Genomic DNA, 122,264 nt, shown 5'->3' with positions numbered 1-122,264 from the left:
AGGTTTACATTTGAACTTGTCAACAACTGGAAACTATGAAAATCCAGGGGGGAAAAAGATACCCCAAATTGTCTCTTCCCTAATGTTAAAGGGCCAGCCCTGGCTTTCTTATACCTTATTGAAGCAGGAGGTGCTTCAGGAGAGCACCGGAGGCATCACCTTTCAACCGATTATACTAACCGATTAGTGACTGATTGCAAACCGATTAGTAACCGATTAGTAGCCGATTAATAACTGGTTGCAAACCGATTAGTGACCGATTGCAAACCGATTAGTAACCGATTAGTAACTGATTGCAAACAAATTAGTAACCGATCACTAACTGATAGCAAACCAATTAGTAGCTGATTAGTAATCAATTAGTAGCCTATTAGTAGCCTATTAGTAACCAACTAGTAACTTATTGCAAACCGATTAGTAGCTGATTAGTAATCGATTAGTAGCCAATTAGTAACCTATTAGTAACCAATCACTAACTGATTAGTAGCTGATTAGTAGCCAATTAGTAACCAATTAGTAACTGATTGCAAACCAATTAGTAGCCAATTAGTAATTGATTAGTGTTCGATTAGTGACTGATTGCAAACCAATTAATCAGATTTGTAACTGATTGCAAACCGATTAGTAACTGATTAGTAATAGATTAGTAACCGATTAATGACTAATTAGTAACTGATTGCGAACTGATTAGTAGCGGATTAGTAATCGATTAATAATAGATTAGTAACTGATTAGTAACTGATTACTAATCGATTAGTAACTGATTAGTGACCGATTGCAAACTAATTAGTAACGATTAGTAATCAATAACTGCAAACTGATTAATAGCCGATTACTAACCGATTAGTGACCAATTAGTGACTGATTGCAAACCAATTAATTGATTAGTGAGTAATTGCAAACAGATTAGTAACCAATTAGTAACTATTTGCAAACCGATTCGTAACTGATTCGTAATTGATTGCAAACTGATTAGTAGCCGATTAGTAACTGATTAGTAGCCAATTAGTAACTGGTTGCAAACCGATTAGTGTCCAATAGCAAATTGATTAGTAGCCGATTAGTGACTGATTGCAAACCGATTAGTAGCTGATTAGTAATTGATTAGTAACCAATTAGTAACTAATTAGTAATCGATTAGTAGCTGATTAGTAGCCGATTAGTAACTAAATAGTAATTGCAAACTGATTAATAGCTGATTAGTAACCGATTAGTGACCAATTAGTGACTGATTGCAAACCAATTAATAATTGATTAGTGATTAATTGCGAACCGATTAGTGACTGATTAGCCGATTAGTAACTGATTAGTAACTGATTAGTGACCGATTAGTGACCGATTAGCAACTGATTGTTAACTTAGTAGCTGGTTAGTAACTGATTAGTAGCCAATTAGTGACTGATTAGTAGCCGATTAGTAACTGATTAGTGACCAATTGCAAACCAATTGGTAACCGATTTCAAACCGATTAATAACCGATTAGTGACCGATTGCAAACCGATCGCAAACCGATTAATAACCGAATACTGACCTATTGCAAACCAATTAATAACCGATTAGTGACCAACTACAAACCAATTAGTTGCCGATTGCAAACGGATTAGTGACCAATTGCAAACTGATTAGCAACCGATTAGTAACCGATTGCAAATCGATTAGTAACCGATTAGTGACCGATTGCAAACTGATTAGTAACCTGCGGGAGGGGGCGGATCACCAGTGTTAGATCCTTCTGAGCTAGAGATCTGCCAGGACCCACAAAGGGCCAGACCAAATTATTTCGCGGGCCTGAAACGGCCCCCGGGCCTGACGTTCCCCACCCCTGCTTTAAGAGATGACTCAGGGATATGGCCGTTTCAAATTTCTTCAATTCAATTCTTCATCAGTCCCCAAACGTCAAGAAGACTTGATACAAATAATTTTTGACTGCAGTTACTAGTACAGGATAGTCACCACGTTCCACTTAGGATACAGCCAGTATAGCACTTCGTAATACAAAATAGTCAACATGTTTCACGTAGGATACAGCCAGTGTAGCAGTTTTGGAATTTCTTTGTAATCAGACAACTTTGAAACATCTTAGTCTATGAGCATTGCCCATTCTACATGATGCAGAACTGAAAGCTATTGTCTACAGCGCCACAGAGTAGTAACCTGGGGGCCTGAGGCAAAACATAGTCTTGGAGTCCTCTTCCTGAATTCTCCTCTCCCAAAATCCTGCTAGTCAACAATACGGCATATGTAAACACATGGAATAACAACATAGTTAGAGATGGATTGACTCAATAAAGGAAGCCACAGCCTTCAATTTGCAAGATCTGAGCAAGTCTGTCAAAGATAGGACATTTTGGAGGACTTTCATTCATAGGGTCGCCATGAGTTGAAAGCGACTTGACGGCCCTTAACACACAACACACACAAATGTTTAGTATGTAGCTCTTAATGATGATAAATTAATTAACATCCATGAATGCTGATTTCACTAGATAGGGTTTTTATTTGACTCTGTAAACCTCCGTTTACTAGGCTTGCCAACCTCCAGGTGGGGCCTGGAGATCTCCTGGAATTACAACTGATTTCCAGATTACAGAGATCAGTTCCCCTGGAGGAAATGGCACCTGTGGAGGGTGGACTCGATGGAATCACCGAGCTCCCTCCTGCTGAGCTCCATCCCCTCCCCAAACTCTGCTTTCCCCAGGTTCTTCTCCCCAATCCCAACTTGGAGTTGGCAACCCTACAGCATACTCCTTTTCTCCTTCCTCCCATCTCGTACACTGCATGCCTGCCTTCCCACCATTGCTAACCCTCCTGTCATACCCCTTCCTTCCTTTCCCCAACCTTTCCATCAGACTTTCCTTCCTTCTCGACATCCTTTCTGTCCCATAACTTCTTTCTATCCTTTCCCCTTCCCACCCCTCCCACTGAGCGCTTCCCCTCCCCTGCCTAGCTCTCGTGTGATGTAGTTTCTCCTCCATCCTTCACATTGTGCATCTTCCTTTACATTCCTAAATTTTACTAGCAGTAGAAAAGAGGAGGAGTCCAGTAGCACCTTAAAGACTAACAATTTCTGGCAGGGTATGAACTTTCGTGAGCCACTGCTCACTTCTTCAGATGAAGACGTGAAGAAGAAGTGAGCTGTGGCTCACGAAAGTTCATACCCTGCCAGAAATTGTTAGTTCTGTTCATACCCTGCCAGAAATTGTGTTCTTCATCTTCAGATGAAGAAGTGAAGAAGAAGTGATCTGTGGCTCACGAAAGCTCACACCCTGCCAGAAATTTTGTTAGTCTTTAAGGGGCTACTGGACTCCTACTCTTTTCTATTGCTAGTGACAGACGAACATGGCTATCCATTGTGATCTAAAATTTACTGTCATGCACTCCCCGCCCCCCAGCGGGCACCTCTTTTTGTTTCCCTGTTGCACACATTGTTGCATCATCTATGGGAGGAACCCAATTTACCTATTAAATTTTTACATTCCCCTACAAATATTGGGGTTCAGAGAAACAAATACCCTAACTCCGAGGAGATATTTGTATCTGACTGTGAGGGATACCACTGAAATTACACAATAAAAGTGGGAACCTGTGACACTCATGGGAGAGAATCCCATCCATTTTGCCCCCACCACAGCCTTTTCTGGCTTGTCCTGCTCTCTGTGGACACTTGCCCTCCCTTTTTGTCCCCCCCCCACTAATTTCAGTTGAATCCTCTTCCCCCACCCTCACTTCTTCCTTCTGGGCTCTGTCACCCTCCCCACCACCTTGCCCACATACCAACCAGCCCATCCATCCCACTGCCACACCAGCCCACTCACTAGCCAGCTACTGTAGTTCAGCTTCCTCCACCTGACTTATTAAAGTTCTGAACCTGTTTAAACTTTCAAAAATGTCCTTCCCTTCTGCATGGCCCCAATCTTTTTCCTTCTTCCCCTCCCTTCTTCCTTTCCTTTTTGAACCTGGTTGAGAAATATAGCATCTCCCTTCGTGCATCGGGTCTCCCACATCTTCTTGAAGTTTTTACCCAGCCACAGCATTAGGGGCGCCATATGATTATAGAGACGGGTTTTAAATTGGGATTAATTTTATTGGTATAAATGTGGAATGTGATCGATTCTGATCTGTTGTAATTTATTATGGGTGTCTTGCTGGGAGCCGCTCTGAGCCCGGCTTTGCCAGGGGAGGGCAGGGTATAAATCGAATAAAATAAACAAACATAAATAAATAAAGATGCAGAAGGAAACCTGCAATAAAAATTAATGCTATAATAACAGAGACCAGTAGATGTCTCCTCTGAGACTTTTTCTACATGGAAACCCAGCTGAGGAGGGAGAATTCTTGTATTTGAGGCATTCTGTGTTCTGGAAAGAAAATGTCCTGTAGAAATTCTCAAGTGGATACCATTAATTTCTAGAAAATCCAATCTTGGAGCCTGTAAGGCTGAGAGTATTATTATTATGATACAAGTCTTTAAGGCCAGAATACATGATATGAAATCCTCAAGTCAGGACATGGGTTCCCAACCTGTCTTACAGTTTATACATTCAAGTGGAGACTCACTCAAAAAAAAAAAAAAAGTCTGTTTCTCCATTTGGCCACAAACACTACACAGGAGAGGGGATGGATAGGTGGTATCAGAGGAAGGGGTAAAAAGGGTCTCCTTGGTGGTGTTGCAGTGTCAAAAATGCAATGGGATGGAAGCTCAACGCCCTCCCCCCCCCCACAACACATTCACAGCTGAATGGAAAAGCAGACATATTGTGACAGGTGAGCTTCCACTTGAAGGAAGCAACCCTAATAAAGCAGACATATTGTGACAGGTGAGCTTCCACTTGAAGGAAGCAACCCTAATAGGGTTGCCAACCTGGAGGTTGGCAACCCTATTAGGCATCCATATACAGAGAGAGAGAGAGAGAGCACCAGCATGGTGTAGTGGTTAACAGCCGCTGACTCTAATATGGAGAACTGGGTTCGATTCCCTACTCCTCACCTGCTGGGTGACCTTGAGATAGTCACAGTTCTCAGAATTCTCTCAGCTCACACGGAAGTAGGCAATGACAAATCTTGAAAATCCTATGGGGTCACCATAAATCAGCTATGACTTGACAGCAAAAGCAACAACAACAACAACAACAACACACGCACACATATACAGGGTGAGTATCCTTTAACTAGACATCCAAAAACCGGAATGACTGGAATGCATGATTAAACAAACAAACAAACTAGTTACATCCAATGCTGTTGTCGCGTGTCTTCATTGGGGGGAATGTGTGGGGTAACAAATAAAGACAGCATGCCCTCCTGAAGCAGAAGAGTGCTGCAGGTATCCCTTCTGTAATCCTTAATCCAACACTGCAAACAGGAATTATTTCTCTTGCATTTTATTGTTTCAAAGTATGAACAAGGCAGGTCATCCAGATAAACCTTAAGAGATGTGTCGGTTTCAGTAATAGAACCCAAATCCATGACAAGTAGTGAAATCACGCAGATCTGCAGCTGCCCTGCGTTTGTTTCTTTTTATAATAGCACGGACAAATTCTTGTAATGGTGTCGGCAAGTTTAGGATTTCAAACAGCAGTAACTTTAGCAATATATTTGTTGGAATCGCTACCGGATTAGCTACCACCTTTCTTCTTTTCTTCACTCCCAAGTGGATAAGAGTTGTATCTGTTCAATCTCCCCTTGTGCTGTCAGAACATAAGGAAAATGCAGTCTTTGAGAAGGCCACTCAACCCAGCTGTTTTTGCCTGGGACGCTTAATTCTTCAAATGGCCACGGGGAAAGTTTTCATTAAAATCTTGTCTTTTGCAAAGCTTTGTTTTCGTCCCCCATTCTCGCTGTTCTTTTAGTCAAGGGACAGAACAGCAGCATGAGAGACCCTCACTGCAGAGCTTGTATTTGCTTCCCATTAGTTGATCTCTGAATAACGGTTGCACAGAGTTGGCACATTTTTGAGTTTCACAATTGCTCTGCTTCAATTGTGTAGTGTGTATAGTCTACAAGAGAATGTTAAGCCATATTTGGAAAGAAGTGAGTGGGTTGTTTATGTTGCCTTGTAGCTTCTAAGTGCAATGAACTGCTTTATATCTCAGAGGACTGGGGTCAGGACGGATAAATAGTCGTCATTCATGGAATTACAAGCTGATTTCTACATCTGGAGAGTATCACACAAAAGGAAATGTCACAAGTGTTAAAAAAGTAAACCATATTTGAGGACCGTTTCTTATCAGTTTAGCAAGTTATACCATAGACACCATAAATATAAATTTATATATTTTACTGAGAAGCAAAAGGTGGTTTGTAAAAGGAAATGGTTCATAAAAGGAAATATTCAGCCTAACAGTGCAATCCTAAACAGAGTTACACCCTTCTAAGTTCATTGAAATCAAGGGTGTAACTCTGCTCAGGAGTATACTACAAACTGAAGAATTGCAATATAACCTGTTATATGTCCAGGGACACATCTTAAATCTTTACAGGATCATCATGTGGCCACATCAGCCCTCCCAAAACTGCCTAAGTGTGTTGCTCTGCCTCTTCTTCAATCTTCTGTTCTTATATTTAAGCACACCATCACCGGTCACAACAGAAATAATTGATGACCATATTTAAGTCTTCCATAGAAGTAACCGCAGAATGCACTACTTGCATTTCATAGTGTCTTAATTCTACTATTCATATTTTTATCTACAATTGTGTGCATGGATCTACTTTGGCCACAATCCATATGGCTCTCCTCTTCCTCATGGCTACTATTTAAGACCAAATAACACATCTAACGTTCCAATAAAAGAACTCCAGCATCCCTTATAGTTTAATCCTGATCAAAGTCCAAGTCTCTAGCTATTTTAACATCTTTTGAAAATAATCACATTGTCCTGTGTGGGACAATTGCATCGTCCCACAAATATTTTCCACACATTTCCCAATAATTTAGAGTGGATATGTTTGTACGCCCAAAATATAGCAACCGTGTTTTTCACATTTTCACCTTTGGACACTGAAATAATAAAACCACTCAAAGAAACGTATGTATAAATAGATGAACAAGAAGATATATCAGCAGTGTTCTGAGTTTCTATGGGGAGAGCATCAGCGGAGCTTTGATGCTGTACCATAAGACCATTTCCCCTGGGGATAGATTCTGCTGGATGAGGGGTTGGATGAGGGGGAAAGACAAGTGGGAGGGAGAAGCAAGAATGGGCGTGGGGAGAAAAACCCAAATGGACAAGTTAGCTATGGAGTCCTTTTTTACATGAGTTTGCTGTAAAACATTACCACTTCCAAAGCTGAGTCTGTGTGTGACTGAGGAACCTCCCCCCACCCCTACCCGCATGCCTTGTCTACTTACTTTCAGCAGGCTCAGGCAATTCATCCAACACAAGAGACATGATATCCTCTCACTACTGCACAAGTGCCTGCTAGACTCCAAACCACCTGCATGTAGCTAGCGTCAAAGGTAGCGCCAGATCTGTTCTTGGAACTGCTGGGAAATGTAGTTTTCTTTGAAGTAGCAAGCAGAGGCATTCAATTCCTGAACCTACACGATGTAGACTCTTTCCTACGCTACAAAAATCCAGTGGCACCTTAAAAACACACAGTATTTATTCCATCATGAGCTTTCATGAGTGACAGCTCACTTTCTCAGATGCAATGAAAGAGAGAAAATAAATTTCCTTATTTTTATGGAGAGAATTATAGAAGGGGAGGCAGGAGGAATTGAGCTAGGAGGTGCCTGGTGTAGTAAATCAGGCACGATCCTCTGTGTTAGAGACATGAATGGTTCATATATAACAGATGATGATAGTCCATGATGTGCAAACCCACCATGAAGATACTATGCCTCCACTATTCTGTACTTAATTCACTACTGGAGCTATCTGAATCTTAAATAGTAATGGCAGCAGTACTAGAAGATAGTATTGAATAGAAAACATGAACTATCCAGATCCCAGCCACACACTTATTTTTAGATACTTTTGACAATACTTCTTAACACTGTAAATCAGTGCTTCTACTGTGCATCTTTAAAATGAGAACAGCATCAACTGAGCTACAGACTTAAATCCCACATTACTCTTTTGCCTGTTCTTGTTAAAAATCCATACTTTGACGATGCTAGACAGATCTTACATTTCCTCTGGCTGGGGAGGGCGGGGTAGAAATGTAATGAAATAAATAAACAAACATAGACCAATCATGGAAAGCTGGCAGCGATCATGGGTACCCTTTCCTTCTCTTTATGATTCTTCCTTGCACAAACAGTAGAGTTTACCATGAAGGAAATGCACGTCAAAGGAAACTTAGGATAATGGAAACAAAATCTAAATAAGTTACACGCAAAGCTAAACAGAGACCACAAAAACATTGCAAGAGATAATTGCCAACATGAGCTCCCCAAATGATGGCCAAGATAAACTGCACATGTTAATAGCTGTTGTGGAAATGAATACAGATATGTGAATCTCTGAAATGTGAAGGCCTATAGCAGGGATGGGGAACGTCAGGCACGGGGGCCATTTAAGGCCTGTGAAATAATTTGGTCTGGCCCTTCGTGGGTCCTGGCAGATCTCTAGCTCAGAAGGCTCTAAGACTGGTGATCCGCCCCCTCCCACGGAGAGGAATAGCCTCTATTCAAGGCAGATGTGAGTTTGTTTTGCCGAGAAAAGGAACTTTTTCCCCCCTTGCGGAAGAGTCGTTAGCTATGGAGCTGCTAGGACTGCCCAAGAAACTGTGTTAACCCTTTCCCACCCGGGCCATGGAGAAACGTATTCCCTCTGTACTACAAGAGGGCTGGGGGCGGAAGTGGTGACAATGGAGGGGTTAAAGAAGGCATGGCCAGAATGCGTGTGCGCGGGGGGCGGGGAGTTCTTAGCCAGTGTGTCCTCATTTCATCCCTGCAGGTGGAGGTAGCAGGAGCCGGCTGCAGAATCCGGCCCCGACCATGCAGAGCAGGAGTAACTCTGGTGTGCGGTTGGATGGCTACTCCTGGCTGGTGCAACAGACCATCCTGTGCCACCACGTGGGCAAGTGCACCACTGGTTGGATGCCTGCCTGCTTGCCTGTGCCGGGGGGGTCATCTGGGGCAGCTGCCTGCTTGGGACTTGGTCGGTTAATTTTTAAGTTGATAATTTTGTACGGCCGGCAAATGATGTTATAAATATCCAAATGGCCCTTGGCGGAAAAAAGGTTCCCTACCCCTGGCCGATAGCATCTTTCTTCATTGTTAATCTGGCCCTGAATATGATACAACAATAACACTTAGTTTTCAATATTCAAAGTGCTACACATATGTTGTATCATTAGTCCTTACAAAACAGCCAGTATAATTATCCCCAGATTGTAGGTGACAGACTGTGATTTGCCTAAGGCCACTTAGCAAGTTTGTGACAAAGGTAAGATCTGTACCAGCTTCCTCCTGGACCACAGCTCACTGTCTAAGGGAAGGTCACTAGCTATGGATTTCAATGTCAGTTCAGTACTGAGCACTTGCTAATGCCCCCTTTCAATGCAGATGTCCAGAGGCACTTATTTTGTTGTATCTGAAAGCCTTGTTAAATCCCTTAAAGGGAGCGATGCTTGTCTATATTGTAAAACGGAATTGTGTTATTAAGGTAAAGAAATCAGGACCTCAAGCAACTGTGGTGAAATGCCTTAACCTCAGAATGTATATCAAAGTTTATCATAAGGGTTTGTGCTCTGTACAGGCTCAGAGTTTATAAAGTACCTTTTGCTGGTTGGTGGTGGGGGTGAGGAGTAGAGGCATGACTCTTCTCCCAGGCACAAGACTGGCCAGCTCCACTGAAATGTAAATGGGCCTGGCCAGGAGAAGGAAAATAGCCAGGTCCCATGTTAGCTATAGAGATTCAAGGGACCAAAGGCAAGAACAGACCTTCCTTTTGGGACAGGAAGAAAAACAGAGTCTGTGAGGTGGGGGCACAGCTATTTCATTCCCATGTGGGCAGAAACAAGTGCTTGCAAGGCCATTTCCCCACAGCAACTTACAACATTTTTTGCCCTTCTTCCATTTTATCCTCACAACAATACCTTAGGCTGAGAATGTGTGACTGGCACAAGGGTCACCCTGCGGGCTTCCATGGCAGAGTGGAGATTTGAACCTGGATCTCCCAGATCCTAGTCTGACCGTTCTAACCTCTGCATGACGACTCCTGCTCCTCCTACTGAATGTGATATATTATTGCATTGTATATTATAAGTTCTGCACCTGATCCATACAGTTTGTGACCTACCAAGCTAAATGCAACCCACCAGTCATGTTTTGAGTCTCCTAAGTATTTGTCAGCACCAGGTAGATGTTACCAAGTTCCTACTGGGGTTCATTCGACTTGATAAGCCACGAGCTGTATAGGGCTGTATTTCAGAACCACTACTTAAATCCCTCAGTCAATGTTAAGAACTGTAATGTATCTTTTACATTAAACAGAATGGTTTCTTTAAGCAATAAAGGCCTTAGCGCTGCATATGTTGAATAATATAAGCTGCCCAAGAGAGAGCAGGAAACATATGTATCCTCCTGTTGTTGTAATGTTTTTCTGCTTTGGCCAACCCACTATACATTCCCTGTCAAACAAATTGTTGAAAGAGTCCTGCTTCCCATACAGTATATAATATATTGCCGTATGATTTATTGTTTGGTTGTTAGAGGCCTAGAGCTTTGTTTTCATTTTAACATATTTCAAAGTCTTTTGAGAGAGTTCAAGAAGCTGTGACCTAAATCCTTCCTACGAGTTAAAGGTTTTAACCAAAGTGTTAACCGTGCAATCCTGAAGCCCCCACCCCCAGAAGAGCCATAGGAGCCGGCTTAACCCCAGATCGGCAGCTATGCCACTTTGCGCTGTGATAAAGCGGCACCGATGCCAGTGTGGGGGGCATTTACACCAGCGCCGCGGAGCAATGCAACCACGCAGGCCTCGGCCACCTGTGCTGCCTCAGAGGCAGCAAAAACCCGGAAGTGGGTGCCTGCGCCAGTGTTGGGGGGGGCATTCCCGGGGTGTTCCTAGGGGCGTAGCTGACATTAGTCAACCCCTTTCAGCCTGGGAACACCCCTCTATGCTGCAGCATTGCTATGCCAGCAAAATAGCTGGCGTAGCCCCATGTAACTCGATGGAGGAGTTTCATAGTTGTTGTTTTTTAACTAATTTTTTACCTTTATTATTCAGCCAGGAAACCTCCATAGAGGCAGGTGTGGCTGGGCTGGCCACCGCTTATCTACCCCGCCCTTCAGGAATGGGCTGCCCGACATGGCAGTAAATTATTACTCGTCACATCTTTGGATAAATTCAAATATGCAGAGATCCTCGGTTTTAGCTACATATTTTTGGGTTGCTAACAACCTGGAGAAAAAAATGTCTTCTTCCTTTAATAGAGGTTTAGACCTTTTCCACATGAGCTATATGCTTCAGATCCAATGCTGTTGGGAAGTCGATTTCCCCCCACTCACCCACAGCATTGGGTGCATTGATGCATCTCCCGGGTTTCTCTCAGACTTTCCCCAATTTTCCCAAATGTGCTTTGCTGTGACGTTTTGGGAAAGATCTCAGTGAAGTCTGGATGGCTGTAGTGTGGCCAGGAAAGTCTTCTCGGTCCCACCTAAACATCATCCATTTTTTCTGCCCCAATCCCTGGAGCAGCCATTCCTCTTCCCCCACCGCCCCCAGTGTGTTTTGCTTTTTTATTTGGCAATTTAATATCATTATAACAATATACCCATGTATCTATCAGGTTCTTTGAATTCCCAGACTTCCCTCTTACTCCCCCCCCTTATATTTCCACAATTAATGGGGCTAGAGGCCTGAGTTTGTAAAAAGAAAAAGAAAAAAAGAAAGCTAGGAACTCAGAACCTGATACACAGATGGTTATAATGATATAATATTAAACTGCTTATTTTTTTTTTAAAGAAACTGAAATAGCTCCAGTGGCAGTCCCTGGGGGCCCTGCCGCCATGGTACAGAGACAAAGGGGGAGGGATATTGTCAGAGAAGGGGTGAGAGAGAGAAAAAGAAGGAGGGAAGATTGACAGAGAAAGGGTGGCCGAAGAAAGTGAATCAGGGAGATTGTCAGAGAAGGAGTGGGGAGAGAAAGAGAGTGGGGGAAGATTGACATAGAAGGGGTGAGGGAGAAAGAGACAGGAAGACATCGATAGAGGAGAGAGGGAAGGAAGCAAAAGCAGGGGGATAGGATGCAAGCTACCTGCAGGTCCCCACTTGTGTGATCTAATTTCATTTCCAAAGAAATGACAGGTTCCAATGTTTAATTAATTTAGTCCAGATCTCCAGGAATTCCCCAAGCCAGAGCTGGCAACCCTAGCTGCAGCTGCCTCCTCCTTATTCAGCAGTAGGTCTATAGTAGTGTCATCTGGGTCCAAGAACAACCCAAACTACAGACCTGTTTATTCTAGAGGAGTGCAACCCCATCCTGAATGGGTGACACTTTTATGTCCCAGTTCAGGCCTTCTGCTCACTGATAGCTTCAATCTTCTCAGGATTAAAGTTCAGTTTATTAGCCTGCATCCACCCCAAAACTGTCTCCGGGCACCAGTTCAGGGTTTCTGTGGCCTTCCTGGGACTGGCCAGAAGCTGGGCCACCAAGAGAAGGGGAATGGGAGCGGGGAGAAAATTCCCAGAGCCCAAGTCAACTGGAAGATCCCTGAAGCCATGCTGCAGTCACAGAATGCATTTACTTTTTAAAAGACGTCTAATGCAATTCTGTACTGCAGCCACTGGGGTGCAGGGAAGGTTGAACACAGTGAATAGGAGTTGTTCTGACTGTTGGCCAGGCCTTTCTGAAATGTTTACTGGGAGGCTGAGGGAAGCCTTTCCTTTTCAGATCCTGCTAAACCTATCAGCCAAGCCAGCACTGGAGCAAGGATGGACCAGCTAGGACAAGCTGCAGACCCCACAAGCCAAAGGCCAAAGGGCTGAACAGCAGTCCCCCAGGTAGGACAGGAACTTCCTCAAAATGGTGCCTTCCAGTCTTGGCCCAGAGAGGTACTCCAGAAGAAGGATACCCTGTACAATGGTACCAAAAGCTGCCAAGAGGTCTGGGACAATCAACAGAGCTGCACTCCTTCTTTCCATCCAAGGTTGTTTCAGTCCCATAATCAGGCATAAACCCAGAATGGAAAGGATGCTAACAACTGGCTTCATCCATAGAACTATAGAGATGGAAGGGGCCATACAGGCCATCTAATCCAACCCATTGCTCAATGAAGGATCAGCCTAAAGCATCCATGGCAAGTGTTTGTCCAGCCGCTGCTTGAAGACTGCCAGTGAGGGGGAGCTCACCACCACCCTAGGCAGCGGATTCCATTGTTGAGCTACTTTCGCTGTAAATATTTTTCCCAATATCCAGATGGTACCTTTATGCCTACAATTTATACCCATTTTTGCGAACCCTGTCCCCTGCCCTTCTCTAAGTGACAGGCTTTCAAATACTTAAAGAGAGCAATCACGTCCCCCCTCAACCTACTCTTTTCCAGAGTGAACATTCCCAAGTCCCACAGCCTTTCCTCATAGTCCTGACCATCCTCGTTGCTCTCTTCAGCACCCTCTCTATTCTGTCCACATCCTTTTTGGAGTGAGGCCTCCAGAACTCCAGGTGCAGCCTGACCAATATGGTATACAGGGGGACTATGACATCTTGCAATTTGGATGTAATGCCTCTATTGTTATACTCCAAGACCGCATTAGCCTTTTTTGCCGCTGCATGACACTGGCTGCTCATATTTAGCCTACAGTCCACCCATACCCCAAGATCTTGTTCACACACCCTGCTACCCAGAAGTACCCCAGTCCAGTATGCGTGGTTCTCATTTTTGTTACCCAGATGTAGAACTCTGCATTTATCCTTGTTGAATTGAATCTTGTTCATATCCGCCCATTTCCCCAATGTGTTCGGATCATCTTGAATTGATGAATTCTATCTTCCAGGGCGTTCGCCACTCCTTCCAATTTGGTGTGATCTGTAAATTTAATAAGTAATCCCTCCACCCCCTCATCCAGATCATTGATAAAAATATTGAAAAGTACCAGGCCCAGAACTGAGCCCTGTGGCACCCCGCTGGACACCTCCCTCCAATCAGATGAAATGCCACTGACAACTACTCTTTGGGTGAAGTTCTCCAACCAGTTCCTTATCCACCTAACTATCCTAGAGTTGAGTCTGCAGTCCTCCAGTTTACCCATCAGAACATCATGGGGAACCCTGTCAAAAGTTTTACTGAAATCCAGGTAGAAAACATCAAGAGCATTCCCATGATCCTGTAAGCTTGTCAAAGAAGAAAACAAGATTGGTCTGGCAGAACCTATTCAGGACAAATCCATGCTGACTTCTCCAGATCACCAAGTTCTCCTTCAGATGCTTGCAGTCTGACCCCTTTAAAATCTGCTCCAGTATCTTCTCTGGGATAGAGGTCATACTGACTGGCCTGTAGTTTCCTGGGTTATCCTTGTTCCCTTTTGTGAAGATTGGAATAACATTCACTCTCCTCCAGTCTTGTGGCACATCTCCCATCTTCCAAGAGGTCTTGAAGATGATGGACAAAACCTCTACAAGCTCTCTAGAAAGTTCTTTGAACACCCTTGCGTGCACACCATCTGGCCCCAAGGATTTATACCCATCCAATGCAGCCAGGTGCTTTTCAACAACCTCTCTGTCCATGTCCTCCAGCAGCCAGGAAGCTCATTAGCCTCATCACTGTCAACAGGGAGTGCTCTTTGCTAGGCCTGCAGTCTAGCACTCCTTCTACACTCCTTGTGTAGGAGTGCTCTGAACTTTTGGCACCTCTGCTCCAGCAGCTTTGAGGGGCTCTCTGGTGACACTTCCTTTTTTAATTTTTTTTTAATTTTATTAAAAATTACAAATCTACAATATTAAAAAACTTTGAATAAACGAAACTCGACCAGTACTTATACAACTAATAAAACATATAACTTTCTAAATAAACATTCTCTTTATGAACCACCACCAACAGAATCTAAACTTTTAAGCGTGCTCTCCATCCTGGATATAGTGGGTTTCCATATTCTATCCAATTCTTCTATGTTTTTGTTATTTTGATAGTAAGTTAATTTAATCAGCTCATAGATCTCTCTTATTTTGTTGAACCAAGTATTTAAGCTTGGAGAATTCGCTCCTTTCCAATATCTGGCAAAATTTATTCTTGCTAATCTGGTGACACTTCCTGTGGCTGGCCCTCTGACACAGGTGATTCCCCTGCTCTGGGTGGTTGTAAGCACAGGGGGAACTCCTCTGTTTATGACTGCTCAGCCTGCTGTTGTTCCTCCCTTCCACTGCCTGCTGCTTCAAGGTCCTCCTCATCTGAGGAAGCCTCAGCAGGCTGCCCCATGACAAGTTGTGGATGAGCCCTCTGCCAAGCAGTGGCTCTTCATAGGTACCCTCCTATGCCGGCCCCACCCCTCTTTTGGATGGATGAGAGGGGACTTACAATTTGGTAGGTGGAAGCAGCACAGTGTTTTTGCGCTTATGGAGGGGCTATTATGTACCCTCAGCTTTAGGAAATTATGCTAGACATTGTATAGATGCAGTTACTGTACATGGTCTGAGTGAGATCTGGGGAACTACCGGCTCAGTTTAGATATCACATAAAACCATGGTTTAATGTAACTTAATTAGTGTGATTGTGAATCAGGCAATTCCATTAATTATTGTTAGTTAGGGTCTGTCAACTAGAATCTGAAACCATGGATTGAAGTTGCTTCATTTCCTGGTTATTTCACATGATATGTCAACGCAGCCACCCTGGTTTAATCCTAGGTTGATCCTTGGCACTGCCCTCTCTGGTTACAGAACAAAATCAAGGAAGCTAGAATTTGTCGAGATAAACCACATTTGACTAATCATCTGTGAACTAAATTCTGGTTTCACAAACTAATCACCAGGGTCATGCAAAAAAAAAAATCGGTAAATTTTGGGTTCGAGTTTATTAGGCTTGTTTTTTTTTTTTTTTTGGTAAACCCAGAATAAGCCAAATACCCATACTGGTAAAGAGGTATTTCAGTTTTATTTCTGGATTTACTGAAAAAATTCGGGTCCATTATAGTCTATGGGGATTTTTTCGATGCTCCTGTGGGGATATTTTTGGAGGTAGAGTCACCAAATTTGCAGCATAGCTGCAAGGAACTCTCCTTAGATGGACACCAAAGTTTGGTGAACGTTGGGACAGGAGATCCAATTTTATGGGCCCACAAAGGGGTCACCCCCATCCTCCAGGCATTTGCGAGCTGAGCGGTCCATCGGATTTCAGGTTCAGAAGTTCAGTGTTGCCGAGGACTGGTGGAAAGAGCCGATTGGCAGGCTGGTGCCTCAAAGTCTGGGGGCTCCCTTCGTATCTGGGGAGAATAGCATGATGTCCATGCAAATTAGCTTCAAACTGAGGAAAATGGCTTAAATGCAAGAAAAATAAGGCACGGAAAACATTCCTTTTGGTGGCAAATGACATCCTGTGAACAGTCCTTTATTATAGTAATCAAAAATCTGATTTCAAGAGATGGTCATGGTGCAGGGAAACAAAGCCTCTACTCGGGGCGACCTTCAGTTTGAGAGCAAGTTTTCAGGGGGTGGATAATATTGGAGCCAGCAAAAGTCATGACCAAGGCAGTTCTTGTGAAGGCGATTGCTCATCCACGTGGGTGAACAGTCTTCTTCAGAATGAAGCTTGTTTGGCAGCTGTTGAAGCTGGTGCTTTTTGGTTGGAGGGTATATATCTTCAGATGGGACTGGTTGAGCCCCATCTTTTAAATGAACCTTCTGCCTCCAGATCCCTCCACTGCATGGTGAGGGATAATTTGGTCAGACCAAGTTGGCTCCGATTACCTCAAAAGGGCCCTACCTCAAAAGGGCCCCGACTATGGGGCCCTAACAAAACTAGTCAAAAATAGAAAAATGGAAGAAAGCACAGAGCTGTGCATCTGAGCAAAGGCTACAAGATGAAACCCGAAAAAGCTGAATATCTATTCAGCTTTTTCGGGAATTGCCTATTCGGCTTTGGGCAGATTCCCAGGTTTTGGTATTCGGTCGACCCTAAACCTGAATGTTGCCGAAATGGCTAATTTTGGGTTTATTTTCAGTTCGGGTATATTGATATGCACAACCCTACCAATCATAGTTAAAATAAACCATGGTTTCATGTGCTGTCTGAACTGAGCCCCTCAGCCTTGTCTGCTGGTAATTCTGGTTTCTATACAATCCCAATAAATGTAAAGAGTCTGTGAAAAGCTGAAAAGGAATATTTGTCCTCTGGCTGGAAACCCCTCACTCTCCCCCCCTTTTTTTTACAATCAGCTTGTTCATTTAGAAGTCTGACACTCCCTACGAAACCATGCAGCAATGTTCAAAGGAATTTGCTATCTTAAAGAGAATGCAAGAGGCAACCCCAAGAGGCATCCGCTTTTCCCAGTTTTACAGAACTTCCATATACAGAAGTGGTGGTGAAGAAACTTTTACCAGTAATTGTTGGTGAGAATTGATGGCACAAGGTCTGGCACAGACACATCTACTCAAAATGTAAGCATCGTTCACACTGGACAGTGTACGTATGTTCCCCCCCCCCCCCGTGCAGAAAATGCCATTTGATAACTGACTATTTAAGTGGTCAAGTTTCTGAAGCTTGCAAACTGTTAACCCAAGTGGTTTAGTGGCTGGAGTGCCAAACTACAACTGGGGACACTAGATGCTCGGATTCAAATTTCCAATCTGCCATGAAGCCTCGGTCAGTGAGAGCCGGTGTGGTGTAGTGGTTAAGAGCGACAGACTCTAATCTGGAGAACCGGGTTTGATTCCCCACTCCTTCACATGAAGCCAGCTGGATGACCTTAGGCTAGTCACAATTCTCTCAGAACTCTCTCTGCCCCACCTTCCTCACAAGGTGTCTGTTGTGGGGAGAGGAAAGGAAGGAGATTGTAAGGCGGTTTGATTCTCCTTAAAAGGTACCGAAAATCGGCATATAAAAACCAACTCTTCTTCTTCTTCTTCCTCCTCCTCCTCCTCCTTTCTCAGCCTGCTTCACTGGGCTGTTGTAATGATAAACTGGGGACAGGACCATGTGTGCTGACCTAAACACCCTGGAGGAAAGACAGGATAAACAATTGGCATCCAAGAGGCTATCCTGGTCTAATAGGAGATGCGAGTTTCTTGATCTTTCAGCAATGCCTCTGTGTTGGTCTCCCACTCTGGAGCGTGGCCCTGGCCGGTAGCCACCGAATTCATAAGAGAGATTGGAATGCTGCTGTTGCTGCTGCTGCTGTGTGAAGTGAGCAGGATCTGTGCATCAAACACAAGTCCCCTTTCAATGAGCTGGTGCCCAGTTACACAGGGGTTTGTTACACTTGGCAAAGCAGCCATGTTTCAGTCAAATAAATTAGAGCCAGGGCAATTTTTTTTGTAACAAGATACGTTTTTGCAGGGTGGCTTACATATTTTCCCACAAGCTCTGAAATAAATGCATTTCCACCTTTAAACAACAACAGAAAAACCTGTAAATGGTAATGTTTCCAGTGTTGACTAGCATAGATCACTTGGTGAGAGCTGCAAATGTACTTAACTGCTGTTAGGTAATACAATACACTTTGGTTGTCATTATCCTTGATCTTGTTGTTCCCTTTTAAACCTGCCAGATGTATTAAAAAAACATGTGAGGTTTACTTTTTAAAAGTCTTCCAAAAATGCAGGGGTCGACTAAAGACAGGATATCTCAGAAGCAGCATAGTTTATTCATTTTTTCCAGATCAAGTCCTCCGTAGAGTGTGAGTGTCATCTGATTGAATTAGAGGGGCAGGACTCTTGGCAAACAGACTTCTGTCCCCTTGGGATTATCTGATAGACAGCAAACTGGGGCAAATCAGCATGCAGAAGTGAACTAATAAGGTTTAGTTAGCCCTTAATAAGAAGCGTGTTTGTGTGTCAAAAGCCTCCTTCATCAAAGCTTCTCTTCAACTACTGTATGTGTTCCCATGTACCTTATCAAGTAATAACACTAGATTTTAGCCTTAAAGTATTGCGTGGTGTAGTGGTTAAGAGCGACAGACTCTAATCTGGAGAATCAGGTTTGTTTCCCCACTCCTCCACATGAAGTCTGCTGGGTGGCCTTAAGCCAGTCACAGTTCTCTCAGAACTCCCTCAGCCCCACCTGCCTTACAAGGTGTCTGTTGTGGGGAGGGAAAGGGAAGGCGATTGTAAGCCATTTTGAGACTCCTTAAAAGGTAGAGAAAAAGAAGGGCATAAAAACCAACTCTTCTTCTTCTATAGTTAAAATGGTATATTCAAATATATTATGTTGTCAGCAGCCTCCCCTCTCTGCCTCCCTGCTCTTCCCAAATGGCACTTCATTCTATAGAAGATCATCTTTTTTACAGGAAGGTATAAATGGTAGCTAGGATCTGTAGGTGTGCCTGTTGTATATGGTGTCCTAGTTATGCTGTGTTTCTAAACTGGGGCTCTATGAATTTGTATTGATAGTATTCATATGCCTTTTCGGGATATGTTTTCTGTAAGACACCTAAAGCCTTTTATGAGAGGAAACGATGGGATAGATAGTTCAATAAATTAATGAGCAAATAATAAGTATAGCTTCCATATCCTTCTGAACAATTCTCCTCACTCATCCCCATCTTACAGGGTTTTATTTGGTTTTTTTTCTTTCTTTTCTAAATATACACTAACAGCCCATTCCTGGGGGGCGGGTAGATAGATGATGGCTGGGGAGGGTACAGTCGCACTGCCTCCTAAGAGGCTTCCTGGCCATAAAAAATTTAAAATGCCTTTTTTAAATCCCCATGAAACTCCCCCATTGAGTTTCATGGGGCTACGCCATCAATTTTGCAGGCGTAACTCAACAAAATGCAAAATGGTGCATTCCCAGGCTGAAAGGGCTTTGGAAGCTGCCTGCAAAATCGTGCCTTCCCGGGCTGAAAGGGATTTGGAAGCTGCCTGCAAAATGGTGCATCCCCGGGCTGAAAGGGATTTGGAAGCTGCCTAAAGGCAGCTCTGCCCCCTGGGAACGCCCCGGGAATGCCCACCTGGATGCCAGCATGAGCACTTGCACCGGAAAAACACTGCCAGGGAGGCAGCGCCAGCGCACAAGGCTTGCACTGCGGTGTCACTCCCCAGAGCCGACGTAAGTTGTCCTGCGCTGGCGTCCATGCAACTTTGGACGGCGCAAGCGAACGCTTGCGCTGGGGTCACACCAGCGCCTAAGTCACTCTGTCCCCCCCTTCCGGATTGCATGGTAAGGTATGTCAGTCCTATGTACTTACTATGTCTACATGCTTTAAGCAAAAAATGTTTTTAATTGAATTAAGTTCCAATACTATTAGTATAAAATCAAAGTGTGCACATTCTCCTTTTCTTTGATTTTAGGGGGAATCTCCCCACTAGGTTTTTCACATTTCATGAATGGCATACACACAGTGGGATGATCTTCAGTCCTGGTATTTGAGTAGCTTTCTTTGGATTTCACAGAAACATAAATGCAGTTATAAACACCAAGATTAACAACTTTACTGTGGCATAAGCTTTCATGAACCAGAAACCCATTTTGTCATGTGCATGATGTTGCGTGTTACATTGAAAACAGACTTCTATCCAGAACTGTGAGTAGCTGAAGGGGAAAGGAGGTGTTGCAGAGATGTCAGTAGGCCCATTTGACCAGGACAAGGAGTGTGTAATATTGTCGAAGGCTTTCACGGTCAGAGTTCATTGGTTCTCGTAGGTTATCCGGGCTGTGTAACCGTGGTCTGGGAATTTTCTTTCCTGACGTTTCGCCAGCAACTGTGGCAGGCATCTTCGATGCCTGCCACAGTTGCTGGCGAAACGTCAGGAAAGAAAATTCCCAGACCACGGTTACACAGCCCGGATAACCGACAAGAACCAGTGTGTAATATTACTTTGCATATCACAGATGAAAGCAAAAAGTACGCTTTCAAGCACACAAAACGTGGGGCAGCAGACCTCCTAACTGGCCTCTTGGGAAAGGGCGGGAAACTTTCTTTGCTGAAGGCTGCCGATTAGAAAAGCAAAGATGAGTTGCTGGGTTGGGACTTTTGATGGGTTTGGGATGCGGGAGGAGGGGGCGGGGGGGCAGAAGCCCGTCCTCTCGCGGCGATAGGCCGGCTTTTCCTTTCCACTGTCGGCCGATTGGCCGGCCCACCCCCGTCTCCCCCTCCCCTCCGTTGCGCCATAGCCCCAGCGGGGTTTAAAACGCGGGGGTCTTGCGCCCGCCGGCTTCTCCGCCGCCTCGCCCGGGAGCCGCGTCGAGGCGGAGTTTCTGCAAGGAGGGCGCGATGGGCAGCCGGAGGGGCTTCGGGTTGTGGGCGCTGCTGGCGCTGGCTTGGCCGGGGGGCTGCGCGCCCCTCTTCCCCTTCGGCCCGGGGCGAGGCGACGCGGCGCTGGAGCCCGGGGACGACGCGCGCTCCCCGCCCCTGCAGCTGGGCGTCCCGCTGCGCTTCTACGGCGCCAGCGCCGACTCGCTCTATGTAAGCGCGCTCGGGGGCTGCATGCAAGGGGGCTGCATGCATGCAAGGGGGCTGCGGCCGGGCTGGGGAGAGAAGGGGGCAGCGGGTGGCCCGGGGCCTTCTGCGTTTCGTGAGGGGAGGCAGGAAAAGGGGGCGGGTGGGCCACTGTCAGTGCGCCCCAGGACCCGTCTGCCGCCGACCGGTGGGAGCCAAGGGCCGGCTAGGTGGGAGGTTGCCTGGACTCCCTTTGGGCGGCCACGCGCGGCCGCTTTAGGGGCTGTTTGCACAGCCCAAGTCGTGCCCTTTCAGTCCACTTTCAGTGCCCCTTTCCGAAAGTTTGCCAGCGGGTTTTGCCAGTGCGCGCGGTAAAACCCACCTTCGAAGTGGATTGAAAGTGCATTATTTGGGCTGCGTAAATAGCACTGTGTGTGTGTGTGTGTGTGTGTGTGTGTGTGTGTGTGAAGTGCCTTATTTGGGCTGCGTAAATAGCACCGTGTGTGTGTGTGTAAAGTGCCGTCGAGTCGCCCCCCACTTATGGCGACCCCCCTTTTTTTGGGTGGGGGGTTTTCATGGCAAGAGACTAACCGAGGTGGTTTGCCAGTGCCTTCCTCTGCACAGCAACCCTGGGCTTCCTTGGGGGTCTCCCATCCAAATAGTAACCAGGGCTGACCCTGCTTAGCTTCTGAGATCAGGCTAGCCTTAGCCTCCTTTATTCCCTGTTTCAGCCAGGTTCGAACTCAGGTTTGGCGAAACACATGCGTTCAATCCTGGCGGAAACCGGGGATAAAGGCGGCTAAAGCGACCGTGGGTTTTCGCCCTTTGAGCCAGGAGCTCTTTTCTCTCATTCGAGATATGTGGCAGGGGTCGACTGTGATGCCTCATTGGTGAAGGGAGAGGCCTTCTGCACATGCTCTTGCTCTAAATATGTGGTGCATGGGACTCAAGGGCCATTTATGCACGGGAGGTTTTGCCTTGGATTTGCCGCTCTCCAGATGCACATTTTCCCCATCCAAATTCTCAAAAATAAGCCCCTGTGCGGAGTTTTGAGGATTTGAATGGGGAAAATGTGCATCTACAGCAGGGGTGGGGAACCTTTTTTCTGCCAAGGGCCATTTAGATATTTATAACATCATTCGCGGGCCATACAAAATTATCAATTTAAAAATTAGCCGACCAAGCCCCAAGCAGGCAGCTGCCCCAGCTGCCCCCCCCCCGGCATGGGCAAGCAGGCAGGCATCCAACGGTGGTGCACTCGCCCACATGGTAGCACAGGATGGTCTGTTGCACCAGCTGGGCGTAGCCGTCCAGCCACATGCCGGAGTTGCTCCTGCTCTGCATGGTCTGGGCCAGATTCTACAGCCAGTTCTACTACCTCCGCTTGCAAGGATGAAAAGATGACACACTGGCTAAGAACTCCCGCCCTGCGCATTCTGGCCCTGCCCCCTTTAACCCCTCCATTGTTGCCACTTCCGCCCCCAGCCCTCTTGTAGTACAGAGGGAATACGTGGGAAAGGGAGTACAGTTTCTTGGGCGGTCCTAGCAGCTCCATAGCTAACGACTCTTCTGCAAGGGGGGGGGAAGGTTCCGTTTCTCGGCAAAACAAACTCTCATCCAACTTGAATAGAGGCTATTCGTGTCTGCGGGAGGGGAAGGATCACTGATTTGGGGGATAAGATCAAGACCAGGCTCTGTATCTAGTTTAAGTAAAGGACACTCTATAGCAGGATGTTCTAAAATGAGCGCCACTCCTTATATTGTGTGAAGTCCTTTTGTTTAGCTAGACTGAATGCTAACCCCTCTATGGTTATGCAGGGCAGAATTTTGAATATACCATACCCAGACAGGATCTGTCCTTGCTCTTCTGGCTCTATTGATTCATTAGCTCATGCCCTCTTGGAATGCTGCTTTTATGAGGAACTTTGATCACATTATATCTCTCCCCTTTTAACATATACATCTAATGCCTTTGTGTCTGACATAATGCCTTTTTTACTAAGTGACAGTGATCCCAAGGCTGCATTGTCAGTGGCAAGATTTGTTTCAGTCCTTATATCCCTCAAACATTAGATATATGCTGCTCAAGATCAATGGATCAAGGAGCTTCTAAGGGATAAAGGAAATTATATTGTGTGAAGCTGGGATGGTCTGCCCTTGAACATTGATATAAACAAGAGTCAGCTCATAAATAGGGGAACTTATATGCATGTCTGGTGGACTTGTAAAAAAATCAAAAATTTTTGGAAAAAAATAATAAAAGAAACAAATAATTTGATTAATAGTAAAGTGAAAAGAAAACCATTATTTTGTTTACTGGGAATACCCACAAACGATATTCATGATCGGGATAGGATTATTTGTCAATATAGTTTTGCTGCTGCAAGGATTGTGATAGCGAGAGTATGGAAACAAACAAGTAAACCCTCAATTACAGAATGGAGAGAGAAAGTGTGGTTATATATGAGGATGGCCAGATTAACAGAAATTCTGCATGGAAATGATTTGGAAGAATTTAAGTTAACATGGTTTAAGGCTACCTCATATTGGGATAAGTTGGGATAAGTTGGCAAAAATGGATTTTACTTTGTTATTTAGTGAGCTATAGAAAATTATTTTTTAAGCAATATTAGAATTTAGATAATTAATAAATAAAGCTACCGGACACTTCTATGGAAGTCATGGTGATGGGTCACTTTTGGTGGGTGGGGGGAAAGGGTATTTTTCTTTTGATGAATGTATTAAAAAATGAAATGTGTTCAATATGTTATGTGAATACCCTTTTATATCTATATATGTATTTTTTCTTTTTTTTCTTGTTTCTTTTTTCTTTTTTTTTTGTATTGTAAAATTCAATAAAAAATTATAAAAAAAAATAAATAAAAAATAAATAGGGGCACCTTCTGACTCACAGCACTGAGAACGGGGTTAAGAAGTCCTGCAGGCAACAGCGGGTCAGAGAGAGGGTTGTTGGGTGGGAAGGGAGAAACTGTCCAGAACGTTTTGGCAAGTAGAGTAGGTTTTTGCTACTCCCAAACAAAATAGAAAGCAGATGGATTGTTAGCCTTCCAGGACTTGCAGTCCCAGCTGGAAGAGGCATTGTGACGGTGTAGTTTACTCCATGGCGCTATAGGACATTCAGATGAAATTGCCAAGAGGATATTTGAATACAAACGGTCAAATCTTGCTCTGGTCTAAATAAATGGTGCTCCTCTTCTGGCACTAAATGAGCTGCTAAGGACTTTATTTTTCCATGTGTGAGTGAGTGGACGAACTCTGGAATTGTTTATTTGCTTACTCCAGATCTTGCTGTAGGAGTGGTGGGGGGAAATGTTTTTTTGATACGTTGCTATTCAACTAGTTCTAGGAAATATGCTCTTTTACAATAATGGGAGTTTAGAACAAAAGATAACTTGATGGTGTTGTATTTGTGTACGATATTGTCTTATTAAACAGGTCAAATGTAAGTCCGTTGAATAGTATTTATTACTGGCACACTACATCAGGTACATAAGCATTGAGTGTGCAATCATTCTACACTATACTATGCACAAGACAATATAATTGTAAATTGTTATATATATTTAAAATTCAGCAGAGGTGTAGACCAAAAGACTACTGTATTATATGGCTAGTCTTAAAAATACAGCTTGTGTTGTACTGTAGAACAGTGTAGTGGTTAGGGGGTCAGTCTAAGACCAACTGTGCCATGAAAACTTGCAGGGTGACCTTGATCCAGTCACTCTCTCTCAGCCTAACCTACTTCACAGGGTTGTTGTTGGGAGAATAAAGTGGTGAAGGAGAGAATAATGTAATCCAGTTTGGGTTCCCAGTAGGGAGAAAAAGCTGGGTATGAATATCTCAATAAATAAATACCAGCTCTTGTGTTACCTAGCATTATTCTGATACTGCTTTTGTCAACTCTGTTATATTGTTTTGAGAGACCTAAGTTCGGTTCCATCAAATTTAATAGCAGAGATTACAAAACTGAGATTTCAAAAATGAAGCAAAAGTTGATAAAAGCAGAGTATGAGACCCAATTTAAGTGTGAGGTTAATGAGGCAAAGGAGCCCCGTGGCTCAGAGTGGTAAGCTGCAGTACTGCAGTCAAAAGCTGTGCTCACAACCTGAGTTCGATCCCAACGGAAGTTGGTTTCAAGTAGCTGGCTCGAGGTTGACTCAGCCTTCCATACTTCCGAGGTCGGTAAAAGGAGTACCCAGCTTGCTGGGGGTAAAGGGAAGACGACTGGGGACGGCACTGGCAAACCACCCTGTGGACAAAGTCTGCCAGGAAACGTCAGGATGTGACGTCACCCCATGGGTCAGGAATGACTCGGTGCTTGCACTTTACCTTTGTAACGAGGCAAAAGAGCTTCCCTGTGCAACTTTGCATGTATTAAGTGTCTCATTTAAGTAGCTGCAGCCTGAGTGAAGCACCTTATATATGATTACTTTACATGCAAGCACAGTTTCCTCCAAGGGCTAGGGATCTCTGGTGTGCAAGCAGCTTGCTTTGAAACATGATTAAGGGTAACCTGGGCGTGTCAGACAGGGAAGATTTTTGCCTTGGCACCCTCACATTTAAAACATTTAAAAAATTGTCACCTGCAATGTTGGCCCAGCTTATGTCATGAAAACGCCAGCGTGATCCACAACTAGAACATCTAAAAATTTGCTCGGCAAACATTTACAGTGATAGTCTTTAGAACCACACTCTTATAGGAACATATGACACTGCTTTATACTACTGAGTCCTATCATTGATTCATCTATACCATTACTGTGATTTGTAATAACACACTGAAGTTTCCAGTAAAAAGTCTGTCCCAGATCTACTATTGAAGGGCCTTTTAAAGGGAGAAAGGAACTAGTCCTTCATGCAACATATAGTTAATTTGTGGAACTCCCTGCCCCAGGATGTGATGATGGCTGCCAACCTGGAAGGCTTTAAAAGGGGAGTGGACATGTTCATGGAGGAGAGTGCTATTCATGGCTACTAGTAAACATAGATACTAGTCATGATGCATACCTATTCTCTCCAGGATCACAGGAGTATGCCTATGATATCAGGTGCTGTGGAACACAAGCAGGATGGTGCTGCTGCAGTTGTCTTGTTTGGGGGCTTCCTAGAGGCACCTGGTTGGCCACTGTGTGAACAGACTGCTGGACTTGATGGACCTTGGTCTGATCCTGCATGCTTTATGCTTTTATGAGATGCCAAGGATTGTGTCTGTGTGCAAAGACGTGAGCCCTACTGTTTCATTATGACCTCCCCTACCTCTGTACTGTGTCCCCTGTTCTGGTCGTAATTGCACCCAGCTTTCTGTTTTAATCATGTCCCTACATTGAGTGGGTTGAGTGATCCCAGTTGTTTAAAAACTTGGATTTCTTCTCCCAAACCTTAGAACTGTTCAGCAGCTTTCTGCTACCCATTCTTCTTTTCACAAATTCCATTTGCTAATTGAGGCAGAACTATGTACAAAGTGTACATGGCATGTTTTCTTGCACCCCATAAATGTACTTAGTCAGCTGTGCAATTCAGAAGTACTGATTCCTAAAAATATATCATGGTTATGCCCTGTCAGATTAAATAGAATTATATACCCTAAAAGGAAAAGATGAATTCTGTCTCCAGACAAACTCCCCTGTTGAAATTTCTTCCTCCTACTCTTCATGTAAATATATCTCTGTAATAATAAGCAGTCTTACTGAAGTGTGGATAATCTTGGTTTGGACTCGTATTTAATTATAGTTTCATTAACATTCATGTTTGCTCATTGTTCTCAAATGGACACACACTTGTTTTGGCAAACCTTAAATAAATTTCTTTATTGGAATTAGCAACAAGTCAGTAGGTCATTCTTACCCTTAGAAGTCAATGGAAAAAATCTCATTATTAATGAATCTGGATAACACCATAAGTCACTACATTAAAATAACTTCGGTGGTTTCCATATAGGGATAGGCTTGTGAGCTGCTGATACAGCACAACAGCAATGGGGCTTCCACTTGGCAGAAAGCTCAGCAGTTCCCTTACCCCAATCAATCCCTTGGCAGTGGCCATCCCCCTTCCCCTAGTCCACCAGGGCTTTTTTGGTTTTTTTTTTTTTTAACAAAGGTTACTCCACCAATTGCTGGTGCTGTTAGATCTGCTCTTCTGAATTTATTTATTCATTTTATTTAAAATATTTCTATACCTCCAAGCACAGTTGTGGCCCAAGGCAGGTAATGACATCTTAAAACAAGACTATAATATAAAAGCATGAGTGGGAGACCAGAAAGAACTTGTTGAGGGCATTTCATTTCCCCCTCACCCACTGTTTCCTCTTTTCCACACTTGGAATATTGTGTACAAATCTAGTCACCACACCTAAAAAATGATATTGCAGAGCTTGAGAAGGTGCAGAAAAGAGGAACCAAAATGATCAGGGGGCTAGAGCAACTGCCCTGTGAGGAGCGGTTAAAATGCTTAGGGCTGTTTAGCTTGGAAAGAAGGCAGTTAAGGGGAGATATGAGAGAGGTCTATAAAATTATGCAAGGTAAGGAGAGAGTGGACAGGTAGAAGCTTTTCTCCCTCATAATATTAGAACGCGGGCTCATCTGCTGAAACTGGAGGGTAAGAGATTCAAAACAGATAAAAGGAAGTATTCACACAACGCATAGTTAAATTGTGGAACTCCCTGCCCCAGGATGTGGTGATGGCTGCCAACTTGGAAGGCTTTAAGAGGGGAGTGGACATGTTCATGGAGGAGAGGGGTATTCATGGCTACTTGTAAAAATGGATACCAGTCATGATGCAAACCTGTTATCTCCAGGACCAGAGGAGCATGCTATATTAGGTGCAGTGGAGCACAGGCAGAATAATGCTGCTGGAGTTGTCTTGTTTGTGGGCTTCCTAGAAACACCTGGTTGGCCACTGTGTGAAGAGACGGCTGGACTTGATGGACCTTGGTCTGATCCAGCATGGCCTTTCTTGTGTTCTTATGTTCTTTTTAAATTTCTTTTTATACAAATTTCAAGTATATATTCCTTATTCTACATACATTGTTTGTGTACTGTATTTTTCTCATTCCCTTCCGTCCCTCCCTAGCCCCACGCCGTCTCCTTATAATTTTTAGTCTCTTGATCCCAGCCACGGGCACAAAGTCTGGATCTTCCACCGAATGTCTTTTCTTCCTTCTGTTGATATCCACTCTAAGTAGGTCTTCCATCTACTCGTGATTTCCCTGTTCTTGTCTTCCCATGAAGTCTTCTGGCGTAACATCTGTATAAATATCCGACTGTATAAATTCAAACAGATAGTTGTGCCAGATTTCTATAGTCCATTTACTTTTATCCTTCCAACCCAGAGCTATTACTGCTTTGCTTGCTAATAACATAGCCTTGAATATGGCCTGATCCCTCTTGTTTACCCCTGAGTTCCCTGTTGTGCTCATTAACATTAGTTTAAAATCTATGGTTAAGGATACTTTACATGGTGTTCTTATGTTATTACCTCTGGTGGTCACATACAGCACACTACTCAAACCAGTCCAACGTATTATTAACGACCTACAACCAAACTGTATTGTGACACTTCCCTCTTCAGAGAAGAGAGTTTCTAATGTGAAGCAAAAGGGATAGAGCAACTGCCCTATGAGGAGCCTCTATCATGTCTCCCCTCAACCACCTTCTTTCCAAGCAAAACAGCCCTAAGCGTTTTAACTGCTCCTCATAGGGCAGTTGCTCTAGCCCCCTGATCATTTTGGTTGCTCTTTTCTGCACCTTCTCAAGCTCTGTAGTATGCTTTTTTAGGTGTGGTGACCAGAACTGTACACAGTATTCCAAGTGTGGTCTACCATAGATTTGTACAAGGGCAGTATGATATCAGCAGTTTTATTCTCTATTCCTTTTCTAATTATGGCCAGCATGGAATCTTCTGAGGAGCAAGGAGATCCTGGGGCAAAAGCAGATGGATGTGCACAAAGCCTGTTGAGATTTGCTACATACTGCTGCTTTTGTTTGGTCATTTGGACACATTAAACACAGCTCTTCAAAAAAGTAATCTACAGTTCTTCAAGCAGAGCTTTTTCATGCTTCTGCACTAATCATACCAACACATGCCAACTATTGGGGTGGGGAGATGAAGGGAAGTTGGGAAGGATAGGTGGGATATGGCAGGAGAGGATGCTTGTGGGAGCAGCAGAAGGGGTAATAGGGAATTAGGAGAATATTTTATTTTACTGTAATTTAAAAAATGTAAATAAACAGTTTGCATTGTTAATTAAACATTAAAGTTGTATTTCAGCTGTCTGAAGATCATTTGTTGAAGCCCCCCTAAATTTCTGGGGAGCCCCTCCCTAAATCTCCCATAGCCCTGCCTCCATAGATAGTGGCAACGGAGGCCCCTCCCTGTGATGTCATTGGCTCCTCCCTGTGATGTCCTAGCAATGCCTCTGGCCCAGCCCCCGCCCCGGTGAAACTGGAAAGTCTACACCCCTGGCACCCAGTGCTGCATAAGGACATGATCTTAGCATTTGCCATCTGAGAAGTAGGAAAAAATAACATTGGAGAATAAATTCTGTAGTAAACAAGAGAAATCTGTCCAAGTAAGAAGCGTTGGAACATGAAATAAGGCATCTTTAGCAATACTCTGCTTTAGTTATAGCTGGATGTCTCCACGGGTCCTTAACAGAAAGGAGATAAGTGATCTCCAATATGGTACCTGTGGTTTCTCTTAAAGTTAAGGGCCAGTCCTGGCTTTCCTCCATCTCAGTGCAGCCAGTGGGACTTCAGAAAACTCCAGGAGGCCGCTCTTTTTGGTCTACAAGGACCACCCATTCAGAAACAGCTCCCTGCACCATAAAAAGGTGCTTGTCGTAGGCTGAACTTTCTAGCATGTTGTGATTGTCCCCCATAGTAGCCATTTTGTGAATGGTGCCTCCTCCCATGGCAGTCATTTTGTGGTGATATCCCTTTATCAAAATTCCATCCATGCCCATAGACTTTGGGGACTCCTGAGCTAGAGCAGGGCCAGACAGCAAGGTATTGTACCTTGACTGGATCAAAAATGTTTAGAATAGCCATTACAGAGAGAGACAGAATGGACCTTTTCCCTTAGCATAATGTAAGTAGAAAACTGTCCTCACACTTTGCTTTCTATCTCTGGTTCTAGAAGGCCTAGAGACTTGAGTTTGTTTGTTTTAAAGGAAAGCTGGCCCTGTGAGCCCCTAATGGGGAGGGGCCGTGGCTCAGTGGTAGAGCATCTGCTTGGCATGCAGAAGGTCCCAGGTTCAATCCCTGGCAGCTCCAGTTAAAGGAACTAGGCAGGTAGGTGATGTGAAAGACCCCTGCCTGAGACCCTGGAGAGCCGCTGCCAATCTGAGTAGACAATACTAACTTGGATTCAGTATAAGGCAGCTTCATGAGTTCAAGGTGATGTGTTCAATGGCAGCTAGGCACCTCCCCATGGCCTGGTTGGAGATCAATATGACTGGGCCGGAAGTGATGCACTGCCACTGCTGAAAGAGTGGGATCTGGCCACTCGGCCAGGAGATTTAAAGGTTGGCAGTTGGGAGAGTTAGTGCCCAAGGAGTGTGCAGGAGCGGCGGCCAGCCCAGAGGAGGCAAGAAAGCTGGTAGGTGGCTCCAAGACCAGGGAAGAGCGGCCAGTGTGGCCCTCAGAGGTTGCAGCAGAGTGGTTGAGGCTGGAGGGGATGACAATGTCAGCCTGACTATAAGCGGCTGCTGGGAGGGGGGAAGGCACTTGCTGAGGAGAGGGCAGCAGTGGGGCCCAAGGACACTGGCAACCATGGACTGGGGTGGGAACACCTCAGGGCTCATGGCCAGACCGTGGCAGCACTAGACCTACCAGGGCTGGGGGAAGGAGCGCCCAGGACTGTGGTGGGACCAAAGGAGCTGGTGAGGGCGCAGAATGGTAGTAAAGGGAAGGACTGTTTACCATAGGAAGGGACAGAGGTTTAAGGAGCATTAAACAGGGGCTGAATGTTTAATTCAAATTTAGACGGATTATAATTGTGGTTTATTGTTTCTGGTTTGCTGAAATTGTATTACTTTGTTGTTGCTGAATTGTGATCCGCCTTGGGCCCCGCTTCGGCGGGTGGAGGGCGGAATAGAAATATGATTAAATTAAAAAATAAATAAAGGTGGTTTGTTGACAATGAGTGGCTGAGGGGGATCCCTGGAGGACCACCCCTGTGCAACACTGCAGAGGGTCCCTGGTCTGGTGCCATGCAAGGAAGTGATGCTGAGAATTCAGGCTAGTTAATTAACCAATGAGTAATAGACAAACCAGTTTCTAGATCAAACCTGGCCAACAGAGCAATAAGGTAACCTTGTGTGTGTAAAGTTCCGTCAAGTCGCAGCCAACTTATGGTGACCCCTTTTGGGGTTTTCATGGCAAGAGACTAACAGAGGCGGTATGGCAACCTCCATTTTGTTTAACGGTCTTATAAAATATAATCTTTTTTATTTCTGATGCTGGAGTACTTAACCATAGGGTATTTTATTTAAGGGTAAAATACGTTTGGATTTTTGCAGTGTTTGGACAGTTTAGGGAAACTTGTGTTTGCTCTTTGGTGTAGAGAGACTTGAAGGATCTGCCAATCCAAGACTTGAAGGATCTGCTGTATGTGTCACTTCAACAATGGGAAGGTCATAATGACACATTGCAGGCCCACCTAGATTCTCCTAGGATTTCTGTTAGATTTCCATGCCATTCCAGATCAGAATCCACACCACCAAATATTTCCTGTTGCTCGCCAAAGCTTTCTACTTATTGATATGCCTCAGGTCATTTTTACAGACATCTTTATATCAGAGCTTTGGACCAGCTGGGGATTTTTAGCATTAGCTTTCACACCAGAAAGTGTATCTTTGGTTTGTGTCCATTTGGCATCCTTCATATAGGCCCCAAAACAGAACAGCTGTGTCTGTTTGAGAAGAGCCTGAATGTTTGGTGAGTTGGCCTGGGAAAGAATGTCTGGACTGGTGATCTTATCATGGTGAGGAAATGGCAAGGATGCACTGTAAACACCAAAGATGGAAGCTGCTGCTTTTTTCTCTTGACATTTAGAAGCAGTCTCAGATTACTCAGAACACAGGGCAGGGAGATGAGAGTTTTTCCTGCAGTGAAGTGGTAAAATACACTTTCTCACCTAGAGCCTGAATGGACACAGTCAATTCTAGCATCTCATTCCTTCTTTGTATCCATGGAATCAACCTTTGTCTTGATGTTTAGTGTGTTATTCTGACAAACACGGGTTTGTGTCTGCCGAATAACATGCTTGCAGGGGGAGGAGCATTTGCTGGACACCTGGCCATGGGGAGCGCTGAACCCTTCCTCTGCCTCCTGATTCCCACCTTTGCATTACCCCTTCCCATTTTACTTTTTCCACTGCTGAGGTCATTTCCTGGCTTGAAAGTTTGCTGTGGGGGGGGTGGGGTGGGGAAAAGCATTTAATGTCAGAAGGGCTAACTCCTTCACTCCCTCACTCCCCCTGCTGGTGCCCCATACAGATGTCCACTATCCATGAATTTGGCAAACGTAGGGTTGGAAACTCTGTTCTGCCCTTAGAGCCTAACTAGACATTGTTAGAGGTATGGAGCAGCTGTTCTAGTCTCTGGTTTCAAGTTAACACTTAACATGACACCATTGTATGTTTTCCTCCTCTACCAAAAGCCAGCGATCTACCGCAGTAGCAATGTCACACAGCATGTTGTGTAAAACCAGATGTTACAGGGAAAACAGATGGAGAGACAAGAACTCCAGAGACTCCATGTTTCTTGCAATGTCTAGCTAGAGGTTTCGTTTTGCATTATTGCAGGCATATGCCACAGGTCTGCCAAATGTGGTGGCTGTTTTCTCAGTCGAAGTGCAAAGTGATACATTATCATTCATGATGGATGGAGAGGTAGCCATGGTGTATATTTTGTGGACTTTGTTCTCTCCCTCCTGCTACAATCCACTAAGCCCCCCCCCCTTTGTTCCTGGGAGTCAGTGGGCCCTCTGGAACAGTGTGGGGAGCAGGATAGAGGTTTGCAGTGGTAGAAGGAATCATTGGAAATTGCTGTCTCCTTTTTCCACAAACAAAAATGCCTTTCTTTCTGAGGAACACTGTGGTTGGATCCATTCCACTGTGGTAAACATTATTTGAAGTTAGTTATGGTTTTCTTAATATTCATGGAACATGTGGAGACATATTTGGTAGGGTAAGGATATGCTGTCTATTTCAAACTAGATACACGCTTTACAAAAAATGCTGCAGATAATTGTTTATATCTGGTGAGTGTGCCTCTTGTTTGTTCTTTAGACTTGGGTAACCTTTTACTACTTTTTATTAGGTTCTTACGAATGGTATCATTGCTGTGACTGAACCACCAAGGGAAGAAGATTATCTTGGTCAATTTCCTCTGAGTTTTGGAGGTATTGCTCCCTTTTATGCTGATTTGGATACCACAGGTGGACATGGGAAGGTCTATTACAGGGAAGATTCATCTCCTGATGTCCTCCAGCTTGCTGCCAAGTACATTAAAAGAGGCTTTCCGGATACTACCTTTCACCCACACAGTGTTGTCATTGTTACTTGGGATTCTGTGGCTCCTTACACAGGACCTGGAGAAGATGCCGTTTTGCAAGTCAAGGTGAGCATTTAACAGCCTAGCAGCAGAAAAACGAGAAAGCACAAATGTTGTGATCCACTCTATTTTTAATGCCAAAACTAAACAAACCAAGAGCCAATGTTAGGGTTGCCAACTCCAGGTTGGGAAATACCTGGAGATTTTGGGGGGTGGAGCCTGAGGAGGGTGGGGTTTGGAGAGGGGAGGGACTTCAGTGCCGTGGGGCCCATTGCCAAAGTAGCCATTTTCTCCAGGGGAACTGATCTCTATCAGCCAGAGATTGGTTGTAATAGTGGGAGATCTCCAGCCACCACCTGGAGGTTGGCATCTGTGATAGGCTGTCCTGACATACAGTTGAAGCTCAGAGCTGTAGTGGATTGATTTGGACTGGAACCATCGTACTGAGATGTGGAGAGTTTAATTCCCTCCAACACACACATACTTTCTCCTCAGGAATTCACCTGTCTCCCAGCTGCCTTGTACCCATATTGTGCCTCTCTTTTTTCCCAACTGGGTCCAACAACTGGTGGCGGGTAGAGTTAACACTCTGTTTTATGTGAAAATCTTTTTGCATGCCGTAAGTAACAAATATCCGCATATATGTAAGTTGCTTTAAAAGATCTTCTAACGTTTAGTGTTGGTGAAACCCGAGTGGAAGTGAAGATGCATTTAAGTGCAGAACTGAGCTTTTTTTAAATCTCACAAATATTGATTTATTTTTAAACATTTCTATCCCAATTTTCTCCATAAGCAGACTCATATGGCCAGGGACACTTTTGACGTTCTATGTACTGAACAGCAAGACACCTTATGCTGCATAGCAAACTTCTTTTAAAAGTGAAAGGGCTTTCAGAAGCAGTTTATGATGCGGCATAGCTGTCCAAAGGGGGGAAACATCAACAATTCCGCCATGTTGTTGAACAAGTCCAAAGTAGTGCTTGGGATTGTGACATAGGGCTTCTTCATTTTACAGTAAGGCTCTTTGATATTCAATGCTCAGAAGAGCAATATATGTTTCACTTCAGGTCACTGTGCTCCTGAAAAATGTATTGGCAACATGTTCAGTAACAACTGTGTAAAACACTGCCTGCTTGAACTTGTATTTCTAATATTTATGAAGAATAATAAAAAATAATAATTATACCTGATCTTAATTTCCTGTAAATAAATGAAATTTAAATCTTCCCCACAGAGAAACACATTCCAGGCTGTTTTAGCGTCTTCTGATTCCAATTCCTATGCTGTTCTCCTTTATCCAGAAGATGGTTTGCAGTTCTATAGTACGCATTCTAAAAATGATATGGAAATTATCCCTGCTATTGTTGGCTTTAGTCAGCCCTCCACGAATTACTTCATATGGGTAAAAGCTGGATCATACAATATCATAGCTAATGAGGAAGAAGTCATTGGGAATCTTCACAGGTATGCATCTTTTAAAGACTTTATATTCTCTTTTATGTAAGAAACTGTTTTTTGATTAATGATATTATTAATGATTTTCTAAATCATAAATAGTGGAATTAATCTGCATAAAGATTTAAAATATTTTTGGATATTTTCTGAATATTTTCATAACATAATAATGTATGAAACAATATTTTTTTTGGGGGGTAAAGTACGCAATCTGCCTACCTTTTTGTTATTGGTTATCACTGATGATACACCATCATGATCACAAGAAGCAAGAAAGGTGGACTATGAAAAAATAAGAGCTAAAAGATGGTTGAGAAACGGTGGGATGGAAGAGCATGAATGTCCATTTCAGTATGAACAATTTGTCTTATATAGATCTAATTCATAGGTGCCAGTGCTGCAGATCAGCATTGTATGGGGTGCCTTTCCACATAGGAGAGCCAGCGTGGTGTAGTGGTTAAGAGTGGTGTTATGGAGCGGTGGACTCTAATCTGGAGAACCACATGAGTGACGGATGCCAATCCGGTGAACTGGATTTGTTTCCCCACTCCTCCACATGAAGCCAGCTGGGTGACCTTGGGCTAGTCACAGTTCTCTTAGAGCTCTCTCAGCCCCACCTACCTCACAGCGTGTCTGTTGTGGGGAGGGGAAGGGAAGGTGATTGTAAGCTGATTGCGGCTGTCCTCGGCCAGGGCCTTTTCAGCCCTGGCCCCAGCCTAGTGGAATGCTCTGCCTAATAACATCAGGGCCCTGCGGGACTTGAAAAAGTTCCGCAGGGCCTGTAAGACAGAGCTATTCCGCCAGGCCTATGGTTGAGGACGGCCGCAGGTGAGATTAAATGAGATCAGTGCTGGCCTCCCTACTCCCCACCCCCAGTTTATGATCTATTTGAGGGTGGACAGCCGAACCAATTATATGCTTATGGTTGGCATTACCTGCCAAAGTAAGCACGTATATACGATGTCCATCTTTTAAATTAATTGGGTTGTTTTATGGTTTTATATATTTTACTGTTGGAAATTTTGATTGTTGTAACCTGCCCTGAGTCCGGCCTGGTTGGGGGAGGGCGCAGACTAGAAATATGAAAATAAAATAAGTCGGTTTGATTCTTCCTTAAGTGGTAGAGAAAATCAGCATATAAAAACCAACTCTTCTTCTTCTTCACATGAACAGATATGTATACTAGTCTGAGCAATGAGCCAGCACACCTATTTTGTATCAGTAATTGTAGGCATAAAAATGTTAACGTTAATGACATGATTGTAAATGCTTAAGAGAATTTCTTGGGTTCTTGTCTTCTAGGAGCAGTAATGTGGGAAAACAAGGGGTCTGGGCATTTGAGATTGGTAGTTCAGATAATATAAAATTGCCAAAAATTACTCAAACTCCTGCCGGTGCAGAGTATAATGACTACGATCAGTTCCAAGAAGTAACTACAGACTCTTCCATATTACACCCGGATTCCATCGAAATAAGTCAACAACATGAATCATCTATTACCAGAAGAGGAGATCAACTCTATGTTAGTTACAATTTGCCTCAGATAGAAGGAGAAGATGGTTTGCAGTCTCCATACCATTTTTTAACAGAGCATCCTCCAGTTAATCCTCCACTCCCAACAGGGAGAAACCCACCTCTCCAGTTTCCAGGCCAACAGTTTCCTCAGCAACACCCTCAGATTATAGATGTGGAAGAAGTTGATGAAACTGGAATTGGTAAATATGGTCATTTGTGATTGGTAAGGTCACTTCAGGAACACAGAATAAGTAATACAATGATCAAGGATAAATCTAATAAGGCATTTTATTAACAGTCTTATGCACACATTTTCAGTTGCTACAAAGAAGAAAAACTTTCCTAAGCATCTGCACAAATTACTTGTCTGTGTTCACCTCACAGTGTAGTTAGTATGCTGGACTAGGATCTAGGAGACCCAGGTTCTAATCCCCTCTTGACTTCATTTACACCCCACATTTCTTCCCAATGGGGACCCAAAGCAGCTAACATATTTCTCTCCCCCCACTCTGTTTTATCCTCAAAATATCCCTGTTAGGCAGACTGTGTGACAGTCTCAAGGGCTCTCTCTCTCCCCCTCCCTCCCCACTCCCAATTTCACAGGATTTTTGTAAAGCTAAAATGGAGGAGAGAATAAAATGTTATAAGCTATTTTGGGTCTCCATCTCAGGGGGGAAGCAGGGTTTAAATAAATAAATAAATATGGAACATTATTTCACATGCAAAATTGCTGCTTCCACAAAATTCATACATGTTTTCTATGCTTTGTAACGCTGCAAGTACTTTTTAATAAAAGTAACGCAGCTTTTAAAACGTTTTAACCAAAAATGCCTTTAGCTGTGTATGCAGCATGAGATCTACTGGAGGAATATTGTGATATTGTGGTATTTCACAGAGAGGGGAGAAAAGGGACAAAGCAAAGAGGAATCAAATTATTTTGTCTTTGTCTATTTATCCTCCCTCTCTTACCCACTCACACTTCCTCACTCCATGGAGCCAGCTTGTGTGACAACTACAGTAACAAGTTTGTTTGAGCAAAAGGGCTTTGGTGGGACAGCAACTGTCCCTGGAGAACTCCATAAAACCAAATAAGTGGAGGCATCTATCTGATTCTGGCTTGAGCAGGGATGGTGGCAGCAGTGGTTGACTAGCCCCCATTATGGCTTTGAGAACCAAACGGTATATGACCTCCTTACCCCCAAACCATTGTATTGAAACCATTAGGCTGAAAGGGGAGAGCCTAAATGTGTGGCATTATCCTTAGAGTATAAGCGTGCTCTCTGAGGCAAAATCTGTCCCCCTATACATACACCAGTCCTTTCAGTCCCTGTCACTATTTAAAACATCCTGTTGGGCTGAAATTGGGCATCTGAGGCCAGTTTCCTGCCCTCTTCATTGATTTAGCTAATGAGGCCTGGAACACTGAACAAAGTTTCCTTTCCTCTCAAAATATCCTCCCTAATGCTGGAAATTTGTTCGTTCCCTTCCTACATTACCTAACGTGGCTTGTACACTTCCTGTCCATGCATAGTTTATTCAGCCTACGTCAAGGCTCATAATATATGTGGAAATACTTGTAGTTACTCAAGTAAGCTAGTAGACTCAGCCAACATACACAAAAAAGGGTCAAAATTGTTGATTGTTGTTAAAGGCAAAAAAGCAGAATTCCCTCCCATGGTTTCCTGTGTGCCACTAAGAAAACATCTTACATTTTGAGTGTTCTTTTAACCTTGAAAATCTTGTTCAGTTTGCTTGGACATACTTTCCTTAGCCCAGATAAGTTTTCTAATATTTTGGGTCATTTCTGGCTTTATCAAATTTTCTTAGAAATGACAGCAGAAACAATTGGAGTCCTAGAATGGCGCCTTAAGTTCCTTGCAGCATATTTTTCAGTATAGTTGGAAGCATTTCATTTTAGGAGATCAAGTAGTGAAGTAAATTAATTACGTAATGGGGGCATATGTTACTTCCACCGCCTGATGTGAGCTTTGCAACCCTGGAAGTGGATCTTGGCCGTTATCGTTATGGGTCCAAGTAATGCCTGAATTACTACTGATTTCAATATCCAGGGTTAGAGGAGAACTGGTGTTTATTTAAATGCAGGATCTTGCTTTTTGGAGTTTCCTTCAAAACATTAAGGGTAGCGAGGAAGAGCACGAACCCTCCCAATCTCACTGTTGGTAAAGGTGGTGGTTGAGCAACTGTCTGATCAGCAGAATAGCTCCATCGAAATGACTCCAAATTAGTCCTTAAGGTGACCTAAACTATTTCACCATAAGGGTTTCAGGTGGTACAGAAAGTAGTAAAGGTGATGGTTGAGCAACTAACGTCTGATCAGCAGAATAGCTCCATCGAAATGACTCCAAATTAGTCCTTAACTATTTCACCATAAGGGTTTCAGGTGGTACAGAAAGTGGTCACTTATGTTCAAAAATAACAAATCAGTGCAAAATGGAATGACAAATCTGATGGGGTGGTCATGATTCGCAACTGCCTGGAAGAGTCCCATGACTGAAAAGGATGTCTGCCTCAAAGTGCCACATGGATCAGCATGTGATTGCTGAGGCACCCCACAGAGTACCATGAATTTGATTTTTTTTGCTGTTATGCAAGCTATAGTAATGTCCTCATGAAACCAGATGGAAAATTCTGCGAGTTGTTCCATTAGATGCAAAACGAGTGTTTCTACCACATGAGAACATGTTCACTACCATAGGTAACCATGTCTTTGAAGGAGGCTATCCCATTTCCAAATGTCCAGTAAAATATGCTCAAAATCCATGATACACCCATTGCTTCTAAAAGTATGTGTCTACTGAATGTTTGCAGATGTGCATCTTCTCTTTAGACTTTGAAAACGTTCACTGCAATGGCACATGTTAACACTTGGTAGATTATTTTTGCAAACAGTACTTTTTATGACACTTGAAGCGGCTTTCAGCTGTGAGTTGACCACAGAACTCCGAAGCACGGTCTCCCAAGTAAGCTTCCTTCACCAGAAACCCCATTGGCCAGGCTATACAATTGGTACTATCTCTATTTAGTTGGTCTTTCATGACCCTCTATGGTTCTTAATGCAGTACTCTACTGTTAAAAATAGCTGGTACAATCTGCATTCAATGGAAAAGAAGCAGTATTCTTCACTACTTCTCTAGTAAAAATTTCCTTAATCACTGTCTTATCTATCCATAGAAGCATGCACCCTTTAACCAAGGGTTACTCATGCTGTTCATGAGTAACTAGAAATTTGCATGCCCTTCCACTACCCTTCACCACAGACTGTAGCAAACAGGATACCTGTTTGACTTCATAGGTTTCCAGCCCCACTGCACTCCCCAAGCTATTGCTCCTGCAGCAGGAATAGAATCTCCTGTTCCAGCATGGCTACATCCTCTTCTTCTGTGGGTAGGCTTATATGTTTAACAGATAGCCGGGCAAGGTTGTGGGAGAATAAAATACACCAAGATTGGCTTAGAATGCTTTGTGGCTGGCACAGAGGCAGAGTTTTGACTACTAATTCAAATGCTGTGTTCTCAGGGCTGTGCTTTTTCATTCTCTGCAGTGTTTCGTTACAATACAGACGTCCAGCAAACCTGTGCAAACAACCGTCATCAGTGTTCTGTTCATGCCACTTGCAAGGACTATCCAAATGGCTTTTGTTGTAGCTGTATTGCTGGTTACAAAGGAAATGGCCGGCAGTGTGTAGCAGAAGGTAATGTAAAAATGTTTCAAAATGAAATGTTCTAAAATGTATCACAACAGTTTTAATTAGTTCAAATTAATACAATTGTTGCCATGCTGGGGCAAATCAGGGGTCTTGCAAGTCCAATGAATTATCTCCAGCAACACCCAGAACAGGGAACTTCTATGAAAACTTGGCAAATATTAAAGAAAAGGCTGTTGTCCACTACTAACTTTTTGCCTTTTCCAGTAAGATATATAAGGAGACCATGAACATAAAAAATTTACCCCTTTTTCAGTTTGGTTAACTAGCTGTGAAATTAACCAACTGTGCTATTTTTGGCATTTCTTTTTTTTTAAAGGAATTGTGCAATTTAAGGACTGAATAAATGGACATATTGAATTAAGTAGAGATCTTGCCCCCCTTAAAATCCGAATATTATGCCCAAAATAGGAGAGTTTAGATTTTTTAAAAATTTAAAATAATTATATGCCTGCCTTTCTCCCAGGCATCCCATGACCTAAGATAGATAACAGTATTGTAAAAGCCAATACAAAACAATTTAATAAAACGAACATTAAAATAGTCATTTTGCGAATAGGGCGTGGATAGCTATAATTGTACTCAGCTTGGGTACACACAGATCTCTTCCCAGGGTTGAGCCAAGAGGAAAGGCAGGATATAAATATTTTAATTAATAAATAAATAGAATTACACATGGTTATTTCAAATCCTGGTTAACTCCAGGAGGTTATTTTTAACTGCAATTAACAATAATCACATGTTCTGTTGAACTTATTTATTTTGAAGATTTATATGCTTTCTCTCCAGAGAACTGTTTGAGGCAGTTCACAAAATAAAAGCAATACAATAAAATCCTAAAACCAACAGCTTAAGCATTATCAGTCATCTCGCTAGAAGCAAACAGCTTAGAAGATTTGTCGAAGGCTTTCACGGTCAGAGTTCATTGGTTCTTGTAGGTTATCTGGGCTGTGTAACTGTGGTCTTGGTATTTTCTTTCCTGATGTTTCGCCAGCAGCTGTGGCAGGCATCTTCAGAGGAGTGCCTGCCACAGCTGCTGGCGAAACGTCAGGAAAGAAAATACCAAGACCACGGTTACACAGCCCGGATAACCTACAAGAACCAACTTAGAAGATTGCTCCTGGGAAAGCCTGGAAAAAAGAGATGGTTTAGTCTGCTGCCTAATGCACAGTAAGGAGAGCACCAGGTTTTCACTCGGACGAATTGGTGATGGAAAATTTGTGAGGTGAATGTTTATTTGTGCCTGGAGAGAATGCACATGAGTGCCAACATTTTACGATGGGTAGCCGTGTTTGTCTGTGGCAGTAGAAAAGAGCAAGAGTCTAGTAGTACCTTAAAGACTATCAAACTGGTATCTGAAAAAGTAAGCTGTGACTCTACCCTGCCAGAAATTTTGTTAGGTGCTACTAGAATCTTCCTCTTTTCTACTGCCACTATTTTAGTTTGCCTATCTGTGCAAACTATGAACAGTAGTTGCTATTCTTGTAATCTTTTCCTGCCATTCTTTTAAGTAATCAGGCATACCTATATAGATTTTTTTTCTTTTGCATGCGACATGCACATCAAGCACATTGTGCAGTCTGGCATATATTGATATGTCTTAAATTGATCACTTATAATGAAGACAGTCCTAGTAAGATATGCATTGACAAAATATGTTAACAAAAATATTGTGCTGTAAATTTGCTGCATTGTATTATATTTTATTATACTAGGCTCTCCCCAGCGAGTTAACGGGAAAGTCAAGGGACGAATCTTCGTAGGCAACAACCCAGTTCCAGTTGTATTTGAGAACACTGACCTCCACTCTTACGTTGTGATGAATCATGGACGCGCCTATACTGCTATCAGCACAATTCCAGAGGCTTTGGGCTTTTCCTTGCTTCCTCTTGCCTCCATTGGCGGAGTCATTGGATGGATGTTTGCCGTGGAACAGCAAGGACATAAAAATGGGTTCAGTATTACAGGTAAATGTTATATTTGCTTTTTAAAAATGGCTTCAAACTTCAGGGAGCTATAAACAGTTGTCCAGTGGTATGGATACTTTTTAGTTTATTTTGTATGTGGACAGGATGTTTGGGAGTCTGCGGCCTACCCCTCCTGGTTGCTTAAACCTGTGGGTTGGGGAAAGGGCTGGCTGTCTGGGTTTGGGAGACAGTAAATGACTTCTTTAGAGGAGGAATGGTTGACCTCGCTTTAAAACAGATCCTAAAGAAATCTACTCCTGACCAGAAGATTTTAATAACTATCATCCAGTCTTTGATGTACCATTCTTGAGCAAGGTGACTATACAAGTGGTGGCTGGGAAACTCCAAGGATGCCTAGATGAAGTAGATGGGTCGACTCATTTATAGTCTGGTTTTAGGCCTCGTTATTTGACTGAAACGGTCTTGGGTTCCCTGGATAACCTAGGTGGAGCGAAACCTTGTTGATTCTCCTGGACCTTGTAACAACTTCTGATACCATTGCCCATGGTATTCTTCTGGACTGCCTTTTGTGGTTTAGAACTGCCTTTTGTGGTTTAATGAACAAATAAATAGAATTAAATATGATTGTTTCAAATCCTGGTTAAAATTAACTCCAGGAGGTTATTTTAAACTGAATTTATCAATAATCAGATGCACTGTTGAAATTGTTTATTTAGAAGATTTATATGCTTCCTCTTCAGAGAACTGCTTGAAGCAGTTCACAAAATAAAAGCAATACAGTAACATCCTGAAAGCGGCAGCGTTAAGAGGTACCAGTGTAACAACAAGCCCTAAAAAGAAGAACATCCAGCAGGTTAAAATGATGATAATGTGGGTTTGACTGTCCAGAAGCTATAATTCATATATAATTCTGTGGCCAGAATGCGGACCGGAATGGGTCATAGTGACCATATCACTCCAGTCTTATTCCATCTAGGACGATATAATAAAGCACCAACAGCACGATGTATGTGCAGTTGTGGTTTTATCCCATTATATCTTAGCTTGCCCTCTTTATGCAATACCTAGGGAAAAATTCCTTCATACAATATTAACTAGGTTAAACTTGTTTCCTGATTCCAATAAATTAGTATTTTTATTGTCGGATACTGACTAATTTATCACTTATAGGATGTCACTTTTCGTTCTAGCAGATAAAACGATAAGAGCTAAACTGGCGCCAAAGAATGTAACTAGCCAGAACAGATGGCCAGTTAGGGCATATTTTAATTATATTGTATTTTATCATAATTTATATGGCATTTTGTATTTTATCTTTTATCTTTATTGTATAATTTTCTTGTTTTATAGTCTTATTTACTTTGTAATAGCTTTTGGCTATCTACAAATAAAATATTTACTTACTAGTTACTTACTTATTCCATCTATACTGGTTCCCAGTTTGTCCCAGAAGCCATTCTGTTTTATGTCATTCAGTATTCTCTTGCATTCCTGCAATTCCCCCATAGGCTGTTTTCAAAGCATTGGTGCCGTCCTCCTATCTACGCCTACTAGACAGGGAATGTTTACCTTGCAGAATCAGGTAACGGCAAAGAGCCAGTTGAGCAGAACTTGGGTGCATAAGAAAGGTAGGGAGTGGGCTGTAGGCACAAGATGTTTGGGGGTGCCTAACTCAGGAAAGAAGAAATAACAGAAATTGTGCAGATGGGCCACAGTTAAGGCTAATAATGAAAAGAGCCCTCCTGCAGCAGTAAATGGAATTGTGGGGGTCAATGGTTTCATTCATTCAGCATCTACTAAGGACACCCATCCCTTTGTGTGGTGGACCAAGGAAAGTGGAGGCATAGGATGCTCTTCAGGGCACAGGCAGTCAGAACATTGCCTTACCTGACAATGGGAGTGAAAATAAAGAATTCTTCCTGCTGTTCTGGTATTGCCCCAAGGCCAAAAGTCGTAGTTATGATAAAGCAAACAGACAGGACACTCTCTTTAGTCTGTGCCAGCTAAGAGCTTTTTATTGAATTTATTGTTTTGATTTCTTGTTTAAAAACAAGCTGCAACCCAATGCTATTCCTTCAAAACTGTTTTTGTTTACAAGCCACAAGGGGCAGTTCACAAATTCTCTAGATTAACACTTTTAGCTGATATTTAGTAGCAACACCATTTACCCAGAATACACTTTTAATCAAAGCTGGGAAGGGAAGAGAATTATTTTGAAATTCATGCAGTTTATCACTGAAACCAGTTGTTTGCCAAAACAACTTCTTATGGGAAAAATATGTGAAAATCTTTTCTTTCTAACTGTGGGTGCTTCCAGACAATCCCAAAGCAATTTTTTTTTTTTTGCTAAATTCTATTTCAGCTCTACCATGCTTCAGCACTAATTGTACATTATGGATCTTGCAATGTATTGTGTTTTTCAGGGGAGTTGCTATTCTGGGGAACTGCAATGCATTCGATATGGGGCTGCCCTTGAAAAGTGTTCAGAAACTTCAGTTAGTACAGAATGCTGCAGCCAAGATGTTGAATGGAGTGGGTTGTAGGGACCATATCAGTCCGGTCTTGGCCCATATACACTGGCTCCCAATTTGCTTTTGGGCACAATTCAAGATGTTAGTGTAGACTTTCAAAGCCCTAAATGGTTTGGACCCAACACACCACCCTTATTAACCTGTCCTACCACTATGGTAATCTTTTGAGGTCTTCCTTTGAGTGCCCCTGCCTTCTGAAAATAGGTGGGTGGCGACCCAGGAGAGGGCCTTCTCTACTGTGGCACCAAAACAACACTACTCTCTCCCTGGGGAGATTCATCTGTTTCCTTCGGTTGCCATCTTCTGCCAGTGGGTAAAGAATTTTAAAAATGTTTAATTTGGCATTCCCTCAGTGATCCCTTCTTCCTGGTCAATGTTTTAATTGTTTTTATGACTTTGTAGGTGTTTTAACTCTGTTTCTAACGGCTTTAATTATGTGTGTTTTTTTGTGGAGGAGGTTGTTTTTTAAATAGTTTTAAAATGTGATTTTATTATGTATATTTAAATTTGTTAGCCCTCTTGATAGCCTTTCTGATTGCCCTATTTACTAAATTACATAGTCCCACTGCCATTGTTGGACTACAGCTTCAACTGTCTACCTCTTTCCTTGTAAACAATGCCACTACTACTAAGGAGGAAAATTCACTATTGTTGTAACTAAATTTCATTGTGAAATTTGTGGTCTTACTGTTGCTAAAGACTTATACTATAACATGGAAAGATAAATGCCTACCTCCACTAATCCAAGAGATTGAGGACCTTACAAGTTTATCAGTATTTGAACACATGGCATCATAGATGAGAATTGTGCATAGACATATTTAGAAACCTTTTATAGATGCTTATCTGTAGACTTGTGGTGGTGGTGTGTATGTGAATGAGTTTGTTTATTTTATTTTTACCTCACCCTTTCCCGACCAAAGTCAGGCTCACATATATAATCTGTTTGGGGTAATTAAAATTTAAAGAAACTTTCAAAATAACAAAATTTCCCACCTGCTTTTGGCTGGAGAACTTTGCCTTTTCATTCTTTTGCCTGTAAGAGCTCCTATGTTTATTAAAATAATTAACTCTCTTTTGTGTTCAAGTGTCTATAGTTCTGCCGCCTGTGCTGTACCAGAAATAGTCCTCCTTGGGTTATATGCAATATTCTGTTTGAACAGGAAAAATCAATTTCATTTATTATAGTATCTTGCAGTATAGGTTTGAGAGTCTTCAGTTTGGGAAGCTGAGGGTGAATTAAATATGTTTTAGCTAGAGGAGAACGTTCTTGTAAGTATATACCTAAGAAATGATTTGATTAATCCTGACTTCTAGGTGGTGAGTTTACAAGACAAGCTGAAGTTACATTCCTCAACAGTAATGACAAGCTGATCATCAAACAGAAGTTCAGTGGAATTGATGAACATGGACATCTTACAATCAGCACAGAGCTTGAAGGCAGAGTGCCCGAGATCCCATTTGGTTCTTCTGTCCACATAGAGCCCTATAATGAGCTCTATCATTCTTCTAGTTCTGGTAAGTTAAACATGCCCTAAAACCATTTTGTGGGCTTATAAATCCTTACTTCTCTGTTAACATACTTTCTAAACCTGGGATAAAAGCCTATAACACAAGTCGAATTTGTCTATGGATATCTATGGATAGTGAAACGGTCTTATTTTAACTATATGGAACCAGATTTGGCTCACAGGCAAAATATTCAGTCCTGGTTTGTTTTGACACAGCCTGAGGGCAGCTTCTTTGGCTTCCCTTCAAATACTGGTCCTTTGTCCCCAGTTTACATTGCACCGCAAGCTGAGGAGCAAAGTTTTGCTGTGGCACCAAGTCATTTATCACAGCCAGTGATACTGGGAGGGTGAGGAAGCTAAAGTAATTCAGCCCATAAATCATCCACTTGGTTCACTCTATGGATTTACAGATTTAACCTTTTCCTCACATCAAATGTTCTTGAATCACACACACAACCTCACCTAAGTGTCAAACATAATGCCCTCCCCTTACACACACGAAGTTTCATCTCACAACTGGCAAGCATCCTCCACATTTTGCCGCTGGAGCTCTCTTTGCACCCTTGTAGGAACAAGGCAGATGTAGGAAATGACGTCCTTTGCAAATGATTGGAGAAGACGCACACCTGTGCAACTACCTTAGCTCCAAGGGTGGATACAGAGGCTCTGCTTTGCATTCTGGGGAGTGACACACTTCAAGGGTGATGAGAAAAGGCCCCCCCCCCATTACATTTCTGCTTACAGCAGCTCCCAGAATCGTTGCAGAGGCACTGCTTTTGGAGTCCGCCTGACTAGCAGGGATGGCATGGGTAAAGTGCCTTCAGTGAGACAGAATTCCTTGAGCCTCTCCTGGGATGGAACATGCCAGTGTCTCAGCACCTTTAAGGCAAGCATGGACAGGAAGACATCTAGAGAGGCATGGGAACAGGCCAGAATTCTGAGAGTGAACCCAATGCGGGGGAGGGAGGAGGAATAGGCTGAGTCTCAACCCCCTCCCCACCAGAAGCCCCTGCAGGGTGGCGGAAGGGAGGGAGAGATAACCACTTCCTCTGATGGAGAGGGGTAAAATGTGAGTGAGGAACAAACCCCCTCCCTTCTCACACCCAAACCAAAAATCTTTGTCAGGCTTTCCCTTTGGGCGTCAGTGCCAGACAGCCCTCTTACACAATTCTCAAGCAAAATTAGCTTTCCTTATGTCATATTGAAAGAAAAATCTGACCACGTGGAGGTACATTACAAGAACATCTCATTACCAGAGAAGTTTCCATGCGACTTTTCTCTCTCCTTAATAACCATATCATGTTGCACTCAGATTTAGTACCAGGTGTGAACGCTTTGGCCTTCTTGGCCATTCCACCAAAGACCTCTAAGAGACAGCCATCTAACAAATCTGTTCAGATGGATGGATGAAATGTACAGTGGTAGAAAAAGAACTTAGATTTTTGTGTGATTGTGTAAGCCATGGTCCCAACAGGGACTATGGATTTCTCTCTCATAAAACCTTGTGGAAGCACTAGGGATCATTTATTTACGAGAAATTCCACTGGGGTGAGTCTTTTAAAAATTCAAACAGCTGCTCTTTTTGTTGTTCAGTCTATTTCTGTATGTGCTGAATGGACTACAGACTAGGAAGCCTGTGTTCTTAAAATAAAATGTTAGCTGTTTAGGTACTACAGACTTGACCAGGTCTCTTATAATTGGAACCACAGATAAACCAAAGATAGGTAGCTGCTGTTGTAGGAGGTAGCTTAAGTTGTCAATCTCAAATTAAATTTCTGTCCTTATTTAAAACAATATAGTAACCAGCCAAATTATTTGTCTGTAATATTTTAATACTCCACTTTATATGTAATTGCAGAATACTAAACGCATTCCCTTTTTATTGTTCTTAGTTTCCTTTATAGTATTATTATGATTTTTTGTTTCAGTTATCACATCATCATCTACCAGAGAGTACACTGTGACAGAACCAGAAAGAGATGGGGTCTCGCCAAGTTACACAGTTCCTTACCAATGGCGACAGACGATCACATTTGATGAGTGCATTTATGATGACTCTCATCATTCTGTTTCAGCCACACAGCAGTTATCAGTGGATAGTGTCTTTGTCTTGTATAACAGAGATGAACAAATTTTGCGATACGCAATGAGCAATTCAATTGGTCCTGTCATTGGTACGTTCAGTGTGTTCATTCTTGTTTTAATTTCCTTTAAAATTGGCTAGTAGCCTGTTTATTTACTATTGACTTGTATGAGAGAGCACAGTCATGGATATTGCAAATGTTGCATATTCATAGTGGACAAAATCCTTAGTCAACAGTTATGCCTTCTGAGATACGTGTCCTCTGGCAAATGTTCTTATTATGCAATTTTTAACATGAATCGAGAGAAATCATTGGGTTTGTTTTTCTTGTAACTTGTGATATCCTGGTTTGGGATCTCTAGTCATTTATCTTCAGGATACACTTAACATTCTTTGTCATTTCATCACACCCATGAGAGGCACAAACTTCTTAAAAATACGACAATAGAATTTTTAACTTTTTAAGCATTCTCTGTTAACTGCTTAGAGGCCGCTCAGTTATCATGCATAATCCCCACGGCCCTGTGTCCCTTCTAGCAGAGATAGTTTTAAAACAATATTTGTTGTAGTTATTGATGAGCACACCAAATCTGTCAGCTTCTAACCGCTGCACCATGCTGGCTCTCAGCAGTAATAGTGAGCTCATTTAACACATTCTTGTTTTAATATCTTCTGTGGCCTCTTGCCAGGTGATTCAGCCGATATAAACCGCAATCCTTGCTACACGGGCTCCCACGGCTGTGACACCAATGCAGCCTGTCGCCCAGGAGCAGGCAGTCAGTACAGCTGTGAATGCTCAGTCGGCTTCCGAGGAGACGGCCGTGTATGTTATGGTATGAAAATATCTTTATGTAGGAAAAAAATTGTGATTTCTGTAGAATTGGCTATTAATTATTGCCCTTGCTGAGGGTTAACTAAAATATGCCATGGTAATTTCTTCTTGTGACATTCTATTTTTCCCTCATGCGATGTGTAAAAGAAAGCATACCCAAATGGATGACAGTACTTGAATGCTGCCTCATGAGAAAAGCTGTATGATTACACTGTTCAGTCTTTTCCTGTGATATTAAAAAAGGTGAAGAAACACATTAAAAATAATCTGTAAACAACTCTTTTCAAAGCAAACACATGTTTTGTTAAGGAAGCAATGTGTTCGAAATACTGCTATTTCTCCTTTAAACATTATGAAAGATTGTGCACAATTTACCAGATATCTATCCATTTACAGCAGTGGTTCCCAACCTTTTTTTGACCAGGGACCACTAGGACTTTTTTGTTCGGTGCAGGGACCCCAAGGTTCAAAATAAAAATTCCGAGAATTTGAAAATAAACTTTAATCATAACTGTTAGTTAAACATTAAACTTAGAATAATATTTGAATATATATATTTTATAATAGAGAACTTTTAATTGAAAATATCATTTTATTATGGGTTTATAACTTTGTTTCGCGGACCTTAATTTAGTTCTTGCGGACCCCTGGGGGTCCACGGACCCCCGGTTGGGAACCAGTGATTTACAGTATCACGAGTGAATGAAATAGGCTCTAGGATACTGTATCCCCTTCTGCATTTTCTCTATTTAAGCCTATAGCTCAGAGAATTTATATTCTCCTAGCCTCTGCTTCCCTAAGAAGCTTCCCGATTGTTTTCTGATTAGATAATCATTCTACCTTGCTTTTGTACATGTATATCCAAATAGTACACTGGCTATTCCCACAAAGACATAAGTCCCATATCCATAGCATCTCCTATTTTGTCCTGCAAAGAATTGGTTTGAAAAGATCTCTACAGACTTTTTCTGAGTACTGTTCTAGGGAAGATCTTAAAATAAACCATCATAAATCAAAGATCACGATCTTCTCTAAGAGGAGAAAACTGTCTTTCATTGGGTACTAGAAGGCTTTGATGTTGATCAAGTCAAGGAGTTCGTTTAGCTTGGTATTCTTTTTTCTTATAACCTAAACTGGAATGCTAATCTAAAAGCTGTATCCAACAAAATTAAACCTGGGGTTGAAGCTATTGTTAATTTCTTCTATACAAAAAGTGGAAAATATATTCCTGGGTCCATTCAAGTTTTTAACTTAAAAATTATTCCAATTATTCTTTTTGGCACTGCCGCCTGGATAACTGCTGTTAATGAGTCCATAGATTGACTATTGCTTCAGTTTTTCGGAAGCTGTTAAATGCCCCTCGGTGTGTTGCTGGTGTTACCTTTCTCTCCGAGTTTGGCCAAATGTCTCTTGAAGCTCAGGCATGGTTGTTTGCCTTTAAGCTACAACTTAAGCTGTTTTTTAGTACTGAGGGATATCTAGTCTTTCTGAAGCATGTTTCATATAGATCCTCATGGCAAAAAATATTTGATGAGAAACTGTCATTGATGGGCATCTCGTGGGATAGGATAAGAGGTCTTGGAAAAACCGAAGCTTTCGCTCTAATAAAGTGTATCAAAGAGGTTGACTGAGTTAGCACATCTTTTCGTGCTCATCACATTTGTTCATCTCAGTTTTTGGAGTACCACCACCACGTGATTTGCCTGACTATACCTATTTCTTGATAACTCCTCATCTCTCTAGCTAGATTAAACACTAACCCTTCTATGGTTATGCAAAGTAGATTTTTGAACCTACCATACCTAAAAAGGACTTGTTCGTGTTCTTCCGGCTCCATCGACTCACTAGCTCGTGTGTTCTTGGAATGTCGTTTTCTATGAGGATCTTAGATTACGATATATGTCTCCTCTTTTAACAGACAAATCTAATGCCTCTGTATCAGATATAATGCCTTTTTAATTAAGTGATAGGGATTCCAAGGCTGCACTGGCAGTGGCAAAATTTATTTCAGTCCATATATCCCCCAAATAATTAGATTTAAAACTATGCTGCTCAAGATCAATGGATCAAAGAGCTTCTAAGGGATAGGATACAAAAAATACATAAGTTATTGGTGTTGCATATTGCCTGTCTGCACTATAAATTTAGAAAAATGATATTTTGAGTTATTTCTACTGTATAACTACAAACACAGGGAACATATAGTTTGCTGTGGAGAGAATCACCTTCAACTGAGATGAATAAGCCATACCAATGAACAGCTTACCATGTAACAGCTTTTGTGTGGAGTGATTTAAAATAGCCTCCATGCAGTAATTGTAAAGTGTGAGCTTGTTCTGAGGTGTGGTTCAGATCAAATCTCTCATATCCTGCACATGAAGCCACAACAAACCACCGTGTTGTAGTGGCAAGGGTATTGGTTTGGATATGGTAAATCCAAGATCCTATCTCTGTTCTCCCATGAAACTTACCAGGTAGCTCTAAAATAAACTAATCTTTCAGAGAAAACCAGATGTGATGTTCAGTCACATGAATCTTTACCCATATTTTCTTATTAACCTAAAAGCAGCTTTGGGAGGCTGTGGGATAGAACGTTAAAGCTTTTGCCTTTAGGATTCGTTCTACAATTCTGAGGGATAAAAATGGCTAGCAAAGAAAGGGTTGAGCAGCTCTTCCTCTTGCTCCTGCTGTGCGTTATGACTAGTTCTGAGCTTCTTGGAATAAGGCAAGATCCAAATGAACCAGTATCAAAATGAAAGCAAAGTTTGTGTATCAAAATGATAGCAAAGTTGTGGTCCACTTGGCAGAGACTTCCAATCCCACAGTCACATAGGATGTCATAATCTGTTATGATCTGCAAAACCTAGGTGTGTCTTCAGTTGGATGAAAACTGAACAACAGATTTTTCTCTCAGCTCCATCTCGCTCTTACAGCTGATCCCAGGGAGGCTGTAGAAACCGTGAACGGGTGCCTGGAGGCAGTTTTGGGATGGATAAGGGCTAACAAACTGCAGTTTAATCCCAATGCGGTGGAGCTGTTACTGGTGGGGGGAAGGTTTGACACAGGAAATGGTTCCTGTTCCAGAAGGGATTGCACTACCCGTAAAGGAACAGGTTTGTAGTTTTGGGGGTGGGGGTGGAAGTGGGCGTGGGCTTCCTGTTGGAAGTAGAGGTGGTAGCAGTAGTCAGGGGTGCCTTTTACCAGCTTCATCTGATGAACGAGCTATGGCCCTTCCTGGGCAAGAAAGGTTACTATAGCATGCACAGTGGCATCTAGATTAGATTACTGCAATACGCTGTATGTGGGGCTGCCACTGAAGACTTTCCAAAAGCTGCAGTTGTTACAGAATGTTGTGGACAGAATGTTGATTGGAGTGAGTCATAAGGACTATAGTCTAGTCTAGTACCATCTACACTGGCTCCCAATTTGTTTCCAGACTGAACTCAGGGTGCTCGTGTTGACCTTTACAGCCCTCTAAGACTTGAAGACAGCATACTTTAAGGACTGCCTTCTTGGTCTTGGCACAAAATCTTTGGAACGCTGTCCACAGGAGATTCGTCTGTCTCCCTCTATCAGTGTCTTTTGCTAGAAGGTGAAGACCTTTTTGTTGTTTGGCATACCTTCAGTAACTCTTATGAGCCCTCCTCCCTGGTTGCGTTATGTGTGTTTTGTCTGTTTATATGTTTTTATCAAATGTTATTTTATATATACTTTATTTTACATGCTGTTTTAATGTGGAAATGTGTTGATGTTCAGCACCTTTGGGACCCTATTTGGGTGGAAAGGCAGCACAGAAGTGTTTTAAATAAATAAATATCATTCCTATTTTTAAGAGCTGCTTAAGTGATCCTGCTGAAATAACATTGGTTCTCTGTGTAGATATAGATGAATGCCTGGATCAGCCAACAGTGTGTGGCAGCAATGCAGTCTGTAATAATCAGCCAGGAACTTTCCGATGCGAATGTCTAGAAGGATATCAGTTTTCAGCTGATGGACGAACATGTGTGGGTGAGTTTACTTTCCAGACTTTGTTTATTGTGTTAGGGATAATAAGATCCTCTGAGTAAACTACCAAAGTGGTGGTTTTATTCATCTTTTCTTCACTTCTTTTGGAAGACAAATACAGATAAAAAAAGTAATTATGTTTTTTAAAGTCTTAATTTTTCTTGACAAATAGCAAGAATTACAAGTCTGTTCTTAATTTAATGAAGGAAATGCTTTGGTTTCCTAAAGAATTATTGTTGGTCACACATTATGGGCTTGAGATACCAGTGTGACCTTTGTACCTTTTGATTTACCATTCAAAATAGGCATCTGGCTTAAGTTAGCAAAAAGAAAGGGAGGGGCTGCACCAAAACCCAGGTAAAACACTAAAGGGAAATCTAACAATAGTTATTTAATAGATAATTTGTGGTCTATTGTATTGGCCTTCAGCAGAATCTGCAAACTGAATAAATTACTAAATGTACAATTGAATTATAACGTACAATTCAATTATTAAAAGGCTCCAGAGTGAATTTAACATGCATTTTGTATTTGTAGTCATATACTAATATAACACTCATACAATAATTCTAAACAAAAATCTGTTTAAAAAGCAAAGGACTATTTTTTCAAATAAAGTCAAAGGTTCAAAAGAAGCATACACATATAACTAAACTTCATTAGCATAACAGTTAATTTGATGAACAGTGGAAGTTTTATACCAGGGTTGGATCCATTTTAAACCCATATAAACTAGTCTTCACAAAAATTTCCAAGTACTGACTGACCCAAAATCTGAACCTGTCAACCATCTGTTGCAAGGCGGTGAAACTTTACAGTAGCAAATGGATGATGAAATTGTAGTAGACAGGCAAGAAACAACATTCTTGAATGAATCATCAGTATATCTAATTCTCAACAAGTATCCGTGGATACTTAAATCTGGAGATCAGAGCCATGAATAGACAAGACAGATCTTTGTACAAACCTGAAAAAGCCCCAGGACTGTAGAAAACCATAGGATCTGCCAGATAATTGAATTAAACATTTCCTTTCGTAGACTGGAGCGTTTCAACATCTGTTTGGTAGGAATTTGAGCTTAAGAATTTAGTCAGGCATTTCCTGATTTCCCCCCCCTTCCTTTCCCCTGCATAAACATAATTGGTTAGCTTATTCTTCAGCTAATGTTACAGAAGTTAAACATCTTAAGCATTTCTTGGAAATATGAGTGTGTTTTTTGAAGATCCTTTTGTGTAACTTTTTTGTATGTCACCATTTGGGTTGAAGTAATCCAAAGCCATCAGAGCTCAGATCCCTTGCTGCTTAGGAGATCAAGTACCTGAATGTTGATGTTGCAATACTTAGGCAGATAAGAATGGAAACAGATAACTTATAAAACCTGACACATTCACCTATTTTTATATATTGAAGGGTACCATATTTCTTGGGACTTGAAACTATTTGTTCTTTTGGCATTAACAAGAATATAATATTCCATGTACCATTAAAAAAATGCAGCCTTTAGGCCACCGTTCCTCAACATGGTGCCTAGGAGCACCAGTTCACCCACCAATATCTTTCCTTGGTTCAAATAAAAGGTTTCTCAGCAACTGTAGGATCAGCAGCTGTTGCTGGAGGATCAAGAAGATAGGTAAGCCCTCTGCTGTAGGAAGAGAATTGTTATTTAGTTAGTTCAAAAAACAAGCTGTGAAGAAGGGACCTGGACCACTCAATGGATAGAAGCAGAGAAAGAAAGTTTTGGGGAAGGAAGGATGGTTATTAGCTGACGGAAGGCAGCCAGAGAAGACAAGAACATGATAAGCCAGGGAGGGAGGCATTGAAAAAACTGAGTGAAAATGTTTCCTGATTGGTTCTTTTAAAATGTTGTCTCAAAAATTCCCTTTGAGCAAAATACTAAAGAAAGAACACAAGATTAACTTTTAAAATATTATTTGGATATGTCTTTCTAACTTACAGCTGTTGAACGTGTCGTCAATCATTGTGTGACAGGCACACACACTTGTGATATCCCTCAGCGTGCCCGCTGCATATACACTGGTGGCTCTTCTTACATCTGCACATGCCAGCCTGGCTTCTCTGGAGATGGGCGCTCCTGTGTGGGTGGGTAATCCCTTTTTGCATTACTTTCCATCTTGTACTTGGAGGCGTTTGTAGTTCAGTTACATGAAGCGTAATCATTTGGTTTGGATCCCTTTGACTGTACAACTCACTTTGGCAGTCGTTGACGTGAATGTCAGTTATTTGTCAGTATTTGGTCAGGTTTTTTTTGGTAATTTGTTCGGGAAAGTCAATAGTTTTAACCCTTTGGCTAGTTTCCACCCCTGTATCTGCATTTTTCTCCTGGCAGTAGCAGCTTCTGGATGTGCAGGTTGCATTGGGAAGTCACTGGAGGGAGGACAGAATTAATCCTCTTCCTGCACTGTGGCTTTCGTGGTTGTTATTTACCCTTTTAAAACTTGCAGGATGTCTGTTCATGGATCTCCACACATATATAGTTCGGCCTGAAGGTTGGCAGTGTATACTCCCCGCCCCCCGTTTAGCTTGCATGTACAGTGTGAAATTGCTTATTTTGGTCTTTTCCTTTTCAGATACAGATGAATGTCAGCACAGCCGCTGTCACCCAGATGCTTTCTGTTATAATACTCCAGGGTCCTTCAGCTGTCAATGTAAAGAAGGGTATCGTGGGGATGGTTTCCAGTGTGTGTCAGGAGGTAAACTTTCAGAATGAATTTTAAAACTGTCTAACTAGAGGGAAGTGATTGATAAAGGGTTTTGCAGGCATTACAGTTAAACTGTGTTGGGTGTGAACTGTGTTCATTGTCTGAACTGAATTATTTGGTCAAGCAGGAAATTGCTTTTTTCTGTCTCTCACTATCAAGGCTTTCACTTTAAGACTTTTTAAATTTTAAAACTCTTATCAGTTTTGACTTGCTTTTCAGAGTTCACCTAACTAACCTTGTGTAATAAGTCCAAAGAGGTAGGTAAGCGCACTGTGTCAGAATCTGCAGATGGCGCCCACCACAGGCTAAAGACTCTTGGTCCTTCCACTTCTACTAGGAAGTCCTTAGGACAGCCTTCCATTTCGTGGTCAGAGAGATGCTGAAAGCAGTGACTCTCTGGCTCCCCTTTGCCCTGCTTCACTGATCCGAGAGACATAGATGAGGTGTGCACTTGCTGTCTGTGCAAGGAGTAGATGAAATGAAGCAGGAAAACACACAGTAGCACACTTAGTAGGTAATTGCACTGGAGAGGAACTTGCGGAGAGGAACTTGCCTAGGTACCCCCAAATCCTGAAGCTAGCCCTGTTAGTGCATGTATCTTTATAAAATGAAAGTAATTATGGAAAGTGTACCATACTGTTTACAAGACTCTATTATATTAAATCAGGAAAAAGAGCAAGTCTCTTCCAATTATTTATACAGTTTCCTGAATGGGGAGAACTTGTTTTTAGATGAGATGTCTGTTTTTCTAATTATATTAGATTTTTTTATTAGTGTGGTCACTGTTGTTTTTACTTAGTTATTTTGAATTAAGACTGTGCAATTAGGATATATCTTAGTTCTGATCTAGAGAAGAAGCCACATGTGGAGGTGCCTTCCATGTGTAGAACTAAGGCTTAAATCGGCTGTGTATCCAGGTTGGGGTCTTCACATTTTGCTGCAGTACATAATTATCATCATCCTCAAGACATTGCTCCTCAAAAACATATGCCCTCAATTTACTGATGAGAGGTGCGCTTAATTCAGGAGAGAGAGAACATGTGACTTGGGGTTAGAACATGGGGTTAGAAGGGTGTAATTCTGCTTAGGACTGCATTGTTAGGGTTGGATCCAACAAACGGAGTGAAGTGTGTTCATTATAGACAGGTTGCCAGTTCTCCCTTCCTGCTACAGCTTCTTTTTCACTCCCATGCTGCTTACAAGGGTTGAGGGAGTCCACTAGAGTGACGTGGGTTGTGGCAAGTGAGGTTAACAGTCAAGAAGAAATCAATAAAATTGGGGATATCCCTCCTGAGCATGCATGGAAGTGTTACAGAAGTTACCTTCTATACAGAAAAGGAAATATTTGGATCCAAGTATTTCTGCCCCACTCTTCTCCCCACTGTGGACGCAAAGTAGTTTACAAAGAAACAGAAAAATATAATTTATACAAATAAAATATACATCACAACTCCAACTTTGTAGTATAATATATTGGCCATAGTATAATGGAAGGGAGGGCAGTTTTGTAAAAGGAAAATGATTGTAGTCAATATCACTATTTATTGTATATTAACTTGTTCTTACTGTATTCGTTTCTACTTTTGGATTGTTTTGCTTGTTTATGATACGATGTCATAAAAAATTCTGAAATTTTTTTTTTTGCATCGCCTGTAATTTTTGGGATCCTAGACCAGGGGTCGGCAAACTCATTAGTCAAAAGAGCCAAATATCAACAGTACAACAATTGAGATTTCTTTTGAGAGCCAAATTTTTTAAACTTAAACGATATAGGTAGGTACACTGTTTATTAACTTAATAAACTTTAATTAAAGTTTTAAGTCTTAATTAAACTGTAGGTACACTGAATAAAACTTGATATCATACTTAATAGTGATCTTATTTATTGATAAAAATTAAATTATAAGTCCCTGCCATTTCCCCTCCTCGTCGGGAGTCCTCGTCTGGAGGCCTGGTCTACCGCCATATAAGCCTATTGGTAGACCTGGCCCCCTGCTGAGTCCCATTGGGAGGCCAGGTCTACCCATTGGCTTTCTTGGCAGTAGACCTGGCCTCCCGAGGCCAATAGAAGCCAATTGGTAGACCTGGCCTCTGAAGGGGGACTTTCCCCTCCTCGGAGTCCAGGTCTACCTCCAAGAAAGCCAGTGGGTAGACCTGGCCTCCCAATGGGACTCAGCCGGAGGCCAGGTCTACCAAAGGAAGCCCGCCCCGCCCAACAGCTGATAGGCGGGGGGCAGGAACCGCTGAGCCGCCCGCCCAGCAATTGCGCGGCTAGAGGGGAGGGGAGGCTTTAGCCTCCCAACCATTGAGGGCAAGGGAAAGGGGGACCCGGCCATTCTCCACAGCGGGGCGGGGAGAGACAGTGCGCCCGCTCTCTCTCTCTCAGGCGCGCCGGCTCCGCAGCCCGGCTGCCGGTGTGAGCGGACACAAGAGCAGGGGCTCCGAACCAAGTTCGGAGAGCCGCACTCAACGGGCCAAAGAGCCGCATGCGGCTCTAGAGCCACATGCGGCTCTAGAGCCGCAGTTTTGAGACCCCTGTCCTAGACCTATTGCATTGTTAGTTGGATGTCTCATGCTATTCGCTTACATAGTTTTTCACTGTGTAATCTGCCTTGAGTCTCAGCAAGAAAGGCAGGCTACAAATAAAGTAAGTAAAATAAACAAAACTCCTGAGCTGGTCCTCGATGCACTGTCAGCTCCATCCCTGGCACAGGCTGCAGGACATAGCCTAAGAGCCCCCTCTGGCTCTTGTCTGTCCAGATGGCAAAGACTTGTACCTCTGGCCACATGAGGCTAAATATTTGTAACAGCAGAAGTACAAAACCTTAGCCTAGATCCCATTCTCCCCACCACCACCATCGTTGTTTTCATTACCATTTTAACTGTAGTAAACTGAGGTGTTCAGAATGTTTGGTTCTGTACAGCCAGTAATAATTTATTTTATACAGCACTCAGCAAATCCTCTTGAAGCCGTTGTAGAAATTGCCTGGAATTTTACATACATTCCGCACATAGGCATTTTAGCAAAAAAGTTACTGGTGTAAGCGCTGGCATTCCAACAGCTATTAAGAAAGTCTGTACTTCATTATTCCCTCACGCTCCATTGTTTCAGTTCAAAAAGAAACAGATTCCAAACCCTGTCACCCCTTCATCTCCCATAGGCTGTGTTTACCAAACAGAAACCACTCCAGACACTCTGGCTGAGTTCTTTAGCCACTAAAAGTAATTTGCCAGAATTGTTAATGTGCGTAATCTAGTTCACATGGGAAATGCTTCATAGCATTGGCAGAGCTGAATGACAGAAGCAAATGTAAATCGATTACAAGAACAGCAGTCTAGTAGGTGATGTTTTTTTTAAAAAAATGATGAAGGAACACCAGTTAAGAAGCAAAGATTACTTCTTGTGGTATACTGAATTATCCAAGCGTAGAGAGAAATCAATTGCCATATATCTTATGATTGCATTCAAGCTGCTTAAAATCACTATATGGTGTGGCATGGAGCTATTTAAAGTTGTATTTCTGCAACATGGCCTCTCGTCTGTTTGCTATCTAAATCAGGGATGTCAAACTCAATTGTTACGAGGGTCAGATATGACATAAATGCCATGTCTCACCAGCCCAGATCGAGAGTGGGGCGTGGCAGCTGGCTTGCAGACCGGATAAGAGCTCTCAAGGGGCTGGACCCCACGGGCCTTATGTTTGACACCCCTGATCTAAGTATTTGCAGCAATATTAGGCCATGCATTATAGCTTTGCTAAACTGTAGGATCAAAAAGTTTTTCATCACCTCATTATACTAGCCTGCATGGAAGCCTTTGAACTATTACTGAATATCCAAAAAATAATGCAATGCTTCTCCATTTATAAAGGCCTGTTGTAACTAAAGAGGCCACCAACTTTGGAATATAAGCCTCAGCAACCATTACAACTCCAAATTGTTTGCTGGCTTGGAATGTGTGTCTGAGCCAAAGAAGTACTCTTCTTCTCTTTCCCATTCCATGAGGGATGCAGAGACCAGGGTTGGAGGCAGCAGCCTGCTGATCAACAGACAGAAAAAGGGAAGAGTTTCCCTCCCTCTCTCCCTTTATTCTCTTCCCCACCCTACTTTGACCAGCATCCTGATTGTTACAGTACCCAAAGCGCACCAGATGCCTTGGGTGCTGCTGAAATAGCATCAAAGGTATGCGGTAGGTGTGGGAGGCAGGGAGCCTCCCCCTCTGCCCATGTTGCTGTCTGTTGCCCTTGCTTCTGTAGCAACAGGAGTGGGATTTCAAACTTTGGTTTGCTGCCAGTTAGCTAACCACTGTTTGTAGAAACTGGTTTGTTGTGTTGTCTGAATTCATAAGCCACAATTTGTGGTGTTGTCCCTCATGTAATATAGGAAGCATTTCTGCCTCCTGGGTAGAGATAATAAAATTTCAACAGATGTTGAAGCCATGGAAAACCTTTTTTCTGGGTTTTTTCTGTTTAGAAAACAAAAACCTGGAATTTTGGGGGGAAATCAAAATATGCAATACCTTTCTTTCCTATCAAACCAAAGCTACTTTTACTAATTTAATGACATACGAGGCATTAATTTTAACTTACTTAGCATACAAAACTATAGTATTTGGCATATTTATGGAATTTAAAAATATTAAAAAATTCCATAAGAAAAACTACAAGCATACCCATTATTTAAGAAAAAGTTGCAAACTGGTGCACCCTGTGCTTCCATAGCACATGTATCTTTAAGTTTTGCCAGCTGAGATGTAGGAGGAAAGTTTTTCTCACTCAAAAAGAGAAAATATTTAGTGGGAGAGTTTTTTTCACTGCTCACAAAAATTTCCATGCGTTTCCATTAGAAAAACCGAAAATATCGCTATTTAAATGGTGCAGACAGCAACAATTTTAAAGGCATAAAATAGCAGCATGGAATTTAAAGAACAAAATTGAACAGGTAAAAACTGTTGAAACGGGATCAGAAACAACATATTTCAGAGAGCAATTTTAAAAATAGAGATTCCTCCTAAAGACAGGTATCACTAACAGCATAAAAGCAGAACAAAGTGTTAAAAACCACATGGGCTAGCCTGCAAAATAAATGGAATAAAAATATCCACAACTTTTTCCGCCTTTTGTTTTGTTTACAGAACTAGAGAAGACAAAATGCCAGCATGAACAGGAACAGGTTTTAACTTTTGGTCCAAGAGGACCCAGGCCAGTTGGCCAGTTTATCCCTCAGTGTGACGTCTATGGGAACTATTTGCCAACTCAGTGCCACTCCAGCAGCGGATATTGCTGGTGTGTAGACAGAGATGGTAACGAGATTGATGGCACCAGAACTGGCCCAGGAATCCGACCTCCATGTAAGTTGCCTCTAAATTGCTGCTTGCTGCAACAGTTGTTCTTAGATTCAGTAGGGGGCTTAGTTTATGGAAATACTCCCCCAATACAGCCCAGTTCTGTGTTTTCATGTGTATGTGGCAGGCCGGTGCCAGCCATCCCACCAGGAACAGCCAAACTGATTCCCAGGCTACAAGAACTGGAACCAAGCAGGCCCACCTACCAGGTGGCTCCCTGGCTTGGAGGAGAGCCTTGGTAGAAGGGCTGTCAGTAGGGCAGGCAAGGTGACCTCACTGGGAAGACCACCATGAAGAGGCCAGATTGAGACATTGGGTCTCTCCCCACCCCTCCTGGTGGTAAACACAATAACGCTGCAGCTGACCTTGCTGCCACCAGGAATTCACCTGTCAGCTCTGTGGTCTCCACCAGGCTCCAGGTGGGGCTGGATCCCCCCACAGTGGCTCTCTGGCCCCAACAACCTCAGCTGGGACATGGTGAGGGAGGAGCTGGTGAACGAGAGGGTTGCTGAGAAGGAACTGGTGGAGTTAGGCTTAATGGGGGGCAGAACAGGTACTATAAAGGAAGATGGAGCAGAGGAAGAAGGTGCCTGGGACTGGAAAGGCCCAGGGGATGCTCGATCATGCGGAGAAGAGACAGAAAAGGGAAGAAAGGCCAGCTTGATAATGGAGGACAGGGAGGAAAGAGGAAGGGTTCCCAGCACAGACATGAAGAGTCTGCTTCTAATTAGAGAATCAGATGGGGTTGGGTGGGTTGACTGAAATCCTGGGCTTTAAGTAACAAAATTAGGTGAATCATGTTGGCATCACACACACCTCAGCCTTTCGTTACTTCCTATGATGTAGTTGGGGTATGATATAGCCCTGCTCCCCTGAGGGCCCCACATTGAATTTATGCTGATACGTTAATCAGTTTATTAAGCTATGTCCAAAGTACTGGCCAAGTTCAATAGCAGCTGCTAGAGCCTTGTGCAAAATCTTAAAAAAAATCTTACCCCACTGCTTCTGAAAATGGAGAAATCCCTGCCCATCTGCGGTTTAGCTCTGTGTCTGCCCTGTTGATAGGCACAAAGTTCAGTATTAGAAGGTACTGTAGCATAAGTATCTGGTAGAGTATCTGACCATTGTGAATAGGAGGAAATTGTTCTTTCTATGGCTTTATCTGTTCAGGAAAGGAATACAGCAAAGATCTCTCCTGCCAACTAAATGCGTACATTTTTAAATCTGATTTCACTGCAGGAGACTTGGAAGGCTTTAAGAGGGGAGTGGACATATTCATGGAGGAAAAGAGTATTCATGGCTATTAGTTAAAATGGATACTGGTCATGCTGCATACCTATTCTCTCTAGTATGAGAGGAGCATGCCTATTATATTGGGTGCTGTGGAACACGGGCAGGATGGTGCTGCTGCAGTTGTCTTGTTTGTGGCTTCCTAGAAGCACCTGGTTGGCCACTGTGTGAACAGACTGCTGGACTTGATAGGCCTTGGTCTGATCCAGCAGGGCCTTTCTTATGTTCAGTCCTAAGCAGAACTACTTCTATGTCCATTGGCTTCAATGTGCTTATAAGGTTGTAACTCTGTTTAGGAATGCAGTATCTCTTCAGCTGAAACCAGCGTGCCTTGTTCTTAACTATAGTTGAATTGCTTCCAATATATTTTAGAGCAACCTTGCTTTGCAGATGCAATTTGCAACATAGCTGAACAGCGTTTGCACAATCTGAGTTCATATGTTTTCTGTCGTTTGTCAACAAGGTCTGAGTACAGTTGCGCCTCCTGTTGTAGTTGGACCCTCTGTGAAACCAGATGCAATTCCTCTGCCTCCTGGAACACACTTGCTCATTGCACAGAGTGGAAAGATTGACCATGTCCCTCTAGAGGGGAACGCTATGAAGAAATCAGATGCAAAAGCTTTGCTGTATGTGCCAGTAAGTACACAGTGAACATGTACCAGCAACTTGCATTAATGAGCATGGAATCTTTTTCACTGAAAGAAATACATGGCAAATAATCATGTTTCAGGACCTTGTTTCCTATAAATTTGCTGGCCCTGAAATCTTTTTATTGGCTTTTAAATTTGGGGTTACTAAGGATTTCGAAATCTTGGAAGACCTTTATTTACAGTAAAAGGGGCTTCAGAGAAAATAATGTTTACGTTGAGTAACATTTTAAAACCCTTCCTTGCTTTCAGGATAGCTTTTCAGACATATCATAAATAAATATTTGCTAATTTTTATTATCTTCCTAAGCATGTTAAAATTCCCTATAAATCTCTCAGTGCTTTAAACAATGCCTCAGTTCTAGTTGCTCGTATGAGAAGGCTATAAACTTTTATATTGCTGTTAAGCATCCTTCACTAAGCTCCCTGTTCATCTTCCTCTCAGTGATATTTCCCTCATGTAGATTTTATAATCAGTGTTGTTCAATTCCTGTACTCTGGACAGTCTCCCTCCACTCTTCAGTTACTTTATTTCTTCTTATCTGGACTTTGTGGGCAGATATTGCTCCACATTCTAGTTTGGTTCAGATGTAATGATATATAACTCCGTGTTGAAGCTGCATGGTCACATGTTCCTTCTTTCCTCTCTCCTTCCTTCCTGTGTGGCCTCCTAATTCTGCTTTTGTGGCAAACTGTAGTTTGTCACTGCATTAAAACCTGTAAACTGGTTTGTGTTTGCCCTGTGAACAAGGATTGCAAACAGTGGACTGTAGACAGTGGTCATGGCTTGGTGTTGTAAGTGAACCAAGCCACCTTTTTTCTCTTATTGACAGATGAAGCCTCTTCCTGAGTAGTGGCTCCCTCATTCTTTTCATCTTGTAACTTGCCTTTAATCTTAACAGCAAATCTTTACTGATGCCTTGAAATTGGTACTCTGGCTTGGACCAAATGGAGCATTTCTCCTCAAGGAATGAATTCTGCCCACAGAACACAACTTTCTCATCTCACTCCTGCTGCAGCCCAAAATGCCCCCTAAATGCTGTTCTGGGGAGTTTCCAATCCCCCAAGGGCAGCATTTCAAGGAGTGGGCTGCAGCAGGAAGCAAAACACATCATGCAGGCACCCCCATGGGGCAAATAACTCCCCCGGAGCCATTATGGGTAAGGAAAATGGTATATGGGAAGGAGGCTGAAACCCCTTCTCCCCGGCACTATGGTCCTGATCCAACTGAGGGCTCTGTGACACTTGGGGAATGAGTCCCTAGTCTGACCAAAAGGGACTGAGGATCAGGGGAGCCCAAAACCAACTCATTAAAAAGGTTATGCCTAGTTTGGCCCTTAGTAGCAATGTTATGTTTGGTCTTTTTTGTTCATTTTCCCTACTTGGCTTTTTTCATTTTCCCTAAACATAATATAGTTCTAGGATTAGGAGTTTGATTTGTTTTGAGATTTGTAATTAACTTCCAGGATAAAGTTGTCATTGGAGTTGCCTACGACTGCTTGGAGAAAATGGTTTACTGGACAGACATCAGCAGCCCTTCCATTAGCAGAGCAAGCCTCGGGGGAGGTGAACCAACATCCATCATAAAAACAGGTAAGATGTGCAGCTTCCTTCCTCACAAGAAAATTTCCAGTGTCTGAGTTCCTCATAAAGTGACTTATCACCACGCTTTCTGCTGTTAAAACAGAGAGAGGAAAGGCGCATGAATAAACAGGAAGGTGTCTAACACTACTTTTCTCATGTAAATATTAGATGCAAAGCAGCAGCTCTTTTGCTTTTTTTAATTGTTTGATGTGGTTAAAGTGTGCTCTGCTGAACCTATTTGGCATTGGCATGTTTTTGGAAATCAGTTTGAGCCTCCTAAAATAGATGGAAAACTGGGATATAGATATTTTCATTATTAGTGCTTTGGACAGCACTGGTATTTTAGTGTCCATCGTTTTTATTGTTTATAGTCAAGAATGATAGTATAGCCAGTGTTGGACAAAACAGACCAGGAATGCATGTTCTAAAATAAAGAGTACCACTCAGACTAAAATTTCTAAATCCACAGGGGATTTGGGGAGGGGCTGTTGCTCAGGGGTAGAGCCTCTGCTTGGCGTGCAGAAGGTCCCAGGTTCAATCCCCGGCATCTCCAGTTAAAGGGACTAGGCAAGTAGGTGATGTGAAAGACCTCTGCCTGAGGCCCTGGAGATCTGCTGCAGGTCTGAGTAGACAATACTGACTTTGATGGACCAAGGGTCTGATTCAGTATAAGGCAGCTTCATGTGTTCACAGTTTCTACTGTACTAACAGTATAATCCTAAAAAGAATTATGTATTCCTCAAAATCAATTAAAATTGGTTGATTTACAAGGATATAATTTTGCTAAAAACTGCAGTGTAAATCATATCCATAAGAGGGAACAGCAATCAACTGAATTGATGGGGAATTTAATAACTGTCAAAGATAACCCAAGGTACTATACAGGTAATATATTTGTCCAGATCACAGAGCAACAGACAGGCTGTGGATACCGCTCAATCCAGAATAACTATCAAAGATATCTTTCAAAAATCATATAGGTAACAATATATGATACAATATTTTCAGTTTTCCTTGGCCTCAGATACAAACACGTTTGATCTATTAGAATTTTGGAATATTTTTCATCTAAATTAGCTGAAGTCATAGTCTGAAATTTAGCAGTGCTTGGAAGGGTATAACTCTGTTTAGGTTTGCACCGTCTGTCTCTTAGTCCATAGATTATGTTTTGTCTGTAAATGTCTTCCTTAAAAGCCCAGATTGTACATTTGCGAGACTTTCCATAGAATTCCATAAAATGATAATTTTCCCTTTGCCTTGATCTACTTTAGTTTGTTTAAGCGTACATTTTAGGGAAGTCTATTTGCTGGCATCTAATGAAGCTTTATTTAACACGAAAGCATATGCATGTACGCATACTACAATGTAAGCAGCCCAGTTCCTTCCACACTGAGCAAAGCAGCTGCAATTCTTTGAGAAAGATTTAAGAGTTGTAAAAAACTGACTGGGTTCCCTCCAGGTCATTTGTTCTACCCCATAGTCTGGCACAAACGTTAGTATCACATGAATCCAAAAAGAGCTGGAAGTGCACCTTTGTTAGGTGAATTTATGAACCTATTTATACCCATATGGGTGCTATTAACCAGAATACAGCGGCTTCTAGGCATCTGCTGGAAGAAGTAGACCATCGATGTCATATTTTTTATCTCATTTGGTACAATCAAATATGAAACTCTGTATAGAAATACAGAGATAAGATTATATATATATATTCTCATAAAAGGTATATATAGCTGCTTTTGTTAAACAGTCTACAATGCAGTATACAGTGAAACCAAATGAAAACAAGCAGAAGCAATAAGACAGATGAAAATAGTCCTAGACATGGAAGTAGAAACAGCCAGATAAAACTACCATAAAACTACCATAACAAATAGGTAACCAGAATCAAAGGAAATTATAAAAATTCTAAAGAGGTCTGGTCAGAATCCTACGAAAGTCTATTCTATGGGGCTTACTTTTTGCAAATTGTTTTTTGGATTGCACTGTAAGTATGCCCTGTGGGGGACAACCCTTCAAGATGGTTCTGTAGCTTCAATTCGGGCAAATACTGAAGCAAGGGTTCTGACAGGGACACACAAAAAATAGAAATATTGGTTTTGCTTCAGCTGCAGTAGTTTGCAATTTGTTTCCTGATTCTGTTGAAGATACTGATATTGGGGTTGATACAACAATTCCCCAAATCGCCTTCCTCCAGCCTAAGGAGACTTCCTCCAGTGGAAAAGCCACTTAAGTGGACAAAAAGCTCCTTAGAATGGCAGAAGGCTTCAAATTTGAGCCAAAAGGAAATATTTTATATAATAAATAAACTTTGCTCAGGAGTGGTAGGATGGGGTGGGATGCATCTTTTCCCTTTTAAAGCCCTAATTGGCTTGGGCCCAAAGTGCTTGAAGGATTGCCTCAATCCATATCAGCCTGCCTAGGCACTGAAATCGATGGATGCGGCGTGTGTTCATCACATGAAGCTGCCTTATACTGAATCAGACCCTCAGTCCATCAAAGTCAGCACTGTCCACCCAGACCGGCAGCGGCTCTCCAGGGTCTCAGGCGGAGGTCCTCCACATCACCCACTTGCCTGGTCCCCTCAACTGGAGATGCCGGGGACCGAACCCGGGGCTTCTGCATGCCAAGCAGATGCTCTACCACTGAGCCACAGCCCTCCCCTTAAAATATGAAGCTGCCTTATACATCGAGTGGTGTTCTGTTCAGACCCACGGGGCTATGCGTCTGCAGCTCAGCTGTGGGAAGCTTTCTAGCAGACTAGGAACGTCCCGCCTCCCTCTTGTGCTTTCCAGCCAAAATGGTCACATGACCAGGAGGAGGGGCGCCACTCCCTTAGTTCTCTCTGTGCTGCCGCCAGAGACCCCCGAGACGATGCTTTCAACATCGTGGCTTGTGTGCAGTCCCACATGGGGAGTCTCTCAAGCTCACTGAGTGAAGGAGGCGGATGCGAGGCGGTCAAAAGAAAAGTTTGTAGAGGACCGCCTTTTCAACAGTTGTTGAGCACCCTACATTGACATTCGCCCAGAGCTGCTTTGTAAAGGAGCAGGGAGCTGTCTCCAAGTGTCCCGGCCAAAATGCATGCAGGAACGTGGCATGGAAAAACAGTACCCCTCCTCCTGGTCATGTGACCATTTTGGCAGCAAACTGCCAGAGAGAGTTGGGGCGTTCTTAGTCTGCTAGAAAGCTTTGGAAATCTTTTCCGTGACTTGCCTGTGTTCACGCAGTCACACTGGATGTCTGTACAGAAGCCACGATGATGAACCAACCTTACCCACACAAGGGCCTTTTCAGCTGCTGTCCCAAATTTTGAAATCCTTCTGAAGGACAGGCTGGCGCCATCCCTACAGTGCTTCTAGAAAAAAACATTTTTTAATCATTTAGATTGTTTTCTGGGGGGAAAGAGTTCTTTCTTTTTAAAAAAGCTTTCCTAGAATGAACCCTTTGGTTAAGTACACTTTTTTTTTTGGTTAACCCAAAGTTATTATAAACATTACACCAGAAAACCAGAAAAGAAAATAAACAGCAAAAATACAAGAGTTCATAAGCCTCATTGGTTAAAACAGATTCCCCCCCCCCCATCTGACTAAGGCTAAGCTTTACATTTTCTAAATTATATTTTTGTTCCCAGTCACAAAAATGTATGTCACTGCTTCAGCTTGTGTGCTGTTCTTGGGCTGGTTATTTAATGTCTTTAGGTTAATGCTCTCAGGGTTCATCGCTGGATTATTCTGCAAGGCATGTGGCCCCCTCCAGCTCTTATCTGTTTCTTCCCAGCTGCATTGTCTGTGAAATGTATGAGCTTCCCAAGTTTCACAGCTGCAGAGGCTGCTCCACAGGGAAAACAGCATAAATTGGATCAGTCATACATGTCTTTATAAGCCTGCCTCTAGCAAGGTTCCAAGCCTCCCAATTCCTTCCAGATGGTCTCCCAGTAACACCAATAATTGCAGTGAAGTCGCAGGAGAATAATGTTGAGCTTGGGGAAGGGATGTTCACAATATGTATTTTATTGTATTTTTTATTTATGGATTCCATAACATCCTAATGTGGTCTGTTTTTTTCTCTCTGCCTGATTGTCAACCAGTCTGGAAAGAAACTTGCACTAGGCCACACAGCTTCTTTAAATCTCCTGACTGACAGTTCTGACACGGAAGATAACTAAATAGTGGGTTATTCTCATTTCCTCAAGCATTTGAAATCTAGTCAAAAGTATTTGCAAGCATTTGAAATCAAAGGCTGCTTTAAGTACCCTGTTGATAGAAAGAGCAATTCCTCATACAACAATGGACAGAAATTCCTACTGACTCTCAATCTTGGTGATTGGTAATTTTTGGTGTAGCGGTAATTGGTGAAGGGGTAATTTTGGAGTATGGTAGGAATGAGTTCACTGGTATTCACTCCCAGTCCTTTGTGCAGTTCTTTTGCAAACCTGTGACTTGGGATACTAATAATTTACACACTGTTGAGTGAAAACAAATGGGGGGGGGGGAGAAAATAATTTTCAACCCAGAACAGACCAGGTAACCAAAAAGTTTGAAATGAAGAAAAAAAACTTTATTCAAGGAATTATCAGTGTCCGTTTTAAAAAGCTAAAGTTGTACTCTAAGAACTTTAATCAAATTATAAATATTAAAAACTGGGCATCAGAATAAATTGATATTTATTCATATAGGTACCTTTTCTTAGCCCTGACCTAAATGGCCCAGGCTAGCCTGATCTCATCAGATCTCAGAAGCTAAGCAGGGTTAGCCCTAGTTAGTATTTGGATGGGAGACCACCAAGGAATACCAGGGTTGCTATACAGAGGAAGGCACTGGCAAACCACCTCTGTTAGTCTCTTGCCTTGAAAACCCCATAAGGGGTCGCCATAAGTCAGCTGTGACTTGACGGCACTTTACACACACACCTTTGCTTAATGTAAAAAAAAAAAAAACTTTTAGTACAAACGCACTTGTACATATGATGATGTCACACACAAGCATCTTTCTTATGACCAAGTACAATTATAAATAACATAAAATACATGTAAACCAAACCAAGTGTGTTTCGGCCGTGAGACCTTCCTTAGTGGTTTGAATCTGTACAATACACGCCATACAATGCTTTTGTTAAAATTGCAACATGCCTGATGAGAGGCTGAACAACTACCGGTAGTTGTAAAAATATTTACATGGTCTAAGTATCGCTCTAGGTTGTTAATTAGGACCATCAGAGACAACTATCCAGATGGTTGATGTTAGCGGTTCAAATTTCTCTATAAACCAGGTCAGGAAGAGTGTATATAGCCACATACAGGAATCAAATACATTCGTTTACATGTATTTTATGTCATTTGCAATCATACCTGGTCATAGGAAAGATGCTTGAAAGTGCATGGACATCCCTGTGTGTACAAGTGCAATTTTACTAAAATGATTTTTTACACTAGGGGATACCTATAAATGTAGCCAAAGATTGATGTATTCTGATGCCCAGTTTTTAATATTTATAATTTATATATATAATTTGATTAATGTTTTGGGAGTATGATTTTAGTTTTTTAAAATAGACACTGACAAGTTCATATATAAGATTTTTGTTCTTTCCCCCCAAACCTTTGTGCTTACACTGTTGAGAGCACATCTCCCTATAGCATCTGCCCCATACCCAGGATTTTATATTGTGCTGAAATTTTAAAACAATTTGAGGTTCTACATAATATGGCACATAAAACTTTTGCGTTAAACTCACATCCCTTGAATGCCAAGTTAATTTGCTTGGAAATGAAGCCATAGAATGTGATTTGGGGGAAAGCTATATAATTAGAGAGCACCATTGTGGAAAAAAAATTATCTTTTCTTTCCCTTGAAATGAAATAATAAACAGAATATAGTGGCATACTTTCACATGTTTATGGTATTCATGAAAGGTTACACTGACTCTTCTGAAAATGATTAAATCAAAATTTGTGTAACATTAAGTTGAAAATGTGTTGTATTAGCAATCTTGGTTTCAGCTTTGAACAGTGTGTCCTTTTTAAAAGAAACAGCTTTGTTCTGAAAGCATTTGAGTTTTTTTTTCCTAAAGAGAAGAAACCATAACATGCATTTGAACCTATAAGACTTACTTTTAAGCATTCGTTCCTCTCTGTGTTGAGCAGAGCAACCCCCCTGGGGCCAGGATAGTAGGTCATTATCTGCTATTTCCTGTTGCTTTTAGACCTGGTCACTGTCCAAGAAAAACTATGCACATACAGTTCTCAGAATTGTTCCAAACTTAAATCTGTTCTGCAAGATTACTATCTGCCCCAAATCTCCTCCTGTTACCTAAGATCAGCATTGTTGCTTCCGAAATTTAAAGCTTTATTTACTTGTCAAAAATAATTTTTCACAGTCCTGTATATTTAATGGCCATTAACAAGATATATTTTTCTGCGTATACTTTGTTTTGTTTCTAAAATGATTTGGTTTTGTGTAATGTGTGCGTGTTAAGTGCCGTCAAATCGCTTCCAACTCATGGCGACGCAATGAATCAGTGTCCTCCAAAACGTTCTATATTTAACATCCTTGCTCAGGTCTTGCAAAGTGAGGTCCATTGCTTCCTTTATAGAGTCAATCTATCTCTTGTTGGGTCTTCCTCTTTTCCTGCTGCCTTCAACTTTTTCTAGCATGAGCATCTTTTCCAGTGGCTCTTGTCTTCTCATAGCCGTTTATGCTTGGTAATTAGCAGAGCATTCCAGGCTGAAGTGCCCCGCATATTTTTTTATTTCTTCACGCTGAACCGTCATTCCAGACGTCACTGTGAAGCCAGCACATACCTGCTTCGCATTTCTTAAGAGCCCCTTTAACGCGACCTTTTGTATTTGCTCCGTCCCTGCATCGAAGCATTCACTGAAGGAAGCATGCAGAATCCCAGCCGCAGCTTAGCTATGCAAACGACCATTGTTAATGGCTATGCAAATGAAGGAACGAAGGAGCAGGCAACTGGGGGGTGGAATTTGTTTGACTTTCTCCTCTTGCATCGGGACCACAAATAGTCATTTTAAAGGTCGGATTTAAAAAATCAGCATTGAGTGAGGAGCAGAATTGATCCTGCATAAATGGCCATAATGTGGCCAAAGTACGATAGCTTTGTTTAATAGCTTTATTTATTTATTTACTTCTCTGAAATCCATTTTTCCTGTTGGGCTTGTCACAAGTCTATCACGTAAATCCAGGCATCTACTGTACACTTATTTCATATGATAAGCAAAACTTTAATGACTCCAGTTTGCTCATATGTTGTTTCGGGTCAGTCTTAGGAGAACCACAATTTCATGTATATGAGCAGGTAGGCTTAAGAGCAGCAGCTTAGTGGCGTAGCATGGCAAACACAATCCAGATTCGTATGAGCCATAGGCCAACTATGGCAACTAAAAGTGCACGTAGGCTGATGGCCTCAGATAATAAAAAAGAGACGAACCACAAATTATAAGGCTCATCAGATATATACAAATGTATGGTCTGTATTATGTTGTGGTTATACCAGTTTGAAGACATTGGTCTCATTTTACGGCAGAGGAATATTAAGGCACAGCACTACTCCAGGAATGGTCAGCAAATCCATGGTAGAGAATATTTAAATTGACATAATAAAAGAGTTCCTGAACTTGTAAAGAGTGTTGTTTGTCTGGCACTGAGCAGTCAAATACTTCCCTTTCCTAACAGAATTAGAGTGCATTCCTGAGCTCTAAGGGCGAAAGCCCTTAGGAGGCCAGGAAGGCGCTGCGACGGCGTCCGGGCAACTTACGCTGGCGTTATTGGCCCGAACTCTGGCGGGAAGGCCCGGACACCAGTCGCTGGCCGCTACCGCAGCAGCACTACCCTGGGACGCCGATGGGGCCTTCCGCCGGCGTCCGAACGGCGTCAAAGCCTGCGACGGCGTTCCTGGGGCGTTCTGCCGCCAGGCTGGGGGAGGAGCCATCGTTAGGCAGCCTCCTAAGCCCTTTCGGGCTGGGAACGCCCCTTTTATATTTTTTATGTGACGGGTTGCACGGATTTTTACGCCGCTGGGAGGTTTTGGCGGGGCCAAAACCTCCTTTGGAGGCAGCACAGCCGCGTTGCTTCCAAAGACCAGCGCAGGCATTCCTCTCGGGAATGCACTGTTAAGGAACACTGTGCCTCTGTGTAGAGTGCCTTTCATATAATCTAGTACAGCCTTCCCTCCCTCTGCACAAATTAAAACCCACACACTTCCCTGTTTAGAAGTTAAGCACAGATAACCTGCTTTAATTGCCAGCAAGCTTCAACAGAGTATTCGCTGTGTTCCCTCTAATAAAAAATATACTCTCAATTTCCTCTTCAGTTCCTTTTTATTATATTTATAATGAGATATCCTTATAACTAATAGTCAATGGGGACCCCCCTCATGCGGATCAAAAATCTGTACAAGTATGCCAGCCAGAGGTAGAATAGAGGCCCCTGCAAATCCAGGGGAACCCCCAGGTTTGTAGAAAACTATGAAACTGGGGATTAAAAAACACACCATCACAAAAAAAAAAAATGCAGACAGCAATAAAAGGCACAGTAGGTTGGCATATGCTTTTCAATCTTATTTTGCTTGACTGCGTTCCTAGGTAAGGTGCTCCGTTCTTAAACTTTAACTGGGATTACTAATTTCAGCTGTTTTGCTGGTGGTATTTGTGAAAACAAGTTCAATGGTTGAAATGTTTTAGATGAATTAATATTATATTTCAGCCTATGGATTGCTTTTTTTGCTTCCCCCCCCACCTCAGATTTGGAAAGTCCTGAAGGATTAGCTCTCGACCATCTTGGACGCACCATATTTTGGACAGATTCTCAACTGGACAGAATAGAAGTTGCAAAGCTAGATGGCAGCCAGCGCCGAGTGCTGTTTGACACTGACCTTGTGAATCCCAGAGCCATTGTAGCAGATCCTATGAGAGGGTAGGTAAACACCTACGAATGCTCTCTTAAAATTCAGAAAATGCTCACCAAGTTAGTTTATGCATGGGTATTTTCACTCACATTCGCTCCTGGTCTGTCTCGGTTGTTCCTTGAAGTTATGCATGACTTTTTTGTCCATTAGAGATGACCTCGCTGCCAGCCCTCACAAATCCCGGGTCTTCCCATTCCTCTGTTAACCCGATTCTTCCCTCTCCTTCTATCTCAGCCTGGGTGAAATCCCAGTGCATAAGGCAAAGTGCGAGACACTTGGTTTCTCTCACAGCCAATTACAAAGCAGCATGTAAAGATGTGGGGATTCAAATACTTCATGCTTCCCCGGAGCTCTTTTTGAGCAGAAGAAAGGCTTTTTAAAAACAAGGCTTGGCTTCCCCCCCTCTTTCTTTCAGATTGCTCCTTTATTATTATTTTTGTTCTTAAAATGCTTTTTTATGCAGCAGTTGAGTTTGGGGGGGATTTTCTCTCACAGTAAACACTGCAAAGTAAGCCAATTACAAAGCAGCATTTAAAGGGGCGGAGACTTGATTTGAGCTTGGAGACTTGCTGGTGCATAGATTCCCAACAGGAAAGTGTGGGTCTAGCCAGCAACAAACCTCAGGTAAAACTCCCATGCATAAACAACCTAAGTTGCTCAAAAGGAAACAGGCTGCATCAGCCTTGACAAGTGTACCATGACTGGAAAGCCAGGGTTGATATCAAGCCTTCTAGCCTCCATCTGCTCAGTCGGTGGCTTCTTTCTTTCATTTAAAAAAATATTTATTTTATATTAGGGGTACAAAAGGGAAAAAAAGGGATCAGTTATCATAAAGGGATGTCCGTCTAAGGATAAAAAGAAAAAACGCATAAATACGTCATCTTAAAAGATTAATCTAGCAGACTACATTGTAACTTTTATAACTTTTGTGTTAGCTATTATCTGGGCAAGAATATAAATGCATTCAAAGAATAAGCATCTTATATGTTTTGTAACTGTCCAAACAATTTTCTGCTCTACACTGGGAAGCTGCCTTATGATTTTATCGCTTTTAATTTTTAACATTATTTCGATTAACCTTCAGCCTCAACATATCTGTAGAACAGTTTACATTTATCAGTATATTGATCATAAGTCCCATCGTCAGTTTTGTTCATCATGTGGGTCGTTTTGGCCATAATTGCATACTCCATTAGTTTATCCTTCCATTCCTCCACATCTGGGAGGGATGGTTGTTTCCATCTTTTTGCAAGAATAACTCTAGTAGGTGGCTTCTTTCTTGACATTGGGGTTTGTTTCTTGTTTTGAAGTGCATGTATTTGTCCTTTGTTTCGGAAAGGATCATGAGTGCTGCCTCACTCTCTCTACCAGCAGCACCCTGGGGGTTTCAGGTGGGCTTTTGGCCCTTGGCTTTCATAGCAGGCTTTGCACTGAAGGGATGAAATGGATGAGGACTTGGGAAATACCAGGGATTAGATCTGGGGCCTTCTGCATACAATGCAGATACTCTACCACTAAGACACAGCTCTTTCCCAAGATACTTAAAAACAAAACAAATGGTGCTGTTTACATGTATCAGTTTATCACATTAGATAATTATCATTTTATCATGTATTATTTCATATTGCTAGCCACCTGCGATATTTTGGAGGAGGGGAAAAATAAATTTCTGAAGTTAATAAACAGAAAATTGAGCACATGTGACTGCATCTGGGCCTGCACCAACCTCTGAAGGTTGAGGAAGACAAGAAGGAACACAAAGATGTCTCCCAAACTCCTTCCCTCCTGGGCACACCTCTGAGGGAGGAGCTTGAGAAAAGTAGTGAGGCCCACGGCAGTGCTATGAAATTTACTTTCATACCTGGCCAATGGAGGATTTAAAATGCAAGCTAGAGATTTGGCACAAGCAATGAAATGGCAACTTCTGCTAGTGCATGCACACTATTACTATTCCTCACAAATACACACTTCCTGGCTAGCCAGCCTGTGTCCTGACACTCCTCACCTAGAGAGCCATGAGAGAATGAGGTGCCGAGTGATTTCAACCCTGCCAGCCTTACCTGGAGTGTCCTGTTAGGAAGCCCAGCATATCTCCTCATGGAGGCCTTCAGGCCGGACCACATCTGGTCACCCATCCCTTAATTGCTCTGTTGGCGTCACTGGGGCTGGGAGGGGGAAGACTCCCATGTCACCTTCCCTTGAACTGCCCTCATCAGCCTGCTGTGACTCTCTGTGGGCAAATACTGACTCAGTCCTACTGCCTGACCTGGGATGGGTCACCAGAGGCCCCAGTAGGTAAATGCAGTCTGGAGGAGGCCACTGCACTGTGGGGCTGTCTGCTTCCTTCACACTCTTCCTCCTTCAGTGAGAATGACAGAGTGAGGGATGGGATGGGATGACCTGGTCTGGCCAAGTGGCGCTGAAAACCACCTTGAGATGTACTGGACTACTCAGAGGCAGGCTTGCCAGAAGCACACTCCAGGAAAGGCTGGCAGGGTCCAAATCACCTGTCCTCAGCTGCTGCTTCTCGAGAGGAAGGTGCTTCATCTGACTCCCCTGAGGTTCAGTTGTGGCCACTCATCCTAGAGGTCATTTCTATGGTTGATGGCTCAGTGTGACATTGTTCAGGGCCGAATTGGCCATATGAACAGTATCATTAAAGTATGGTTGATGAGGGCTAGGACTTGCCCACTTTATTACTACTGTGCTATACCGACCCTTATCAGCTTTCTTTTGCTTTTGTTGTGCTTGCAGATGCTGAGAGAGAAAATCTGAATGGGGAAAATAGATACATATAGGGATGCTCTGCCCTCTGAACCATATCCCTGTATTTCTAGGGCTGAAATGATCAGCCATCAATTCCAGTCCCTTGTTACAATTCTTAAACTACATTATCTTGACAATGAAGCACCACATCAGAAGTGCAAGAGTGAATAAGGCCCCTGACAGCCTCAGATAACTCTACAGAGTGCAGAATTTCCACCCACCCCTCCAACAACATACACACTATCCCTCCAAGGTCATGACTCTCTCTGTTCAAAATTCATTCTCACCCCCAGATATGGCAATCAGGGTGAATCCACACACGCAAAATCCATGTGGCCACAAAAGGGACTTTGGAACACAGTTCCAGGAACTCAGTTCCCAGACATGCAATTCAGATTGGCACATGGGAAGAAGTGCCATTTTCCTGACCTGAAACTGCCACAAAACTTCAGGCGCACATCTGTTGATAGTCCATATGTCTACCATATGGACTTTGTCAAATGAATCAGCATTCAGTTAGGGCCCATTATTTATTGGTTCCTTGTTTTCAAAAAGCACTGTAACTTGTTTTCTGCATATATTTCTCCCTTTATTTCCCCCCTCAAAATCCAAATATACCAATTCTGTATTCAATGAAGCCAGTATTATACTTGTTTAGATAACAGTGAATCATAGACTCGTGTAAACAAGGCAACTGTGATGAAATCCTTTGCATGCTACACTTCTTGGGTTAGTTTAACAAATTCTTCCTAAATGTTTAATTGTTAGAATGTGGTGAATAGTCCCATAGACCTCGGTGGAATTTCCAGCATGCATAAAATTGTACATCTGTATACATCTACACACAGCTTTAGTTTATAGAGAATGTTCAGTCCTGTCTGTTTTGATTATGGGATGAATAATACATAATAAATAGTAGTAAACTATTGTCATAAATGCCACTGCCTAGCAGTTGTGCTTGTATCCAGAGGATCATATTGGTGAAAATTCAGTGGGAAGCAGCACAGTGTGAACTTCTGGGAAGCCAGTTGAAGTAAAGAGGATACAGCTGAATTTGCTGTGGGGTAAAATGAAATTGCTTAAAGGAGAGAGAATTTTTAAGCATCCGAACATGGGCAAAGGCCACGGCGGCATCCCAGGAGGCGTTTCCGGGACATTATGGCACTGGGCTGGGCATGGGGCCACTTTAGGCGGCCTCCAAAGCCTTTCCGCCCTTTTTGTTGTTGTAGAGACACGCTACCTTTTAGGAATTTTTGCGCTGGGAGGAGGTTTTGGTGGGGCCGAAACCTCCTTTGGAGGCAGCGCCACCGCGTTGCCTCCTAAGCCCAGTGCAGGCATTCCTGAGCGGATGCACTGTCACTGTGAACTTGAATGTAGATGGCCGAGGGCTTAATTTATTTACCTAACATAATTTTCTACTGCCACAAGAACATGTCAAAGAATACTATATGCCCTTAGTTAACCCTCCCTTGCAACCTGGTGAGGAAAGGTGACCCAGTGATCGTTAAAAACATATGTACACATTTTTTCTAACTCTTTAAAGAATCTTTATCATCCAGATGTTTGTCTAAAATCACTTCTGCTCTCTCAGGTGGGCATTCAAAATTATAATAGAACAATATGCACTGTTTTTATTTTATTTTGAGGTTATTAATTTATTTTCTTCATCTAATTTGGGTTTTTCTTGTCATATCTATTGTATGCAGTGGTGTATTCCTTTTAATTCTGTTTTTATTTGCATACCCAGAAATCTTTACTGGACAGACTGGAACAGAGAGGCTCCTAAAATTGAAGCTTCATACATGGATGGCACCAATAGAAGGACTCTTGTGAAAGATGATTTAGGGCTACCCAATGGACTAACATTTGACACTTATTCTTCATTGTTATGCTGGGCAGATGCAGGTAAAAGCTTATAATTTTAAATGAACTAAACGTATGAACTGTTTGTTGGCTGTTAAAATGCTAGCTGGGCCTTCATAAGGTTACCAGCTCTGGGTTGGGAAATACCAGGAGATTTTGGGGGGTGGAGCCTAAGAAGGGTGGGATTAGGGGAGGGGAGGGACTTCAGTGGGGTATAATGCCATAGAGTCCACCTTCCAAAGCTCAAAAAGGTTGGGGACCCTTGTGTGTGTGTGTTAAGTGCCGTCAAGTCGCTTGCGACTCATGGCGACCCTATGAATGAAAGTCCTCCAAAATGGCCTATCTTTGACAGCCTTGCTCAGATCTTGCAAACTGAAGGCTGTGGCTTCCTTTATTGAGTCAATCCATCTCTTGTTGGGTCTTCTTCTTTTCCTGCTGCCCTCAACTTTTCCTAGCATGACTGTCTTTTCCAGTGACTCTTGTAGTCTCATGACGTGACCAAAATACGATAGCCTCAGTTTAGTCATTTTAGCTTCTAGGGTCAGTTCAGGCTTGATTTGATCTATAACCCACTGATTTGTTTTTTTTGTTTTTTTTTTGGCAGTCCACAGAATCCATAACACTCTTTCCCTAGAGGAAATGGAATTCTGATATAGTATGATAGGCACAGCCACAAAAAGGCTGTCATTTACCTTCAGTCACACAGTGAAGATTCTTGTGCTGTAGTGGCAGCTGATTGCAAAGCAACACATAAAAATCTGTAGAGCCAATCAAATTTCCAGTGGTCAGTCAGAAGCCCTGCTTGGCAAAAGCCCCACCTGTCCCTGCCCACTTTCTAAAAACACTTGGCGGCCACCAGAGATTGTTGGCATTTTGCTTTATTAAAAGACCATTCGAATATAGAGGAACAAGTAAAACACATGAGACATTATTCAGGTAAATGAAACTTACCAAGGATCTCTGGGCCTTCAGGGACAGCTTTATAAGGGGCTGTAGTGGTTCATGAACTCTGTGTTCTTGATCCTTAAGAATCCAGACCTTACATTTGAGAACATCTTCATAGTGGCACTGTATGTTGCATCAGGTATGCAGGGGGGCATGACTGGGGCAAACCCAAGATTTATACTGTGGGTCATGTGTGTCCAAAGCAATAGAGATGAAAACAGAAGTGCCCCCAAAATGTTACCATTATTCATAAAGATTATTTCCTGGATTAGTCTCTTGTGAAGTGAACATAGTAGGAGACGTGTGAGACTCACACATACAAAATCATACAGAAAGCTGTAATTCCATACATAATGCCCCTTTTCTTGCGTCATTGTGCCTTTTGACTACGAAAGGACTATTTTGTCACATACAAAGACCAGATTGTTCTGTTGTATGCAGGCACCAAAAGGGTTGAGTGTATGAACCCCAATCAGCTTGGTCGCCGAAAGATCCTTGATGGAGCCCAGTATCCTTTCAGCATTACAAGCTATGGGAAGAATTTATTTTACACAGACTGGAGAAGGTATGATAGTGTGCATTAAAAATAATTGTCCTATGATGTGTTTCTCTCTCCCCCTCCCCGTTTGGTAGAAATCAGATTTGGCTGTTTGCATTGTTTCCTAAGAGTATTAATACTCTCCCCTCTAGACCAGCAACTCAAGTAAACTTTCTGAGAATACATTTTTATTCATTGCTGGTTTCTCCCCACCCCTCGGTGGAATGGTTCATACAGAACAGCAAACCATGGCTTGGTGCTACATGAATGAGCCAGAGGAATCTTCTGTATCATATGTACTCTCTTCCTCCTCCTCTCATATGCTGTCACCTTATTAGAGACTTCAGCTTTCACTGTAATGTATAGTTTGCTCCTGCATCCAAAGCACTAAACTATGGTTTGTGCTTCCTCTGAAATCTGAACGTAGTTTGGAATCATTATAATAGGAAAAGTGGAAATCATAGTTTGGTGATTTGAACAACAAGCTTTGGTTTGCTGTGGCCCAGAAATCTCTAATCAGTTGTCTTTGTGCAACAGGAAGATGGTGGTTGTGTACTGGTCAACCCAGGCTTGCTGTCACGTCTGAACCATTTAGCCATGGTGTAGGGTCATTCTACTGAATTCAAGCCCATATATAAAGCATTAGAACCGTTGCAAAACCTGTCAATTAAATCAAGGCATTGCCTCTTTGTACTACTCATTCCCACCAAAAATTGTTGCCTGATAGGAACATTGCTGGTGAAAGTCGTCCCTCTTTATCAGGTTTCTTTTTCTTAATGTTTGAGGCTCTGTGGAAGACCATCATGATATTTTTTAAAAAACCTGTCTTTCTACTCCTACTTTTTTGCTTCGTTCCTTTCTTCTTCTCCTTTCTCGTTCCCCAACATTTCTATTTTTGCTGTTTTGTATGCTGTAGAGATGCTGTGGTAGCAGTGGATTGCACAGTCTTAAAAGAGAATGATGACTTCCAGCCCCACAAGCGCAGTCGTCTTTATGGAATAACTACAGCCTTTGCTCAGTGTCCACAAGGTAATTCAACCTACATATCCTGAATTATAAATGAAGGCTTATTTGTGTCGTAAGAACAGCACAACAAATTATTTCTGGTTATCCAGGAAAAAGGGATGGGTTGGTAAATGAGTATCTGACAGCTCCAAGGCAAAATTTAGGGTTGGATCCAAACCTTGTATTTTACCAGCAGAAGGTCACATTCTCTGGCAGGAAGTTTTTGACAATTACCCCTTCCCACTGCATATCCCCACATTGTACCCAATGCTGTTTCTGGGGTCCCCTGACCGCTAAGGACAGCATTTTGGGCGACAGAGGCTGCAGTGGGAAGGGAAGAGTTCATGGATGGAGCAGATCCCACCCTTCGCAAGGGCAAAGAAATAACAAAACGATTTCCAGGTTTGGCTTTTGGCAGTATTTCCACCCTTATCACTTAGTTGGGGAGTTGATTCCTGTGATGTTTTCTAAGTTGTTCTATGCCCTCTTTGATGTACAATGCAGCACCTCTCTTAACCTGTCCTTCCCTGTCCTTGTAGAGCTCATACCCAGGGTTGACTATATCCCATAGATTTTCCCTAGTCTACCAAGTTTCTGAGATCCACTATATCTAAATAGTAATTGAGCACCAAGTACTCCAGCTTTCCCATCTTGGTTTGGAGACTTCTTGCATTGGCATATAGACACCTAAAATATGTTTTTGTCCCCCACAATTTTCACCTCCCTTGGTCCCTTTGTTGCCACACATGGCCCTCCTTTGCCATCCTCTACTCACTCCCAAATTCTATTATGCTCCTATCAATATTACCCTGGGTGTTTACACAATCATTTCTTTGGACTGAATTGTCCCGAACCTGTAGGCTTTCCCCTTGGGATTAGTTTAAAGTCTGGTCTAACAAAATCTAAACACTTCCTCCTGGCACCACTTGCTTATTCATGCATTGAGACCCCTGATCAGTGTCTGTCTAGCTCACTCTGCACATGAAATTGATAGCAATTCTGAGAATGCTACCTTTGAGGTCCTGGCCTTTAACTTTCTGCCTGGTGAGCTAATTTTTTCCTCCAGGACCACACGACTACATTTTCCAATGTCGTTGGTGCCAACATGCACCATGACTGCTGACTCCTCCTCAGCACTATCAATCAACCTATCTAGACAGCATTTGAGGCCCCCAACCTTCGCACTAGGCAGGCAAGTCACCATGCAGTCAAAACGCCAGTCGCAGACCCCACTTTATATTCCTAATAAGCGAATCACCCACTACCAAAAGTGCACCTCCCCCCCCAACCCCAGAGGGATATCCTCGGTACAAGAGGATATTGGTCCCTCACCCTTCTAAGGGATCACATCTCTACTCCTCAGGCTGATGCCCTCCAACCCTGACACTCTCTCTCCACAATAGCAGAAGAGCGGTCAGCACAGGAGTGGGACTGTTTTGGTAAGTCCCTGAAGGTCTCTTCCCCAAACCCCTCTCTCTGCCTCAGCTTCTCCAGGTTGGCAACCCTAGCCTCAAATGTACAAATCTGCTCCCTGAGAGCCAAGAGCTCCATGCGTCAAGCACACCCACCCATGATTTCCACCCAGTGGGTAGATAATCGTGCATGTCGCACACCCTACAAAACAGTGGATAGCCCCTGTTCTTCTGCTGGCTTTCTGCCTTCATAACTGGTTAGTCATTTAAAAGTACCTTAGAGTGAAATAGAGTGCTTACCTGAACTTGTACGGATTTCTGTAGCAGGAAGGATACAGAGGGGCCATGGCTCAGAGGTAGAGCATCTGTTTGGCATGCAGAAGGTCTCAGATTCAATCCCGAGCATCTCCAGTTGAAGGGACTAGGCCAGTAGGTGATGTAAAAGACCTCTGCCTGAGACCCTGGAGAGCTGCTGCTGGTCAGAGTAGACAATACTGACTTTGATGGACCAAGGGTCTGATTCAGTATAAGGCAGCTTCATGCGTTCAAGCAGCACGTCACCCTCCCTGCTGATGTGGAGCTTGTATGTCCCTTCTCAAGAAACTCGGACTAGGAGGGTTCTTTTCTGCATTCCCCTCGCCCTCCCGCACTAAATTCCCAAGCTCAGCTCCCCTATTCAAAGCCCTGTTCGCAAGCCCCACAGGGATCCGGTGTGCCTTTTATAAGGGCAGCCCTCTAATGAGCTTTGTTTTACGGCTGAGAGCTATGGCTCCATCCCCAGGAGTCAGACAGTGGCAAGCAGCTGAACTCACTCAAGCAGAAGCCCTTCCCAGTAGTCACCTGACTCACCTCTCTGAAACAGAAGCTCCTCCCATGTGCTTCTAGTGCACTCACCAAAAGCTAGGAGATTTTCATACAGACAAACCCCAAACACCTCAGAAACCACACCATCTCAAGCAAACAGACACACGTTTACCCCTCTTTGCCTCTTGCACCAATCCCAAGCTCAACTCCCCTGTTAGAAGCCTTGTTTGAAGCACCGTTCTCAAGCCCCACAAGGATCCTGTGTGCCTTGTACCCCAGTGTCCATCTTTCCATTCCAGCTGATTTCCAAACAGAAGATTTTAAGGGTGGGGGTAGCGGTATGCTGCCTGAAATCATCCACATCAGATCTGTGCGCATAGCTATTGTTAAATAAACAAAAACAGTCACATCTCAGATGTTCTCTTTGGAGTTCAAAAACACTGCAGCAATGGTGTTTCTGTTCTAAGAAAAATACCTCCTTTTTATTTTCATAAGCATACTGTGTTCAGGAACAGAATCCTAGCTGCCAGTTTATTGTTTTTGGCCTTATTAAGTCAGTGGCTGTCGAAGTAATGTGCTCCAATCTGGTGTCTAAGAGCAGAAATGCGCATAATGGAAGACTTGGGATGCCTTTACAACTGGGATCACTGTCAAGTTCTTCCCCTAGCCCCCGTAATGTGTAGTATCACTTACCATGGATTGTAGCGTCATCACACGCATCTCCATACTCTCTCTGTGTGTCATCTGGTGATAGGGAAAAGCATGTCAAGTACAACGTAATTATGTGGCTTACATCCTCACATGTCCCATAATGTCAGTTCCCCTCTGACTCGCTGGTCAGGTGATGGTCCTGCAAACGTATGCTGTAAACACAAGTGACCTTTAAAAGTAGATGGCAGTGTTCAGTCAGTCACGGCAGTTCTTCCCTCTTACCACAGAGCAGTGGCAACTCAATATAGTTTGTTGCCCCAAGGGGCTGTGATACCCCATCTACCAGTGACCAAAGTGCATGCACCTCCTCTTGTGCCGCTCTTGCAAGCGCCTAATAGTGTCATAACAAGTGGCGCATACTTCCACCCATACCTCCTGCATGGATCCAAAGTGCTATGCAGCTGGTTTTGGTATCCTTACAGACCTTGTCCGAGTACTGCTCTAGGGAAGATCTTAAAATAAACCATCACAAATCTGAGATTATGATCTTCTCTAAGAGGAGAAAATTGCCTCCTTTTCGCTGGGTATTAGATGGCTTTGAGGTTGACCAAGTCAAGGAGTTTATCTTGGCATTCTCTTTTCCCATAACCTAAATTGGAATGCCCATCAAAAAGCAGTGTCCAACAAAACTAAACCTGGGGCTGGAGCTACTGAAATGGCATTCAAGGATCCTGGAAGGAGATGGGGGAGATGGTGTGTTCAAGTCAGTAGCTTCTTGGCTCACAAATAAGTTTGGATCTCTCAGATGAAAAGAGGTTTTCTGAGAGCTCTCTAATTTCAATCCTAATTTAGTAGACTTTCTGATTCGATCCTGAGGAAGTTTGCCCGGGGTTACGCTGCAATCCAAGTGTGCACTGGAAAAGAGCCATGTTATTACAACCTACCTCTTACTTTGGCCTTATTCCCCTTCCTCCCTTTTTATAGCCCCGGCTTCACACCCGGCCCTTGAGTTAAGCTCCTCCCTCTTCTCTGTCCCCTGCCCTGCCTCAAAACACCTGGGCCCAGAGAGCCCCTGTTCTCCTACCCAGGCTGGCTCACTGCCGCCACACTCTTTGAGCTTCCCTGGGCCAGACTGCCAAGGTTACCCTGTTGCTGAGGCTATCCTGGCTGCGCCTTTCTGCTCCTGGCCCCAACCTCTTCCACCCAGGTGGGTCTTGTTGCTGGATTCAAGGGCCTGTCTTGCCCTGCTATGCAGTGGTAGCCTGCCACACTCATGAATGTTTAAGACTGCTGCTATTTAGGAATCAATGGACAATAAACAAAAGCTTAACACTTTGACATCTTTAATGTAATGTTTTTCCCCTTTGTTCTTATGCATTTTTCGCTGTTGCCTTTTATATATTTAACTTTTTGCTCCATATAGGTCAAAACTATTGCTCGGTGAATAACGGAGGCTGCACTCATCTATGCTTGGCTACCCCAGGGGGCCGTTCTTGCCGGTGCCCGGACAACACTATTGGTGTGGATTGTATAGAAAGAAATTGAGAGCTGCAGCCTGGAATGTTTCCAACCACTTTTTGGTCACGTACTGTAAATAAATAGTTAAACGGCCAGTCCCATGCAAGGAAAGATTCTAAGAACTCTATGCTGCCTGGGGCTACCAAGCCACAAAGCACCCAAGTTAGAGCAACCATGGATACATAACGGAATGCTGGCACACCTGCACAGCCCAATCCTTATATACCTCCCTCCTCTTTTAACCAAATTGTGGTACCAACTGTAGTCTGGGGTAGTGAAAAGCATGAGAACCCAGGCTCTTCAAACACCCACAATAGCTTTGTGCGTAAGAGTATTTTCGCAGTTCTCTTCCAAAATAATTTTTGTGTTGCCCACTATCAGTGCAGCTGGCTAGTAAACATTGGATAGAGAAATCCAGGGAAAGAGTGGGGTGAGGTGCTGGAAATCTCAACGGTAAGATGCTGTTTGAAGTAACACCCCACGACCAGCACCTGAAGCAAAGAGAATCATATATTTTATGGGACCTAGTGCCTAACACTGTTAACCACTACCCCTCCAAAGTTGAACTTTTGAAAGCTGGCAAGAACTATTCTTGGAATGTATTACTGAAAAAGGCTTGATACTAGAGACTGTTGGCTTGTCCATAAAGATAGTGATGTTGTCTTAATACCACTTTAGTAGGTATTTTCGATTTTTCACTGATTTTTTTCAAAGGTAGTTAGTTGGAGGAACAAAGGGGCATGATTAATTGGCTAATTATATGGGTCTGGTTCTGCTTATTTCAACAGGACAGCACCAAGGTAAGTGATCACAGGCCATTTATGCTTGGTAATTAGCAGCACGTTCCAGGCTGAATTGCCCGCATATTTTTTTGAGTTTTTGACGGTGAACCGTCATTCAGGAAGTGACTGCAAAGCCAGCGCATACCTGCTTCACATTACTTAAGAGCCCCTTTAACGCGACCTTTTGTGTTTGCTCCACCACCACAAAGAATCCCCTCAAGGAAACATGCAAAATCACAGCTGCGCTTTTGCTATGCAACCGGCAATTGCTAATGGCTATGCAAACAAGGAGCAGGTGAGTGGGGGGTGGTGGAATTTCTCCTTTTGCATTGGGACTGTGAATAGTAATTTTAATGGTCGCATTTTTAAAAAGAGCTTTGAGCTAGCTTCAAAATTGACCCTGCATAAATGGCCACAGAATCCTTTGTCCTTCTGGGATGAGATTTTGGATTTTTACAAAACAATATGAATTAAAAGTTTTTAAAGTGATTTTTTTTCCCAAATAGATTTTGCCAAATAATATTTCTATGTTTTATTGTCTTTGCTTGCAGAACAGTTCATTTTGGAATGTTGTTTTGCCACTTCTTGTTGTAATTTTGATGTGCCTTCCTTTTACATATGCCATGAACAGCCATAAAGGCTCAATAGTCTATCAGCCAAAATATTTCCAGGCACAAGCCTCTGCATCGTAATTTAGGGCCCTGTTTTTGTGCCAATTGCTAGCAAACACAATGCACATGCACTGGAGTTAGCAAAGTATGCTGTATAAGCAGGATGTAGGTTAAAGCTGGTCCGTAATCACAAATTCTTCTGCTAAAGTGGTTTTAAGAAGCATTACACTTGCCTTGCTTTTCTAGTGAAGAGTTACATCGTCAGCATGACAAGCGTAGTGATCATACAACTCTTTCCGAGTACCAGTCTTTAGTGCAGTGGTGGAAGAACTAAAACGCCAGAAGCCAGCCAGGTTACAGTCTTATGAAGCAGAGCCAATTCCGAGCCTTCAGCTCTGTGACAGTGTTTTAAATTGTGTATTTATCATTAAAATATCAAATGCTATATTAAATGTTTTAATGTTTGTATAACTTTTATACCTTTCATGCATTTAATTCTTACCCTTTATTATACATGTCTGTAGATACCAAAAAACTGTGCTGAAACAAACCAAAGGTGCTTTTTAAATAACTGTTCCTTCGGAATTACTTCAATTTCAGGTGACAACACAGAAGTTTACACACTGTACAGCTAATCACAGTACTGCCAATAAAATCGTTCTTTTGTTTTTGTAAAAACAGTGTCTTGTGCATGCTGTGTAATGTGATGTCTTGATTTTTTTATTATTTTTTTTACAAAAAGCTTTTTTTTTTTTTTTTTTTTTTACAAAAAAAGAGCTGTGGTAACCTCCTTATCATAGAATCATAGAGTTGGAGGAGTTACCAGGGTCATCTAGTCCAACCCCCTGCACAATACGGGAAATTCACAACTACCTCCGACCCACACACCCCGTGAGCCCTACTCCACGCCCAGAAGATGGCAAAAAAAAAAACCTTCAGTATTCCTGGCCAATCTGGCCTGGAGGAAAAATTGCTTCCAGATCCCAAAGTGGCGATCGGAACTACCCTAGGCATGCAAGAAAGGGCCACGAGAGCCAAACACTGATGCAAACCTTCCTGCCCTCCCTCTCATGATCTGCCTAAGGTAACATAAGAAAGGCCCTGCTGGATCAGACCAAGGCCCATCAAGTCCAGCAGTCTGTTACACAGTGGCCAACCAGGTGCCTCTAGGAAGCCACAAACAAGACAACTGCAGCAGCAGCACCCTGCCTGTGCTCCACCACGCCCAAAATAATAGGCATGCTTCTCTGATACTAGAGAGAATAGGTATGCAGCATGACTAGTATCCATTCTAACTAATAGCCATGAATATCCCTTTCCTCCATGAATATGTCCACTCCCCTCTTAAAGCCCTCCAAGCTGGCAGCCATCACCACATCCTGGGGCAGGGAGTTCCACAATTTAACTATGCATTGTGTGAAAAAATACTTCCTTTTATCTGTTTTGAATCTCTCACCCTCCAGCTTTAGCAGATGACCCCGTGTTCTAGTATTATGGGAGAGGGAGAAAAACTTCTCCCTGTCCACTCTCTCCAAACAATGCATAATTTTATAGACCTCTATCATGTCTCCCCTTAGCCACTTTCTTTCCAAGCTAAACAGCCCTAAGGGTCTTAACCGCTCCCCATAGGACAGTTGTTCTAGTCCCCTAATCATTTTGGTTGCTCTTTTCTGCACCTTCTCAAGCTCTGTAGTATCCTTTTTTAGGTGTGGTGACCAGAACTGTACACAGTATTCCAAATGTGGTCTCACCATAGATTTGTCCAAGGGAAGTGTGATATCAGCAGTTTTATTCTCCATTCCTCGTCTAATTATGGCCAGCATGGAATTTGCCTTTTTTACAGCAGCCGCACACTGGGTTGACATCTTCATTGAGCTATCCACTACCACCCCAAGATCCCTTTCTTGGTCTGTTGCTGCCAGCGCAGATCCCATCAGCGTATATGTGAAGTTGGGATTTTTTGCCCCAGTATGTATCACTTTACACTTACATTGAATCTCATTTGCCATTTTAACGCCCATTCTTCCAGGATGTAGAGATCCTTCTGGAGCTCTTCACAGTTCAATTTTGTTTTAACCACCCTAAATAATTTGGTGTCATCTGCAAACTTGGCTACTTCACTGTTTAACCGCAACTCCAGGTCATTGATGAACAGGTTGAAAAGCGCCGGTCCCAACACAGATCCCTGAGGCACCCCGCTGCTCACATCCCGCCATTGGGAGAACTGACCATTGATTCCTACTCTCTACTTCCTATTTTTCAGCCAGCTCTCAATCCATAAGAGGACTTGTCCTCTTATCCCATGACTACGAAGTTTGCTTAGCAGTCTTTGGTGGGGGACTTTGTGTATTTGGATTTCCAAAAAGCTCCTGACAATATCCACAGGCTCATTCCTGTCCACATGCTTATTGACACTTTCAAAAAACTCTAATAGGTTAGTGAGACAGGACCTACCCTTACAGAAGCCATGTTGGGTTTTGCCCAGCAGAACTTGCCCTTCTGTGTGCTTGAATCAGCACTGCTGACAGATGACCATCTAGCCTCTGCTTAAAAACCTTTAAAGGAGAGCCCACCACCTTCCGAGGAACCCTGTTTGGCTGAGGAGCCACTCCAACTGTGAGAAAGTTCTTCTTAATGTTTAGCCGGGAACTCTCTTGATTTAATTTCAACCGATTGGTTCTGGTCCGACCTTCTGGGGCAACAGAAAACAACTCAGCACCATCCTCTATATGACATCCCTTCAAGTACTTGAAGATGGTTATCATATCACCTCTCAGTCTTCTCCTCTTCAGGCTAAACATACCCATCTCCTTCAACCTTTCCTCATAGGACTTGGTCTCCAGACCCCTCACCATCTTTGTTGCCCTCCTCTGGACACATTCCAGCTTGTCTGTGTGTGTGTGTGTGTGTGTGTGTAAAGTGCTGTCAAGTCGCAGCCAACTTATGGTGACCCCTTTTGGGGGTTTTCATGACAAGAGACTAACAGAGGTGGTTTGCCAATGCCTTCCTCTGCACAGCAACCCTGGTCTTCCTTGGTGGTCTCCCATCCAAATACTAACCAGGGCTGACCCTGCTTAGCTTCTGAGATCTGACGAGATCAGGCTAGCCTGGGCCATCCAGGTCAAGGCTCCAGCTTGTCTACGTCCTTCTTAAATTGTGGTGCCCAAAACTGAACACAATACTCTAGGTGAGATCTAACCAGAGCACAGTAAAGCAATACCATCACTTCACATGATCTGGACACTATACTTCTGTTGATACAGCCCAAGATCCTTGACGCTATGTTGACTTTAAGTATGAGTTTTAAAAAAATTGTTTTACTGTTGTGATTTAATTTTCCCCCCAGTACATTATATATTGCTTGGGATACTTCTCAGACAGCGGAGAATGAGATTTATTAAAATACATAAATGCCAGCATTGTGCTGCTGCAGGCAAATATACTGATGCAAATGCTGAGCATCAAAGTTGCTTTTAAATCCCTTAGGCCAGGGTGTCAAACTCATTTATTACAAGGGCTGGATATGACAAATATCACTTGGTCAGGCCGGGCCATACCTTGCCAGCCCACATGGGGGCTGGAGGGGGGCTGGCTGGCCGGCCGGATAAGAGCTCTCAAGGGGCCAGATCTGGCCCCCTGGGCTCTATGTTTGACACCCCTGCCTTAGGCTTCTTTGAGCATTGCAGCCATTTAAACCCACTTACAAGGAAATGTACCCACTGTGTATGAAAATGTGAGAGTCCATCAAGCTGAGGTTTGATGTGTCTCAGATTTCAGAATGATTGGAAACTGCCCCAAGAAGAAACTGAAACATCTACGCCTCTGTGCAGTTACTGGAGTGGTGCTCACCACTCCACTGGGCAAATGTTTAGAAAGAGCTCTTAACTGTGTTTTGGTATATTTTGCTTTGTTTGATTTATACCTCCATGGCACGGGCTGCAGCTGACAAGGCATAACATCCTCTGGGAGACTATTCCAAGCTGGAAAATTGCTTGCTCGGCATTTCTCTGATTACACAATTTTGTCACAATACGTTGGATATTAACTCAGCGGAATATAATTAGGAATGACAGGAGATTATTAGAGGATAAGAGGATAAATCGCCCCTCAGTGACAGTGTCATACTGAATCAATTTAATCTATGGTTAGACAGGATCTAATTTTCAATGCAGTATTTGATGGTGTATTGCTCTGGCATAGGTCTTGAAGGGAAATTATATGAAACAATTTATAAGGGTTTAAAAAAACATTGTGATAGACATTATAACTTCCCATCTGGACTACTTTTTTATTGCCACATCAAAACTTCAATACCAGGTCAGTTTTTAATAGTAAAATATTCTGGCTTTCCCAATGAATTCTGGGAGAATGTCGTTTGCAAATATGTTGAGGACATATGTATTTTGGTTTTAGTTGTGTGTGAGTGTGTATGAATAGGTTGGTAGTTTGGCGTTCTTGTGGTTCTTTGGGCCAAATCAGAACAGTTAAGCAGAGTAGGTAAGCTTATCACTCCCACACCTATGACTTTAGTAGGTTTTAGCACCAGTTCTGAAATTCAAACATCTTTATTCCCTGCACAATGAAGATCGCATCCAAGCCCTTTGTAAGACTGAGAGGCCCAGGGACTAATTGTTAATTCAAGGTCCGCCTCTCTTCCTTCGGCAGGGAGGTTTTTCTTAGTTGGGAAAAAACAGGCTTATAGGTTTGGATCCTATGAACAAGTTCTGTGTGTGCTGTATCATCTCTGCTGTGGAGTGCATTTCCTGTTGACTATCACTTCTTTTTTGTGCAAGATCAATGGTTTCCTACTTGCTAGTGCAACAGGAAGCCTGAGCATAGACTATCCAGAGCATACATACATTATTTTTTAGGATCCAGGCCATAAACTTTTCACAAAAACATCTATCTGTGGCAGATAGAATTTAATGATATGCGTTATCAAGTCTGTCTCAAACCTGCCTTATTATGAAGTTTTGGGAAATTTTGCAGCAAAGCCTGGATGGCTGACTTACAGCTGGGAAAGTCTGCCTTTTCCAGTCCTGCCCACATGTTGGCCCATATCCCACCATTTTTTAAAATCAGCAATTGAATAACAGTATAACATAATCTGTTTATCAGGAAAGGCACATCTCCACAATGAAAGAGCAAGAGACTTACTCTTAAAAAAAAAACAAAAAGCTGGGAATTCAATGACTCTAATACAGAGTAGTTATAATCATCATCGTAATCATATTCAATTGCTGATTTGAACAAAAACAGTGGCAAAAAAGGCTGCTGCTGCCCAGGGACTGGAGAAGACAACTGGGGAAACCTGCCACATAGAGCTCTGTTGCCTCTGTACTGTATCAACTACAGGGGGGTGGGGGTGAAGCGCTGGCCTGGAAGGGGGAGTTGGAGTGCCCTCCAGGACCTGCCTCATTTACACCAGAGGAGCCTCCTTGGCTTCAGACCAGTCCGAGGGAGAGTCAGACCCGTCCTATCCCTCGCTCAGAGCCTCTGACACTCTGTGGCTTCCTCCCCAGCCTTCTCTCTGGCTTTATAGCCAAGGTTCTTCAGAGGCCCCGCCCTTCCCCTCCCAGGCTCCTCCCAGGCTCCTCCCTTGAAGGCTATATAAGGAGGCCTCTTGGCCAGCCTTAAGGGTTTGGGAGAGCCTGGGTCTGCTGGCTCATCCGGTCTCTGTCTGGCCCATCCTGGGTCCTATCACTTTCCTAGCAACGGGGTAGGAGCTTGGCCACTGGCCGTCTGGATGCCGCTCCCCTGGTTGTCTCCTGCGGCCTGCCGAGCCCATGTGTCGGGGCCTTTTGCTGTGTAGTGTCGGCCTTCTCACCGTGATGGGGCTCGCTGTTCCTGCTGGGTCCAGGGTGCCTGGCCGGTGGCCGCCGGTTGTTCTTCGGCCCGCTGGCTCCTTGACAGCCTCGCATCTCGCCGCGCTTCCTGGGGCTCATCATACCCGGCCCTTTGAGGGACGTCTGGGCTGTGCGACGGCTGCTCCGGTAAGTGGGGACTGAGCAGCGGCTTGTGGGAGCCCTGAGCTGCTTGCGGGGTGAGGCTGCTCGAGGCAGGGGGAACCAGGCGAGCTCGTCCCCAAGTGGGAAACTCATAAAAGCCCATTCATCCATTGAAGACTATGAGTTTGCACTAAACAGAGTTGCATTCTTCTAAACCCGCTGACTCCAATGGAATAGGAGGGTCTCAACTCTGCCTAGGTCTGAGCTAAGTACCTCATTAAATGAAGCACCGTGCATATCTAAAATACTAAAATTATTCCAAGCGTATATTTTTATTTAGCAGTTTTATTGCTTTAGAAAAGGAAGGATTTCTCATTTCAAACCTTAAAACAGGACTGTTTGTCAGTGCCGATGTGTCTTCCTTCACATGTAAGGCTGGGACAATTGTCCCTATCACCCCCCCCCCCCCACACACACACACACCTTAAAAACTTCCAGAGTACATAATCGGTACAATGTTGGACTGGTACGAGGGATCAAATGCTGCTCTAACAGTCCTTCGAATGCTATGCAAAGGGTCAACGTGGCCCCACTCTCCAATCCATCCTTATCCATTCTGACTAGTAGTGAGTTGCCAGGTGGTTGCCACTGGCGGATGAGTTGTGTGAGTCGTGTGGGTAGTTAGGCACCTAGTGGTTGCTGCCAGGCCTGGCCCCAATGAGTCTTCCCTCCAGGGCAGGAGGGTGGGGAGCAGAGGTGGCCTGCAAGATCAAAACAGACTTGGAAAAGGCCCTTCCCCTTCCCCCCTGCCTTTTACTGACTGAAACTGAGTGGCAATATTGTGGTTTCCTAGCAAACCCCACCATGGCCATTCAGGGCATCCATTTCTTAAAGGTACAGGAACTGCTTTTTATATTTCAGATTTTTCTTCAAACTTGGGACTTTTCTTAGATTTGTAGAAAGATCTGGCTGGTCTATTCATAGTCCCAATTAACAGATTTAAGTATCCACAGATGGGGCCACATTGAGAATGAAATATATTGACAAGCAGGAGACCCACAGGGACTTCAGGGGGCATCACATTTTCCTCTTCCCCACTATTTCCCCTGGCCAACCCCATGGTCTCTCCCCTTTTCCTTCTTTCTTCCCACCGACCAACCAACCTACCTTTTCTCTACCCCATCTTCAGCTATATTTGTTATTTATTTACTTCTTTTATACCACACCATTCTCCACAATGGGGATAGGGGTGCCAGGTCCCTCTTCGCCACCAGCGGGAGGTTTTTGGGGTGGAGCTTAAAGAAGGCTGGGTTTGGGGAGAGACTTCAATGCCATAGAGTCCAATTGCCAAAGTGGCCATTTTCTCCAGGTGAACTCAGCTCTGTCGGCTGGAGATCAGTTGTAATAGCAGGAGATCTCCTGCTACTACCTGGAGGTTGGTGTACAGTGTGTCCTGGTATCCTTTTATCCTGCTTGACAAATAAGCCTTTTCTGTATTTACAAACCAGAAGAAATCCTCTCTGAGGAAATCATCTGCTTGGTTGAACTGCTAGAGTTGGACTGCAGCCAACACTACTATAACTTAATCAAGGACTTAATCAGTAAAAGGCAATACAATGAAGTATACTGCACCAATGTCTCATTCTATTTTTCAGTTCAGATGCTACCCATGTGAGTTTGTACAGACTGTTAAGTCCGCGGGGGGAGGACACACGAGGTCGAGACAGAGTTCCAACACAACGCGTTTATTGTGGTACAGAATGGAACTGAGAACTGTGTACAACAGCCCTGCTTATATTCTCCCCTGGCCACTTGCGGCCACTCCCCCCCGATCCGTGATAGGGGGGAACAACCCCCGGATTGCCAATGGTGCGACCCAGCTTAGGGCCAATGGAGTGCGCTGGCTTGGGCCAATAGCGCGAGCAGGGTTTAGGAGCCTTCGTCTGGGACTCAAGCTCCTAGGTCTTCCCCTGCTTACCCACCTAACTATTTACATACACAACACCGACAATCCCACTCCTTCCTCATGTTGGCAGTTTGGTTCCCTAAAAATGAGCAAAGACAGCCACCAGCAGGCCGGTTTGATTACTTCCAGTATATCCCTTTCCCTTATCATAACAAAGATTAAGCTGGGATGCCTTACAGACTATATGCTTGATCTTCCAAAATCTAGACTTCAACATACATCTCTTGCCAGGGCACAGACAAAAATCCTGCACAAGTGAGTTTTAGCAAAGGCAGAGCAGCTCTGTACACAATTCTGATGGGCATCCAAAGAGCTGCTGTCTCTCTTTAAATAAACTAGGAAACTCTCGAAGGTGGCCAGAATGGGAATCCTAGTACCTTGTAGCGCTTGCCTTCCACACAAACACAAGCATTACAAACAGTCCTGAGATCTTGTCTAGCCAGAGAAGTCCTCCCTTCCCAAGTCACCAATCTCATGTATTTTTATGTACATCCCACCTCTCTCCAGGGACTTAAGGCAGCTTACCTGCATCAGTAGTGAATGCAGGCAGGAGAAGGAAGAGGAATTCTGGGACTACAAATCTGCAAGCAATTACAGGGTCAAGGCATAGTGGTTGGTTGGAAGGGTTGCCAGGTCCCTCTTTGCCACTGGTAGGAGGTTTTTGGGGCAGAGCCTGAGGAGGGTGTGGTTTGGAGAGGGGAGGGACTTCAGTGCCATAGAGTCCAATTGCCAAAGAGGCCATTTTCTTCAGGTGAACTGATCTCTCGGCTGGAGATCAGTTGTAATAACAGGAGATCTCCAGCCACCACCTGGAGGTTGGCAACTCTAGAAAAGAGCAAGACTCCAGTAGCACCTTAAAGACTAACAAAATTTCTGGCAGGGTATGAGCTTTTGTAAGTCACAGCTCACTTCTTCAGATGCTTCTTATTCAGGTATCTGTAGAAGTGAGCTGTGACTCACGAAAGCCCATACCCTGCCATTTTGTTAGCCTTTAAGGTGCTGCTGGACTAGGGTTGCCAATCTCCAGGTGGTGGTTGGAGACCTCCTGCTATTACAGCTGATCTCCAGGCTACAGAGAATCAGTTCACCTGGAGAAAATGTCCACTTTGGAAGATGTACTCTATGGTATTATACACCATTGAAGTCTCTCTCCTCCCCAAACCCTGCCCTCCTCAGGCTCCACCCCCAAAATCTCCAGGTATTTCCCAACCCGGAGCTGGCAACCCTATGCTGGCCTCTTGCTCTTTTCTACTAGTAAATACTTTGTTAGAAAGACAGACAGTCTTCTATACTTTGCTGGTGTTCATTTAAAAAAACAATTCTTGGAACATCTTTATGTCTTGTTTAGATGCACCCTTGTCAGTTTCCATCTCATTTTATTCTCTTCTAATGAACTTTCTTCACTAATACTGTCACCTCTAGTCTACAGAAACTTCCTTACAGGCATGCTAGTTTTCCCATTAACTCCTTCAATTTCCAAATATTTTAACAATGTTCACTCCTTCCACCATTAGAGGGCTCTGTGGTTCTACCCATTCTTTCATCCTACAATTCCACACTTGCAGGAACAATATTTTCCACTTCATAGGCCACCTCCTTCCTCCCTTCGGCCCCACAGTAATCTCATAAGAGTCTTTCTTCTCACAGTCCTTCTCCAATGGCCCTTTTCCTTATTGCAGTTCAAACGAAACTCTTTTTACTTTTCTGTTTAGAGGTTTAGGCTTCTCAATAAATGTGCATCCGCGCATTGTGACTGGTTCTATTGACTGACACTGATTAAATGAAAGTCACTAGATGTGGGACACAAGTTCTTCTCCAAATACAAAGGTGTTGTTCATGTATTATGTGCATATGAGGTTCCATGAAGGGGGCCACATGGTTTGAAATCTGCCTATCATGTAGGTGGCCCCAAATGATGTGGAAAACTTCCAAGCCAGTGGCAATGGTTGCTAGGAATACAGTGGCTATTATATGTGGGAGAAAAGTACGGAATCCATATCTTTATACAAAATGTATCATATATATGGCTCATAGTGTCTTGGCATGGTTTTACAATAATGTCACTTGCAAACGTTGCATCCATATTTGTTCACCTCTAAAGCCTTCAGCCATTTATGAATAAGACAAATAGCACTACTATCAGTACAGGCCCTTGATGGAAAACTGTTCATTCATTTCTGCCTTCTTCCTCTTCCTTTTTACCGGTTATTGTTCAACGGTCTAAGTGGAAAAAAGAATCTCTTGCCGCCAAATTTTAAAATTACTTGTACCTGGGAAAATATTTTGCAGAGTGGAGCGGGACAATGAGGAGGATCCCCCCCTCCTTTTACGCTCTGTCTCCACTCTTACCAATACTTCCTCTCCCCCATGATCTAATTAAGGAGATCTGCATGCAGAAGCAGACGTCCACAGATACTTCACATGCCGGATCACTAGCCTTATATAAATTAGTACTTCACCTGACGGATCACTGGCCGTATGTAAATTAGAAGCACATCCAGGTGCTCATCTAGCACAGATCTGGCCAACATCAGATCTGAAGCACATCCAGGTGCTCATCTAGCACAGATCTGGCCAACATCAGATCTCCACAGTGTGACGTATATTTTAATGCAAATTTGAACATGCATCTAAGACATGGATAGAATGTGCGCCTGGATATACCTTCCAATAGATGCAGGGCAGATAGATACCACGTTCACTCAGATGTATATTTGGAGGCCATCCAATTTACTCTCACTTCCTGATCCAATAAGTGAAGCATCTGCTTTGCATGCAGAAGATCTCAGGTTTAATTTCCATTAAAAAGAAAGGTCATATAGTAGGTGATGGGAAAGCCCTTTTCCTGAGATCCTGGGAAGACCCTGACAGTCAGAGTAGACAATACTGAATTTGATAGACTAATGGTATGATAAAGCAGCAGCATGTGTTCATGTGCTTGTTCTGCAAAGTGCCCAGTTTATGAAGAGTGCTGTGACTAGGGTTACCAGGTCCCCACTCACCTTCGGCGGGAAGTTTCTGTTCAGATCTTGTGTGTGCGCGTGTGCGTGCACGTGCCGCCTCGCAAGGAGCCTTAGACCACTCAAACTTAGAGTGCACAATTGCCCGCCGGCCCTCAGCTGGTCGGCAGGCGGAGGGGCACATTACCGTGAGTTTGCCCGCCACCAGCGGGCATCTGGCAACCCTAGCTGTGACAGATCTCACTGGACTCAGCCAGCATCTTAGAAATAGCTCTGGGGAGAGCCACTGTTTATCCACTCCTCAGTTCCAACCAGAAAGTATCCAGTGAAAAGTGATGAGATTTATTTGTTTGTCTGTTTATTTGGTTTTTATCCTGCCCTCACTCCCTGGCCAAGGCCAGGCTCAGGGCAGCATTGGTAATGAAGCAGTGGTGGTTATACAACTCCTGAAATAGTGGCAGGGTGGAAAGATATGAGACAGCACCCCTCTCCCAGTCCTGAGTCTGTATGGGCACTTTCACACATGCTGAATAATACACTTTCGGTCCATTTTCAATCTACTTTAACGATCGTTTGCAAGTGGATTTTACCATTTCACACAGTAAAATCCAGCTGCAAAGTGGATTGAAAGTAGGGTTTCCGGGTCCCCACTCACTGTTGGTGGGAGGTATCTTTGCAGATCTTGTGTGTGAGTGTGCACGCGTGTCGAAGTGCCGCCTCACAAGGAGCCTTAGACCACTCAAACTAAGAGTAAAGGCCCGCAGAGTTTGAGTGGTAAGGGGTCGCTGCGGCTGAGGGCCGGTGGGCAATCGTGCACATTCATGCACTTCCGGTACAACCAGAAGTGCCACCTCGCGAGGAGCTTTAGACCACTCAAAGAGTTTGAGTGGTCTAAAGCTCCTCGCGAGGCAGCACTTCTGGTTGTACCAGAAGTGCACGAGTGTGCACGATTGCCCACCAGCCCTCAGCTGGTCGGCGGGCAGAGGGGCACATTACCGGGGGTTTGCCCGCCACCAGTGGGCACCTGGCAACCCTAATTGAAAGTGCATTATTAGATACCTAGATATGTGTGAAAGCACAGCAGAACTTACCTTGAACTCAGAGGACACCAGTGGCAAAGCGCCCTCATACTCTGAGTTTGAGGTGCTCAGCTTTCCATGATGAAATCAAGGCCAAGAGAACTTGCTTCCTCTTCCCTTTAGCCTCTGAAGCTATCTCTGGGATGGAGGGAAGAGCTGAACTCAAAGATTGCACACCATAAATTCCACACCCTCAGGTTATTTAAGCTCCAAACACGGAGCTTCCTCACAGTTGAAAGATCTTTTGTGAAGAGTTCAGTCTGAGGGCGAAAGCTTTAAGTAGTCCACCCCACTACCATTCTTCCACTCCCAACCACACTACACTCCAGCTGTTTTTCATTTAAAAACTCCATTAGATGCATCTCCTGTGTAATCTAGTTTGGTCCTTAGACTCCTGGTCCAAAAAAGAAAATTCCCTCCCAACAATTAATGACATGTTTAATCATCTGTGCCAGAAACACAAAGATGTAAAGGATGAATTGTGTCTGGACAAAACAAAAGCTGTCTTGGCTGTTGTTCTGTTTCTCCCTTTTCTCTGTTGCCAGTCATTCTGTTTGTATTCCTGGAACCATTTTAGTGTCCTTCTCAAGTTATTATTTTGTTTGCCATGTAAAAATCAATGAAGTGTTTTAAAAAGGGGGGATAAAATTGTACAGATGATGAAACTCAGCTAAATAGGGCATCAATTTTTTTTAAAGGGTAGCGTGCCAGCCCATCTGTTATTCTGTCTTGCTCTGCTGAGAGAACGGGGCCTCCGTGTGCGTCATTCAGAGGCTGTGTTGCCCAAAGGAAAGCCAGGAGGATGGTTTGCAATGTACATTATCTTGTGCATTCTCTCTCACTGCCCCTGCATGCTCACAGACATATTGATATGAATGTATTCGTACATCCAGCTCATACATTACAGACAGTAACCATACATAACAGACAGTATTTGCGGGGATTCCTATGGTTTTAGGGTGGGGATTTGACTGGTTTTATGCATTTGTATTGTGTTATATGATTCTATATTATTGGATATTTATTATATTACTTTTGTATTTATTTTAATCAATTTATTAATTCAAATAAATGAATTTATTTTAATCAATATAATTGTACACTGTTGCAAACGGCTTTGAAATCGTAGCTGAAAAGAAGCGGTATAAAGAGGCAATAAATAAGTAAAATAATATCTGGAGGCCATTCTGGAGATGGGTGCAAGACTACCAGGAAATACTTCCCTTTTAAATTGCTCAACTGTAATCTGTAATTGTTATGTGCTTCATGCGTATATGACTTCAAGAAAATCTGATAGCATTCATCAAGGTACAACCCCATTCTGTTTGGAGTCATGCCAAATCATATGGACAGAGTTGTGAGGCAAGTAACTCTGTCTCCTGGAATTTACCACAGGGAATGTGAAGCAATTAGGATAATTCCTTTATAAAATTCCTTTATTGGTTAGCCCCATGCTTGCACAGGTTAAAGAGCTGGGCATTGATGGAAAGAGGCCAATAAGTGTGATTCTTTGCAGCTGGATTTTACTGTGTGAAATGACAAAACCCACTTGCAAATGATTGTTAAAGTGGATTGAAAGTGCATTATTCAGCATGTGTGAAAGCACCCCACCATAGAGATTTTGGAGGAGAGTGCTGAGTGTCCTGGCACGATGTCATTGTGCCCGGCACAGGGATCACTTTCCCCAGCCCTGCGCCCACGAAGCTCTGCTGATTACCAGGAGAGACCTGGCAACCCTAATTACAACTTAGGGTTGCCAGGTCCCTCTTTGCCACGGGCGGGAGGTTTTGGGGGTGGAGCCTGAGGAGGACGGGGTTTGGGGAGGGACTTCAATGCCATAGAGTACAATTGCCAAAGTGGCCATTTTCTCCAGGTGAACTGATCTCAATCGGCTGGAAATCTCCAGCTATTACCTGGAGGTTGGCAATAAAGAAACAGTGCAGGCTAACTGTATCAAACTACATGTATTCAAAATTTACAAATTATACAGACAGTGCAAACACGATACACAACAGTGCTAACAACAACAACGGGAATCTATCTAAAGAATACAAATATATATACAAAAGCTGTTCTCAAAATGACAGCAATAATCAAAAATGCACAATGGCTATCTCCAGCGGGACTGAAAGAGTTCAATGTAGAACAGTCCAATGCTAATAGCTTGATATATCAATGTCTGCAGGAATCAAGGCTGCTTCTCATTTTGGGCAAGTGAAAGGTAACAGAGGAAACGCTATCCCGGTTATTATAGCGCTTTCACCATATGCTTGGCTTCATCAGCCTCAGCAGAAGGGGACAAAGCCCACAGTATGTAAACCTTCAAGGAGGTTCTTATAATGGAATCCAAAGATTTCAAAATAGGTTTTTTGTTTTATTTTTAGTCTTTTTTCTTAGGCTCCCAAAGAAGTGGGCTGCTAGAAATGCGATGCTAATTGGCTATGCAAAAATAATCAACAGTAGGCTCAGTTCTACACATATATTCAAAAGAAGACAGTCAATACAAAAAGTAGTGCAAGCAATATCTACAAGTGAGCGATAGTCAAACAAGAGAACATAGTACAACAATTATCAAAGAACAAAGTCAGATAACATTATATACAAAAAATTTATGTCTAATGTTTCCCTCTGGGTCTTTAAGACTTTCCTGTTATGATATCAGTCTTTGTAAGAGCTGATCCAGAAAGTGGAAAAGATTCCTGTAGATTTTTTATAGGGTCCGTGTCAGGAATCAGACTCTTTAATCCACTGGCCGTGTGCTGTGGGAGATTCAAACGAGGACCAAGCTGGCACTTAATGTCAAATGGAAACTTCTTCCAGGTAACAGACACTTTCACCAATAATGGCTTCTTCAGCCTTGTTACTTTCTTAATGCTACATAGTAGTCTGCGAGTTGATTCTTGCACAGTTGCAAAGGCTTTGTTATTCCCATGAGTCTGATGCATAGGGTTGCCAGGTCCCTCTTCGCCACCAGCTGGAGGTTTTTGGGGAGGAGCTTGAGGAGGGCGGGGTTTGGGGAAGGAGAGGGACTTCAGTGCCATAGAGTCCTATTGCCAAAGTGGCCATTTTTTTCCAGGTGAACTGATCTCTATCGGCTAGAGATCAGTTGTAATAGCAGGAGATCTCCAGCTAGTACCTGGAGGTTGGCAAACCTACTGATGCATTACATAGTTCATCCAACTCAGTTTGACTTCAAAAGTGAATTCCTGGCAGCAGTTGTTTCTATGAGCGCAAGCCTTTTAACTATTGATGAGCAATTCCTTAGAGAAGCTAATTAGGATAGGTAATAGGAGCTCAGTAGGTTTGTGGAAGAACTCTACATATGTGTTCGTACGGTCAAGCACCACGAAGATCATAACACAAGCTCATCATAAAATTCCGCATTAATCCTGACATGAATTTCCAGTTTTTGAGAAAACAATCTAAACTTAAATTCTGTTAACACTGGGCATAAATTTACTGGGCTCTCTTTTTATTACAGACAGTATTTGAAATGTCCATTTCCAGTGTAGCAAATGGAGTTGGAGTCTCTCTATTGACTTCAGTGGTCTTTGGATAAGGCCATTAGAGAACGTTCCCTGGGAGGAAAACAGACAGTTGACAAGCAAACAGATGGCATGATTAAGCTCACAGTTACTGGCTTAACTGCACTGAGGGTGATTCAGACTCCATGTATATGCATATGCGACTGCAGGGATGCATACAACAGAAGAGTACTGGATCTCCCCACAATCTGTCACCCCGGGCACATTTTACCTCAGCTGAGCTTTGATACCAAGTGAGCTCAGATTGGAGAAGAGCACTTGGAGGGAGGGGGGGGGCTCAGGGAGGGTGACACTCAGCTTCTTTTGGCTACACATCCCTTTAGAAGATAACCCCCCCTACTTTATGCATCGCTGAGTGTACTCCAGGGTTCAGATAAAGAGCCTGTCCTCCTCAGTGTGGTGTAGTGGTTAAGAGCATCTGTAGAACTGGATTTGATTCCCCACTTCCCCACTCCTCTGCATGAAGCCTGCTGGGAGACCTAGGGCTAGTCACAGTTCTCTCCAAACTCTCTCAGTCCCACCTACCCCACAAGGTGTCTGTTGTGGGGAGAGGACAGGAAGGAGATTGTAAGCTGGTTTGATTCTTCTTAAAAGGTAAAGAAAGTTGGCATATAAAACCTCCTCTTCTTCTTCTTCAGTTTGGTTCTCAGATTTTGTTAAGTTGCTTGTAGATCTACCTTTAAAGGTAAAAACATAATGCAAAATCATGATGTTTCAGGAAATTAAAGTGACCATGTACACAAGCACACATTCATGAGACACAAAAGCATATGACAGGATGAGTTTCAGATGATCACCACAACATGTGATTCTCCCTGTTCAGGTCATGGGAGTCGGCTTGGATATCAATGGCCCGTTCAAAAGCAACATTGTTATGTACTCCAACTGCTCTAAATGGTAAGAAGTTCCACGGTGTTTTGGTAATATTTGCTTAATTTACAAAAACACAAGCAAAGTATAGTGAAGACTCGCAAGCAGCAGATTCTCCACCCCACTGCAGAAAGAAAACATTGCCCTGAAGATATTTCACCTTCAGCTCACTCTCTTTCTCACTCTCCCCGGTCCAACCATAAAAATTGTTGTTTCTCTCACACAGTCTACAAGGCACTTGCCTCATACTCCAACCCTGAAGGTGAACTGGCCATTCAGGAAATATCCTCAGCCATTAGGATTCATTCATGTCAAATCCTTGGCTCCTGCCCAGTGTCACTTTAGGCAAAGCCATAGCTGTTCGTAGTTATCACTGCATAAACTCATAAAATAAAACATACCCACCCACCCCTTTTGTAGAGAAGGTATCAGAACACTCAGTTCCAAATAAAAGGTAAAGGTAGTCCCCTGTGCAAGCACCGGGTCATTCCTGACCCATGGGGTGACGTCACATCCCGACGTTTACTAGGCAGACTTTGTTTTCGGGGTGGGTTGCCAGTGCCTTCCCCAGTCATCTTCTCTTTACCCCCATCAAGCTGGGTACTCATTTGACCGACCTCGGAAAGATGGAAGGCTGAGACAACCTTGAGCCGGCTACCTGAAACCGACTTCTGTCGGGATCAGACTCAGGTCGTGAGCAGAGCTTGGACTGCAGTACTGCAGCTTACCACTCTGCGCCACGGGGCAGATACAGGCACAAATAATGCTCCCTCCCTTTAAAAAATAATTCCATGTCTGCACTCTGCAGCCATTTCTGCCGCTCGGCAAACCACCTCCATCCACATTTCCATGAACATCAAAGGAAAATCCCCATCAGAGGCAAATTGTGGAAGGGCTCTTTCTTTTTTCTACTTTTTTCCCCTTCCCCACAGCTACATGGGCTTTTGACCCACACAGTCTTGTGCCTGGGTCCAAACTGCTGATTGAAGTCTTCCCAGAATTCCTTATCAGAGGGTATGTGCTGGTCAGTCCTGGCTAGTTCTTGGATGGGAGACCACCAAGGATTATACAGAGGAAGGCAATGGCAAGCCACGGTCTGTTAGTCTCTTGCCTTGAAAACTCAACTGGATTGCCATAAATCAGCAGTGACTTTACGGCACTTTACACACAGGGTATGTTCTGCCATGCCCACAGAGCTGACCCACCCTGGTCTGATTTATTACCAAACTTTCAGACTTCTGGATTGCGCCACTGTTGGTTCTGCAATATGAAACCTGGCCAATTTGTTAGCCAGGCTGCCTTTTCTGTCCCCACTTTGAGAGGGGGGGCAGGGTATCCCATTTGCTTCTTGATCTCTCCCTCACTCATCAATGTAGATAGACTTGTCTTTCTCTCGCAATCAGTTTTTAGTCTTGCTAGGATTTCACTGTTGCCACATCACAGAGAGATAATATGTTGGGAACTGCCTGTAATATATTATATTATGAATTGTAGTAATATAAACAAATATGGGTGATAGAGATAAAAGGCTACTTCTGGAAGCCCCAGAATCCCAGTGATGCTTTGGCTATGATGCAGTTCACAAGGCCTAGTTTGCCAAGGATAGGTTTTGTCTTTTAAAAACAGCATGAATATGTATGTTCCAAAGTACAATATTTGCCCTGTACACTGTGTGCATTTTGTAATCCTTCCAAACGAATATGAATGCCTGAATGTATGATCAGACAATGTAAAACAGTGTGAACCTGATATAACCTCTGTTCAAATGCAGCCAGATTAAACGTTGCCATTTAGCAGTGACAGGATCCTGCAAAATCTCCAGGAGATGCAAGATTCAATAAAATATCTTCTAATGTGATGTAGCTACATAATTTACTTTTGCTACCGTTTAATATAGCAGGTCCTCTGGATGGTTTGCAACGTTTCAGTGCTTTCCTCATTGGTGCCCTTTACTAATTCATTTGGTTCTACTTGTTCTGAGATGATTACATTGCGTTATGTGTTCAGTGCCCTTCTGAGTAGGTAATGAAAGTGTATTTATACACATTTGGAACATAAAAGTTTAATGAATGGAAAGACTTGCACTTTAAAGACTAAAAAAAATAATACACAAGATATTGTCTTTAGACCCGCCGAAATATCACAAAACAATGTGCCAACTTTCAGTTCCTCCAGAAGTTGCTCTTCCTCAGACAGGATCTTCAGGAAAAAACCAAAAATGCGGGGGGGAGGGGATATGTTGCAGGGCTTCCCCACTATTTTGCAATGTTTTTACTAGTCTAAATAAAAAGGTGTCCCACAACTGCTATTTCTGGCATTTTTCTGTGGAGCAACATGTTCTATGGATCCAGAGTTCCACTCCATTAATGGCAGAGCCGTTCTCTTGCACAAGAATCTATAAACTCTGGAATGATCATAAACTATAATCCTACAAATTAAGTAAAAGTAATCAGCACTGGATTTCTGCACAAAGTATCTGCCCCAGGTTCAATGCTTTCTGGAAGCATTTTTCCCCACCTGCTTCCCCACAGCATCATGGCACATTTGTGAACCTCCTGGACATTCTTAGATTTTTCTCAGATCTTTCTCAAACCTGGCAATTGTTCAACAATTACTCTTTTAATTTGTTGATGACTGCCAGGGGCCAGTCCTTGACAACCAATGGGGCACCAGGAGAGAAGAAGGGAAGGTATCTAGCAAGCTAGCTAGCTAGCTAGCTGATATTGTGTTATTCCTATCCGGAATAGGATAGGAATAACTAGCTAGCTGATATTGTGTTATTTCTATCCGGTGTTACTCATTCCCTTAAAAAAACCAGAATAGAATCACAGCTCAGCTCAGGAGGGGGGAGGAGAACGTTGAAGCTGTCTGCAAATACATGAAGGTTTTTTAAAAGTTTTTTTTAAAGGTATTGCATTCTTTCTATACAGCGCTGGATTACCCATGTTCCTCCAAATAAAAAAAAAATTAAAGTGGATGGAGAATTCTACGGGTCATGTGATCACACAGCAGGCTTCAATGTACATCAGGTGTGAAAGGGCCACCTCTAAAAACAGACAGAAAATGGATTCCTCTAGGCCAGTGGTTCCCAACCTTTTTTTGACCAGGGACCACTAGGACTTTTTTCTCCGGTGCAAGGATCCCAAGGTTCAAAATAAAAATTCCGAGAATTTGAAAATAAACTTTAATCATAACTGTTAGTGAAACATTAAACTTAGAATAATATTTGAATATATATTTTTATAATAGAGAACTTTTAATTGAAAATATTAATTTATTATGGGTTTATAACTTTGTTTCGCGGACCTTAATTTAGTTCTCGTGGACCCCTGAGGGTCCATGGACCCCTGGTTGGGAACCAGTGCTCTAGGCTGTCTAGAATCACCCTCGCAAAGGTGACTGCACACAGAATCGCATCAGCAATCAGACTACCGCAGAACATCAGCCTGGTGTGGAAGCTGCCCTGGTTTGCTCCAAAGTGTTGGGAAATATTGCAGTAAAGGCTGACCTACATGTCGGGTTGCCAACTGCCAGGTAGTAGCAGGAGATCTCAGTTCGCCTGGAGAAAATGGCCGCTTGGGCCATTGGACTCTATGGCATTGAAGTCCCTCCCCTCCCCAAACACCGCCCTCCTCAGGCTCCACCCCTAAAACCTCCCACCGGTTGCCAAGAGGGACCTGGCAACCCTACCTGCATGGCTACTGTGTGGGTTGGAAAATTCAGATCTTCCTGCCCACAAGGCAGCCATTTTCTTTAACCTTCCACCACTGTGGCCATTTCCTCCCCCTACCTCCAGGGACTTTTAATTTACTTTTTAACTCGGCACTGGAATATTGTTATAGAGATATAACATTATACCAATACGTGTACCAGGTTTTCTGAATTCCCCCCTTTCATGTTTAAATGCCAACCTCCAGGGGGTTGCTGATCTCCCACTATTACAACTGATCTCCAGGCAACAGAGGTCAATTCCCCTGGAGAAGATGGCTGCTTTGGCAATTGGACTCTATAGCATTATACCCCCCTGAAGCCCCTTTCCTCCCCAAACCCCACCCTCCTCAGGCTCTACCCCCACTATCTCCATGTATTTCCAAACTTGGAGCTGGGACCCCTACGTTTAAAACAAATAAGTCTCTAGCTCCTTTGGTTGCAGAGACATAAGCAGAAAGGCACATCCACGCAATATTCTAGTGTTGGGTTTTTTTTAATACCACAAAAGCCCTGGGGAGGGATGGTCACTGCTGGGAGGACTGGGACAGGGAAACTGTAGGAAACCTACCATGTGGTAGCGCTGTTGTTGCTGTGCTTTATCAGCAGCTTCTCTAGCAGTGGGGAAACCACTGCACTTGTCCCTGGGTGGAAATCACCATCGGGGGATACGGTTGCTAACCTCTAGTAGCTGGAGATCTCCTACTATTACAACTGATCTCCAGCTGATAAAGATCAGTTCACCTGGAGAAAATGGCCACTTTGGCAATTGGACTGTATGGCATTGAAGTCCTGAACACAAGCTTTACAGTCCCTCCCCTCCCCAAACCCCGCCCTCCTCAGGCTCTGCCCCAAAAACCTCCCGCCGGTGGCAAAGAGGGACTTGGCAACCCTATCTGGGGATAAGCTGTACACCTGAGTATACAGGCATTTATTCTACTTACATGTTGCCTGTCATCCAAAGTGGATAACAGGAAAAATACAAAAAGAAAATACTATATACCCGTGATGGCGAACCTATGGCACGCGTGCCATTTCCGGCACGCGTCGCCCTCTCTGCTGGCACGCACGGCTCAGCTGGGCGGCGGGGCCCCTGCCCTCCCAGCCGCCAGCTTTGAACTGCTCTGCGCTGCCTGCAGGCAGCACGGAGCAGTTCAAAGGCCCCGCCCCCTTCCCTGGACTCTCCGCCACCCAGCCTTTCCCCTCTCCCCCCCTCCCCGGCCGAAAACCCCTTTGCAGAGCGCAGAGGCGGCTGCCGCCCTCCAGCCCCCTTCTCCCTCTCCCTCCCCCAGCCAAAAAACCGTTTGCGGGCGCACGAGGCAGCTGTCCCCCTCCAGCCCCCTTCTCCCTTTCCCTCCCCCCCTCCCTGGCCAAAAACCCCTTTGCAGGGCACACGAGGTGGCCTCCATCTTCCAGCCTCCCTCTCCCTCCCCCAGCCAAAAACCCTCTTGCAGGGCGCACGAGGCGGCTGCCGCCCTCCAGCCCCCTTCTCCCTCCCCTCCCCCCTCCTCCTCCTCCCTCCCCCTCCCCAGCCAAAAACCCTTTGCAGGGCGCACGAGGCGGCTGTCGTCCTCCAGCCCCCTTCTCCCTCCCCCCCTCCCCCCCTCCCTCCCCCTTCCCCCTCCTCCCTCCCCCTCCCCAGCCAGAAACCCTTTGCAGGGCGCACGAGGCGGCTGTCGTCCTCCAGCCCCCTTCTCCCTCTCCCTCCCCCTCCCCTCCTCCCCGGCCAAAAAACCCTTTGCAGGGCGCACGAGGCGGCTGTCGTCCTCCAGCCCCCTTCTCCCTCCCCCCCTCCCCCCCTCCCTCCCCCTTCCCCCTCCTCCCTCCCCCTCCCCAGCCAGAAACCCTTTGCAGGGCGCACGAGGCGGCTGTCGTCCTCCAGCCCCCTTCTCCCTCTCCCTCCCCCTCCCCTCCTCCCCGGCCAAAAAACCCTTTGCAGGGCGCACGAGGCGGCTGTCGTCCTCCAGCCCCCTTCTCCCTCTCCCTCCCCCTCCCCTCCTCCCCGGCCAAAAAACCCTTTGCAGGGCGCAGGAGGCGGCTCGCCTCGCGAGCCGGCCCTCCAGTCCCCTTCCCTTTCTCCCTCGGTGCCTTCCATGGGAAAAAACCCTTTTCCTGGGTCGCAAGGCAGCTGCCCTGCAGCCCCCTTTCCCCTCTCCCTTCAAAACCCCTTTCCTGGGCGCGCAAGGTGGCAGCGCGCCGGCCCAGAAGCCTCATTCTCCCCCCCCCCCCCGCCAGAAGCCCCTTTCCTCAGCTTGCGAGGCTGCAGCTGCCTCTCATGCTGGCCCAGAAGCCCCCTTCCCCACCAAAACCCCCTTTCCTTGGCGCACGAGGTGGCTGCCGCCCTACTCACCAGCCCAGAAGCCCCCTTCCTTCCCTGGCCAGAAAGCTCTTCCTTCCTTTCTTCCTTTCCTTTTCCTCCCTCCGTCCCTCCCTGAAAACATTCCTGATTCCAGCAAATGCCTGCTAGGTCTCTCCAGGACTTCCTCAAGAATGGAGAATACAGCCCTCCCACAACTGGTAGACTGCCTCTGAATGTGAAGGTACCACTATGGATGTCTGGTTCCCATCTATATTAGGTCTAATGCAGTTTTTGTTCTAATGCAGTTTTTGCAGGCAGCGTGGAGCAGTTCAAAGGCCCTGCCCCCTTCCCTGGACTCCCCGCTGCCCAGCAGGGAGTCCAGGGAAGTTGTTTTTTCTAAGCTAAAACCTCAGTATTCAGGTTAAATTGCCGTGTTGGCACTTTGCAATAAATAAGTGGGTTTGGGGTTGCAGTTTGGGCACTCGGTCTCTAAAAGGTTCGCCATCACTGCTATATACAATATCAATCAAACCAATTAAGTATATCTAAATTGTAGTTAGGAAAGAGGACAGCCAGATATACACTGGGTTTCACAAGAGGACACTTTTCAGGAGATGACTCTCTTTTTTGGTGATAATTTAGTGTGCTAAAGAAAAGGCAGAAATTTAGGAAATAATAATACTTATTTTTAGCTACTGTGCTACACCAGCTCCTGAAGTATCTTTGACCAGCACTTATATAAATTTTTGCATCCAGGAAAACATAAATCATGTACTGTACTTCACAAGGCTTTTTATATTGCTGTGTTAATGATCAGCAGTTAGATAAATCAATAGACAGGATTATGGCTCCATTCAGGGCTTGTGTGTAGACTTTAACCTGCATAATGGAGTTAATTTAGGTAAATGTTAATTGGGAGAGGCATTTATAATAGGGAGTTGGGTCTTCTGTGGCTTACCAAGTGATCTTGGCATTTCCACACCTAATGAGAAACATTCAATTACATGACCTTTCCCGATTTCTTCCATCTCTATAATTTTATGATTCTTTAGTATGACCAACACAAGGGACTGCTTTATTTGAAAATCAAAAGACATTTTAAATGCATATTTAATGTGCTAGAAGAAAAGGCTTTAATAATTAAGTCCTCTGGGGGCCAAAATAGATGAGATGCTGGGAGATCTGTGATCAAACCTTCCCAATGTCACTTGAGGGGAAATATCCATGTAGGGCCCCAGTATGTGCATGGAAGACAGCAAGTTTAGCCGTTCTTCCTGTATTGTTCTGCTGATCAAAACAGGCTACTATTAGCCCCAGAAGGCACCCCTGACACTCATTGCCTGCCCTTTTTCTTTTTCCCCCACAGTTAATAAAATGAGGAGGGGAGTTTCCACCAGTAAAAACACGCAATGTCAGGTTAAATCCCTTCTCCCCACACTGCAGCCCAGATGTGAACTGGAACCTTGAGCAACTTTTTATTTTTATAAAAACAAACAAACACCGGGGAGAGCCATCAGAGATGTCCCCTCATCTTCCCTAGCTTGGCCCTGAGTAAAGTTATTTACAATATTGATTTTAGAAAGAACTATAATGTTTTGTACTGGCCTGGAAGACAGAAAGTAATAGAAAGTGATCTTGCACGACATGCTGCATTCTGAAATGTCCAGCATATGCCTCAGCAACAGCAGCCATGATGCCAGCTGAATTAACATTAACAATACCCTTTCACATTTCCTTTTAATTGGCTATCATGGGACTGTGCCACAACACAAAGGATTGGTTAACACAATTATTGGTTAAACTAGTCACTTATTTCTCTACCTGCTTTTTTTTACAGCACTCCTAAGGTTGCCAACCTCCAGGTAATAGCTGGAGATCTCCTGCCATTACAACTGATCTCCAGCCAATAGAGATCAGTTCACCTGGAGAAAATGGCCGCTTTGGCAATTGGACTCTATGGCATTGAAGTCCCGCCCCTCCATAAACCCCACCCTCCTCAGGCTCCGCCCCAAAAACCTCCCGCCGGCAGCGGAAAGGGACCTGGCAACCCTAAGCACTCCACATATAAATCTTAAAGTGAGCTTGGCTGTTCCAGCCTACAACAATTTCCATAACTGAACAGAAAATACAAGATAGCCATTTGCATGCGTGAACCAGTTACATGACAACTTAGTTTATTATGATATTGATTATCTTGACCTGTTTCAATCTGGCTTCTTATCTGGTTTTAGCCTTGGTGGATAGCCCTCACTGGGAACTTCTGTTAGACAATGCATGGTTCCTCTGGACCTCTTAGTAGCTTTTCACCATACCTTCTGGATCCCGTAACCAAAGCATCTCAGTGTTCTGAGATGGTCCCAGCTCTTCTTGGATGTCAGAGTCCAGAGGGTGGTCCAGGAGATTGACTCTACCATGTGACTTTTAGCTTGCAGGTTTCTACAAGGCTTCATCTTACCTCCTATGTTTTTCAACATCTACATGAAACTGCTGGCTGATGGCATCTAGAAGTTTAGGATTAGGTGTCACCCATATGAATAACACCTAGAACCATCTAACATTTTCAGCTGCTCAAAAGGAAGACGTGGATTTGTTGGGCCAGTTCCTGGAGTAACTGAAAACTATAGAAGTTATGTGAAAGAGATACTTTAATGCTATTCTGGGGATTTTTCAATGTAAGCAAAACACTCTTTATGACTCTGAAGCATTACAGTTTCCATGCAAGAAAATAAGTTTTGCCATGCTAGATCTAGTTTAGAGTTATATTTACAACAGTGGCTGATTTAGATGCCACAAGGAAGCCCATAAACAGGGCCCACAGACATCAGCCCTCACCTGCTAACCACCCAACAGCATATGACAATCAGAGACATTCTGCCTTTGAACCTGGAAGCACCATTCGGCCGTTATGGCCAACAGCCAACAACAGACCTAAATATGCCCAGTCACCTGTTGAATCCATCATACCCAATAGTCATTTCCATATCTTTTGACAGGGAAGTCTGCAACTCACTACCTGTTGTGTGAAGATGCCAGCTGCATATTGCCAAGAATATAAAAGAGCCCGACTACACATTACTTACCTCATATAGAGACTGCTGAAGACTCCCTACACATACCGTAATGTATTGCCAATAGTCACATCTTTCCGCTCAATTTCCACTAATGGAAGGCACTTCCGTCAGCAAAATGGAGCTTTCCTGCCTCCCACATACTGCCACAGCCTACTGATCTCCTGGAAATGCTGTTCCTCAAGAACAAATCAGGGGACCCTCAAGAACAGCATGGGGGCAAATCAAGGGTCTGCACTTGGAAGGGGAAAATGGAAATTCCCATTCCACTTCCATTTAGAGAAAATCGAGTTTGGATCCAACCCTATGTGTTTAATTCTAGGGACAACTGAAGTATTGGTTTTGAGTCTGTCTGTCTGACTATGGCTTGGATCCAGCTTGACATTTTCATAGATGGAAGGATTTCTGCTCATGGAGCACAGTTTTCTCATTTCCCCCTCTTTCTGCTGCTGCCCAAAATGGTCTCTGAAATGCTGTTCCTAGGAAGGAGCAGCATTTTAGGGGGCAGTGGGGGTGGGCAGCGGGAGTGATGAGGCAAGAGAGTCATGCTCCACAGACAGAAATCCTTGGGCCTGCGGAAATGTTCAGCTGGATCCAAGCCAATATTTCGTGAACACAACTGTATGTGTGTGTATAAGCCTAGGTTGTTATGGCTTGGGTCCTATGCCACGCAAGCAGAGCTGAACTGCATAAATGGCAGCTTTCCTGCTTCCCGCTGCAGTCTTCTGTGATCCCTGAAATTGTGCCCCCATGTGTCAGTGCTCCGACAGGAACATTATGGAAGCTGAAGCGAGGTGTCACAGTGAGAGGGCAGAATCACCCTCCTGAACTTCTGTGAGAGGAAATGCCTTATGTGAATGGAAATGGAGATTAGGATCCAAGCAAAATATGATTTTGCGGAACAGATGGTTTTTAAAAGTCGGCAATCAAATATAATGTTTAAACAGAATCGTTAAGCTTCTTCTCCTTGAAGCAAGATTCACACAATACTTTCCCTCAAAAAGGGAAGGAAATCAAATTGATCGGGTGGTCATGTGATCATTTATCAGCATGCAGCAACCGCTCCACGCATGAGATCATCTGTGCAGTGGAGCTGAGGGAATCAGATGATATATGAACTGGGTTATGAACCGTGCATTAGCACACAGTGCAGTAAGTGGTTGGAGTCTACTGTTTGATTTATCCATCATTTGCCATTTGTTTTGATGCTAAGCCAAATGCACATGAGCCTTTTAAAGCACTTTTCAGCCCTGCTTCTGCTGATGGTGCTCATATGTGAAAAACACAAAGCCAGGTTTCAATGTTAGGTGTGTTTGGTTTTTGACATGTGAAGAACAGAAAGGCAGTTTTGTGTACTTGTGTTGGTTTTCTGAATAAATTGATAAATATTGCAGTCTTCTTGAGCTTGACAATGCACGTATGATTTGGGTGTAAGATCTACATCATATACAGTGAACACAGAATGCCGTATCTACTGTTGAGTACATTGCTTCGATTGTAACACATAAGGTCTCAGCTGAAGATACTACAGGTCCTTTGTTGAGTTCAGTTTGCTGTTCAACAAAACTTGATGTGCAGTCAATGTTCTCATTCCCCTGTGGTATGATTTCTTTACAATGTCTATGGATGGATTACTTTCCAAGGAAAAGATAGAAAAACATTTCTCACAACAGGGATGTGACTTTGTGCAATTGTAGAAGCTCTTTGGATGGGGCTTTTGTATTGGTGGAATAAGGGGTACAGGCATTAACAAGGATTTTATGACCACTGCTCAAAAGGGTCGATCTCTAGGTATCCCTAAAATTCAGGACTGATGGGAATGGGTTTCAGCAGATTTAACACATTTTCATTGTCCTATATCTTTACTCTTCTCTGTATTAATATGCACAAATGAAACATAGTTTTTGAAGTGCTGTAATTGTTCTTATGTAGCCTTGGATAATGAAGCTTGCTGTTTGACTAAATGCATTTTACGGACCAGAAGAGTTACGATGCCCTTAATGAATGAGTTAGGGTGATCTTGACATAATTTTTGACTTCCATACAAGCATATTTACTGGTACAATATTTCAAGCTCATAATCACATGTTGCATGTCTTCTGAAGGCTTTATTGTGATAATATCGTTTGGTGCCAAATAAACCAAGACAGAGTTCAAATATGAGAAAAATAATATTTTATTTTCAACTTTACTAAAAATGAAAGGTCAAATAAATTTCTGACTTGTCTTGCTGGCAACTTCATTTTCCAGAAAGTGGATAGGGAAACAAGGGGATCTGCTATCTTGGACTTGATTCTCACTAACAGGGAAGAACTGGTTGATGGGGTTAAAGTAGTGACCATGTATTTTGGAATTTACAATCTTGGGGAAGGGGAAAGCTGTACATAGTTAGACATATGGGTTGGACTTTAGGAAAGCAAATTTTAACAAGCCGAAAGTTATTCTGGGTATAATTCCATAGTCAGAAATACTTAAGAAGAAAGGAGTTCAAGAGGGGTGGGAGTTTTTTAAAAGTGAAATATTGAAGGCACAATTACAACGATTCCAATGAGAATCATTTTACTCTGCTCTGGTTAGACCTCACCTAGAGTACTGTGTTCAGTTTTGGGCACCACATTTTAAGAAAGATGTAGACAAGCTGGAACGTGTCCAGAGGAGGGCAACAAAGATGGTGAGGGGTCTGGAGACCAATTCATATGAGGAAAGGTTGAAGGAGCTGGATATGTTTAGCCTGAAGAGGAGAAGACTGAGAGGGGATATGGTAACCATGTTCAAGTATTTGAGGGGCTGTCGTATAGAGGATGGTGCTAAGTTGTTTTCTGTTGCCCAAGAAGGCTGGACCAGAACCAACAGGTTGAGTTTCCGTCTAGACATTAGGAAGAATTTTCTAACTGTTAGAGCGGTTCCTCAGTGGAACAGGCTTCCTCAGGAGGTGGTAAGCTCTCCTTCCATGGAGGTTTTTAAGAAGAGGTTAGATGGCCATCTGTCAGCAATGCTGATTCTGTGGCCTTAGGCAGATGATGAGAGGGAGGGCATCTTGGCCATCTTCTGGTCACTAGGGGTGTGGCGGGGGGTAGGTAGTTGTGAATTTCCTGCATTGTGCAGGGGGTTGGACTTGATGACCCTGGTGGTCCCTTCCAACTCTGTGATTCTATGATTCTATGAAGGGAAAATGGGAGAAGCCTAAAGAAGCCAGGGTGGCTCCATAAAAAGCTTTCTAAAGATTTGAGAAATAAAAAAGACTCATTTAGGAAATGGAAAGAAGGATGTAGTTTCGGCCACAGGTCTATTAGTGGCTACTATCCATGATGACTAAATAGAACCTCCACATTGAGAGACAATCAACCCCTGAATCCCAGTACCAGGAGGCAACATCAGGGTAAGCCTCAGCCTCTATGCCCTGTTTTTGGCCCTCCAGAGGCCATTGTATGGATGCCAGCCTTGAGATGGGACTTGGGGATTCCCTGGAATTACCGCTCATCTCCAGACTACAGAGATTAGTTCCCCTAGAGAAAATGTATGCTTTGAAGGGTAGAATCTATGGCATTGTACCCCACTGAGGTCCCTGTCCTTCCCCCCTCCCCAGGCTCCACCCCCAAATCTCCAGGAAGTTTAAAACTAAGAGTTGGCAACCCTACTGATCCCCTGTTGGCATCCAGGGGCAGGGTTGACAGGTCCCTCTTCACCATTGGTGGGAGATTTTGGGGGTGGAGCCTGAGGAGGGCGGGGTTTGGGGAGGGGAGGGAGTTCAATGCCATAGAGTCCAATGGCCAAAGCGGCCATTTTCCCCTGGTGAACTGCTCTCTATTTGCTGGAGATCAGTTGTAATAGCAGGAGATCTCCAGCTAGTACCTGGAAGTTGGCAACCCTATCCAGGGGGGACCTGGCAACCATACCTCTGTATGCAACAGGATACTGGACTAGATGGTTTGATCCAGCAGGGCTCTTATATGTTTTTAAATATTACATGAACTCAGCGTTTAAATTTATAAGCAAAACATTTTTCTTGTTCATATGGTAGAATTTTGAGCAGAATTGTGATTACTATGTGCTAGGTTCTGATACAACAATAAATTCCATACCTATAAGAGCAATAAAAATTAGATTATATAGAAATGCCTTACTGAGTCCGTTCTGTGCACCTGGAAATTATTCAGTTACCCATAGAAACGCTGTCAAAAGCTAGCTGCTGGGGCTAAGTATCGGGAAGCAATGTGGGATTACATTCTGCAATGGACTTGCAACCTGGGAACAGTAGTCCATGTTCCACTTGATTCTGGATCATCATAGTGGCAGAATCAATGCAAGTAGTATCTATGCCATTTACCTCTCCCTTTCCTGATTATGTAATGCTCCCTCCTTCTCTCCCATGCCCATTCACTATAAATATGTCAAAACACTAGTTTCACAAGATTGCCCCATGATTTATCTCAACTGGTGAATGGCAAACCCCACCTGGGCCTGATGTAGCTACATGTGTACTTAAAAAACAACAACTAGACACATCACAAAATCCAATTTAAAACCAAAACTATCCATCTGTTCCCCCCACATACATTTCCTCTGAAGAGCTCAGGGTGGCATATGTGGTTCTCATTTCCCCATTCTATCTTCACAACAAGTCTGTGAGGTAGATGAGGCTGGGAGTGATCTGCCCAAGGCCGCTCAGCAAGCTTTGTGTCAGTTTGGGCCTTTAAATATAGAGTTGCCAGCTCCAGGTTGGGAAATACCTGGAGATTTTGGGGGTGGAGCCCGAGAAGGCTGGAGTTTGGAGAGGGGAGGGACTTCAATGCCATAGAGTCCAATTGCCAAAGTGGCCATTTTCTCCAAGGAAACTGATCTCTATCAGCTGGAGATCAGTTGTAATGATAAGCCTGTCTTATTAATATTCAATCACAATAAAACAGTAGGAGGTTGAAAATTCACAGCAGTTTGTTTTATTGGCCAATACACAAAACGCCTGGTGGAAATTGCCCTAAGTGCAGGACAATTCACACACACATCAAAGGGTTACATGCATGAATATAGACTTCGATAATGGGTGGCTACAAAGGCATAATACACATGTAGGACTCAAATACCCAATACTCGGGACCCCTAAATTAGAATACCCTATCCAAACTTGAAGGCGGTTACAGAGAAAGTTATGATCTCATGTCCACTAATGAGCAAGAAGACTCTACAGCAGTGGTTCCCAACCTTTTTTGACCAGGGACCACTAGGACTTTTTTGTTCAGTGCAGGGACCACAAGGTTCAAAATAAAAATTCTGAGAATTTGAAAATAAACTTTAATCATAACTGTTAGTTGAACATTAAACTTAGAATAATATTTGAATATATATTTTATAATAGAGAACTTTTAATTGAAAATATTAATGTATTATGGGTTTATAACTTTGTTTCGTGGACCTTAATTTAGTTCTCGCAGACTCCTGGGGGTCCACGGACCCCTGGTTGGGAACCAGTGCTCTACAGTGTCAGGTGGTGCTCTGTTTGATCCTAAGCTACTGAAGTTCTTCCTTATCTTGGACCCTGGCATCTGCCAAGGCTAACTAAGGGAGTTTTCCTAGCTGGCCCGATGAGGGAAGGGGGGGCAGCTTATGAGAGCACACTAAGATCTTCTATAGCTTCTCTAATTAACTTCTAACTAAAGGGTAAAAGGAGGCCTCTTTGGGTTTGAGGCTTGCTATCATCTATAGGTGCTTGGTGTGACTTTATAAGAGATGCCAGCTCTTATATGCTGAGTCTGGCATGTTTATAAGTGAAGATTATACATTATTGATTACAAAGAATATATTTCAAATCAAAGAATACATTTCCAATAGCATATAATGATTGCAGGCATTACAGTAATAGCAGGAGATGTCCAGCTAGTACCTGGAGGTTGGCAACCCTAAACTAGAGGGACTAGTTTAAAAGCTGGTAGCTACCCTAGCTGTGTGAAATTACATGAGGAATAGAAATTGTCGATTCTCTGTAAAACTGTTAGTACACAAGTAATTATGTTACCGACTCTAATAGTTGTTTATACAATCCTTGCTGGCTTGCTCAAGAGCAAAAATCTTTTGTATATTGGCAGTTGGTTTTAAAACAGATGCATACTGAAGTTTAATTGAAAATTGGCTACCATTACTTCCTGATTAACAAGCACCAATCAATCTATATACCATTCACAAGCATAACAGAAAAAGGCCCTCTTGTTGCAATAAACACTAAGTAACGATCCTCTGAAGTACTCTCATTAACATAAATGGTAGAATCTCTTGCAAGGGTTTTTTGTACTACAGTGGATATCAAATAAGTTCAGGTGAATGTTCTTCCTCCCTTTTTTAGAAACCTTCCCAATGACGAGTAATACTATAAAAAGACATGTTTGGTCACCAGCATACTGTTGTTTACTTCTCTATTGCCTTACTTGACCACTTACATTTCTCCCTTTCTTTATCTAATGCTTTTTGGAAAAAGCTTTAAGGCTGGTGACATCTGATGCAGATTCTGTACTGGAAAGTTCAGAAACTGAATCCAGATGGCTAGAGTGAAGTCTGACTAATGGGTATACATGCCTGTCTTTGTTATTCCTTTACAGTTCAAATTACATCTAAGAGGTATCAGTGAACTGACGGCAGCATGCCACACAAGCCAGATGTCTATGTCTACACCAGGCACGAGGGTTAGCAGCTGCTTTTGCTGGTCTTCCTGCCTCCACTCTGTAATTTGCCAATCAGGGACTGACTCCATATTATGGGCAAATGCATAGAATCTAGGGTTGCCAAGCTCCAGGTGGGGCCTGGAGATCTCCCAGAAATACAACTGATCTCCAGCCTACAGAGATCAATTTCCTGGAAAAAATGGCTACTTTGGAGGGGGGACTCTATGGCATTACTGAGGTCCCTTCCCTTTCCCGAGCCCCATCCTCTACAGGCTCCACCCCCAAATTTCCAGGAATTTTCCTACCCAGAGTTGGCACCAAAATACCTCACGACCTGTCAATACCAGTACTCAAGCAAGTGATCCAGCAGCAATTCCAGGCAATAAATCCAAAGTGTGAGACTGAGTCTAATGAGCATGTCAGAACCCAGGCACACAAATAGGAGGCAAGCAAGAATATAGGCACATGTGCATGTGCAGAGTGGCATGTATGCTGGCAGTGTGCAAGATGATGGGAAGGGCAATTTGCCATTGGGAAGGGAGCTCAGTAGGGTTGCTAGCTCTGGGTTGGGAAATACTAGAGATTTTGGGGGTAGAGGCTAAGGAGGGTGGGGTTTGGGGAGAGGCTGGACTTCAATGCCATAGAGTCCAATTGCCAAAGCAGCCCTTTTCTCCAGGTGGACTGATCTCTATCAGCTGGAGATCAGTTGTAATAGCAGGAGATCTCCAGCTAGTACCTGGAAGTTGGCAACCCTAGAGCTCAGTAATAGGAGCTGAGCACAATACCTAAACAAAAGTGGACTTGAGAAGGCTTGCTGGGGGGAGGGGAGGGGAAAGTTAAATTAGCATATTGGCATTGTGGAAGAGGAAAGGCAAAGCGGTTGACTTCTCAGAGGCCTGCTGCTTCTTAAGTCAGAGAAGGGGGAGAGGGACTGGAGACATGAAAGGCTTTATTGGTCTATTTGAACAAGAACTGACAGTGAGGGAATCTTTGGTATGAAGAAAATGAAGGTGGGCTTTGCCTAGACTGTAGTTCTATGTACTTAACTGGATGAAAATATTTCAAAATAGGTAACATAATAACCATGGTACCTCGGTCGTGTTAAGTTGCATCTGCTTCCCAGGACTCTTCTAAAAATCCTGCAAACTTTCGTGCCATCCTTGACAAGCCAGCCACTGTCAGGGGGCATGCAGACTGGATCCTGTAGTGTGGCTAGCCCCAGCCTCACATTCCTTTCACCAGCCCACTTTCATTCTTGCCTAACAAGTTCTGTAAAATCTGGCAGTCCATTCTGGATCTGGCAAAGGCAGTCGGGCCAAATGCTAGCCCAAATGGTAGAGAGTGATGCCAACAAAATGGCAACATACTGGGCTTGACAACAACTTGGCCAGACTTCTGGTCCGTATAGTCTAGTAGCAGCAGTCCTACAAGATCTCATAAGAACATAAGAAAAGCCATACTGGATCAGACCAAGGCCCATCAAGTCCAGCAGTCTGTTCACACAGTGGCCAACTAGGTGCCTCTAGGAAGCCCACGAACAAGACGACTGCAGCAGATTCCTGCCAGTGTTCCACAGCACCTTATATAATAGACATACTCCTCTGATACCAGTTGTGACCTTTCCCATCACCTGCTACCTGAGATCCTTTTTTTTCCAAAACTGGAAATGTCATGAACCTGGAACAACATCTGGCATTTACAGCTGAAGGGATCTCATGTAAGCTGGTCTGGGTAAGACCTTGGAAAGCCACTGCCAGTCCAAATGCTGGGCTTGCTAAATCAGGATGCTCAATGGAAGACATCTTTGTGTGCTTTCCAAGGCTTTGGAATGTAGAGAGGAATGGGAACTCAAGAAGCAGACAGCTGGATTTATTTTAAAGCAGATTTCTTCAGTCTTTTATTAATTTATTATATTTATATGCCACTCAATTCTTAGAACACAGGATGGCTCAAAACAGCAAGAACCACCTCATGAAGAAAAATTATTTCTAACAAAGCACATTTATATAAAACGAGGAAAACATTTGAAACCAACGGCAATTATTACAATTTAGTGTGAAAATAAACATTTCCTGTCACTTTTTGATGGCCAATGAGAGCCAGAGAGGTTTTTCTTGATAGGTTCGATAGCTCTTGTCTTCTAGGTACCCACTATTTTTTTTTTTTACAAAATCAAATTTAAGTAAGAACACAACTTAGATGCATTTCTGCATGTCTCCATTTGAAATTGACTCGGTTTGACCTGGTTTTGTGGGTAGTAATAGTAATCCCGCTCATGATGGCCATCTGTCCATTCAGATTTCTCATGTACCGAATAATGTCTGGGAGGCAGGAGCTTAGAGCTTTAGCTGCCACATGATGCAGAGTCTCATGCCTCTTAATCAGAGCATCAAGTGATTCAGTCAGTGCGCTTATTTCCTGCCGCAACATATGCCCTACAACTGGAGGGAAGGAGCCTGGGTTCCCTTTGAAACTTCTCAGCATCTCGAACGTTTGTTCCCTTTTTACAGGTTAAAACACAAACATTTCTAATCAGGGTTTTCACAGAATTCTGCACACTAGCTGGGCAATTTATTTAGACCGGGGGAAACGGAAACCAGTGGTGTTTCCCCTGAAAGAAGAAAAGGCACCTAAAATGGTGTTGTGAGCTAAGAACTTCATAATAGCAAGGTTCTAATATTTGATGTTTGGGGAGTGCTTGAACGATTCTGGCTTGAATGCCTAAGTTACATTGCAGCCCTCTTTGAAAGCAGCTGTGATGCTTATGTGCAAGTCTTGAAGTACAGTGAAGTGCTTTATTGCATGAACAGTCAAAAACGTGACAGTTGGCAAGTCCCGCTTTGTCTTTGTGGGAGTGATTTTACATTTGCTCGCTCAGAAACTGGAGACAATTTTGAGACAGCTGTAAGGGCTGGGGCAGTGTAGTGTAGTGGGTAGTGGTTGGAATACTAGATGAGGGGGAACCTGGTTCAACTCACTGGGTAACCTCGGGCTAGTCATTCTCAGCTGAACCCAGTACACAGGATTACATGGAAGAGGAGAGATCTATGGATGCTGACAAGACTTCTTCAAAGGGAGGGTTGGATAAAAATGTTAACAATTATATGCTGATAGGTCTCCCCATTTCTTCTC

The 122,264-nt window shown here is 43.3% G+C and overlaps 1 protein-coding gene and 1 non-coding gene across 2 annotated transcripts; both read left to right on the top strand.

The window, feature by feature from the left end:
* The first annotated feature begins 21,317 nt into the window (after window positions 1-21,317).
* On the top strand, window positions 21,318-85,759 carry NID1 (nidogen 1). Its single transcript, XM_056853332.1, has 20 exons — window positions 21,318-21,509; window positions 33,823-34,122; window positions 35,291-35,520; window positions 36,814-37,226; window positions 40,589-40,738; window positions 42,466-42,717; window positions 46,527-46,727; window positions 48,649-48,894; window positions 49,493-49,636; window positions 53,515-53,643; window positions 55,597-55,740; window positions 56,229-56,351; window positions 61,495-61,710; window positions 63,458-63,630; window positions 65,108-65,234; window positions 73,981-74,152; window positions 78,658-78,815; window positions 80,160-80,283; window positions 81,173-81,285; window positions 85,552-85,759. Exons 1-20 carry the CDS (start codon window positions 21,318-21,320, stop codon window positions 85,671-85,673), a joined length of 3,729 nt encoding a protein of 1,242 aa, XP_056709310.1. The 3' UTR covers window positions 85,674-85,759.
* TRNAA-GGC (transfer RNA alanine (anticodon GGC)) lies at window positions 30,701-30,772 on the top strand. Its single transcript has one exon. It is a non-coding gene; the product is annotated as a tRNA-Ala (tRNA).
* Window positions 85,760-122,264: the final 36,505 nt, after the last annotated feature.

Source organism: Euleptes europaea, chromosome 7, assembly GCF_029931775.1.
Source record: "Euleptes europaea isolate rEulEur1 chromosome 7, rEulEur1.hap1, whole genome shotgun sequence".
Taxonomy (NCBI): Eukaryota; Metazoa; Chordata; class Lepidosauria; order Squamata; family Sphaerodactylidae; genus Euleptes; species Euleptes europaea.
This window is presented reverse-complemented; position numbering and strand designations above follow the sequence as displayed.

Coding starts and splice junctions, on each gene's coding strand:
- NID1 (XM_056853332.1), top strand. CDS start 21,318: ATGGGCAGCCGGAGGGGCTTCGGGTTGTGGGCGCTGCTGGCGCTGGCT. Junction 35,521..36,813: donor GTCATTGGGAATCTTCACAG/GTATGCATCTTT, acceptor CTTGTCTTCTAG/GAGCAGTAATGTGGGAAAAC. Junction 55,741..56,228: donor AGATGGGCGCTCCTGTGTGG/GTGGGTAATCCC, acceptor TTTCCTTTTCAG/ATACAGATGAATGTCAGCAC.